Source organism: Haemaphysalis longicornis, unplaced genomic scaffold, assembly GCF_048455015.1.
Source record: "Haemaphysalis longicornis isolate Haplotype H1 unplaced genomic scaffold, Haemaphysalis longicornis Haplotype H1 scaffold_11, whole genome shotgun sequence".
Lineage (NCBI taxonomy): Eukaryota > Metazoa > Arthropoda > Arachnida > Ixodida > Ixodidae > Haemaphysalis > Haemaphysalis longicornis.
Genome location: NW_027526214.1, coordinates 85,573,654 through 85,717,832, shown reverse-complemented (window position 1 = coordinate 85,717,832; position 144,179 = coordinate 85,573,654). Strand labels below are relative to the sequence as shown.

General features: G+C 49.0%; 1 protein-coding gene and 1 non-coding gene across 2 annotated transcripts; both read left to right on the top strand.

The window, feature by feature from the left end:
* The first annotated feature begins 23,186 nt into the window (after nt 1-23,186).
* LOC144160707 (uncharacterized) lies at nt 23,187-117,100 on the top strand. The gene is made up of 3 exons (XM_077691906.1): nt 23,187-24,076; nt 116,782-116,908; nt 116,957-117,100. Exons 1-3 carry the CDS (start codon nt 23,187-23,189, stop codon nt 117,098-117,100), a joined length of 1,161 nt encoding a protein of 386 aa, XP_077548032.1.
* A 10,435-nt stretch (nt 117,101-127,535) lies between these two features.
* Nucleotides 127,536-127,608, top strand: Trnat-agu (transfer RNA threonine (anticodon AGU)). Its single transcript has one exon. It is a non-coding gene; the product is annotated as a tRNA-Thr (tRNA).
* Nucleotides 127,609-144,179: the final 16,571 nt, after the last annotated feature.

Below are 144,179 nucleotides of genomic sequence, written 5' to 3'. Positions count from 1 at the left end.
CGACCTTACGGGCGTTGTGATGTCCGCGAAGTAGGAGGATCGTTTTTTTGTTTTCACTCGGAGTGATGGACGTGGGCGACCACACTTCCGGCCGCTGCTCCGGTAGACCTCTCGAGGCCGACTGGGAATGCTCGGAGCCGCTAGGGTTCCGCGTCCCTTTGTGGTCGTGGAGCTGCGCACAGGAGTCTTCGTTATGTCTGCAAGGGATGTCTTCACTGGCCAAGCTTTTGAGCGTTTGCAGCTCGGTTGTCTCCAACAATTCTTGTTGGCCTTCCAGCAGGCAGATGTTGAGTAACGGTGGTGGCCGGCCTTCCGTCGTCGACAGCCTTTACGAACCTTCACAAGTTGAAGGTAGCTCATACTCAATGGAGGACTGTATTGGTACGGAGGAAGCCGTCGACTGGTTCTCGGCTCGGTGCGGAGACTGAGGACACGTGGCTCCTTGGGTTGCACTGTGTTGCAATTCCGCACAGAGGTGAATGAAGTCATGCAGGCTTAAATGCGGCGGCTGCCCCGCCAAGATTGGAGCATAGAATGGGTCAGCCAGGCCATCGAGTACGTACTTTTTCGCGACAGCGGATGGCCAGTCAAGGCTCAAGCATTTCAGCAGGTATATCTTTTCCGAGACGTAGGTGACTACGTTTTCTCCAGGGCCCTGGGGTCGACCACACATCTGCATGAAGAGGTAATCGTGAGCTCCCGGCAAATCACCAAAGGCCACAAATAATGACCCGCTCCAGCTCGCCGACGTCGAATGCGAGTGGCCTCAAACACGTCCCATGCTCGGGCTGCATCACGTAGGTGTTCTTGTGCAAACGACCATTGGACGTGTTCAGGCCACGCGAGCCGAACTGCAGTGGCGTCGACCTCCTCCACCCACCAAACAGCATCGTCCTGGAACCCTCGGAAGACCGGGACTCCCGTGTGGGCAGGCGATGACAACGTTCTGAGATTGGCGTTGCGAAGCTGCTGACACATCTCTTTGAGAGCCTGGGCAGTCCAAAATGGGTGGCTGCTACGCGCAGCACTGGTCGCCTTTGGTAATGGTTGGTCACTCTCGGAGAAGAGGCCAAAGTCTGTAGACATCACGGCGCTGACGGCGGACGCAGCGGCGAGTCAAGAAGACGTCGGCTGGTGGGGAAGGTCGCGCCCAAGGCTGGCCCACCTGGGGGCTGGGTTGTTCTTGCGTTCGGCGCTCGTGGTGCGACCGGGGGCCCACCGATGAAGTCAGGCAGCAGGGCAGAAAGGCGTGCCAGGCATTGGCCGCTGCTGAGGGCCGTCCCTGCGGTTGGATCGCCGCGAGGGAGAGCAGGTCCAGAGGCTGGGTCGCCTCGGGGCTTGTAAAACTTCTCGGCTGCGCCACTTGTAATGAACTTGCGACCGATTCTCAAGACGGCATGTTTATTCTCTGGCCGAACGAGCTGCGCACTTCTTCCTTCGCATCCAGTTGGCCGCCGTCCTCGTCGCTCTGTTGGTGGATTTGCCGCTGGCTGCACTTGCAGCTTTTCTTTCGCGAAGCTTCGCGCCTTTACACTATATTGTCACGAAGACAAGGACGATGCAGTTGTGTTGAATGAGAAACACGTTTATTGGAGCGAACTTGTGCTCCCCTAACAACTCAAAAGAATACAGAGGCGGCGAAGCAGCGGTCAACAAAGTGACTTGCACAGGCGAGTGTCGTCGAATCGAATGCCCCGGCGTCCGCACTGCAGGCTTTTTATCTTTTGGCGCGCGCGGTTCTCGAAACGTCGATTCGCATCGAGAACATAGTAGATCCAAGAAGATTATTCTGGGCTGTTCACGTTAGATCGGAATGCTCTCCCTATCACAACAGATAACACATGCGGCACAGAAAGAAAGAATGGAACACGCGCTTCCCTTGGCGCAGAGATAACACAGACCGCCGCCGCCGGGCGGTAAAAGCAAAACACAAATAAACAAACCCAATGTATGGTTCGCGGCATTACCGTCCCCCCTCTAAGAGTGCATCGACCCGATGCTAACATAAGCGACAGTCTGAACAAATGAAAATAAAAGTTCGTCATCGTCCGTAGAAAGGTTTTAAGCGAACCACGTGGACGACTTCAGGCCGCGTGTGTCGTAGAATCTGGTATGGTCCGAAATACCGTCGCAGGAGCTTCTCACTGAGTCCGCGTCGTCGGATGGGAGTCCAAACCCACACACGATCCCCTGGTTGGTACTCGGCGTCTCGGCGTCTGAGGTTGTAGCGGCCCGCATCCACCAGCTGCTGGTCCGTTATACGAACTCGAGCGAGCTGGCGGGCCTCCTCCGCACGTTGAAGATATCCGTGGACGTCGGCGTTGAGGTCGTCGTCTTCTACGTGCGGAAGCATGGCGTCGAGCATCGTAGTCGGCCTTCTACCGTAGACAAGCTCGAACGGCGTCAGCTGTTTCGTCTCCTGGATAGCCGTGTGTTACGCAAACGTGACATACGGGAGCACTTCGTCCCAAGTCTTATGTTCAACGTCAACGTACATTGACAGCATATCTGCGATTGTCTTGTTCAGACGTTCTGTTAGTCCGTTCGTTTGGGGGCGGTACGCCGTCGTTCTTCGGTGATCCGTGTTGCTGTAGCGTAATACTCCTTGCATCAGCTCCGCAGTAAATGCCGTTCCGCGGTCTGTGATTAGGACTTCCGGGGCTCCACGTCGCAGCACAACTTGGCTTATAAAGAACTTCGCCACTTCTTGTGCAGTCCCCCTCGGAAGAGCGGCGGTCTCTGCGTAGCGCGTCATGTAGTCTGTCGCTACGACCATCCACTTGTTCTATGATCGTGACGTAGGGAACGGGCCTAAAAGGTCCATTTCAATCGGTTGAAATGGTCTCGATGGGACGGCGATCGGTTGCAGAAGTCCGGCTGGTCTTGTCGGCGGCGTTTTTCGTCGCTGGCAGTCACGGCAGCTCCGGACGTAGTGGGTGACGTCAGAGGTAAGGCCGGGCCAGTAGTACCTCGCCTTGATTTTTCCAATAGTGCGGGCTGTGCCCTGATGTCCGGAAGACGGGTCGTCGTGGCACGCTTCCAAAATTTCGTCACAAAGGTCCGCAGGGATGACGAGAAGGTAATTCGCTCTTGTTCCGGGGCTGAAATTCTTCTTCACAAGGACGGAGTTTCTCAGGCTGAATGCTGGTAAGCTGCGTTTGAAGGTCCTAGGAACGGCAACGTTGCATCCCTCGAGGTACTCGATTATGACGAGTAAGTCGGGGTCGGAACGCTGCTGGGCGGCTAGGTCGCTCTCCGTCACGATCCCGAAGAACGCGCTGTCTTCATCCGAGTCCTTTGGTGGTGGGTCGACGGGGTCGCGGGACAGGCAGTCAGCGTCGGAGTGTTTCCTGCCGGATTTATAAACGACTGTAACGTCGAACTCCTGCAGGCGCAAGCTCCACCGCCCAAGACGGCCAGAGGGATCCTTCAAATTGGCGAGCCAACACAGCGCATGGTGGTCTGTTACAACCTTGAATGGCCTTCCATACACGTATGGGCGAAATTTTGAAATCGCCCATATAATAGCCAGGCACTCTTTCTCAGAGGCAGAATAGTTTTTCTCCTCCTTCGACAGACCACGGCTAGCATAGGCGATTACCCTTTCGCAGCCGCTTTGCTTTTGGACAAGGACGGCACCCAAGCCTATATCACTGGCGTCCGTATGCATTTCCGTTTCGGCATTTCCGTCGAAATGAGCGAGCACGGGCGGGCTTTGCAGGCGTTTTTGCAGCTCGCCGAATGCTTTTTCTTGGTCGTTTTCCCAGCTGAAAGGGGTGCTATCTTTCGTCAAGCGCGTGAGTGGCTCTGCAATGCGTGCGAAGTTTGCGACGAAGTGCCCGTAGTATGCGCACAGCCCGAGAAATCTCCGCACGCCCTTCTTGTCTTTCGGCCTTGGGAAGTTCGCAATGGCTGAAGTTTTTGCCGGGTCAGGTAGGACTCCCGTGGCGTTGACGCCTTGGCCCAAGAACTTGAGTTCCCCGTATGCGAAACGGCACTTTTCAGGCTTCAGCGTCAACCCCGACGTACGAATGGCCTCGAGTACAGACTCCAACCTTGCAAGGTGTTCGTCGAAAGTCCGGGCGAGTACCACTACGTCGTCGAAGTATACGAGGCAGGTGTGCCACTTAAGGCCAGCTAGCACAGTGTCCATGACTCTTTGAAACGTCGCTGGTGCTGTGCACAGCCCAAACGGCATCACCTTGAACTCGTATAGGCCGTCTGGGGTTATAAATGCAGTCTTCTCTCGGTCTCTCTCGTCCACTTCAATTTGCCAGTAGCCGGCCTTCAGGTCCGTCGATGAGAAGTACTTCGCGTGGCAGAGGTGGTCGAGGGCGTCGTCGATTCGGGGGAGGGGGTACACGTCCTTTTTCGTGATTTTGTTCAGTCGCCGGTAGTCAACGCAAAACCTTGATGTGCCGTCTTTTTTGTTTACGAGTACGACGGGCGCAGCCCAGGGGCTTTTCGATTGCTGTATAATGTCATCGCTCAGCATATCGTCGACTTGAGTCCGGATGGCTTCCCGTTCGTGTGAAGAGATGCGGTACGGTGACTGTAGGGTAGGACGGGCTCCATCTACGGTTATTATTCGGTGCTTCGCTAGAGGGGTCTTACGTAGTTTTGCGCTCGAGGAAAAACATTCGCTATAGCGACGCAGCAAAGCCAATAATTTCTTCTGTTGTTCTTGCGGTAGCGCCGGATTCACGTCGAATAGCTGCGGGAGCTTGAATGTTTCTACGGGTGTGCGTTCAAAGTCGGCGACTGCGATCACATCACTTGCTTCTTGCGTTTCTTCGAGGAACGCAATTGCAGCTCCCTTGTTTAAATGCTGGTACTCTTCGGTGAAATTAGTGACCAAAACGTGAGATTGGCGTTGCTTAAAGTGCGCAATGCCTCTTGCGACGGAGACACCGCGGTCGCTAAAGCAACCTTCGATCACTTTCTACGATAGCGTCGATGTCAGAAGCAGCATCCTCACAGTAGACGGCGATCATCAAGCTTGCGCGGGGTGGCAGGGTGATGTGATCGTCGGCGATCCTGACAGCAGCACGGTGATCGGGGTTCGGCTGCGGCGTCGTGGAGTGATTGGAGGAAAATGTTATCGACTTGGTCTGCAGAATAATTATTGCGCCGTTGTCCGTCAAAAAGTCCATTCCGACAATCACGTCGCGGGAGCAGTTAGGCAGAACGATGAACGCCGCAGGGTACGTTGTGCCGTCTATGGTGGCGCATGATGTGCACGTTCCACTTGGCGTCACGAGGTGGACTCCTGCTGTGCGTATGTGCGGACCGTCCCATCTGGTCATAACTTTCTTCAGTTTAGACGCAAATCGTCCGCTCATTTCCGAATAGTCAGCTCCCGTGTCTACGAGGGCGACTACGTCAAAGCCGTCGATGGACACCTTGACGTCAGATGCAGTCGTCCTCGAGTTCCGGGTTCGTCGCGGCGTCGTATCTCTGCTTGTACGTGTTGTTGGTCGGGCACTGTGCATCGTCGTTGTAGTCGTCTTCTCAACGGACGTCTCAGTCAGGTCGGGTACGCGTCGCGCCGTGTAGCTGTCGTCGTGTTCGGGAGTCTCGTCAGGGTTAGGTCGGGTCGTCGGGATGAGGGCATGTCGTGAATCACTGTCTTCAGCGCGTCCTTGCGTCGTTGGAGGGGTTTCTAGTTTTTCGCCGTAGAGCAACTTCACCTCCAGAAGTTGCCGCCTTTAGTTTCCCCCGCGTGGGCTGGGGGACCTTCCACGGGCGAAGTCAGCGTTGCTACGGCGGTTCGGCGATTGGTAGGGGTAGGGCGACGGCGAACGGTTGAAACGCGCTGGGCCACGGCTGGTTTCAGATAGATACTCGTCGATCTCACGTGGTCGTTGGCCAGGGAGAGGGCGAGGTGCGTCGACGGAGAAACCACGCAGTCCGAGTCTCTTGTATGGGCAGCGACGGTAAATGTGGTCGGCCTCTCCGCAGTGGTACCACAGAGGACGGTTATCGGGAGTTCGCCATACGTCCGTTTTCCTCGGCGTCTGGTTTCGGGCTACCGGGGGTCGGGCGGGTGACAGTGGGCGGCGGTACGGCGGGGCCTCTTGACGGCGTGTTGGAGCCAGGCGGGGTCGACGAACAGCCGCGGAGTATGTCATAGCTTGTGGCTCTCGAGGTACCTCGGATGGCGTAGAAGATCCCAACGCTTGTTGCACTTCTTCTCTAATCACGTCGGTGAGGGAAGCGACTTGGGGCTGCGGCGGCGTTGGGAGAAGTTTCCGCAGCTCCTCTCTCACTATTGCGCGGATAGACTCGCGTAGGCTGTCGGCCGGGATCCGCGTGCTGCCAAAGTCGTTCGCATTGGCCGCGCCAACAAAGTTGCGGTCATACTGCTTAGCACGCATTTCGAGGGCTTTCTCAATGGTGCTGGCTTCGGTCACGAATTCGGCGACGGTTTTGGGCGGATTTCGGACCAGTCCAGCAAACAGTTCCTCCTTCACTCCGTGCATTAAGAAGCGCAACTTCTTTTCTTCCGTCATTTCGGGGTCCGCGCGGCGAAATAGCTGCTTCATCTCCTCAACGAAGATCACGACACCTTGGTTGGGGTGTTGCGTGCGCGTTTCCAACAAAAGGGCGGCTCTTTCTTTCCGCACGACGGTAGTGAAGGTCTTAGTAAACTCGCTTTTGAACTGAGCCCAGTTTGTCAAGGAGCTCTCGTGGTTCTCGAACCAAGTGCGAGCCGAATCTTCCAAGTAAAAGAAAACGTGCCGGAACGTTTCTGCGTCGTCCCACCTGTTGAATTTCCGGACGCGCTCCAGTTTCTCCAACCATTCTTCTGCGTCTTCTGCGGGGGCTCCTCGGAACGATGGCGGTTCCCGGGGCTGCTGCAGGACGATTGGTGACGTTGTTTCTTGCACCATGGTGTTGGTTGCAGCGTTCCTTTTCTTGGGCCCTTCTGGCATCAAACCGAACTCGGGCGGTAAATCTTGCAGGCGGGGGCTGGCTCTTGTTGGACTGGCTTGGCGGCTTCCCGAGGATGTAGTGGGCATGAAGGGTGCGTACCCCGCACCTCTACCAGATGTCACGAAGACAAGGACGATGCAGTTGTCTTGAATGAGAAACACGTTTATTGGAGCGAACTTGTGCTCCCCTAACAACTCAAAAGAATACAGAGGCGCCGAAGCAGCTGTCAACAAAGTGACTTGCACAGGCGAGTGTCGTCGAGCGAATGCCCCGGCGTCCGCACTGCAGGCTTTTTATCTTTTGGCGCGCGTGGTTTTCGAAACGTCGATTCTCATCGAGAACATAGTAGATCCAAGAAGATTATTCTGGGCTGTTCACGTTAGATCAGAATGCTCTCCCTATCACAACAGATAACACATGCGGCACAGAAAGAAAGAATGGAACACGCGCTTCCCTTGGCGCAGAGATAACACAGACCGGCGCAGCCGGGCGGTAAAAGCAAAACAAAAATAAACAAACCCAATGTATGCTTCGCGGCAATATCTATATAAATGTGTATATATATATATATACATATATATATATATATATATATATATATATATATTTATATATATATATATATATATATATATATATATATATACAATAGAAAAAAAACTTCGAACAAGGTAAAAGCACGATTGTGGCCGACGTTTCAGCAAAGAGAACTTGCTTTCCTCAGGGCAATCTCTCGCCTGGCAGGCAGGGTTTATATAGGGGTAGGACCCCAGGTGAAAGGAGAGGGAAAGATGGAAGGGAAATTGAGCAAGCTGATTGGTTTCGGAGTGTGTCGGGGGAGAGATTGAGGGGCCAAGAAGGTTGTCTAGTTTAAGCCGCGAAGTAGGTCACACGGAAGTCAGCTGGTGGTTGATATTCGTGGAATTTTTGGACAGAAAGGATGAGAGGGTGCTTATTGACCCGCCGCGGGGTATAGGAAAAGGATCTCAGAATCGCCGGAAGCAGACCAGGCGGTGAGGGTGGGGTCCTTATCAGAAACTATCTGCAAGCCTCAGGTTAAAAGAAAAGATAGAGACGGGGGAAAACTAACTAGGTCAAGAAAAAAATAAAAAAGGAGAAAAACAGGGAGGGAAACCACATAAACCCACACACAAAAAAAAAAAGCAATGGCCCGGCAACTGAAATGGCACGTGTCACCCACGGCAACATTCCTGGTACAGGCCTGTCCTGAAACTCAAAAACGAGAAGATAAAGTTAGAGTGACGTACGGGGCACAAGACTACGCGGAGTAAAAAAAAAAAAGAGAGAAATTAAATAAATAAAATTGAATCTCAAAAGCAAAGGTTGGAGGCATGAGGGCGAGTATTAAGCTAGACACTAAGTAATGAAAAAAAAGAAATTAGGTGACCAGGTACAGAGCAGAGTGAACGGTCATAGTCTTTGGATGTGGTATATGCACGAAAATGCCTAATGCTGTATTCCCGGTGAATATCGCAAGGATTCCAAGTTGCCCTTAGACGCTATAATTCCAGCAGGTTCCACGGAGTTGAATTTGTGAATTAAGTAGGATTCTCGGTATTTCCTGTCCCTAGGGGACTTAAAATTTGACTGAAGTATATATAACTTAAGGTCATCAAAATTGTGGCCTGGTTGGTTGAAATGCTGCGCTACAGCTATGGAGGATTTGCTAAGAGTATCGGCCCGGTGGCCATTAAGTCGTAGGCTCATAGGTTGGCTCGTTTCGCCTATATACTGTTTGTGGCACATTGAGCATTCCAACATATACACAATGTTGGATGAAGTGCACGTAAAACTTGAATTAATCTTGTGGACATAACTACTGGCTGTGCTTTTTACAACGCAGTCTGTTTGCAGTTGCCTACAAGTCTTGCATCTGGGGCGGGAGCAGCTGGCTATGACTGGTTGCTTTGAAGGCCCTGTTTTAGCATGCACTAAAATATCTTTTAGATTCCGGTTTCTCCGGTAGGTAACCCTTGGTGCTTCCGGGAAAGTCTTTTTAAGTCGGTCGTTACTGGCTAATATGGGGTAGTACTTCCGCAGTATATTGTTTACGTTTGGGAGGGCGTTTGAAAATTTAGTTATTAGGGCAGGTGGCCTGGCGCTTTCGTTTTGCCGCGGTTTCTTGAGAACGTCATCCCTTTTGAGATTAGACACACGTTGGTACGCCTGATCGAGCGAGCTTTCGGGGTGGTTCCTGTTCATAAGGGTGGCCTTTAGTTCGTCTAGGTGCTCTACGTAGTCACTGTCATCACTGCATACTCTATATATGTCATCACTATACTCTATATATATATATATATATAAATATATATATATATATATATATATATATAAATATATATATATATATATATATATATATATATATATATATATATATATATATATATATATATATATATGTATATATATATATATATATATGGATCCCCCTTTCAGCATAAAGGGTTTGCGAGCCCGAACCCGCCCGACGAAGTAACGCCGATCCGCGCAAGCACAAATCACCAGTTTATTCTGGGAAAGCCAAGGTAGGACAAAACAAACACAGCAAGTTGGGAGCAATATAAAAAGAGTACAGCAAGCAAGCACCAAAAGCGCGTAAAGAAAACATTCCGGTGGTTGACGCCGTGCTTGTCCAGAAAGTTAAAGCATGGTGCTGTACACTCACGACGACGTCTTCAGTCACTTGGGCCGACGACGGGTAAAGAGCGTCCGCCGCGGACGCTGGTTGCTCCTTGCTGTCCGGGCGTCATTTCTGTAGCTGGCCGCCCGCGGAAGCAGCCGCTCTCGCGTGTGCCCCGGTGCGCACCCTCTCCCCCCCCCCCCCGGCGCTCCTGTGAGCGCCGCTTTTACGCTACTCCGTTGGTGGTGCGCATGTTCCGGGTTGTATTCGCACTACAAGTATTTGTCCCGTCTCACTGTTCATCACACACGCGCGCACAGGCTCATGATGCACTGCCACCACTATCGCTGTTCGACGCGCGCACTTCACCCCAATATATATATATATATATATATATATATATATATATATATAAATTATGTCACCAAGAAAAACATAACAATATTAAACTTGTGCACTCGGCAGCAGTAGAGACACCATTGGGGCATCACAGCGGCTTCTAAAAGCGTGCCTTGTACATTGCAGAAAACGACGGTATCACGGTCAGCGGCTGCTGGAGCACGTGCCGAAGAAAGGAAGCAAGCCATTGGTCAAGCGAAGGCTCAAGGATAATCCCCTGGCGGACAAGTAGCTCCTCTTCTATAAAAGGACGTCTCCTGCATGGTTCTACAGCACTTGCGCACTCGGCAGCAGTAGAGACACCATTGGGGCATCACAGCGGCTTCTAAAAGCGTGCCTTGTACATTGCAGAAAACGACGGTATCACGGTCAGCGGCTGCTGGAGCACGTGCCGAAGAAAGGAAGCAAGCCATTGGTCAAGCGAAGGCTCAAGGATAATCCCCTGGCGGACAAGTAGCTCCTCTTCTATAAAAGGACGTCTCCTGCATGGTTCTACAGCACTTGCGCACTCGGCAGCAGTAGAGACACCATTGGGGCATCACACCGGCTTCTAAAAGCGTGCCTTGTACATTGCAGGTTGGTGCTTTTGCTCTCCCTAGCACATTTATTGAATCTCTTATTTTTTGGTTTCTTCTGCTGCTGAGTGCGTAAAGTGTTTTTTTAATTGACTGACAGCATGAGTGACACGTGTCAAAACTGCAACGACAAGATAAACGACAGTGACTTATGGCTTATGTGCTGTGAATGTAGACGTCATTACCATGCTGGTGCATGTTCTGGGGTAACGAAAAATGCCTGCAAAAAGAAATCGGCAACGGCTAAAAAGTCGTCGGCATGCGCGACTTGCAAATCCACAATTCATGCTGGAAGTCGTTCAGAGGGTCAATTTACCGGTTCAGAAACGAACTTTGCTTCTGAGCTAGCAGAAATTCACCGCAAGTTAAATGAACTGCTAACGATCAAATCAAAGGTTGATGCTTTGCAAAAAATTGAAAAAACTGTTGAGAACATAGAAGAGTCGGTGAAGGTTATGTCAAATAAATATGATGAAGTTATAGCAAAACTGAAGCACCAGTCAGATGACATCTCGAAACTAAAAAAACGAGTCGTGAAACTTGAGGCTGAGGCTAGAGAAAAAGAAGTGGATAAGCTCAAATTCGAGGTCAACGAACTAGACCAGTACAGCAGACGCCTTAACCTAGAAGTGCACGGCTTACCTCAACACACAAATGAAAACCTTCTAGAAAAGCTAAACAAACTAGCGTGTGATCTTGAGCTTCCACCTATTTCCGAGCGGAACATCGAGGCCGCTCATCGTATGCCGTCCAAGAACGAAAAGAAAAGTGATAAGCATGACGTTGTGTTTGTCAGGTTCTCGTCTCGCTTTACGAAAGAAAGATGGCTTGAGAAGAAAAGTGAATTAAGGAAAGCAAAAACAGATATTTTCTTCAATGAAAACCTCACAGCGTACAATAAAGCACTTTTCTGGAAAATGAAATCGAAAGCAACCGAAAAGGAATATGAGTTCACATGGCACAAAAATGGAAAGCTTTTTGTGCGTCGCACCCCACGTGATAAAGTAATTAGAATCGTGTCAGAGCAAGACCTTGAAAAAATTCGCTAAACTTAAAGATGACAGCCCGTATCTGATCAGCACGTTACTATGGCGCATGACAAAAAATACTGTTACTACGATGCAGATTCCTTTCAGGGACTAAATCTTTCCCACGACAAAAAACAGTTATCATTACTTCATCTAAATTCGCAAAGCTTACGAAATAAAAAAGAAGCGGTTGACTTATTGCTCGACACCTTAAAACACAATTTTGATTTCTTAGCTTTTACCGAGACGTGGTTCACGAGCTGTGAAGATGCTGTACCTTTTACAGGCTACAATTGCGTCACAGTCTGTAGAGAAAATAAACGAGGCGGTGGCGTGGCAATATATATCCACGACAGGCTGAAATTTGATGTTATAAAAGAATATACGGTTGTAACTTCTGATTTTGAATCGGTCATGGTGAGGTCGGCAAATTCGTTTCTAGTAATAATCTATAGGCCTCCTTCCGGAAATGTGTCATCCTTCTTACACTTTGTTCGGGAATTATTAGAATTTTGTGAACGACAAAATGCACGCGTGACCGTAACGGGTGATTTCAACATAGACATGTTGTCTACCTGTGCTAACAAACAAAACCTTCTTGACACAATGCTGAGTTTTGGCTATGAGAACGAAATTCATGTGCCTACTCGGGTGGAAGAATTGTCCGAAACCCTTCTTGACTTGTGCTTCACAAACTGTAAAAGTGAAATACGTGCTGGAGTTGTTATACCTGGTGTTAGTGACCATTTTCCAATTTTTGCATTCATAAAGTCACATAAAACAGAACGGAATAAAATCAACCCCACTTATTACCGAAAGATTACAGCTGAAAAAATTCAAACTTTTCAGGCATTAGTTACTGCGACAGATTGGAGTGAAATACTACAAATCACAGAACCTGTACATGCGTACGAAGCATTCTTGTCGACAATAACACTGCTGTATGACCAGGCTTTTCCGCTTGTACTGTTCAAAGTGAACAAAAAAGCTAGAAAGCCGTGGATAGATGCGTCACTTCTAAAGCGAATGAGAGAAAGGGATAACCTATTTAGAACATTCATTAAAACAAAGCAAATCGACTACTTGCGGCGGTTTAAGCAGTTTAGAAATAAATTATGCTATGATATTAGGCGGGCACGCACACAATACTATGAACATAAGTTCGCAGCTATTCTGAATGACCAGAAAGCAGTTTGGAATACCATAAACGATCTTTTACTTTCATCAAATAAAAAGACCGTCACCAAGCTTATGATAGAGGGTAAATCTTGCTCTGGTACACTACTCGCTGATATGTTCAACAACCATTTTTTAAAGTCCGGTGCTTGCGAGATCTCCACTAGTACCGACACAGGCTGTGAACCATATATTAGCAAAAGTATTACTAAATCGATTTTTTTGACTCCCGCTGATGAATCCGAAATACATTCTTTCATTATGAATTTACCTAACAACTCTGCGGCAGGTGTTGACGGTATAAAAGCAGAGCCGTTAAAATCAGTTTCGCAGTATATTAGTGGGCCGCTCACACACATATGTAATTTGATTTTAAGCACCGGAATATTTCCTGATAAGCTAAAGATAGCAAGGGTCTCAGTCATTCACAAAGGGGGTATTGAAAATGACTTGAATAATTACAGACCTGTATCTGTCTTGCCCATGTTTTCAAAAATAATAGAACGAGTCCTATACCATCGAATCTCACATTTCTGTAGCCAAGAAAATATAATAACAAAACAGCAATACGGCTTTCAAAAAAAAAGAAAAGTACAGAGCAGGCTTTGCTATCTATCAAGGACAAAATAATAGATAATTTTGAGCAGAGATCTTACACGCTTGGAATATTCCTTGATTTCAAAAAGGCTTTCGATTCGATCAAACATGAAATTCTCCTGATGAAACTAAATCAATACGGTATAAGAGGTGTTTCCCTGAAGTTAATAAGCAGTTACCTGACAAATCGTTTTCAATATTGTGACACTCAGCATGCAATATCAAGAATGGATAAAATTAAGTACGGTGTCCCTCAGGGATCTATATTAGGCCCACTCCTGTTCCTCTTATATATAAACGATATTGTTGATATACCGCAAACACCAGATATGATTTTATACGCCGATGATGCAAACGTCTTTTTCTCTGGAAAAGATATGGACAGCTTAGAAGAACAAGCAAAAAGATGGCTTAAGCACTTATCAATATGGTTAACGGCAAATAAGCTTGAACTAAACACCAAAAAAACAAAATATGTTATTTTTCGGCCGAAAAATAAAAGTATACCCCATGACATTGAAGTAAAATTTCGAGGAGGTTTGATTGAACGGGTCACATGCCAAAAGTTTCTTGGTATTACCTTTCATGAAACACTTGACTGGACATACCACATAAACAAAGTTCGAACCGATCTTTCGCGCTCAATTGGTCTAATTGGAAAAATTAGATGTTTTTTGCCAGGTTGGGTAAGGAGACAACTGTATTACTCTTTAGTATACTCGCGTATTCATTACTGTCTATTAATATGGGGAACGACCACTAAAACAAACAAAGAAAGCATTTATAAACTACAGAAGAGAATAGTGCGGATAATTGAAGGCGTTCAACCTAGAACGCATTCTATTCCATTCTTTCACAAGCACAACATATTAACGTTTGAGAATATCTTAAAGAAAAAAAATAGCGATGATCATATATGATAAACTGAAATCTGATGGGGTCGCATTCCACAATGCATATTGTCAAAGACAGCATACATACAGTTTTAGACGCATAATATATTGCTGTGAGAGAATACGGACAAACTACGGTACACAAAAGTTAACGTTTATGATCACTGAACTATTGAATGCTCATCCAGCCATTACAACCATGGTGCATGAAAGCCGCTCAGTAATTTCGTTTAAAAAGAAAATACACACACATCTACTAAATCTTCAACAGTAAATTTGTTTTTTTTTCTTCTGTTCTTTTTTTCGTTTTTCTTTTTCTTTTCTTCTTTTTTCTGCCAATTTCATTTTAGTTCGCATCCCTCAGGCTGACTTTAAAAATAGACGTGTATGGATATGTCCCTTTTAGTAAGTTGTGAAGACAGATGAATTTAACTTTGGTTGACTTTAAAAATAGACGTGTACGGATGTGTCACTTTTAGCAAGTAGTGAAGCCAGATGATTTTAACTTTTTTTTTTTACGTCTCAAACATGCTCCTTGTGTGCTTTATTGACTGGGACAGGTTGCGGCACTTTGTCAGGCATTAAATTGCCTTTTTGCGAACCTTGTCCCTTTCATGTGTGACAAATGTACTGTTCCCTGTACTCTGTAATCGACTGATTGATTGAATAAAACCTTGAAATACGACGTTTCCGCTGGGAACCAGCCTTTTTTAAGTGAAGTACATAGGTCGAATACAGGGTATATGTAGGCTCGCAGGGAGCGCTGTGAGCACGTGGACACATTATTTCAAAAGTGTACAAGAATGAAGTACAGCAAGAAACAAGTGGAAAGAAACGTACTGCACGACTGGGCGCGCAGGTAATCTATCTCAATATACAACGCGGCGTAAAGAAAAAGCGAGGCACTTAGGAATCGTGTTTCCTTCAGCCACCGCGCACCAACGCACAGCAATATTAAGAAAAGTAAACAAATAAGAAAGGGGTACTGGGATCTCACTCCAAAGGAGCGAAAACAACCTGCCGCATAAGGCGGAGGCGGAGAATCGACAATTAGTCATCCAGACACTGGGGAACGAAAAATGGCAGAAGGCGACGTTGAAGTTCAAGAATGCAGGCGGGAGGATGACGGGGGGGCCGCGTCCTCAAAGGAAAATGCCGCCGCTTCCCCAGGAGAAAAGATAATAGCCACAAATGGCTTATCCGCGGCCCGCGTCCCGGGCACAAGGCGGACAATGACGACCCCTCGAAGGGCGCCGACGCCGACAGAGGTGTGCGTGAGCCACCCAAGAAGAGCGCAGGTTGTTTGAGGATTTTGGGAAATGGCACACAAGGCAGGAAATAAACAAAGAAACAGCACACAGAAAAAAGCAGTTGAACGAGCCCTCGGCTCATTACATGAAATGGAAAGATACAAGAAATTGTTAGCTTACATTTATTATTTTTGCAATTAACAAGGGTTTGCACATTAGCCCCGTGTACATGGACGCGAAGGGGGCGGGATGAGTTGAGTGGCAGGTTCAGCTTACCTGGACGCCTCCGAGTTTATATGAACCCTGTCAAAAAAACCCAGGTAAAGTGAGCGGCGGGGTTCACGGAAAAGGGGTTACCGTATTTTCACGATTCTAACGCGCACCCTCTTTTGCTAAAAGGTAGCTTAATATTTGTGTGCGCAGTACAGTCGGGCTCAAAACCGAAATATGCTTTAAATCGTCCAGCAGCATTGCATGCGCAACGGACACGAAGTACCCGCAAAATTCAACTCAATTCAATAAAAACAATCCGTCAACACCACGTGAGTGAATTTCGGCGCACTGATTCCTCAATGGCATGCCGCATACAATGGTCAGCTGTTGCACATTTTTTTTGTGCTTCTGCTTAGCCACTAACGCTTACAATTATGAAGATCAAGGCAGATCAAATCGCAAGCAGCTTCAGTGTTCCCCGCTATAACTTTATTTCCAGCAGCAGCTGGATAAGCAACCTTGTGAAGCACAATTCATTTTTGGCTTCCAGAGCTGCATACGCCAAATAAAATCTTCCTCTTCCAGGTACGTGGTGTCATGTCTTTTCCATCTGCGCCGTACCGTCAGTATCACTTTTTTTAAATTTTCCTGCGAGAAGTTACCCGCGCGTTACGATTGGGGGTGCGTTAGAACCGCGCAAATACGGTATTCTGCTCCCCGCGGCCCCCGACTCAGCCCGACGAGCGAGCTAACCCACCCCCTGCCTCCGAGTTGACTGAACTCGCCGCGACGGCTCTCTGACCCACCTCTGCTCTCTGACCAGCACATGTGACGCCTCTCTGACAACGACGCCTCTCTGACAACGACATGTGACAACGACGGCTCTCTGACCAGCACATGTGACGCCAGCACACAAACCGTGGATGTGGCCGCAACACCAGCTGTACAGCACGTGAGCGAACAACAACCCGACCCACTAAAGACAATACGCTCATGGTTCACGCCGACCCCAACACGCAGTAGAACGCAAACAGGCACCCAAACAGGCATCGATGTGGACCTCACCCTTAGCAGCCCCCCTAAACTACTGACTCCAAGCAAACAAGTGTCACGCCGGAGGTCTGCTCGGAACAAACACAAATGACTACCACCGAGTAGGCCGTATGCTCCAACCCCTAAATCCCGCTCTTTCCTCAAAGCTCGAAAACTAGCCGGCAAACAAACCAACTACAGATTTCATCTAAAAACGTACTCCTCGTACCTCCAAAGCAAAAAGATCCCCAAAGGCCTCCGCTTAAAAGTTAGATGTGCCCTTGGTGAGCTCCCTCCTGAACTAGCTGCCAGGTGGCAAGATATTCTGAATAATGCTTCTCTTTCCCTCCTAGAAATTCTTAGATAGCACTGTACTAGCCAACTCAGACTCTTCAACGACCAGATTGAAGCTCTTCCACTAACCGAGCAGGAGAATCTAGATCTCAATATTTTCATAAATCGTAAGGAAAATGATCTTAGCAATAAGCAAGCGGTTAAGTTTCAGCGGGACCAACTTCCCTCGCAAAATGCAGCATGTACTGTAGGAGATCAGCCTCTCAATAGCCGGGACCATGAAGTACTAGGTCATGTAATGTTCCCCCTCGATACAGAGGTCGCTTTAATTGAACATCCTCTCCTAGCCAATAGTCCTATAGAAGAAACGAGCTCTCTCGCTACCTGCCCCAGCAACGTTATTGACATTTCCAAAACACTAACGGCCGACGAAAAAGGTATCCTAGAACGAGGTCTAACCTTCTGTCCCACAAATAACAGTGTAAATGAATACGAGTTACACAAATATCTCACTGAATTTTCTCGGAGAATGAGACTAAGCGAGTTTTTTTCGGAGAAGCAGGATCAACCTGACATTAACGAACGCACCCTCCACCCTCCTAGCACTTGAACTCCAGATGTAGATCGATCTCCAGAATTGGATTTGTACTTAAAATCAGTATCACGAGAAATACTGGCAACAACTAAGCGATCAAACAAGTGCAAGAACCTAACTCCGTCGGAAGAAGTTACCCTGAATTGTCTATCAGCCAGAACCGACATAGTCATAAAGCCAGCCGACAAAGGTGGCAGTGTAGTTGTTTTACCTATGGGAAAATACAAAGATGAAGCTTATAGGCAGCTCAATAACCCTTGCCACTACAAGCCCTTAGATAACGATCCGAGCCAGGAATACAGCCTAAAAATCCTTCAGAGCCTCATAGATCTACGATCTAGAGAATTAATAACGACTACTGACTTGAATTTCATGAAACCGAATAATAAGCATGCAGGACTTTTTACCTCCTCCCAAAAGTCCATAAAGTCCCCGTAGAATTATTGTTCACTGCCGACATTCCTGGCAGACCCATAGTTTCGAATAACAATACCCCAACCGAAGCACTATCTCTGTTTCTGAATCATCACCTATCCGACATTCCGGCTCTTCTTCCTTCATTCGTTCAGGACACCCCCCACTTCCTCCGCATAATAGAAGAGATAAATATGGGCGGGCGCCTACCCAGTGGAACCCTCCTTGTTACTCTTGACGTTGCTGCATTGTATACAAACATTCCGTTCGCCGAAGGAATTGAAGCGATTTCAAAATCTCTATCAGTTAACCCGCACCAACATGCACCAGAAGTGTACATAACTTTGTTAAAACTAGTTCTAACTCTCAATTATTTTGAATTTGACTCTTCTTACTTTTTGCAAGTTTTTGGAACTAGCATGGGTACTCCATTCGCACCGACCTATGCCAACATTTTCATGGGGCAACTTGAAGCTACCCTATTAAGCTCTTTTCCGCATAAACCTCATGTTTACCTCCGCTACATAGACGACATCTTCATGATTTGGGAACATGGTCGCGCGACTCTAGAAACGTTTATATCCCATCTCAATTCTTCGCATCCGACTATTAAATTCTCCTGCCAGTATTCTGAAAAAGAAGGGAAATTCCTAGATACTACCGTCATTCTAGACAACGGTAAACTTAAAACCACGCTTTTTAGAAAGCCAACAGACAGGCAGCAGTACCTAGATTATAAAAGCCATCACCCCAGACACTGCAAAGAAGGGATCTTTGTAGGACAAGCCACCAGGCTTAGAAGAGTATGCAGTGATGACAGTGACTACGTAGAGCACCTAGACGAACTCAAGGCCACCCTTGTGAACAGGAACCACCCCAAAAGCTCGCTCGATTAGGCGTACCAACGTGTGTCTAATCTCAAAAGGGATGACGTTCTCAAAAAACAGCGGCAAAACGAAAGCGCCAGGCCACCTGCCCTAATAACTAAATTTTCAAACGCCCTCCCAAACGTAAACAACATACTGGGGAAGTACTACCCCATTTTAGCCAGTAACGACCGACTTAAAAAGACTTTCCCGGAAGCACCAAGGGTTACCTACCGGAGAAACAGGAATCTAAAAGATGTTTTAGTGCATGCTAAAACAGGGCTTTCAAAGCAACCAGTCATAGCCAGCTGCTCCCGCCCCAGATGCAAGACTTGTAGGCACCTGCAAACAGACTGCGTTGTAAAAAGCACAGCCAGTAATTATGTCCACAAGATTAATACAAGTTTTACGTGCACTTCATCCAACATTGTGTATATGTTGGAATGCTCAATGTGCCAAAACCAGTATATAGGTGAAACGAGCCAACCTATGAGCCTACGGCTTAATGGTCACCGGGCAGATACTCTTGGCAAATCTTCCATAGCTGTAGCGCAGCATTTCAACCAACCAAGCCACAATTTTGATGACCTTAAGTTATATATACTTCAGTCAAATTTTAAGTCTCCTAGGGACAGGAAATACCGAAAATCCTACTTAATTCACAAATTCAACTCCATGGAACCTGCTGGAATTAATGCGTCTAAGGGCAACTTGGAATCCTTGCGATATTCACCGGGAATACAGCATTAGGCATTTTCGTGCATATACCTCATCCAAAGACTATGAATGTTCACTCTGCTCTGTACCTGGTCACCTAATTTCTTTTTTTTACTCCTTAGCGTCAAGCTTAATCTTTATTCCTTAGCGTCTAGCTAAAGCGTCTAGCTTAATCCCTTGCTAAATCCCTCCAACCTTTGCTTTTTGAATTCACTTTTATTTATTTTTTTTCTCTCTCTTTTTTTTTTACTTGGCGTGGTCTTGTGCCCCGTCACTCTAACTTTATCTTTTCGTTTTTGAGTTTCAGGACAGGCCTGTTCCAGGAATGTTGCCGTGGGTGACACGTGCCATTTCAGTTGCCAGGTCATTGCTTTTTCTTTTGTGTGTGGGTTTATGTGGTTTCCCTACCTGATTTTGTTCTCCCTTTGTTTTCTTTTTTCCTTGACCTAGTTAGTTTTCTTCCCGTCTCTATCTTTTCTTTTGACCTGAGGCTTGCAGATAGTTTCTGATAAGGACCCCACCCTCACCGCCTGGTCTGCTTCCGGGGGTTCTGAGGTCCTTTCCCTAAACCCCGCGGAGTATCAATAAACACCCTCTCATCTTCTCTCCAAAATTTCCACGAATATCCAACACCAGCTGACTTTCGTGTGACCTACTTAACGGCTTGAGCTAGACAACCTTCTTGGCCCCTCAATCTCTCCCCCGACACACTCCCAAACAAATCAGATTGCTCAATTTCCCTTCCATCTTTCCCTCTCCTTTCACCTGGGGTCCTACCCCTATATAAACCGTGCCTGCCAGGCGAGAGACTGCCCTGAGGAACGCAAGTTCTCTTTGCTGAAACGTAGGCCAGAATCGTGCTTTTACCTTCTTCGAAGTTTTTCTTCTCTTGTATGTATATATATATATAAATATATATATATATATATATATATATATATATATATATACATATATATATTTATATATATATATATATATATCAAGGTTGCAGTCGTCATTGCCAGTGCTATTCGGCTTTTTTCGAAATATTTTAATAGGGCCGAATGACGTGTGCTTGTCACGTTTCTTTGGTTCATTGATAAATAAGCGAAAGTATAAGTCGAGAAAAAATCCGCCGTTTTTCCGGGAGCGGGACTCGAACCCACATCTCCGCATAACCGTTGCGGTGCGTTCGCCATTACGCTATCCCACAGCGGCTTCTCTCTCGACTTTAAAGCGGGGGTTTATATTTACAAGAGCTCTGAGGCCGGTCAACTAGCGCCGCCCCTCGACTACCTCGGGAGAGGTAGAACGTCTTCTTTCCCAGCGACCGCCACGTAGAACGTGGCCGGAGGTCGGGGTTAGCAATTGGCATATCCGAACTGCAGGAGCCAGTGCCTCGTAATGCATGTAGCAGAACAAAGAGATAGGGGACGAGGGACTCGGTAAAGATACATATCAAGGTTGCAGTCGTCATTGCCAGTGCTATTCGGCTTTTTTCGAAATATTTTAATAGGGCCGAATGACGTGTGCTTGTCACGTTTCTTTGGTTCATTGATAAATAAGCGAAAATATAAGTCGAGAAAAAATCCGCCGTTTTTCCGGGAGCGGGACTCGAACCCACATCTCCGCATAACCGGTGCGGTGCGTTCGCCATTACGCTATCCCACAGCGGCTTCTCTCTCGACTTTAAAGCGGGGGTTTATATTTACAAGAGCTCTGAGGCCGGTCAACTAGCGCCGCCCGTCGACTACCGCGGGAGACGTAGAACGTCTTCTTTCCCAGCGGCCGCCACGTAGAACGTGGTCGGAGGTCGGGGTTAGCAATTGGCATATCCGAACTGCTGGAGCCAGTGCCTCGTAATGCATGTAGCAGAACAGAGAGATACGGGACGAGGGACTCGGTAAAGATACATATCAAGGTTACAGTCGTCATTGCCAGTGCTATTCGGCTTTTTTCGAAATATTTTAATAGGGCCGAATGACGTGTGCTTATCACGTTTTTTTGGTTCATTGATAACTAAGCGAAAATATAAGTCGAGAAAAAATCCGCCGTTTTTCCGGGAGCGGGACTCGAACCCACATCTCCGCATAACCGGTGCGGTGCGTTTGCCATTACGCTATCCCACAGCGGCTTCTCTCTCGACTTTAAAGCGGGGGTTTATATTTAGAAGAGCTCTGAGGCCGGTCAACTAGCGCCGCCCCTCGACTACCGCGGGAGACGTAGAACGTCTTCTTTCCCAGCGGCCGCCACGTAGAACGTGGTCGGAGGTCGGGGTTAGCAATTGGCATATCCGAACTGCTGGAGCCAGTGCCTCGTAATGCATGTAGCAGAACAGAGAGATACGGGACGAGGGACTCGGTAAAGATACATATCAAGGTGGCAGTCGTCATTGCCAGTGCTATTCGGCTTTTTTCGAAATATTTTAATAGGGCCGAATGACGTGTGCTTGTCACGTTTCTTTGGTTGATTGATCAATAAGCGAAAATATAGGTCGAGAAAAAATCTGCCGTTTTTCCGGGAGCGGGACTCGAGCCCACATCTCCGCATAACCGGTGCGGTGCGTTCGCCATTACGCTATCCCACAGCGGCTTCTCTCTCGACTTTAAAGCGGGGTTTATATTTACAAGAGCTCTCAGGCCGGTCAACTAGCGCCGCCCCTCGACTACCGCGGGAGACGTTTAACGTCTTCTTTCCCAGCGGCCGCCACGTAGAACGTGGTCGGACGTCGGGGTTAGCAATTGGCATATCCGAACTGCTGGAGCCAGTGCCTCGTAATGCATGTAGCAGAACAGAGAGATACGGGACGAGGGACTCGGTAAAGATACATATCAAGGTTGCAGTCGTCATTGCCAGTGCTATTCGGCTTTTTTCGAAATATTTTAATAGGGCCGAATGACGTGTGCTTGTCACGTTTCTTTGGTTCATTGATAAATAAGCGAAAATATAGGTCGAGAAAAAATCCGCCGTTTTTCCGGGAGCGGGACTCGAACCCACATCTCCGCATAACGGGTGCGGTGCGTTCGCCATTACGCTATCCCACAGCGGTTTCTCTATCGACTTTAAAGCGGGGGTTTATATTTACAAGAGCTCTGGGGCCGGTCAACTAGCGCCGCCCCTCGACTACCGCGGGAGACGTAGAACGTCTTCTTTCCCAGAAATTTCATAATTCGATGAGGGGGTCGCTATGTTATGCATGCGCGCCCGTGTGCTCCGTGTAGTGCACGTTAAAGACCCCACCATGCATGTTGGTGGTGAAATTGCGGGGTACCAGCCGCTCAGTGCGGCAATTCTAACCAATTAGGCAAAATTCCAGTTTGATTGGGAAGAAGACGAAGAACGGGATAGCCGGTCCACTGCTTTCGCCGCTCTGTGAGTTTTCATTTCTTCGTGCCATTGCAAAGCTTCCCGCCTCATTCTGCTGTGCAGTATGGCGTTATAAACGACTAAGGACGACGGCGAACCGGAAAAACTTAGCCAAGAGAGCCATTCATGGTCCCAATAAGCGTTCCCTGCTGTTAAGCGGGGGGCCGCCATCACTGGTGCCTCATGCCGTAATGATGGAGGCTTCTACCATGGCTACAACGGAAGGACAGCATAGTACAGCGTCCCTGCCACCGGAGGACAACGTTTTACTCAATGAACATGATCCGCCAGCCATAAAAAAGCGCGCCATCGAGGAGTTACAACGCCACACAACCGGAGATGGACATGCAGCTGAAGAGGAAAGTCAGGCTGCGTTTACTGTAGTCAGATATAAGAAGTCTAGGCCTACCGACATCCCAGTTGTGATTCAACCAACGCAACCAGGTTGTTCCTTCTGGAGGCTCAATCCCAATTTGCTTGCATCGGCAGTCGTCTCGATTGCCCAGGAAAAAGTTCTTACGCATCGCTTCAACAAGGACGGTGGCCTTGTCGTCACCGTATCGACTCTCAACGCTGCCAACCGTCTTCTTGCCGTGACGGAGCTGGTTGGCATGACGGTCCAAGCACGTCTACCACGTTCCTATTCAGCGACGTGTGGAAAGATTGATGATGTCCCTCTTGAGTACACGGACGAAGAACTCCTTTCCTACCTGAGAGATCAAGGTGTTACATCTGCCAAAAGGCAAGTCTCTTATGATCGCGGCGAAAATGGTGTAGTGGCAGAGCGTCGCCGAAAAACAGTGCTTCTGGAGTTCCCAAACGGCTCTGCATTACCAAAGCGCATTTTCCTTGGCTTCTGCAGTTATCCCGTTGAGGAATACTTGGGAACAGCAACCCAGTGCTTCAAATGTCAAAGGCACGGTCATATTGCAAAGTACTGCAATGGGCCCGTCCGATGCAAAATATGCGCAGGACCGCACTCGTACAAAGACTGCACTTCGCGCGCGCACCCTCGATGTGCGAACTGTGATGGACCACATCCTGCAACCTTCGGTGCCTGCCCGCAGAAAAAAGCCGCCACTCTTGCACGCGCAGTTGAGCAACTTCAAGGAAGGGCTCCCAAACAACGCGAGCCGCCCCCAAATCCAGAAGTGGTTTGCGCAACACCCAGCTCCACTCAGGGTTCGCTTTCAACACACACAAACTCAACAACGAAAAAGTCCTATGCACGTACTGTTCGAGAAAGCCCCAAAAAGCCCCAGCCTGAAGAGAAACAACAACCGACACGACCTTTCGTTACTCCTGTGCTACCCATTGCGACTCAGCATGCAACCGAACCACCAGCGGAGACCCACGCTCCTACAACGCAAGTCGACTTGAGTAAAGTGATAATTCCCCTGTTATTTGCGGCACTCAAAGCTCTTATGTCCGCCTTACCATCCGCAAGCGGTTTGCCTGAAGTTGCTGCTCTCATGGCTTTGGAACCTCTGCTAGCAGCATCTTGCTCCCTACCTGGTGTGCCATTCACCATCGGGAAACAATGACGGCAACACCATCGCCAATAGTGTCATTGAACAGTCACCTAAAATGATGCACCATTTTCCAGTGGAACGCTCGTGGTCTGAGGTCGAAGCTCGGTGATCTACGTCAGCTTCTTCACACTTACCGATTCCCATTCGTTGTCATTTCAGAGTCACGAGTAGATCAGAATTTCCGCTTGAGTGGTTACTATTTCATCCACTCTCAACGAGTAAGCGGTACAAGCCGGCTTCTTATCGGGTTCCGTACTGACGTTCCGGCAGTTGAAATTCCAGTCTCACCGCACGAAACAAATGAGTACGTCTGCGCAACTACAATTATTGGTTCTCAGACTTTCACATTTATCGCAGCGTACTTACAACCCAACGCCAAGTTTGATGAGACCAGGCTGGACAACCTCATCACGTCGACTGATAAGCCGCACATTATCTGTGGGGACTTTAACGCTCATAATGAAATTTGGGGCAGTTCCCAGACAAGCCTACGTGGTGCAAAACTCGCGGACCTCCTAATTAGACATGGCATTGAACCCCTAAACGATGGCAGCATTACCTTCCTCAAATCCCCCAAAACAACCAGCTGTATCGATCTATCATTCGTCACTGCTGGCTTTTCCGCAAAATTCACGTGGTGCACAGACTTAGAGACAAGAGGAAGTGACCACTACCCGATTTTGATATCAACTCGTGACTCGCACTCTCAGACTAACAAAGAACAGGTCGCGTGCACAGACTGGAGAGCTTTCGTGGAAGCCATATGAACCTGCATTACGGCAGTGACTCGAGATGACGAAATTATCCCAGCGATACTTCACTGTTTTCGGAATTCCACATGCTTAAGAACAAAACGCTGGAATCAACCCAATAATGACGCTGAGTACCAAAGATTATGTGCCATTCGTCGCCGTGCGGAGCGAAAAGCCCTCCGTACAAAATGTCTAGAAGATTTACGAGCTTCTAGAAGGGCTCAGAGACATGTAATGCGTCACCTATACAAGCTTCAGCGACAACGGTGGAGGAACTTTTGTGCAACGTTAAATACTCACACACCGTTGACGCGCATCTGGCGTGTTGTCAAAGGGTTACGCACGCAACCTAAGCAGCTAGGCCCTTTTGTTGCCCTCTCACTGCACGAGCACTCCTCTTTGAAATTGGTCGCAGAGGAATATTGCAAGATCCTCTCCTCATCAACGCTGAATACACTTCCACCTGTTAGGCCTCCAGAATCAGCCGTTCCAGCACTGGACCTGCCTTTTACATTACAAGAACTGACAGCAGCAATCTCCAATGTAAAAACCAAGTCGTGTCCAGGTCCGGATGGCGCTAGTTACGCAACCTTGACGCACTTGCCTCACAATGCCCTGCTTCGTCTCCTAGAGTTCTACAATTCCTCGTGGGTGAGCGGTACGCTGCCCTCTGATTGGAAACTCGCCCAAATTACTCCTGTTCTAAAGCCTAGCCGGCCGCCCACGTGTTATTCCTCTTTTCGGCCTATAGCTCTGTTGAACTGTATTGGGAAACTGATGGAGAAGATGGTACATAAAAGAATGTCCTGGTTTCTCGAAAGCCGACGCCTTTACCCGCAAAAGATGAATGGATTCCGTAGGCACAGATCGTCTATTGACAATATAATTGCCCTTATCTCGTCAGTTGAGGAGCAATTGGATTCTAGCCGTATACCAATCGCAATTTTCTTAGATATAAAAACTGCCTACGACTCTGTCACACACACAGCCATTCTAACTGCTCTTGTAGTACATGGCTTTGGAGGAAGACTCTACGCCTGGATCGAGGATTACCTTGCTGGACGTCAGCTTTTCATGCGCACTTCGGATGGTGACACATCACGTTTCCCCGTCGAAAAAGGTGTTCCACAAGGAGCCGTTTTAAGTCCACTGTTATTTAATTTGACTCTCATAGAGCTGTAACGGTGCCTACCGCGGGGAGTTAACATCACGATCTACGCAGACGACATTTGTATCTGGCACGCAGCACGCTCCCGACGCACCACTCAGCAACGTCTCCAGAAGGCCCTCTTCTCCATTTCAACCTACCTTGCTGCTCGTGGACTTCACCTAGAAAAGCGTTGCAATGGCGTTTACAAGGAAGCGCATGGATCAGTACCCAATTCTGCTGAGTGGACGAGCCCTCCCGTACGCCCGGACCCACAAGTATCTTGGCGTAATCATCGACCATAATCTCTCCTGGTCGCCTGAGATAAATAGATTGTGTGCCCGCATCTCTGCGACGTCTGAGGTTCTGAGATACCTTGCCGGTTCCCGTTGGGGCAGCAACTGCGGGTCGATGCTACAGCTTCACAAAGCTTACGTCGATGGCCTCATACGCTATAGCCTTCCCTTACTACACCCTGCAGCGCCTATTAACAAAATGAAGCTAGAAGCGGCTCGACAGAACAGCCTGCGCATTTGTCTTGAACTACCCAGAGGTTCTTCGGGTGCCGGGACCATCGCTGAAGCTCGTTGCTTGCCTCTGGACGCACTCATGTTACAGGAGTCACTCCGTGTCCACTACCGGCATCTACTTCAACCTACACCCCACTGTCTGAGCAGGACAACTGCGGCCCAGAGTTCTGGGTTCGGAGATGCTATTAGAGCTTTGTGCCTTCCCAAAACGACGCAACCACCGCGAGCAATGCCATCTCAGTTTCCGCCCTGGACATTAGCGTCTACTCGTATAGGTTTATGCATCCCAGGGATGACATCTAAGAAGATAACGCCTCAGGCTGAACTGCTCCAACTGGCGTTGGACTACATGCACAGGTTGCATTCCACCAGGGTTCATCTTTTCACTGATGGGTCTTCGCTGCCGCAAAGTTCCTCCTCTGGACTATTCGTCCCGTCGACTGGTAAACTCTTTTCCTACCGTTTAGACAGACCAACGTCCTCGACATCAGCTGAACTACACTCCCTCAAAGAGGCAATCCGCTACATCCTACGTCAAGAGCCCAACGAATGGACCATATTCACTGACTCTAAACCTGCCCTTCAGTGCCTCCTTAAGAGCGGCAAGCACTTCACATATGAACTTGCCGTTCGAGATATTCTCTACCTACATCACCTTGCAGTAGGCGCTGGGCACAATATTGTTTTTCAGTGGGTCCCTGGTCACTGTGGGATAACGGGAAACCAAAAAGCTGATGACGCTGCCTCTGCAGCCCACACCTGCCGAAATATACGAAGAACATTTTTTACCAAACACGACGCTTCCACCATGGCCACACGTTACGCCCTTTCAGAGAGAAACAGAATGTGGTCAGATCCTACCCACCACCACAAGTTTCTCTACTCCCTTGACCCTCAGCTGTCGTCAAGACTTCCTTACCAGCTCCCCCGTCATCTAGAAACATTATTTCATCGGCTGCGACTTAATGCAGCTTACACCAACAGCTACCGTTTCCGCATTGGACTATCTACCACCCCCAGGTGCAACAACTGTGCATCGGAAGACACTATTGAGCATCTTTTACTCCACTGTCCTGCCTACAAGGACTCTAGATCAACTTTGCTTCAGAACATTGCACGCATAGGTTACACGCACGGTCCAGTGACCTTAAAAACCATTTTAGGGCCCTGGCCGTCTTCTTCTGAGCAACGCCTAGCCCTAAAATTTCTGTTTTCGTACCTCAGTGATACTGGCCTAATTCAAAAACTTTAAATCTCTTCACTCTGAGACTTTCGCTCTTGCCCTTTTACTTAATTTCGTTGGTCCCTCTCTCAGCTTGCATCTCTTTTCTGCCCTCCTCTCTCTTGGGCCTTTCTTCCTATTCCCCCTCCCCTAACAGAGTAGCATGAAGGCGATTTTGTACGCCGGCTAAACACTCTGTTTTCTAATAAAGAGCTTCTCTCTCTCTCTCTTCTTTCCCAGCGGCCACCACGTAGAACGGGGTCGGAGGTCGGGGTTAGCAATTGGCATATCCGAACTGCTGGAGCCAGTGCCTCGTAATGCATGTAGCAGCACAGAGAGATACGGGACGAGGGACTCGGTAAAGATACATATCAAGGTTGCAGTCGTCATTGCCAGTGCTATTCGGCTTTTTTCGAAATATTTTAATAGGGCCGAATGACCTGTGCTTGTCACGTTTCTTTGGTTCATTGATAAATAAGCGAAAATATAAGTCGAGAAAAAATCCGCCGTTTTTCCAGCAGGGGGACTCGAACCCACATCTCCGCATAACCGGTGCGGTTGCGTTCGCCATTACGCTATCCCACAGCGGCTTCTCTCTCGACTTTAAAGCGGGGGTTTATATTTACAAGAGCTCTGAGGCCGGTCAACTAGCGCCGCCCCTCGACTACCGCGGGAGATGTAGAACGTCTTCTTTCCCAGCGGCCGCCACGTAGAACGTGGTCGGAGGTCGGGGTTAGCAATTGGCATATCCGAACTGCTGGAGCCAGTGCCTCGTAATGCATGTAGCAGAACAGAAAGATACGGGACGAGGGACTCGGTAAAGATACATATCAAGGTTGCAGTCGTCATTGCCAGTGCTATTCGGCTTTTTTTGAAATATTTTAATAGGGCCGAATGACGTGTGCTTGTCACGTTTCTTTGGTTCATTGATAAATAAGCGAAAATATAAGTCGAGAAAAAATCCGCCGTTTTTCTGGGAGCGGGACTCGAGCCCACATCTCCGCATAACCGGTGCGGTGCGTTCGCTATTTCGCTATCCCACAGCGGCTTCTCTCTCGACTTTAAAGCGGGGGTTTATATTTACAAGAGCTCTGAGGACGGTCAACTAGCGCCACCCCTCGACTACCGCGGGAGACGTAGAACGTCTTCTTTCCCAGCTGCCGCCACGTAGAATGTGGTCGGAGGTCGGGGTTAGCAATTGGCATATCCGAACTGCTGGAGCCAGTGCCTCGTAATGCATGTAGCAGAACAGAGAGATACGGGACGAGGGACTCGGTAAAGATACATATCAAGGTTGCAGTCGTCATTGCCAGTGCTATTCGGCTTTTTTCGAAATATTTTAATAGGGCCGAATGACGTGTGCTTGTCACGTTTTTTTGGTTCATTGATAAATAAGCGAAAATATAAGTCGAGAAAAAATCCGCCGTTTTTCCGGGAGCGGGACTCGAACCCACATCTCCGCATAACCGGTGCGGTGCGTTCGCCATTACGCTATCCCACAGCGGCTTCTCTCTCGACTTTAAAGCGGGGGTTTATATTTACAAGAGCTCTGAGTCCGGTCAACTAGCGCCGCCCCTCGACTACCGCGGGAGACGTAGAACGTCTTCTTTCCCAGCGGCCGCCACGTAGAACGTGGTGGGAGGTCGGGGTTAGCAATTGGCATATCCGAACTGCTAGAGCCAGTGCCTCGTAATGCATGTAGCAGAACAGATAGATACGGGACGAGGGACTCGGTAAACATACATATCAAGGTTGCAGTCGTCATTGCCAGTGCTATTCGGCTTTTTTCGAAATATTTTAATAGGGCCGAATGACGTGTGCTTGTCACGTTTCTTTGGTTCATTGATAAATAAGCGAAAATATAGGTCGAGAAAAAATCCGCCGTTTTTCTGGGAGCGGGACTCGAGCCCACATCTCCGCATAACCGGTGCGGTGCGTTCGCTATTTCGCTATCCCACAGCGGCTTCTCTCTCGACTTTAAAGCGGGGGTTTATATTTACAAGAGCTCTGAGGCCGGTCAACTAGCGCAGCCCCTCGACTACCGCGGGAGACGTAGAACGTCTTCTTTCCCAGCGGCCGCCACGTAGAACGTAATTGGAGGTCGGGGTTAGCAATTGGCATATCCGAACTGCTGGAGCCAGTGCCTCGTAATGCATGTAGCAGAACAGAGAGATACGGGACGAGGGACTCGGTAAAGATACATATCAAGGTTGCAGTCGTCATTGCCAGTGCTATTCGGCTTTTTCAAAATATTTTAATAGGCCGAATGACGTGTTCTTGTCACGTTTCTTTGGTTCATTGATAAATAAGCGAAAATATAGGTCGAGAAAAAATCCGCCGTTATTCCGGGAGCGGGACTCGAACCCACATCTCCGTATAACCGGTGCGGTGCGTTCGCCATTACGCTATCCCACAGCGGCTTCTCTCTCGACTTTAAAGCGGGGGTTTATATTTACAAGAGCTCTGAGGCCGGTCAACTAGCGCCGCCCCTCGACTACCGCGGGAGACGTAGAGCGTCTTCTTTCCCAGCGGCCGCCACGTAGAACGTGGTCGGAGGTCGGGGTTAGCAATTGGCATATCCGAACTGCTGGAGCCAGTGCCTCGTAATGCATGTAGCAGAACAGAGAGATACGGGACGAGGGACTCGGTAAAGATACATATCAAGGTTGCAGTCGTCATTGCCAGCGCTATTCGGCTTTTTTGAAATATTTTAATAGGGCCGAATGACGTGTGCTTGTCACGTTTCTTTGGTTCATTGATAAATAAGCGAAAATATAAGTCGAGAAAATATCCGCCGTTTTTCCGGGAGCGGGACTCGAACCCACATCTCCGCATAACCCGTGCGGTGCGTTCGCCATTACGCTATCCCACAGCGGCTTCTCTCTCGACTTTAAAGCGGGGGTTTATATATACAAGAGCTCTGAGGCCGGTCAACTAGCGCCGCCCCTCGACTACCGCGGGAGACGTAGAACGTCTTCTTTCCCCGCGGCCGCCACGTAGAACGTGGTCGGAGGTCGGGGTTAGCAATTGGCATATCCGAACTGCTGGAGCCAGTGCCTCGTAATGCATGTAGCAGAACAGAGAGATACGGGACGAGGGACTCGGTAATGATACATATCAAGGTTGCAGTCGTCATTGCCAGTGCTATTCGGCTTTTTTCGAAATATTTTAATAGGGCCGAATGACTTGTGCTTGTCACGTTTGTTTGGTTCATTGATAAATAAGCGAAAATATAAGTCGAGAAAAAATCCGCCGTTTTTCCGGGAGCGGGACTCGTACCCACATCTCCGCATAACCGGTGCGGTGCGTTCGCCATTACGCTATCCCACAGCGGCTTCTCTCTCGACTTTAAAGAGGGGGTTTATATTTACAAGAGCTCTGTGGCCGGTCAACTAGCGCCGCCCCTCGACTACCGCGGGAGGCGTAGAACGTCTTCTTTCAGCGGCCGCATCGTAGAACGTGGTTGGAGGTCCGTGTTAGCAATTGGCATATCCGAACTGTTGGAGCCAGTGCCTCGTAATGCATGTAGCAGAACAGAGAGATACGGGACGAGGGACTCGGTAAAGATACATATTAAGGTTGCAGTCGTCATTGCCAGTGCTATTCGGCTTTTTTCGAAATATTTTAATAGGGCCGAATGACGTTTGCTTGTCACGTTTCTTTGGTTCATTGATAAATAAGCGAAAATATAAAGTCGAGAAAAAATCCGCCGTTTTTCCGGGAGCGGGACTCGAACCCACATCTCCGCATAACCGGTGCGGTGCGTTCGCCATTACGCTATCTTACAGCGGCTTCTCTCTCGACTTTAAAGCGGGGGTTTATATTTACAAGAGCTCTGATGCCGGTCAACTAGCGCCGCCCCTCGACTACCGCGGGAGACGTAGAACGTCTTCTTTCCCAGCGGCCGCCACGTAGAACGTGGTCGGAGGTCGGGGTTAGCAATTGGCATATCCGAACTGCTGGAGCCAGTGCCTCGTAATGCATGTAGCAGAACAGAGATACGGGACGAGGGACTCGGTAAAGATACATATCAAGGTTGCAGTCGTCATTGCCAGTGCTATTCGGCTTTTTTCGAAATATTTTAATAGGGCCGAATGACGTGTGCTTGTCACGTTTCTTTGGTTCATTGATAAATAAGCGAAAATATAAGTCGAGAAAATATCCGCCGTTTTTCCGGGAGCGGGACTCGAACCCACATCTCCGCATAACCGGTGCGGTGCGTTCGCCATTACGCTATCCCACAGCGGCTTCTCTCTCGACTTTAAAGCAGGGGTTTATATTCACAAGAGCTCTGAGGCCGGTCAACTAGCGCCGCCCCTAGACTACCGCGGGAGACGTAGAACGTCTTCTTTCCCAGCAGCCGCCACGTAGAACGTGGTCTGAGGTCGAGGTTAGCAATTGGCATATCCGAACTGCTGGAGCCAGTGCCTCGTAATGCATGTAGCAGAACAGAGAGATACGGGACGAGGGACTCGGTAAAGATACATATCAAGGTTGCAGTCGTCATTGCCAGTGCTATTCGGCTTTTTTCGAAATAATTTAATAGGGCCGAATGACGTGTGCTTGTCACGTTTCTTTGCTTCATTGATAAATAGGAGAAAATATAAGTAGACAAAAAATTCGCCGTTTTTCCGTAAGCGGGACTCGAACCCACATCTCCGCATAACCGGTGCGGTGCGTTCGCCATTACGCTATCCCACAGCGGCTTCTCTCTCGACTTTAAAGCGGGGGTTTATATTTACAAGAGCTGTGAGGACGGTCAACTAGCGCCGCCCCTCGACTACCGCGGGAGACGTAGAGCGTCTTCTTTCCCAGCGGCCGCCACGTAGAACGTGGTCGGAGGTCGGGGTTAGCAATTGGCATATCCGAACTGCTGGAGCCAGTGCCTCGTAATGCATGTAGCAGAACAGAGAGATACGGAACGAGGGACTCGGTAAAGATACATATCAAGGTTGCAAGCGTCATTGCCAGTGCTATTCGGCTTTTTTCGAAATATTTCAATAGGGACGAATGACGTGTGCTTGTCACGTTTTTTTGGTTCATTGATAAATAAGCGAAAATATAAGTCGAGAAAAAATCCGCCGTTTTTCCTGGAGCGGGACTCGAACCCACATCTCCGCATAACCGGTGCGGTGCGTTCGCCATTACGCTATCCCACAGCGGCTTCTCTCTCGACTTTAAAGCGGGGGTTTATATTTACAAGAGCTCTGAGGTCGGTCAACTAGCGCCGCCCCTCGACTACCACGGGAGACGTAGAACGTCTTCTTTCCCAGCGGCCGCCACGTAGAACGTGGTCGGAGGTCAGGGTTAGCAATTGGCATATCCGAACTGCTAGAGCCAGTGCCTCGTAATGCATGTAGCAGAACAGAGAGATACGGGACGAGGGACTCGGTAAAGGTACATATCAAGGTTGCAGTCGTCATTGCCAGTGCTATCCGGCTTTTTTTGAAATATTTTAATAGGGCCGAATGACATGTGCTTGTCACGTTTCTTTGGTTCATTGATAAATAAGCGAAAATATAAGTCGAGAAAAAATCCGCCGTTTTTCCGGGGGCGGGACTCGAACACACATCTCCGCATAACCGGTGCGGTGCGTTCGCCATTACGCTATCCCACAGCGGCTTCTCTCTCGACTTTAATGCGGGGGTTTATATTTACAAGAGCTCTGAGGCCGGTCAACTAGCGCCGCCCCTCGACTACCACGGGAGACGTAGAACGTCTTCTTTCCCAGCGGCCGCCACGTAGAACGTGGTCGGAGGTCAGGGTTAGCAATTGGCATATCCGAACTGCTAGAGCCAGTGCCTCGTAATGCATGTAGCAGAACAGAGAGATACGGGACGAGGGACTCGGTAAACATACATATCAAGGTTGCAGTCGTCATTGCCAGTGCTATTCGGCTTTTTTCGAAATATTTTAATAGGGCCGAATGACGTGTGCTTGTCACGTTTCTTGGGTTCATTGATAAATAAGCGAAAATATAAGTCGAGAAAATATCCGCCGTTTTTCCGGGAGCGGGACTCGAACCCACATCTCAGCATAACCGGTGCGGTGCGTTCGCCATTACGCTATCCCACAGCGGCTTCTCTCTCGACTTTAAAGCAGGGGTTTATATTTACAAGAGCTCTGAGGCCGGTCAACTAGCGCCGCCCCTAGACTACCGCGGGAGACGTAGAACGTCTTCTTTCCCAGCAGCCGCCACGTAGAACGTGGTCGGAGGTCGGGGTTAGCAATTGGCATATCCGAACTGCTGGAGCCAGTGCTCCTAATGCATGTAGCAGAACAGAGAGATACGGGACGAGGGACTCGGTAAACATACATATCAAGGTTGCAGTCGTCATTGCCAGTGCTATTCGGCTTTTTTCGAAATATTTTAATAGGGCCGAATGACGTGTGCTTGTCACGTTTCTTTGGTTCATTGATAAATAAGCGAAAATAGAGGTGGAGAAAAAATCCGCCGTTTTTCTGGGAGCGGGACTCGAGCCCACATCTCCGCATAACTGGCGCGGTGCGTTCGCTTTTTCGCTATCCCACAGCGGCTTCTCTCTCGACTTTAAAGCGGGGGTTTATATTTACAAGAGCTCTGAGGCCGGTCAACTAGCGCCTTCCCTCGACTACCGCGGGAGACGTAGAACGTCTTCTTTCGCAGCGGCCACCACGTAGAACGTTGTCGGAGGTCGGGGTTAGCAATTTGCATATCCGAACTGCTGGAGCCAGTGCCTCGTAATGCATGTAGCAGAACAGAGAGATACGGGACGAGGGACTCGGTAAAGATACATATCAAGGTTGCAGTCGTCATTGCCAGTGCTATCCGGCTTTTTTTGAAATATTTTAATAGGGCCGAATGACATGTGCTTGTCACGTTTCTTTGGTTCATTGATAAATAAGCGAAAATATAAGTCGAGAAAAAATCCGCCGTTTTTCCGGGAGCGGGACTCGAACCCACATCTCCGCATAACCGGTGCGGTGCGTTCGCCATTACGCTATCCCACAGCGGGTTCTCTCTCGACTCTAAAGCGGTGGTTTATATTTACAAGAGCTCTGAGGCCGGTCAACTAGCGGCGCCCCTCGACTACCGCGGGAGACGTAGAACGTCTTCTTTCCCAGCGGCCGCCACGTAGAACGTGGTCGGAGGTCGGGGTTAGCAATTGGCATATTCGAACTGCTGGAGCCAGTGCCTCATAATGCATGTAGCAGAACAGAGAGATACGGGACGAGGGACTCGGTAAAGATACATATCAAGGTTGCAGTCGTCATTGCCAGTGCTATTCGGCTTTTTTTGAAATATTTTAATAGGGCTGAATGACGTGTGCTTGTCACGTTTCTTTGGTTCATTGATAAAAAAGCGAAAATATAAGTCGAGAAAAAATCCGCCGTTTTTCCGGGGGCGGGACTCGAACCCACATCTCCGCATAACCGGTGCGGTGCGTTCGCCATTACGCTATCCCACAGCGGCTTCTCTCTCGACTTTAATGCGGGGGTTTATATTTACAAGAGCTCTGAGGCCGGTCAACTAGCGCCGCCCCTCGACTACCACGGGAGACGTAGAACGTCTTCTTTCCCAGCGGCCGCCACGTAGAACGTGGTCGGAGGTCGGGGTTAGCAATTGGCATATCCGAACTGCTAGAGCCAGTGCCTCGTAATGCATGTACCAGAACAGAGAGATACGGGACGAGGGACTCGGTAAACATACATATCAAGGTTGCAGTCGTCATTGCCAGTGCTATTCGGCTTTTTTCGAAATATTTTAATAGGGCCGAATGACGTGTGCTTGTCACGTTTCTTTGGTTCATTGATAAATAAGCGAAAATATAGGTCGAGAAAAAATCCGCCGTTTTTCCGGGAGCGGGACTCGAACCCACATCTCCGCATAACCGTTGCGGTGCGTTCGCCATTACGCTATCCCACAGCGGCTTCTCTCTCGACTTTAAAGCGGGGGTTTATATTCACAAGAGCTCTGAGGCCGGTCAACTAGCGCAGCCCCTCGACTACCGCGGGAGACGTAGAACGTCTTCTTTCCCAGCGGCCGCCACGTAGAACGTAATTGGAGGTCGGGGTTAGCAATTGGCATATCCGAACTGCTGGAGCCAGTGCCTCGTATTGCATGTAGCAGAACAGAGAGATACGGGACGAGGGACTCGGTAAAGATACATATCAAGGTTGCAGTCGTCATTGCCAGTGCTATTCGGCTTTTTTCAAAATATTTTAATAGGCCGAATGACGTGTTCTTGTCACGTTTCTTTGGTTCATTGATAAATAAGCGAAAATATAGGTCGAGAAAAAATCCGCCGTTATTCCGGGAGCGGGACTCGAACCCACATCTCCGTATAACCGGTGCGGTGCGTTCGCCATTACGCTATCCCACAGCGGCTTCTCTCTCGACTTTAAAGCGGGGGTTTATATTTACAAGAGCTCTGAGGCCGGTCAACTAGCGCCGCCCCTCGACTACCGCGGGAGACGTAGAGCGTCTTCTTTCCCAGCGGCCGCCACATAGAACGTGGTCGGAGGTCGGGGTTAGCAATTGGCATATCCGAACTGCTGGAGCCAGTGCCTCGTAATGCATGTAGCAGAACAGAGAGATACGGGACGAGGGACTCGGTAAAGATACATATCAAGGTTGCAGTCGTCATTGCCAGCGCTATTCGGCTTTTTTGAAATATTTTAATAGGGCCGAATGACGTGTGCTTGTCACGTTTCTTTGGTTCATTGATAAATAAGCGAAAATATAAGTCGAGAAAAAATCCGCCGTTTTTCCGGGAGCGGGACTCGAACCCACATCTCCGCATAACCCGTGCGGTGTGTTCGCCATTACGCTATCCCACAGCGGCTTCTCTCTGGACTTTAAAGCGGGGGTTTATTTATACAAGAGCTCTGAGGCCGGTCAACTAGCGCCGCCCCTCGACTACCGCGGGAGACGTAGAACGTCTTCTTTCCCCGCGGCCGCCGCGTAGAACGTGGTCGGAGGTCGGGGTTAGCAATTGGCATATCCGAACTGCTGGAGCCAGTGCCTCGTAATGCATGTAGCAGAACAGAGAGATACGGGACGAGGGACTCGGTAATGATACATATCAAGGTTGCAGTCGTCATTGCCAGTGCTATTCGGCTTTTTTCGAAATATTTTAATAGGGCCGAATGACTTGTGCTTGTCACGTTTGTTTGGTTCATTGATAAATAAGCGAAAATATAAGTCGAGAAAAAATCCGCCGTTTTTCCGGGAGCGGGACTCGTACCCACATCTCCGCATAACCGGTGCGGTGCGTTCGCCATTACGCTATCCCACAGCGGCTTCTCTCTCGACTTTAAAGCGGGGGTTTATATTTACAAGAGCTCTGTGGCCGGTCAACTAGCGCCGCCCCTCGACTACCGCGGGAGGCGTAGAACGTCTTCTTTCAGCGGCCGCCACGTAGAACGTGGTTGGAGGTCCGTGTTAGCAATTGGCATATCCGAACTGTTGGAGCCAGTGCCTCGTAATGCATGTAGCAGAACAGAGAGATACGGGACGAGGGACTCGGTAAAGATACATATTAAGGTTGCAGTCGTCATTGCCAGTGCTATTCGGCTTTTTTCGAAATAGTTTAATAGGGCCGAATGACGTGTGCTTGTCACGTTTCTTTGCTTCATTGATAAATAGGCGAAAATATAAGTAGACAAAAAATTCGCCGTTTTTCCGTAAGCGGGACTCGAACCCACATCTCCGCATAACCGGTGCGGTGCGTTCGCCATTACGCTATCCCACAGCGGCTTCTCTCTCGACTTTAAAGCGGGGGTTTATATTTACAAGAGCTGTGATGACGGTCAACTAGCGCCGCCCCTCGACTACCGCGGGAGACGTAGAACGTCTTCTTTCCCAGCGGCCGCCACGTAGAACGTGGTCGGAGGTCGGGGTTAGCAATTGGCATATCCGAACTGCTGGAGCCAGTGCCTCGTAATGCATGTAGCAGAACAGAGAGATACGGGACGAGAGACTCGGTAAAGATACATATCAAGGTTGCAGTTGTCATTGCCAGTGCTATTCGGCTTTTTTTGAAATATTTTAATAGGGCCGAATGACGTGTGCTTGTTACGTTTCTTTGGTTCATTGATAAATAAGCGAAAATATAAGTCGAGAAAAAATCCGCCATTTTTCCGGGAGCGGGACTCGAACCCACATCTCCGCATAACCCGTGCGGTGCGTTCGCCATTACGCTATCCCACAGCGGCTTCTCTCTCGACTTTAAAGCGGGGGTTTATATATACAAGAGCTCTGAGGCCGGTCAACTAGCGCCGCCCCTCGACTACCGCGGGAGACGTAGAACGTCTTCTTTCCCCGCGGCCGCCACGTAGAACGTGGTCGGAGGTCGGGGTTAGCAATTGGCATATCCGAACTGCTGGAGCCAGTGCCTCGTAATGCATGTAGCAGAACAGAGAGATACGGGACGAGGGACTCGGTAATGATACATATCAAGGTTGCAGTCGTCATTGCCAGTGCTATTCGGCTTTTTTCGAAATATTTTAATAGGGCCGAATGACGTGTGCTTGTCACGTTTCTTTGGTTCATTGATAAATAAGCGAAAATATAAGTCGAGAAAAAATCCGCCGTTTTTCCGGGAGCGGGACTCGTACCCACATCTCCGCATAACCGGTGCGGTGCGTTCACCATTACGCTATCCCACAGCGGCTTCTCTCTCGACTTTAAAGCGGGGGTTTATATTTACAAGAGCTCTGTGGCCGGTCAACTAGCGCCGCCCCTCGACTACCGCGGGAGGCGTAGAACGTCTTCTTTCAGCGGCCGCCACGTAGAACGTGGTCGGAGGTCGGGGTTAGCAATTGGCATATCCGAACTGTTGGAGCCAGTGCCTCGTAATGCATGTAGCAGAACAGAGAGATACGGGACGAGGGACTCGGTAAAGATACATATTAAGGTTGCAGTCGTCATTGCCAGTGCTATTCGGCTTTTTTCGAAATATTTTAATAGGGCCGAATGACGTTTGCTTGTCACGTTTCTTTGGTTCATTGATAAATAAGCGAAAATATAAGTCGAGAAAAAATCCGCCGTTTTTCCGGGAGCGGGACTCGAACCCACATCTCCGCATAACCGGTGCGGTGCGTTCGCCATTACGCTATCCCACAGCGGCTTCTCTCTCGACTTTAAAGCGGGGGTTTATATTTACAAGAGCTCTGATGCGGTCAACTAGCGCCGCCCCTCGACTACCGCGGGAGACGTAGAACGTCTTCTTTCCCAGCGGCCGCCACGTAGAACGTGATCGAAGTTCGGGGTTAGCAATTGGCATATCCGAACTGCTGGAGCCAGTGCCTCGTAATGCATGTAGCAGAACAGAGATACGGGACGAGGGACTCGGTAAAGATACATATCAAGGTTGCAGTCGTCATTGCCAGTGCTATTCGGCTTTTTTCGAAATATTTTAATAGGGCCGAATGACGTGTGCTTGTCACGTTTCTTTGGTTCATTGATAAATAGGCGAAAATATAAGTCGAGAAAATATCCGCCGTTTTTCCGGGAGCGGGACTCGAACCCACATCTCCGCATAACCGGTGCGGTGCGTTCGCCATTACGCTATCCCACAGCGGCTTCTCTCTCGACTTTAAAGCAGGGGTTTATATTTACAAGAGCTCTGAGGCCGGTCAACTAGCGCCGCCCCTAGACTACCGCGGGAGACGTAGAACGTCTTCTTTCCCAGCAGCCGCCACGTAGAACGTGGTCGGATGTCGGGGTTAGCAATTGGCATATCCGAACTGCTGGAGCCAGTGCCTCGTAATGCTTGTAGCAGAACAGAGAGATACGGGACGAGGGACTCGGTAAAGATACATATCAAGGTTGCAGTCGTCATTGCCAGTGCTATTCGGCTTTTTTCGAAATAGTTAAATACGGCCGAATGACGTGTGCTTGTCACGTTTCTTTGCTTCATTGATAAATAGGCGAAAATATAAGTAGAAAAAAAATTCGCCGTTTTTCCGTAAGCGGGACTCGAACCCACATCTCCGCATAACCGGTGCGGTGCGTTCGCCATTACGCTATCCCACAGCGGCTTCTCTCTCGACTTTAAAGCGGGGGTTTATATTTACAAGAGCTCTGAGGACGGTCAACTAGCGCTGCCCCTCGACTACCGCGGGAGACGTAGAGCGTCTTCTTTCCCAGCGGCCGCCACGTAGAACGTGGTCGGAGGTCGGGGTTAGCAATTGGCATATCTGAACTGCTGGAGCCAGTGCCTCGTAATGCATGTAGCAGAACAGAGAGATACGGGACGAGGGACTCGGTAAAGATACATATCAAGGTTGCAGTCGTCATTGCCAGTGCTATTCGGCTTTTTTCGAAATATTTTAATAGGGCCGAATGACGTTGCTTGTCACGTTTTTTTGGTTCATTGATAAATAAGCGAAAATATAAGTCGAGAAAAAATCCGCCGTTTTTCCTGGAGCGGGACTCGAACCCACATCTCCGCATAACCGGTGCGGTGCGTTCGCCATTACGCTATCCCACAGCGGCTTCTCTCTCGACTTTAAAGCGGGGGTTTATATTTACAAGAGCTCTGAGGTCGGTCAACTAGCGCCGCCCCTCGACTACCGCGGGAGACGTAGAACGTCTTCTTTCCCAGCGGCCGCCACGTAGAACGTGGTCGGAGGTCGGGGTTAGCAATTGGCATATCCGAACTGCTGGAGCCAGTGCCTCGTAATGCATGTAGCAGAACAGAGAGATACGGGACGAGGGACTCGGTAAAGATACATATCAAGGTTGCAATCGTCATTGCCAGTGCTATTCGGCTTTTTTCGAAATATTTTAATAGGCCGAATGACGTGTTCTTGTCACGTTTCTTTGGTTCATTGATAAATAAGCGAAAATATAGGTCGAGAAAAAATCCGCCGTTTTTCCGGGAGCGGGACTCGAGCCCACATCTCCGCATAACCGGTGCGGTGCGTTCGCCATTACGCTATCCCACAGCGGCTTCTCTCTCGACTTTAAAGCGGGGGTTTATATTTACAAGAGCTCTGAGGCCGGTCAACTAGCGCCGCCCCTCGACTACCGCGGGAGACGTAGAACGTCTTCTTTCCCAGCGGCCGCCACGTAGAACGTAGTCGGAGGTCGGGGTTAGTAATTGGCATATCCGAACTGCTGGAGCCAGTGCCTCGTAATGCATGTAGCATAACAGAGAGATACGGGACGAGGGACTCGGTAAAGGTACATATCAAGGTTGCAGTCGTCATTGCCAGTGCTATCCGGCTTTTTTTGAAATATTTTAATAGGGCCGAATGACATGTGCTTGTCACGTTTCTTTGGTTCATTGATAAATAAGCGAAAATATAAGTCGAGAAAAAATCCGCCGTTTTTCCGGGAGCGGGACTCGAACCCACATCTCCGCATAACCGGTGCGGTGCGTTCGCCATTACGCTATCCCACAGCGGGTTCTCTCTCGACTCTAAAGCGGGGGTTTATATTTACAAGAGCTCTGAGGCCGGTCAACTAGCGGCGCCCCTCGACTACCGCGGGAGACGTAGAACGTCTTCTTTCCCAGCGGCCGCCACGTAGAACGTGGTCGGAGGTCGGTGTTAGCAATTGGCATATCCGAACTGCTGGAGCCAGTGCCTCATAATGCATGTAGCAGAACAGAGAGATACGGGACGAGGGACTCGGTAAAGATACATATCAAGGTTGCAGTCGTCATTGCCAGTGCTATTCGGCTTTTTTTGAAATATTTTATTAGGGCCGAATGACGTGTGCTTGTCACGTTTCTTTGGTTCATTGATAAATAAGCGAAAATATAAGTCGAGAAAAAATCCGCCGTTTTTCTGGGGGCGGGACTCGAACCCACATCTCAGCATAACCGGTGCGGTGCGTTCGCCATTACGCTATCCCACAGCGGCTTCTCTCTCGACTTTAATGCGGGGGTGTATATTTACAAGAGCTCTGAGGCCGGTCAACTAGCGCCGCCCCTCGACTACCACGGGAGACGTAGAACGTCTTCTTTCCCAGCGGCCGCCACGTAGAACGTGGTCGGAGGTCGGGGTTAACAATTGGCATATCCGAACTGCTAGAGCCAGTGCCTCGTAATGCATGTAGCAGAACAAAGAGATACGGGACGAGGGACTCGGTAAACATACATATCAAGGTTGCAGTCGTCATTGCCAGTGCTATTCGGCTTTTTTCGAAATATTTTAATAGGGCCGAATGACGTGTGCTTGTCACGTTTCTTTGGTTCATTGATAAATAAGCGAAAATATAGGTCGAGAAAAAATCCGCCGTTTTTCTGGGAGCGGGACTCGAGCCCACATCTCCGCATAACCGGTGCGGTGCGTTCGCTATTTCGCTATCCCACAGTGGCTTCTCTCTCGACTTTAAAGCAGGGGTTTATATTTACAAGAGCTCTGAGGCCGGTCAACTAGCGCCGCCCCTCGACTACCGCGGGAGACGTAGAACGTCTTCTTTCCCAGCGGCCACCACGTAGAACGTGGTCGGAGGTCGGGGTTAGCAATTGGCATATCCGAACTGCTGGAGCCAGTGCCTCGTAATGCATGTAGCAGAACAGAGAGATACGGGGCGTTGCCATTACGCTATCCCAAAGCGGCTTCTCTCTCGACTTTAAAGCGGGGGTTTATATTTACAAGAGCTCTGTGGCCGGTCAACTAACGCCGCCCCTCGACTACCGCGGGAGACGTAGAACATCTTCTTTCCCAGCGGCCGCCACGTAGAACGTGGTCGGAGGGCGGGGTTAGCAATTGGCATATCCAAACTGCTGGAGCCAGTGCCTCGTAATGCATGTAGCAGAACAGAGAGATACGGGACGAGGGACTCGGTAAAGATACATATCAAGGTTGCAGTCGTCATTGCCAGTGCTATTCGGCTTTTTTTCGAAATATTTTAATAGGGCCGAATGACGTGTGCTTGTCACGTTTCTTTGGTTGATTGATAAATAAGCGAAAATATAAGTCGAGAAAAAATCCGCCGTTTTTCCGGGAGCGGGAATCGAACCCACATCTCCGCATAACCGGTGCGGTGCGTTCGCCATTACGCTATCCCACAGCGGCTTCTCTCTCGACTTTAATGCGGGGGTTTATATTTACAAGAGCTCTGAGGCCGGTCAACTAGCGCCGCCCCTCGACTACCACGGGAGACGTAGAACGTCTTCTTTCCCAGCGGCCGCCACGTAGAACGTGGTCGGAGGTCGGGGTTAGCAATTGGCATATCCGAAATGCTAGAGCCAGTGCCTCGTAATGCATGTAGCAGAACAGATAGATACGGGACGAGGGACTCGGTAAACATACATATCAAGGTTGCAGTCGTCATTGCCAGTGCTATTCGGCTTTTTTCGAAATATTTTAATAGGGCCGAATGACGTGTGCTTGTCACGTTTCTTTGGTTCATTGATAAATAAGCGAAAATATAGGTCGAGAAAAAATCCGCCGTTTTTCCGGGAGCGGGACTCGAACCCACATCTCCGCATAACCGTTGCGGTGCGTTCGCCATTACGCTATCCCACAGCGGCTTCTCTCTCGACTTTAAAGCGGGGGTTTATATTCACAAGAGCTCTGAGGCCGGTCAACTAGCGCCGTCCCTCGACTACCGCGGGAGACGTAGAACGTCTTCTTTCCCAGCGGCCGCCACGTAGAACGTGGTCGGAGGTCGGGGTTAGCAATTGGCATATCCGAACTGCTGGAGCCAGTGCCTCGTAATGCATGTAGCAGAACAGAGAGATACGGGACGAGGGACTCGGTAAAGATACATATTAAGGTTGCAGTCGTCATTGCCAGTGCTATTCGGCTTTTTTCGAAATATTTTAATAGGGCCGAATGACGTTTGCTTGTCACGTTTCTTTGGTTCATTGATAAATAAGCGAAAATATAAGTCGAGAAAAAATCCGCCGTTTTTCCGGGAGCGGGACTCGAACCCACATCTCCGCATAACCGGTGCGGTGCGTTCGCCATTACGCTATCCCACAGCGGCTTCTCTCTCGACTTTAAAGCGGGGGTTTATATTTACAAGAGCTCTGATGCGGTCAACTAGCGCCGCCCCTCGACTACCGCGGGAGACGTAGAACGTCTTCTTTCCCAGCGGCCGCCACGTAGAACGTGATCGAAGTTCGGGGTTAGCAATTGGCATATCCGAACTGCTGGAGCCAGTGCCTCGTAATGCATGTAGCAGAACAGAGATACGGGACGAGGGACTCGGTAAAGATACATATCAAGGTTGCAGTCGTCATTGCCAGTGCTATTCGGCTTTTTTCGAAATATTTTAATAGGGCCGAATGACGTGTGCTTGTCACGTTTCTTTGGTTCATTGATAAATAGGCGAAAATATAAGTCGAGAAAATATCCGCCGTTTTTCCGGGAGCGGGACTCGAACCCACATCTCCGCATAACCGGTGCGGTGCGTTCGCCATTACGCTATCCCACAGCGGCTTCTCTCTCGACTTTAAAGCAGGGGTTTATATTTACAAGAGCTCTGAGGCCGGTCAACTAGCGCCGCCCCTAGACTACCGCGGGAGACGTAGAACGTCTTCTTTCCCAGCAGCCGCCACGTAGAACGTGGTCGGAGGTCGGGGTTAGCAATTGGCATATCCGAACTGCTGGAGCCAGTGCCTCGTAATGCATGTAGCAGAACAGAGAGATACGGGACGAGGGACTCGGTAAAGATACATATCAAGGTTGCAGTCGTCATTGCCAGTGCTATTCGGCTTTTTTTGAAATATTTTAATAGGGCCGAATGACATGTGCTTGTCACGTTTCTTTGGTTCATTGATAAATAAGCGAAAATATAAGTCGAGAAAAAATCCGCCGTTTTTCCGGGGGCGGGACTCGAACCCACATCTCCGCATAACCGGTGCGGTGCGTTCGCCATTACGCTATCCCACAGCGGCTTCTCTCTCGACTTTAATGCGGGGGTTTATATTTACAAGAGCTCTGAGGCCGGTCAACTAACGCCGCCCCTCGACTACCACGGGAGACGTAGAACGTCTTCTTTCCCAGCGGCCGCCACGTAGAACGTGGTCGGAGGTCAGGGTTAGCAATTGGCATATCCGAACTGCTAGAGCCAGTGCCTCGTAATGCATGTAGCAGAACAGAGAGATACGGGACGAGGGACTCGGTAAACATACATATCAAGGTTGCAGTCGTCATTGCCAGTGCTATTCGGCTTTTTTCGAAATATTTTAATAGGGCCGAATGACGTGTGCTTGTCACGTTTCTTGGGTTCATTGATAAATAAGCGAAAATATAAGTCGAGAAAATATCCGCCGTTTTTCCGGGAGCGGGACTCGAACCCACATCTCCGCATAACCGGTGCGGTGCGTTCGCCATTACGCTATCCCACAGCGGCTTCTCTCTCGACTTTAAAGCAGGGGTTTATATTTACAAGAGCTCTGAGGCCGGTCAACTAGCGCCGCCCCTAGACTACCGCGGGAGACGTAGAACGTCTTCTTTCCCAGCAGCCGCCACGTAGAACGTGGTCGGAGGTCGGGGTTAGCAATTGGATATCCGAACTGCTGGAGCCAGTGCTCCTAATGCATGTAGCAGAACAGAGAGATACGGGACGAGGGACTCGGTAAACATACATATCAAGGTTGCAGTCGTCATTGCCAGTGCTATTCGGCTTTTTTCGAAATATTTTAATAGGGCCAAATGACGTGTGCTTGTCACGTTTCTTTGGTTCATTGATAAATAAGCGAAAATAGAGGTCGAGAAAAAATCCGCCGTTTTTCTGGGAGCGGGACTCGAGCCCACATCTCCGCATAACTGGCGCGGTGCGTTCGCTTTTTCGCTATCCCACAGCGGCTTCTCTCTCGACTTTAAAGCGGGGGTTTATATTTACAAGAGCTCTGAGGCCGGTCAACTAGCGCCTTCCCTCGACTACCGCGGGAGACGTAGAACGTCTTCTTTCGCAGCGGCCACCACGTAGAACGTTGTCGGAGGTCGGGGTTAGCAATTTGCATATCCGAACTGCTGGAGCCAGTGCCTCGTAATGCATGTAGCAGAACAGAGAGATACGGGACGAGGGACTCGGTAAAGATACATATCAAGGTTGCAGTCGTCATTGCCAGTGCTATCCGGCTTTTTTTGAAATATTTTAATAGGGCCGAATGACATGTGCTTGTCACGTTTCTTTGGTTCATTGATAAATAAGCGAAAATATAAGTCGAGAAAAAATCCGCCGTTTTTCCGGGAGCGGGACTCGAACCCACATCTCCGCATAACCGGTGCAGTGCGTTCGCCATTACGCTATCCCACAGCGGGTTCTCTCTCGACTCTAAAGCGGGGGTTTATATTTACAAGAGCTCTGAGGCCGGTCAACTAGCGGCGCCCCTCGACTACCGCGGGAGACGTAGAACGTCTTCTTTCCCAGCGGCCGCCACGTAGAACGTGGTCGGAGGTCGGGGTTAGCAATTGGCATATTCGAACTGCTGGAGCCAGTGCCTCATAATGCATGTAGCAGAACAGAGAGATACGGGACGAGGGACTCGGTAAAGATACATATCAAGGTTGCAGTCGTCATTGCCAGTGCTATTCGGCTTTTTTTGAAATATTTTAATAGGGCTGAATGACGTGTGCTTGTCACGTTTCTTTGGTTCATTGATAAAAAAGCGAAAATATAAGTCGAGAAAAAATCCGCCGTTTTTCCGGGGGCGGGACTCGAACCCACATCTCCGCATAACCGGTGCGGTGCGTTCGCCATTACGCTATCCCACAGCGGCTTCTCTCTCGACTTTAATGCGGGGGTTTATATTTACAAGAGCTCTGAGGCCGGTCAACTAGCGCCGCCCCTCGACTACCACGGGAGACGTAGAACGTCTTCTTTCCCAGCGGCCGCCACGTAGAACGTGGTCGGAGGTCGGGGTTAGCAATTGGCATATCCGAACTGCTAGAGCCAGTGCCTCGTAATGCATGTACCAGAACAGAGAGATACGGGACGAGGGACTCGGTAAACATACATATCAAGGTTGCAGTCGTCATTGCCAGTGCTATTCGGCTTTTTTCGAAATATTTTAATAGGGCCGAATGACGTGTGCTTGTCACGTTTCTTTGGTTCATTGATAAATAAGCGAAAATATAGGTCGAGAAAAAATCCGCCGTTTTTCCGGGAGCGGGACTCGAACCCACATCTCCGCATAACCGTTGCGGTGCGTTCGCCATTACGCTATCCCACAGCGGCTTCTCTCTCGACTTTAAAGCGGGGGTTTATATTCACAAGAGCTCTGAGGCCGGTCAACTAGCGCCGTCCCTCGACTACCGCGGGAGACGTAGAACGTCTTCTTTCCCAGCGGCCGCCACGTAGAACGTGGTCGGAGGTCGGGGTTAGCAATTGGCATATCCGAACTGCTGGAGCCAGTGCCTCATAATGCATGTAGCAGAACAGAGAGATACGGGACGAGGGACTCGGTAAAGATACATATCAAGGTTGCAGTCGTCATTGCCAGTGCTATTCGGCTTTTTTCGAAATATTTTAATAGGCCGAATGACGTGTTCTTGTCACGTTTCTTTGGTTCATTGATAAATGAGCGAAAATATAGGTCGAGAAAACATCCGCCGTTATTCCGGGAGCGGGACTCGAACCCACATCTCCGTATAACCGGTGCGGTGCGTACGCCATTACGCTATCCCACAGCGGCTTCTCTCTCGACTTTAAAGCGGGGGTTTATATTTACAAGAGCTCTGAGGCCGGTCAACTAGCGCCGCCCCTCGACTACCGCGGGAGACGTAGAACGTCTTCTTTCGCAGCGGCCGCCACGTAGAACGTGGTCGGAGGTCGGGGTTAGCAATTGGCATATCCGAACTGCTGGAGCCAGTGCCTCGTAATGCATGTAGCAGAACAGAGAGATACGGGACAAGGGACTCCGTAAAGATACATATCAAGGTTGCTGTCGTCATTGCCAGTGCTATTCGGCTTTTTTCGAAATATTTTAATAGGCCGAATGACGTGTTCTTGTCACGTTTCTTTGGTTCATTGATAAATAAGCGAAAATATAGGTCGAGAAAAAATCCGCCGTTATTCCGGGAGCGGGACTCGAACCCACATCTCCGTATAACCGGTGCGGTGCGTTCGCCATTACGCTATCCCACAGCGGCTTCTCTCTCGACTTTAAAGCGGGGGTTTATATTTACAAGAGCTCTGAGGCCGGTCAACTAGCGCCGCCCCTCGACTACCGCGGGAGACGTAGAACGTCTTCTTTCCCCGCGGCCGCCACGTAGAACGTGGTCGGAGGTCGGGGTTAGCAATTGGCATATCCGAACTGCTGGAGCCAGTGCCTCGTAATGCATGTAGCAGAACAGAGAGATACGGGACGAGAGACTCGGTAAAGATACATATCAAGGTTGCAGTTGTCATTGCCAGTGCTATTCGGCTTTTTTTGAAATATTTTAATAGGGCCGAATGACGTGTGCTTGTTACGTTTCTTTGGTTCATTGATAAATAAGCGAAAATATAAGTCGAGAAAAAATCCGCCATTTTTCCGGGAGCGGGACTCGAACCCACATCTCCGCATAACCCGTGCGGTGCGTTCGCCATTACGCTATCCCACAGCGGCTTCTCTCTCGACTTTAAAGCGGCGGTTTATATATACAAGAGCTCTGAGGCCGGTCAACTAGCGCCGCCCCTCGACTACCGCGGGAGACGTAGAACGTCTTCTTTCCCCGCGGCCGCCACGTAGAACGTGGTCGGAGGTCGGGGTTAGCAATTGGCATATCCGAACTGCTGGAGCCAGTGCCTCGTAATGCATGTAGCAGAACAGAGAGATACGGGACGAGGGACTCGGTAATGATACATATCAAGGTTGCAGTCGTCATTGCCAGTGCTATTCGGCTTTTTTCGAAATATTTTAATAGGGCCGAATGACGTGTGCTTGTCACGTTTCTTTGGTTCATTGATAAATAAGCGAAAATATAAGTCGAGAAAAAATCCGCCGTTTTTCCGGGAGCGGGACTCGTACCCACATCTCCGCATAACCGGTGCGGTGCGTTCGCCATTACGCTATCCCACAGCGGCTTCTCTCTCGACTTTAAAGCGGGGGTTTATATTTACAAGAGCTCTGTGGCCGGTCAACTAGCGCCGCCCCTCGACTACCGCGGGAGGCGTAGAACGTCTTCTTTCAGCGGCCGCCACGTAGAACGTGGTCGGAGGTCGGGGTTAGCAATTGGCATATCCGAACTGTTGGAGCCAGTGCCTCGTAATGCATGTAGCAGAACAGAGAGATACGGGACGAGGGACTCGGTAAAGATACATATTAAGGTTGCAGTCGTCATTGCCAGTGCTATTCGGCTTTTTTCGAAATATTTTAATAGGGCCGAATGACGTTTGCTTGTCACGTTTCTTTGGTTCATTGATAAATAAGCGAAAATATAAGTCGAGAAAAAATCCGCCGTTTTTCCGGGAGCGGGACTCGAACCCACATCTCCGCATAACCGGTGCGGTGCGTTCGCCATTACGCTATCCCACAGCGGCTTCTCTCTCGACTTTAAAGCGGGGGTTTATATTTACAAGAGCTCTGATGCGGTCAACTAGCGCCGCCCCTCGACTACCGCGGGAGACGTAGAACGTCTTCTTTCCCAGCGGCCGCCACGTAGAACGTGATCGAAGTTCGGGGTTAGCAATTGGCATATCCGAACTGCTGGAGCCAGTGCCTCGTAATGCATGTAGCAGAACAGAGATACGGGACGAGGGACTCGGTAAAGATACATATCAAGGTTGCAGTCGTCATTGCCAGTGCTATTCGGCTTTTTTCGAAATATTTTAATAGGGCCGAATGACGTGTGCTTGTCACGTTTCTTTGGTTCATTGATAAATAGGCGAAAATATAAGTCGAGAAAATATCCGCCGTTTTTCCGGGAGCGGGACTCGAACCCACATCTCCGCATAACCGGTGCGGTGCGTTCGCCATTACGCTATCCCACAGCGGCTTCTCTCTCGACTTTAAAGCAGGGGTTTATATTTACAAGAGCTCTGAGGCCGGTCAACTAGCGCCGCCCCTAGACTACCGCGGGAGACGTAGAACGTCTTCTTTCCCAGCAGCCGCCACGTAGAACGTGGTCGGAGGTCGGGGTTAGCAATTGGCATATCCGAACTGCTGGAGCCAGTGCCTCGTAATGCTTGTAGCAGAACAGAGAGATACGGGACGAGGGACTCGGTAAAGATACATATCAAGGTTGCAGTCGTCATTGCCAGTGCTATTCGGCTTTTTTCGAAATAGTTTAATACGGCCGAATGACGTGTGCTTGTCACGTTTCTTTGCTTCATTGATAAATAGGCGAAAATATAAGTAGAAAAAAAATTCGCCGTTTTTCCGTAAGCGGGACTCGAACCCACATCTCCGCATAACCGGTGCGGTGCGTTCGCCATTACGCTATCCCACAGCGGCTTCTCTCTCGACTTTAAAGCGGGGGTTTATATTTACAAGAGCTCTGAGGACGGTCAACTAGCGCTGCCCCTCGACTACCGCGGGAGACGTAGAGCGTCTTCTTTCCCAGCGGCCGCCACGTAGAACGTGGTCGGAGGTCGGGGTTAGCAATTGGCATATCTGAACTGCTGGAGCCAGTGCCTCGTAATGCATGTAGCAGAACAGAGAGATACGGGACGAGGGACTCGGTAAAGATACATATCAAGGTTGCAGTCGTCATTGCCAGTGCTATTCGGCTTTTTTCGAAATATTTTAATAGGGCCGAATGACGTTGCTTGTCACGTTTTTTTGGTTCATTGATAAATAAGCGAAAATATAAGTCGAGAAAAAATCCGCCGTTTTTCCTGGAGCGGGACTCGAACCCACATCTCCGCATAACCGGTGCGGTGCGTTCGCCATTACGCTATCCCACAGCGGCTTCTCTCTCGACTTTAAAGCGGGGGTTTATATTTACAAGAGCTCTGAGGTCGGTCAACTAGCGCCGCCCCTCGACTACCGCGGGAGACGTAGAACGTCTTCTTTCCCAGCGGCCGCCACGTAGAACGTGGTCGGAGGTCGGGGTTAGCAATTGGCATATCCGAACTGCTGGAGCCAGTGCCTCGTAATGCATGTAGCAGAACAGAGAGATACGGGACGAGGGACTCGGTAAAGATACATATCAAGGTTGCAATCGTCATTGCCAGTGTTATTCGCCTTTTTTCGAAATATTTTAATAGGCCGAATGACGTGTTCTTGTCACGTTTCTTTGGTTCATTGATAAATAAGCGAAAATATAGGTCGAGAAAAAATCCGCCGTTTTTCCGGGAGCGGGACTCGAGCCCACATCTCCGCATAACCGGTGCGGTGCGTTCGCCATTACGCTATCCCACAGCGGCTTCTCTCTCGACTTTAAAGCGGGGGTTTATATTTACAAGAGCTCTGAGGCCGGTCAACTAGCGCCGCCCCTCGACTACCGCGGGAGACGTAGAACGTCTTCTTTCCCAGCGGCCGCCACGTAGAACGTAGTCGGAGGTCGGGGTTAGTAATTGGCATATCCGAACTGCTGGAGCCAGTGCCTCGTAATGCATGTAGCATAACAGAGAGATACGGGACGAGGGACTCGGTAAAGGTACATATCAAGGTTGCAGTCGTCATTGCCAGTGCTATCCGGCTTTTTTTGAAATATTTTAATAGGGCCGAATGACATGTGCTTGTCACGTTTCTTTGGTTCATTGATAAATAAGCGAAAATATAAGTCGAGAAAAAATCCGCCGTTTTTCCGGGAGCGGGACTCGAACCCACATCTCCGCATAACCGGTGCGGTGCGTTCGCCATTACGCTATCCCACAGCGGGTTCTCTCTCGACTCTAAAGCGGGGGTTTATATTTACAAGAGCTCTGAGGCCGGTCAACTAGCGCCGCCCCTCGACTACCGCGGGAGACGTAGAACGTCTTCTTTCCCAGCGGCCACCACGTAGAACGTGGTCGGAGGTCGGGGTTAGCAATTGGCATATCCGAACTGCTGGAGCCAGTGCCTCGTAATGCATGTAGCAGAACAGAGAGATACGGTGCGTTGCCATTACGCTATCCCAAAGCGGCTTCTCTCTCGACTTTAAAGCGGGGGTTTATATTTACAAGAGCTCTGTGGCCGGTCAACTAACGCCGCCCCTCGACTACCGCGGGAGACGTAGAACATCTTCTTTCCCAGCGGCCGCCACGTAGAACGTGGTCGGAGGGCGGGGTTAGCAATTGGCATATCCAAACTGCTGGAGCCAGTGCCTCGTAATGCATGTAGCAGAACAGAGAGATACGGGACGAGGGACTCGGTAAAGATACATATCAAGGTTGCAGTCGTCATTGCCAGTGCTATTCGGCTTTTTTCGAAATATTTTAATAGGGCCGAATGACGTGTGCTTGTCACGTTTCTTTGGTTGATTGATAAATAAGCGAAAATATAAGTCGAGAAAAAATCCGCCGTTTTTCCGGGAGCGGGAATCGAACCCACATCTCCGCATAACCGGTGCGGTGCGTTCGCCATTACGCTATCCCACAGCGGCTTCTCTCTCGACTTTAATGCGGGGGTTTATATTTACAAGAGCTCTGAGGCCGGTCAACTAGCGCCGCCCCTCGACTACCACGGGAGACGTAGAACGTCTTCTTTCCCAGCGGCCGCCACGTAGAACGTGGTCGGAGGTCGGGGTTAGCAATTGGCATATCCGAAATGCTAGAGCCAGTGCCTCGTAATGCATGTAGCAGAACAGATAGATACGGGACGAGGGACTCGGTAAACATACATATCAAGGTTGCAGTCGTCATTGCCAGTGCTATTCGGCTTTTTTCGAAATATTTTAATAGGGCCGAATGACGTGTGCTTGTCACGTTTCTTTGGTTCATTGATAAATAAGCGAAAATATAGGTCGAGAAAAAATCCGCCGTTTTTCCGGGAGCGGGACTCGAACCCACATCTCCGCATAACCGTTGCGGTGCGTTCGCCATTACGCTATCCCACAGCGGCTTCTCTCTCGACTTTAAAGCGGGGGTTTATATTCACAAGAGCTCTGAGGCCGGTCAACTAGCGCCGTCCCTCGACTACCGCGGGAGACGTAGAACGTCTTCTTTCCCAGCGGCCGCCACGTAGAACGTGGTCGGAGGTCGGGGTTAGCAATTGGCATATCCGAACTGCTGGAGCCAGTGCCTCGTAATGCATGTAGCAGAACAGAGAGATACGGGACGAGGGACTCGGTAAAGATACATATCAAGGTTGCAGTCGTCATTGCCAGTGCTATTCGGCTTTTTTCGAAATATTTTAATATAGCCGAATGACGTGTGCTTGTCACGTTTCTTTGGTTCATTGATAAATAAGCGAAAATATAAGTCGAGAAAAAATCCGCCGTTTTTCCGGGAGCGGGACTCGTACCCACATCTCCGCATAACCGGTGCGGTGCGTTCGCCATTACGCTATCCCACAGCGGCTTCTCTCTCGACTTTAAAGCGGGGGTTTATATTTACAAGAGCTCTGTGGCCGGTCAACTAGCGCCGCCCCTCGACTACCGCGGGAGACGTAGAACGTCTTCTTTCCCAGCGGCCGCCACGTAGAACGTGATCGAAGTTCGGGGTTAGCAATTGGCATATCCGAACTGCTGGAGCCAGTGCCTCGTAATGCATGTAGCAGAACAGAGATACGGGACGAGGGACTCGGTAAAGATACATATCAAGGTTGCAGTGGTCATTGCCAGTGCTATTCGGCTTTTTTCGAAATATTTTAATAGGGCCGAATGACGTGTGCTTGTCACGTTTCTTTGGTTCATTGATAAATAAGCGAAAATATAAGTCGAGAAAATATCCGCCGTTTTTCCGGGAGCGGGACTCGAACCCACATCTCCGCATAACCGGTGCGGTGCGTTCGCCATTACGCTATCCCACAGCGGCTTCTCTCTCGACTTTAAAGCAGGGGTTTATATTTACAAGAGCTCTGAGGCCGGTCAACTAGCGCCGCCCCTAGACTACCGCGGGAGACGTAGAACGTCTTCTTTCCCAGCAGCCGCCACGTAGAACGTGGTCGGAGGTCGGGGTTAGCAATTGGCATATCCGAACTGCTGGAGCCAGTGCCTCGTAATGCATGTAGCAGAACAGAGAGATACGGTGCGTTGCCATTACGCTATCCCAAAGCGGCTTCTCTCTCGACTTTAAAGCGGGGGTTTATATTTACAAGAGCTCTGTGGCCGGTCAACTAACGCCGCCCCTCGACTACCGCGGGAGACGTAGAACATCTTCTTTCCCAGCGGCCGCCACGTAGAACGTGGTCGGAGGGCGGGGTTAGCAATTGGCATATCCAAACTGCTGGAGCCAGTGCCTCGTAATGCATGTAGCAGAACAGAGAGATACGGGACGAGGGACTCGGTAAAGATACATATCAAGGTTGCAGTCGTCATTGCCAGTGCTATTCGGCTTTTTTCGAAATATTTTAATAGGGCCGAATGACGTGTGCTTGTCACGTTTCTTTGGTTGATTGATAAATAAGCGAAAATATAGGTCGAGAAAAAATCCGCCGTTTTTCCGGGAGCGGGAATCGAACCCACATCTCCGCATAACCGGTGCGGTGCGTTCGCCATTACGCTATCCCACAGCGGCTTCTCTCTCGACTTTAAAGCGGGGGTTTATATTTACAAGAGCTCTGAGGCCGGTCAACTAGCGCAGCCCCTCGACTACCGCGGGAGACGTAGAACGTCTTCTTTCCCAGCGGCCGCCACGTAGAACGTGGTTGGAGGTCGGGGTTAGCAATTGGCATATCCGAACTGCTGGAGCCAGTGCCTCGTAATGCATGTAGCAGAACAGTGAGATACGGGACGAGGGACTCGGTAAAGATACATATCAAGGTTGCAGTCGTCATTGCCAGTGCTATTCGGCTTTTTTCAAAATATTTTAATAGGGCCGAATGACGTGTGCTTGTCACGTTTCTTTGGTTCATTGATAAATAAGCGAAAATATAAGTCGAGAAAAAATCCGCCGTTTTTTCGGGAGCGGGACTCGAACCCACATCTCCGCATAACCGGTGCGGTGCGTTCGCCATTACGCTATCCCACAGCGGCTTCTCTCTCGACTTTAAAGCGGGGGTTTATATTTACAAGAGCTCTGAGGCCGGTCAACTAGCGCCGCCCCTCGACTACCACGGGAGACGTAGAACGTCTTCTTTCCCAGCGGCCGCCACGTAGAACGTGGTCGGAGGTCGGGGTTAGCAATTGGCATATCCGAACTGCTAGAGCCAGTGCCTCGTAATGCATGTAGCAGAACAGAGAGATACGGGACGAGGGACTCGGTAAACATACATATCAAGGTTGCAGTCGTCATTGCCAGTGCTATTCGGCTTTTTTCGAAATATTTTAATAGGGCCGAATGACGTGTGCTTGTCACGTTTCTTTGGTTCATTGATAAATAAGCGAAAATATAGGTCGAGAAAAAATCCGCCGTTTTTCCGGGAGCGGGACTCGAACCCACATCTCCGCATAACCGTTGCGGTGCGTTCGCCATTACGCTATCCCACAGCGGCTTCTCTCTCGACTTTAAAGCGGGGGTTTATATTCACAAGAGCTCTGAGGCCGGTCAACTAGCGCCGTCCCTCGACTACCGCGGGAGACGTAGAACGTCTTCTTTCCCAGCGGCCACCACGTAGAACGTGGTCGGAGGTCGGGGTTAGCAATTGGCATATCCGAACTGCTGGAGCCAGTGCCTCGTAATGCATGTAGCAGAACAGAGAGATACGGGACGAGGGACTCGGTAAAGATACATATCAAGGTTGCAGTCGTCATTGCCAGTGCTATTCGGCTTTTTTCGAAATATTTTAATATAGCCGAATGACGTGTGCTTGTAACGTTTCTTTGGTTCATTGATAAATAAGCGAAAATATAAGTCGAGAAAAAATCCGCCGTTTTTCCGGGAGCGGGACTCGTACCCACATCTCCGCATAACCGGTGCGGTGCGTTCGCCATTACGCTATCCCACAGCGGCTTCTCTCTCGACTTTAAAGCGGGGGTTTATATTTACAAGAGCTCTGTGGCCGGTCAACTAGCGCCGCCCCTCGACTACCGCGGGAGACGTAGAACGTCTTCTTTCCCAGCGGCCGCCACGTAGAACGTGATCGAAGTTCGGGGTTAGCAATTGGCATATCCGAACTGCTGGAGCCAGTGCCTCGTAATGCATGTAGCAGAACAGAGATACGGGACGAGGGACTCGGTAAAGATACATATCAAGGTTGCAGTCGTCATTGCCAGTGCTATTCGGCTTTTTTCGAAATATTTTAATAGGGCCGAATGACGTGTGCTTGTCACGTTTCTTTGGTTCATTGATAAATAAGCGAAAATATAAGTCGAGAAAATATCCGCCGTTTTTCCGGGAGCGGGACTCGAACCCACATCTCCGCATAACCGGTGCGGTGCGTTCGCCATTACGCCATCCCACAGCGGCTTCTCTCTCGACTTTAAAGCAGGGGTTTATATTTACAAGAGCTCTGAGGCCGGTCAACTAGCGCCGCCCCTAGACTACCGCGGGAGACGTAGAACGTCTGCTTTCCCAGCAGCCGCCACGTAGAACGTGGTCGGAGGTCGGGGTTAGCAATTGGCATATCCGAACTGCTGGAGCCAGTGCCTCGTAATGCATGTAGTAGAACAGAGAGATACGGGACGAGGGACTCGGTAAACATACATATCAAGGTTGCAGTCGTCATTGCCAGTGCTATTCGGCTTTTTTCGAAATATTTTAATAGGCCCGAATGACGTGTGCTTGTCACGTTTCTTTGGTTCATTGATAAATAAGCGAAAATAGAGGTCGAGAAAAAATCCGCCGTTTTTCTGGGAGCGGGACTCGAGCCCACATCTCCGCATAACTGGCGCGGTGCGTTCGCTTTTTCGCTATCCCACAGCGGCTTCTCTCTCGACTTTAAAGCGGGGGTTTATATTTACAAGAGCTCTGAGGCCGGTCAACTAGCGCCGCCCCTCGACTACCGCGGGAGACGTAGAACGTCTTCTTTCGCAGCGGCCACCACGTAGAACGTTGTCGGAGGTCGGGGTTAGCAATTTGCATATCCGAACTGCTGGAGCCAGTGCCTCGTAATGCATGCAGCAGAACAGAGAGATACGGGACGAGGGACTCGGTAAAGATACATATCAAGGTTGCAATCGTCATTGCCAGTGCTATTCGGCTTTTTTCGAAATATTTTAATAGGCCGAATGACGTGTTCTTGTCACGTTTCTTTGGTTCATTGATAAATAAGCGAAAATATAGGTCGAGAAAAAATCCGCCGTTTTTCTGGGAGCGGGACTCGAGCCCACATCTCCGCATAACCGGTGCGGTGCGTTCGCCATTACGCTATCCCACAGCGGCTTCTCTCTCGACTTTAAAGCAGGGGTTTATATTTACAAGAGCTCTGAGGCCGGTCAACTAGCGCCGCCCCTAGACTACCGCGGGAGACGTAGAACGTCTTCTTTCCCAGCAGCCGCCACGTAGAACGTGGTCGGAGGTCGGGGTTAGCAATTGGCATATCCGAACTGCTGGAGCCAGTGCCTCGTAATGCATGTAGCAGAACAGAGAGATACGGGACGAGGGACTCGGTAAAGATACATATCAAGGTTGCAGTCGTCATTGCCAGTGCTATTCGGCTTTTTTCGAAATAGTTTAATACGGCCGAATGACGTGTGCTTGTCACGTTTCTTTGCTTCATTGATAAATAGGCGAAAATATAAGTAGAAAAAAAATTCGCCGTTTTTCCGTAAGCGGGACTCGAACCCACATCTCCGCATAACCGGTGCGGTGCGTTCGCCATTACGCTATCCCACAGCGGCTTCTCTCTCGACTTTAAAGCGGGGGTTTATATTTACAAGAGCTCTGAGGACGGTCAACTAGCGCTGCCCCTCGACTACCGCGGGAGACGTAGAGCGTCTTCTTTCCCAGCGGCCGCCACGTAGAACGTGGTCGGAGGTCGGGGTTAGCAATTGGCATATCCGACTGCTGGAGCCAGTGCCTCGTAATGCATGTAGCAGAACAGAGAGATACGGGACGAGGGACTCGGTAAAGATACATATCAAGGTTGCAATCGTCATTGCCAGTGCTATTCGGCTTTTTTCGAAATATTTTAATAGGCCGAATGACGTGTTCTTGTCACGTTTCTTTGGTTCATTGATAAATAAGCGAAAATATAGGTCGAGAAAAAATCCGCCGTTTTTCCTGGAGCGGGACTCGAACCCACATCTCCGCATAACCGGTGCGGTGCGTTCGCCATTACGCTATCCCACAGCGGCTTCTCTCTCGACTTTAAAGCGGGGGTTTATATTTACAAGAGCTCTGAGGTCGGTCAACTAGCGCCGCCCCTCGACTACCGCGGGAGACGTAGAACGTCTTCTTTCCCAGCGGCCGCCACGTAGAACGTGGTCGGAGGTCGGGGTTAGCAATTGGCATATCCGAACTGCTGGAGCCAGTGCCTCGTAATGCATGTAGCAGAACAGAGAGATACGGGACGAGGGACTCGGTAAAGATACATATCAAGGTTGCAATCGTCATTGCCAGTGCTATTCGGCTTTTTTCGAAATATTTTAATAGGCCGAATGACGTGTTCTTGTCACGTTTCTTTGGTTCATTGATAAATAAGCGAAAATATAGGTCGAGAAAAAATCCGCCGTTTTTTCCGGGAGCTGGACTCGAGCCCACATCTCCGCATAACCGGTGCGGTGCGTTCGCCATTACGCTATCCCACAGCGGCTTCTCTCTCGACTTTAAAGCGGGGGTTTATATTCACAAGAGCTCTGAGGCCGGTCAACTAGCGCCGTCCCTCGACTACCGCGGGAGACGTAGAACGTCTTCTTTCCCAGCGGCCGCCACGTAGAACGTGGTCGGAGGTCGGGGTTAGCAATTGGCATATCCGAACTGCTGGAGCCAGTGCCTCGTAATGCATGTAGCAGAACAGAGAGATACGGGACGAGGGACTCGGTAAAGATACATATCAAGGTTGCAGTCGTCATTGCCAGTGCTATTCGGCTTTTTTCGAAATATTTTAATATAGCCGAATGACGTGTGCTTGTCACGTTTCTTTGGTTCATTGATAAATAAGCGAAAATATAAGTCGAGAAAAAATCCGCCGTTTTTCCGGGAGCGGGACTCGTACCCACATCTCCGCATAACCGGTGCGGTGCGTTCGCCATTACGCTATCCCACAGCGGCTTCTCTCTCGACTTTAAAGCGGGGGTTTATATTTTCAAGAGCTCTGTGGCCGGTCAACTAGCGCCGCCCCTCGACTACCGCGGGAGACGTAGAACGTCTTCTTTCCCAGCGGCCGCCACGTAGAACGTGATCGAAGTTCGGGGTTAGCAATTGGCATATCCGAACTGCTGGAGCCAGTGCCTCGTAATGCATGTAGCAGAACAGAGATACGGGACGAGGGACTCGGTAAAGATACATTTCAAGGTTGCAGTCGTCATTGCCAGTGCTATACGGCTTTTTTCGAAATATTTTAATAGGGCCGAATGACGTGTGCTTGTCACGTTTCTTTGGTTCATTGATAAATAAGCGAAAATATAAGTCGAGAAAATATCCGCCGTTTTTCCGGGAGCGGGACTCGAACCCACATCTCCGCATAACCGGTGCGGTGCGTTCGCCATTACGCTATCCCACAGCGGCTTCTCTCTCGACTTTAAAGCAGGGGTTTATATTTACAAGAGCTCTGAGGCCGGTCAACTAGCGCCGCCCCTAGACTTCCGCGGGAGACGTAGAACGTCTTCTTTCCCAGCAGCCGCCACGTAGAACGTGGTCGGAGGTCGGGGTTAGCAATTGGCATATCCGAACTGCTGGAGCCAGTGCCTCCTAATGCATGTAGCAGAACAGAGAGATACGGTGCGTTGCCATTACGCTATCCCAAAGCGGCTTCTCTCTCGACTTTAAAGCGGGGGTTTATATTTACAAGAGCTCTGTGGCCGGTCAACTAACGCCGCCCCTCGACTACCGCGGGAGACGTAGAACATCTTCTTTCCCAGCGGCCGCCACGTAGAACGTGGTCGGAGGGCGGGGTTAGCAATTGGCATATCCAAACTGCTGGAGCCAGTGCCTCGTAATGCATGTAGCAGAACAGAGAGATACGGGACGAGGGACTCGGTAAAGATACATATCAAGGTTGCAGTCGTCATTGCCAGTGCTATTCGGCTTTTTTCGAAATATTTTAATAGGGCCGAATGACGTGTGCTTGTCACGTTTCTTTGGTTGATTGATAAATAAGCGAAAATATAAGTCGAGAAAAAATCCGCCGTTTTTCCGGGAGCGGGAATCGAACCCACATCTCCGCATAACCGGTGCGGTGCGTTCGCCATTACGCTATCCCACAGCGGCTTCTCTCTCGACTTTAAAGCGGGGGTTTATATTTACAAGAGCTCTGAGGCCGGTCAACTAGCGCAGCCCCTCGACTACCGCGGGAGACGTAGAACGTCTTCTTTCCCAGCGGCCGCCACGTAGAACGTGGTTGGAGGTCGGGGTTAGCAATTGGCATATCCGAACTGCTGGAGCCAGTGCCTCGTAATGCATGTAGCAGAACAGTGAGATACGGGACGAGGGACTCGGTAAAGATACATATCAAGGTTGCAGTCGTCATTGCCAGTGCTATTCGGCTTTTTTCAAAATATTTTAATAGGGCCGAATGACGTGTGCTTGTCACGTTTCTTTGGTTCATTGATAAATAAGCGAAAATATAAGTCGAGAAAAAATCCGCCGTTTTTTCGGGAGCGGGACTCGAACCCACATCTCCGCAAAACCGGTGCGGTGCGTTCGCCATTACGCTATCCCACAGCGGCTTCTCTCTCGACTTTAATGCGGGGGTTTATATTTACAAGAGCTCTGAGGCCGGTCAACTAGCGCCGTCCCTCGACTACCGCGGGAGACGTAGAACGTCTTCTTTCCCAGCGGCCGCCACGTAGAACGTGGTCGGAGGTCGGGGTTAGCAATTGGCATATCCGAACTGCTGGAGCCAGTGCCTCGTAATGCATGTAGCAGAACAGAGAGATACGGGACGAGGGACTCGGTAAAGATACATATCAAGGTTGCAGTCGTCATTGCCAGTGCTATTCGGCTTTTTTCGAAATATTTTAATATAGCCGATTGACGTGTGCTTGTCACGTTTCTTTGGTTCATTGATAAATAAGCGAAAATATAAGTCGAGAAAAAATCCGCCGTTTTTCCGGGAGCGGGACTCGTACCCACATCTCCGCATAACCGGTGCGGTGCGTTCGCCATTACGCTATCCCACAGCGGCTTCTCTCTCGACTTTAAAGCGGGGGTTTATATTTACAAGAGCTCTGTGGCCGGTCAACTAGCGCCGCCCCTCGACTACCGCGGGAGACGTAGAACGTCTTCTTTCCCAGCGGCCGCCACGTAGAACGTGATCGAAGTTCGGGGTTAGCAATTGGCATATCCGAACTGCTGGAGCCAGTGCCTCGTAATGCATGTAGCAGAACAGAGATACGGGACGAGGGACTCGGTAAAGATACATATCAAGGTTGCAGTCGTCATTGCCAGTGCTATTCGGCTTTTTTCGAAATATTTTAATAGGCCGAATGACGTGTTCTTGTCACGTTTCTTTGGTTCATTGATAAATAAGCGAAAATATAGGTCGAGAAAAAATCCGCCGTTATTCCGGGAGCGGGACTCGAACCCACATCTCCGTATAACCGGTGCGGTGCGTTCGCCATTACGCTATTCCACAGCGGCTTCTCTCTCGACTTTAAAGCGGGGGTTTATATTTACAAGAGCTCTGAGGCCGGTCAACTAGCGCCGCCCCTCGACTACCGCGGGAGACGTAGAACGTCTTCTTTCCCAGCGGCCGCCACGTAGAACGTGGTCGGAGGTCGGGGTTAGCAATTGGCATATTCGAACTGCTAGAGCCAGTGCCTCGTAATGCATGTAGCAGAACAGAGAGATACGGGACGAGGGACTCGGTAAACATACATATCAAGGTCGCAGTCGTCATTGCCAGGGCTATTCGGCTTTTTTCGAAATATTTTAATAGGGCCGAATGACGTGTGCTTGTCACGTTTCTTTGGTTCATTGATAAATAAGCGAAAATATAGGTCGAGAAAAAATCCGCCGTTTTTCCGGGAGCGGGACTCGAACCCACATCTCCGCATAACCGTTGCGGTGCGTTCGCCATTACGCTATCCCACAGCGGCTTCTCTCTCGACTTTAAAGCGGGGGTTTATATTCACAAGAGCTCTGAGGCCGGTCAACTAGCGCCGTCCCTCGACTACCGCGGGAGACGTAGAACGTCTTCTTTCCCAGCGGCCGCCACGTAGAACGTGGTCGGAGGTCGGGGTTAGCAATTGGCATATCCGAACTGCTGGAGCCAGTGCCTCGTAATGCATGTAGCAGAACAGAGAGATACGGGACGAGGGACTCGGTAAAGATACATATCAAGGTTGCAGTCGTCATTGCCAGTGCTATTCGGCTTTTTTCGAAATATTTTAATAGGCCGAATGACGTGTTCTTGTCACGTTTCTTTGGTTCATTGATAAATAAGCGAAAATATAGGTCGCGAAAAAATCCGCCGTTATTCCGGGAGCGGGACTCGAACCCACATCTCCTTATAACCGGTGCGGTGCGTTCGCCATTACGCTATCCCACAGCGGCTTCTCTCTCGACTTTAAAGCGGGGGTTTATATTTACAAGAGCTCTGAGGCCGGTCAACTAGCGCCGCCCCTCGACTACCGCGGGAGACGTAGAACGTCTTCTTTCCCAGCGGCCGCCACGTAGAACGTGGTCGGAGGTCGGGGTTAGCAATTGGCATATCCGAACTGCTGGAGCCAGTGCCTCGTAATGCATGTAGCAGAACAGAGAGATACGGGACGAGGGACTCGGTAAAGATACATATCAAGGTTGCAGTCGTCATTGCCAGTGCTATTCGGCTTTTTTCGAAATATTTTAATAGGCCGAATGACGTGTTCTTGTCACGTTTCTTTGGTTCATTGATAAATAAGCGAAAATATAGGTCGAGAAAAAATCCGCCGTTATTCCGGGAGCGGGACTCGAACCCACATCTCCGTATTACCGGTGCGGTGCGTTCGCCATTACGCTATCCCACAGCGGCTTCTCTCTCGACTTTAAAGCGGGGGTTTATATTTACAAGAGCTCTGAGGCCGGTCAACTAGCGCCGCCCCTCGACTACCGCGGGAGACGTAGAACGTCTTCTTTCCCAGCGGCCGCCACGTAGAACGTGGTCGGAGGTCGGGGTTAGCAATTGGCATATCCGAACTGCTGGAGCCAGTGCCTCGTAATGCATGTAGCAGAACAGAGAGATACGGGACGAGGGACTCCGTAATGATACATATCAAGGTTGCAGTCGTCATTGCCAGTGCTATTCGGCTGTTTTCGAAATATTTTAATAGGGCCGAATGACGTGTGCTTGTCACGTTTCTTTGGTTCATTGATAAATAAGCGAAAATATAAGTCGAGAAAAAATCCGCCGTTTTTCCGGGAGCGGGACTCGTACCCACATCTCCGCATAACCGGTGCGGTGCGTTCGCCATTACGCTATCCCACAGCGGCTTCTCTCTCGACTTTAAAGCGGGGGTTTATATTTACAAGAGCTCTGTGGCCGGTCAACTAGCGCCGCCCCTCGACTACCGCGGGAGGCGTAGAACGTCTTCTTTCAGCGGCCGCCACGTAGAACGTGGTCGGAGGTCGGGGTTAGCAATTGGCATATCCGAACTGTTGGAGCCAGTGCCTCGTAATGCATGTAGCAGAACAGAGAGATACGCGACGAGGGACTCGGTAAAGATACATATTAAGGTTGCAGTCGTCATTGCCAGTGCTATTCGGCTTTTTTCGAAATATTTTAATAGGGCCGAATGACGTGTTCTTGTCACGTTTCTTTGGTTCATTGATAAATAAGCGAAAATAGAGGTCGAGAAAAAATCCGCCGTTTTTCTGGGAGCGGGACTCGAGCCCACATCTCCGCATAACTGGCGCGGTGCGTTCGCTTTTTCGCTATCCCACAGCGGCTTCTCTCTCGACTTTAAAGCGGGGGTTTATATTTACAAGAGCTCTGAGGCCGGTCAACTAGCGCCTTCCCTCGACTACCGCGGGAGACGTAGAACGTCTTCTTTCGCAGCGGCCACCACGTAGAACGTTGTCGGAGGTCGGGGTTAGCAATTTGCATATCCGAACTGCTGGAGCCAGTGCCTCGTAATGCATGTAGCAGAACAGAGAGATACGGGACGAGGGACTCGGTAAAGGTACATATCAAGGTTGCAGTCGTCATTGCCAGTGCTATTCGGCTTTTTTCGAAATATTTTAATAGGGCCGAATGACGTGTGCTTGTCACGTTTTTTTGGTTCATTGATAAATAAGCGAAAATATAAGTCGAGAAAAAATCCGCCGTTTTTCCTGGAGCGGGACTCGAACCCACATCTCCGCATAACCGGTGCGGTGCGTTCGCCATTACGCTATCCCACAGCGGCTTCTCTCTCGACTTTAAAGCAGGGGTTTATATTTACAAGAGCTCTGAGGCCGGTCAACTAGCGCCGCCCCTAGACTACCGCGGGAGACGTAGAACGTCTTCTTTCCCAGCAGCCGCCACGTAGAACGTGGTCGGAGGTCGGGGTTAGCAATTGGATATCCGAACTGCTGGAGCCAGTGCTCCTAATGCATGTAGCAGAACAGAGAGATACGGGACGAGGGACTCGGTAAACATACATATCAAGGTTGCAGTCGTCATTGCCAGTGCTATTCGGCTTTTTTCGAAATATTTTAATAGGGCCAAATGACGTGTGCTTGTCACGTTTCTTTGGTTCATTGATAAATAAGCGAAAATAGAGGTCGAGAAAAAATCCGCCGTTTTTCTGGGAGCGGGACTCGAGCCCACATCTCCGCATAACTGGCGCGGTGCGTTCGCTTTTTCGCTATCCCACAGCGGCTTCTCTCTCGACTTTAAAGCGGGGGTTTATATTTACAAGAGCTCTGAGGCCGGTCAACTAGCGCCTTCCCTCGACTACCGCGGGAGACGTAGAACGTCTTCTTTCGCAGCGGCCACCACGTAGAACGTTGTCGGAGGTCGGGGTTAGCAATTTGCATATCCGAACTGCTGGAGCCAGTGCCTCGTAATGCATGTAGCAGAACAGAGAGATACGGGACGAGGGACTCGGTAAAGATACATATCAAGGTTGCAGTCGTCATTGCCAGTGCTATCCGGCTTTTTTTGAAATATTTTAATAGGGCCGAATGACATGTGCTTGTCACGTTTCTTTGGTTCATTGATAAATAAGCGAAAATATAAGTCGAGAAAAAATCCGCCGTTTTTCCGGGAGCGGGACTCGAACCCACATCTCCGCATAACTGGTGCGGTGCGTTCGCCATTACGCTATCCCACAGCGGGTTCACTCTCGACTCTAAAGCGGGGGTTTATATTTACAAGAGCTCTGAGGCCGGTCAACTAGCGCCGCCCCTCGACTACCGCGGGAGACGTAGAACGTCTTCTTTCCCAGCGGCCGCCACGTAGAACGTGGTCGGAGGTCGGGGTTAGCAATTGGCATATCCGAACTGCTGGAGCCAGTGCCTCGTAATGCATGTAGCAGAACAGAGAGATACGGGACAAGGGACTCCGTAAAGATACATATCAAGGTTGCTGTCGTCATTGCCAGTGCTATTCGGCTTTTTTCGAAATATTTTAATAGGCCGAATGACGTGTTCTTGTCACGTTTCTTTGGTTCATTGATAAATAAGCGAAAATATAGGTCGAGAAAAAATCCGCCGTTATTCCGGGAGCGGGACTCGAACCCACATCTCCGTATAACCGGTGCGGTGCGTTCGCCATTACGCTATCCCACAGCGGCTTCTCTCTCGACTTTAAAGCGGGGGTTTATATTTACAAGAGCTCTGAGGCCGGTCAACTAGCGCCGCCCCTCGACTACCGCGGGAGACGTAGAACGTCTTCTTTCCCCGCGGCCGCCACGTAGAACGTGGTCGGAGGTCGGGGTTAGCAATTGGCATATCCGAACTGCTGGAGCCAGTGCCTCGTAATGCATGTAGCAGAACAGAGAGATACGGGACGAGAGACTCGGTAAAGATACATATCAAGGTTGCAGTTGTCATTGCCAGTGCTATTCGGCTTTTTTTGAAATATTTTAATAGGGCCGAATGACGTGTGCTTGTTACGTTTCTTTGGTTCATTGATAAATAAGCGAAAATATAAGTCGAGAAAAAATCCGCCATTTTTCCGGGAGCGGGACTCGAACCCACATCTCCGCATAACCCGTGCGGTGCGTTCGCCATTACGCTATCCCACAGCGGCTTCTCTCTCGACTTTAAAGCGGGGGTTTATATATACAAGAGCTCTGAGGCCGGTCAACTAGCGCCGCCCCTCGACTACCGCGGGAGACGTAGAACGTCTTCTTTCCCCGCGGCCGCCACGTAGAACGTGGTCGGAGGTCGGGGTTAGCAATTGGCATATCCGAACTGCTGGAGCCAGTGCCTCGTAATGCATGTAGCAGAACAGAGAGATACGGGACGAGGGACTCGGTAATGATACATATCAAGGTTGCAGTCGTCATTGCCAGTGCTATTCGGCTTTTTTCGAAATATTTTAATAGGGCCGAATGACGTGTGCTTGTCACGTTTCTTTGGTTCATTGATAAATAAGCGAAAATATAAGTCGAGAAAAAATCCGCCGTTTTTCCGGGAGCGGGACTCGTACCCACATCTCCGCATAACCGGTGCGGTGCGTTCGCCATTACGCTATCCCACAGCGGCTTCTCTCTCGACTTTAAAGCGGGGGTTTATATTTACAAGAGCTCTGTGGCCGGTCAACTAGCGCCGCCCCTCGACTACCGCGGGAGGCGTAGAACGTCTTCTTTCAGCGGCCGCCACGTAGAACGTGGTCGGAGGTCGGGGTTAGCAATTGGCATATCCGAACTGTTGGAGCCAGTGCCTCGTAATGCATGTAGCAGAACAGAGAGATACGGGACGAGGGACTCGGTAAAGATACATATTAAGGTTGCAGTCGTCATTGCCAGTGCTATACGGCTTTTTTCGAAATATTTTAATAGGGCCGAATGACGTTTGCTTGTCACGTTTCTTTGGTTCATTGATAAATAAGCGAAAATATAAGTCGAGAAAAAATCCGCCGTTTTTCCGGGAGCGGGACTCGAACCCACATCTCCGCATAACCGGTGCGGTGCGTTCGCCATTACGCTATCCCACAGCGGCTTCTCTCTCGACTTTAAAGCGGGGGTTTATATTTACAAGAGCTCTGATGCGGTCAACTAGCGCCGCCCCTCGACTACCGCGGGAGACGTAGAACGTCTTCTTTCCCAGCGGCCGCCACGTAGAACGTGATCGAAGTTCGGGGTTAGCAATTGGCATATCCGAACTGCTGGAGCCAGTGCCTCGTAATGCATGTAGCAGAACAGAGATACGGGACGAGGGACTCGGTAAAGATACATATCAAGGTTGCAGTCGTCATTGCCAGTGCTATTCGGCTTTTTTCGAAATATTTTAATAGGGCCGAATGACGTGTGCTTGTCACGTTTCTTTGGTTCATTGATAAATAGGCGAAAATATAAGTCGAGAAAATATCCGCCGTTTTTCCGGGAGCGGGACTCGAACCCACATCTCCGCATAACCGGTGCGGTGCGTTCGCCATTACGCTATCCCACAGCGGCTTCTCTCTCGACTTTAAAGCAGGGGTTTATATTTACAAGAGCTCTGAGGCCGGTCAACTAGCGCCGCCCCTAGACTACCGCGGGAGACGTAGAACGTCTTCTTTCCCAGCAGCCGCCACGTAGAACGTGGTCGGAGGTCGGGGTTAGCAATTGGCATATCCGAACTGCTGGAGCCAGTGCCTCGTAATGCATGTAGCAGAACAGAGAGATACGGGACGAGGGACTCGGTAAAGATACATATCAAGGTTGCAGTCGTCATTGCCAGTGCTATTCGGCTTTTTTTGAAATATTTTAATAGGGCCGAATGACATGTGCTTGTCACGTTTCTTTGGTTCATTGATAAATAAGCGAAAATATAAGTCGAGAAAAAATCCGCCGTTTTTCCGGGGGCGGGACTCGAACCCACATCTCCGCATAACCGGTGCGGTGCGTTCGCCATTACGCTATCCCACAGCGGCTTCTCTCTCGACTTTAATGCGGGGGTTTATATTTACAAGAGCTCTGAGGCCGGTCAACTAACGCCGCCCCTCGACTACCACGGGAGACGTAGAACGTCTTCTTTCCCAGCGGCCGCCACGTAGAACGTGGTCGGAGGTCAGGGTTAGCAATTGGCATATCCGAACTGCTAGAGCCAGTGCCTCGTAATGCATGTAGCAGAACAGAGAGATACGGGACGAGGGACTCGGTAAACATACATATCAAGGTTGCAGTCGTCATTGCCAGTGCTATTCGGCTTTTTTCGAAATATTTTAATAGGGCCGAATGACGTGTGCTTGTCACGTTTCTTGGGTTCATTGATAAATAAGCCAAAATATAAGTCGAGAAAATATCCGCCGTTTTTCCTGGAGCGGGACTCGAACCCACATCTCCGCATAACCGGTGCGGTGCGTTCGCCATTACGCTATCCCACAGCGGCTTCTCTCTCGACTTTAAAGCAGGGGTTTATATTTACAAGAGCTCTGAGGCCGGTCAACTAGCGCCGCCCCTAGACTACCGCGGGAGACGTAGAACGTCTTCTTTCCCAGCAGCCGCCACGTAGAACGTGGTCGGAGGTCGGGGTTAGCAATTGGATATCCGAACTGCTGGAGCCAGTGCTCCTAATGCATGTAGCAGAACAGAGAGATACGGGACGAGGGACTCGGTAAACATACATATCAAGGTTGCAGTCGTCATTGCCAGTGCTATTCGGCTTTTTTCGAAATATTTTAATAGGGCCAAATGACGTGTGCTTGTCACGTTTCTTTGGTTCATTGATAAATAAGCGAAAATAGAGGTCGAGAAAAAATCCGCCGTTTTTCTGGGAGCGGGACTCGAGCCCACATCTCCGCATAACTGGCGCGGTGCGTTCGCTTTTTCGCTATCCCACAGCGGCTTCTCTCTCGACTTTAAAGCGGGGGTTTATATTTACAAGAGCTCTGAGGCCGGTCAACTAGCGCCTTCCCTCGACTACCGCGGGAGACGTAGAACGTCTTCTTTCGCAGCGGCCACCACGTAGAACGTTGTCGGAGGTCGGGGTTAGCAATTTGCATATCCGAACTGCTGGAGCCAGTGCCTCGTAATGCATGTAGCAGAACAGAGAGATACGGGACGAGGGACTCGGTAAAGATACATATCAAGGTTGCAGTCGTCATTGCCAGTGCTATCCGGCTTTTTTTGAAATATTTTAATAGGGCCGAATGACATGTGCTTGTCACGTTTCTTTGGTTCATTGATAAATAAGCGAAAATATAAGTCGAGAAAAAATCCGCCGTTTTTCCGGGAGCGGGACTCGAACCCACATCTCCGCATAACCGGTGCAGTGCGTTCGCCATTACGCTATCCCACAGCGGGTTCTCTCTCGACTCTAAAGCGGGGGTTTATATTTACAAGAGCTCTGAGGCCGGTCAACTAGCGGCGCCCCTCGACTACCGCGGGAGACGTAGAACGTCTTCTTTCCCAGCGGCCGCCACGTAGAACGTGGTCGGAGGTCGGGGTTAGCAATTGGCATATTCGAACTGCTGGAGCCAGTGCCTCATAATGCATGTAGCAGAACAGAGAGATACGGGACGAGGGACTCGGTAAAGATACATATCAAGGTTGCAGTCGTCATTGCCAGTGCTATTCGGCTTTTTTTGAAATATTTTAATAGGGCTGAATGACGTGTGCTTGTCACGTTTCTTTGGTTCATTGATAAAAAAGCGAAAATATAAGTCGAGAAAAAATCCGCCGTTTTTCCGGGGGCGGGACTCGAACCCACATCTCCGCATAACCGGTGCGGTGCGTTCGCCATTACGCTATCCCACAGCGGCTTCTCTCTCGACTTTAATGCGGGGGTTTATATTTACAAGAGCTCTGAGGCCGGTCAACTAGCGCCGCCCCTCGACTACCACGGGAGACGTAGAACGTCTTCTTTCCCAGCGGCCGCCACGTAGAACGTGGTCGGAGGTCGGGGTTAGCAATTGGCATATCCGAACTGCTAGAGCCAGTGCCTCGTAATGCATGTACCAGAACAGAGAGATACGGGACGAGGGACTCGGTAAACATACATATCAAGGTTGCAGTCGTCATTGCCAGTGCTATTCGGCTTTTTTCGAAATATTTTAATAGGGCCGAATGACGTGTGCTTGTCACGTTTCTTTGGTTCATTGATAAATAAGCGAAAATATAGGTCGAGAAAAAATCCGCCGTTTTTCCGGGAGCGGGACTCGAACCCACATCTCCGCATAACCGTTGCGGTGCGTTCGCCATTACGCTATCCCACAGCGGCTTCTCTCTCGACTTTAAAGCGGGGGTTTATATTCACAAGAGCTCTGAGGCCGGTCAACTAGCGCCGTCCCTCGACTACCGCGGGAGACGTAGAACGTCTTCTTTCCCAGCGGCCGCCACGTAGAACGTGGTCGGAGGTCGGGGTTAGCAATTGGCATATCCGAACTGCTGGAGCCAGTGCCTCATAATGCATGTAGCAGAACAGAGAGATACGGGACGAGGGACTCGGTAAAGATACATATCAAGGTTGCAGTCGTCATTGCCAGTGCTATTCGGCTTTTTTCGAAATATTTTAATAGGCCGAATGACGTGTTCTTGTCACGTTTCTTTGGTTCATTGATAAATGAGCGAAAATATAGGTCGAGAAAACATCCGCCGTTATTCCGGGAGCGGGACTCGAACCCACATCTCCGTATAACCGGTGCGGTGCGTACGCCATTACGCTATCCCACAGCGGCTTCTCTCTCGACTTTAAAGCGGGGGTTTATATTTACAAGAGCTCTGAGGCCGGTCAACTAGCGCCGCCCCTCGACTACCGCGGGAGACGTAGAACGTCTTCTTTCGCAGCGGCCGCCACGTAGAACGTGGTCGGAGGTCGGGGTTAGCAATTGGCATATCCGAACTGCTGGAGCCAGTGCCTCGTAATGCATGTAGCAGAACAGAGAGATACGGGACAAGGGACTCCGTAAAGATACATATCAAGGTTGCTGTCGTCATTGCCAGTGCTATTCGGCTTTTTTCGAAATATTTTAATAGGCCGAATGACGTGTTCTTGTCACGTTTCTTTGGTTCATTGATAAATAAGCGAAAATATAGGTCGAGAAAAAATCCGCCGTTATTCCGGGAGCGGGACTCGAACCCACATCTCCGTATAACCGGTGCGGTGCGTTCGCCATTACGCTATCCCACAGCGGCTTCTCTCTCGACTTTAAAGCGGGGGTTTATATTTACAAGAGCTCTGAGGCCGGTCAACTAGCGCCGCCCCTCGACTACCGCGGGAGACGTAGAACGTCTTCTTTCCCCGCGGCCGCCACGTAGAACGTGGTCGGAGGTCGGGGTTAGCAATTGGCATATCCGAACTGCTGGAGCCAGTGCCTCGTAATGCATGTAGCAGAACAGAGAGATACGGGACGAGAGACTCGGTAAAGATACATATCAAGGTTGCAGTTGTCATTGCCAGTGCTATTCGGCTTTTTTTGAAATATTTTAATAGGGCCGAATGACGTGTGCTTGTTACGTTTCTTTGGTTCATTGATAAATAAGCGAAAATATAAGTCGAGAAAAAATCCGCCATTTTTCCGGGAGCGGGACTCGAACCCACATCTCCGCATAACCCGTGCGGTGCGTTCGCCATTACGCTATCCCACAGCGGCTTCTCTCTCGACTTTAAAGCGGGGGTTTATATATACAAGAGCTCTGAGGCCGGTCAACTAGCGCCGCCCCTCGACTACCGCGGGAGACGTAGAACGTCTTCTTTCCCCGCGGCCGCCACGTAGAACGTGGTCGGAGGTCGGGGTTAGCAATTGGCATATCCGAACTGCTGGAGCCAGTGCCTCGTAATGCATGTAGCAGAACAGAGAGATACGGGACGAGGGACTCGGTAATGATACATATCAAGGTTGCAGTCGTCATTGCCAGTGCTATTCGGCTTTTTTCGAAATATTTTAATAGGGCCGAATGACGTGTGCTTGTCACGTTTCTTTGGTTCATTGATAAATAAGCGAAAATATAAGTCGAGAAAAAATCCGCCGTTTTTCCGGGAGCGGGACTCGTACCCACATCTCCGCATAACCGGTGCGGTGCGTTCACCATTACGCTATCCCACAGCGGCTTCTCTCTCGACTTAAAGCGGGGGTTTATATTTACAAGAGCTCTGTGGCCGGTCAACTAGCGCCGCCCCTCGACTACCGCGGGAGGCGTAGAACGTCTTCTTTCAGCGGCCGCCACGTAGAACGTGGTCGGAGGTCGGGGTTAGCAATTGGCATATCCGAACTGTTGGAGCCAGTGCCTCGTAATGCATGTAGCAGAACAGAGAGATACGGGACGAGGGACTCGGTAAAGATACATATTAAGGTTGCAGTCGTCATTGCCAGTGCTATTCGGCTTTTTTCGAAATATTTTAATAGGGCCGAATGACGTTTGCTTGTCACGTTTCTTTGGTTCATTGATAAATAAGCGAAAATATAAGTCGAGAAAAAATCCGCCGTTTTTCCGGGAGCGGGACTCGAACCCACATCTCCGCATAACCGGTGCGGTGCGTTCGCCATTACGCTATCCCACAGCGGCTTCTCTCTCGACTTTAAAGCGGGGGTTTATATTTACAAGAGCTCTGATGCGGTCAACTAGCGCCGCCCCTCGACTACCGCGGGAGACGTAGAACGTCTTCTTTCCCAGCGGCCGCCACGTAGAACGTGATCGAAGTTCGGGGTTAGCAATTGGCATATCCGAACTGCTGGAGCCAGTGCCTCGTAATGCATGTAGCAGAACAGAGATACGGGACGAGGGACTCGGTAAAGATACATATCAAGGTTGCAGTCGTCATTGCCAGTGCTATTCGGCTTTTTTCGAAATATTTTAATAGGGCCGAATGACGTGTGCTTGTCACGTTTCTTTGGTTCATTGATAAATAGGCGAAAATATAAGTCGAGAAAATATCCGCCGTTTTTCCGGGAGCGGGACTCGAACCCACATCTCCGCATAACCGGTGCGGTGCGTTCGCCATTACGCTATCCCACAGCGGCTTCTCTCTCGACTTTAAAGCAGGGGTTTATATTTACAAGAGCTCTGAGGCCGGTCAACTAGCGCCGCCCCTAGACTACCGCGGGAGACGTAGAACGTCTTCTTCCCCACCAGCCGCCACGTAGAACGTGGTCGGATGTCGGGGTTAGCAATTGGCATATCCGAACTGCTGGAGCCAGTGCCTCGTAATGCTTGTAGCAGAACAGAGAGATACGGGACGAGGGACTCGGTAAAGATACATATCAAGGTTGCAGTCGTCATTGCCAGTGCTATTCGGCTTTTTTCGAAATAGTTTAATACGGCCGAATGACGTGTGCTTGTCACGTTTCTTTGCTTCATTGATAAATAGGCGAAAATATAAGTAGAAAAAAAATTCGCCGTTTTTCCGTAAGCGGGACTCGAACCCACATCTCCGCATAACCGGTGCGGTGCGTTCGCCATTACGCTATCCCACAGCGGCTTCTCTCTCGACTTTAAAGCGGGGGTTTATATTTACAAGAGCTCTGAGGACGGTCAACTAGCGCTGCCCCTCGACTACCGCGGGAGACGTAGAGCGTCTTCTTTCCCAGCGGCCGCCACGTAGAACGTGGTCGGAGGTCGGGGTTAGCAATTGGCATATCTGAACTGCTGGAGCCAGTGCCTCGTAATGCATGTAGCAGAACAGAGAGATACGGGACGAGGGACTCGGTAAAGATACATATCAAGGTTGCAGTCGTCATTGCCAGTGCTATTCGGCTTTTTTCGAAATATTTTAATAGGGCCGAATGACGTTGCTTGTCACGTTTTTTTGGTTCATTGATAAATAAGCGAAAATATAAGTCGAGAAAAAATCCGCCGTTTTTCCTGGAGCGGGACTCGAACCCACATCTCCGCATAACCGGTGCGGTGCGTTCGCCATTACGCTATCCCACAGCGGCTTCTCTCTCGACTTTAAAGCGGGGGTTTATATTTACAAGAGCTCTGAGGTCGGTCAACTAGCGCCGCCCCTCGACTACCGCGGGAGACGTAGAACGTCTTCTTTCCCAGCGGCCGCCACGTAGAACGTGGTCGGAGGTCGGGGTTAGCAATTGGCATATCCGAACTGCTGGAGCCAGTGCCTCGTAATGCATGTAGCAGAACAGAGAGATACGGGACGAGGGACTCGGTAAAGATACATATCAAGGTTGCAATCGTCATTGCCAGTGCTATTCGGCTTTTTTCGAAATATTTTAATAGGCCGAATGACGTGTTCTTGTCACGTTTCTTTGGTTCATTGATAAATAAGCGAAAATATAGGTCGAGAAAAAATCCGCCGTTTTTCCGGGAGCGGGACTCGAGCCCACATCTCCGCATAACCGGTGCGGTGCGTTCGCCATTACGCTATCCCACAGCGGCTTCTCTCTCGACTTTAAAGCGGGGGTTTATATTTACAAGAGCTCTGAGGCCGGTCAACTAGCGCCGCCCCTCGACTACCGCGGGAGACGTAGAACGTCTTCTTTCCCAGCGGCCGCCACGTAGAACGTAGTCGGAGGTCGGGGTTAGTAATTGGCATATCCGAACTGCTGGAGCCAGTGCCTCGTAATGCATGTAGCATAACAGAGAGATACGGGACGAGGGACTCGGTAAAGGTACATATCAAGGTTGCAGTCGTCATTGCCAGTGCTATCCGGCTTTTTTTGAAATATTTTATAGGGCCGAATGACATGTGCTTGTCACGTTTCTTTGGTTCATTGATAAATAAGCGAAAATATAAGTCGAGAAAAAATCCGCCGTTTTTCCGGGAGCGGGACTCGAACCCACATCTCCGCATAACCGGTGCGGTGCGTTCGCCATTACGCTATCCCACAGCGGGTTCTCTCTCGACTCTAAAGCGGGGGTTTATATTTACAAGAGCTCTGAGGCCGGTCAACTAGCGGCGCCCCTCGACTACCGCGGGAGACGTAGAACGTCTTCTTTCCCAGCGGCCGCCACGTAGAACGTGGTCGGAGGTCGGTGTTAGCAATTGGCATATCCGAACTGCTGGAGCCAGTGCCTCATAATGCATGTAGCAGAACAGAGAGATACGGGACGAGGGACTCGGTAAAGATACATATCAAGGTTGCAGTCGTCATTGCCAGTGCTATTCGGCTTTTTTTGAAATATTTTATTAGGGCCGAATGACGTGTGCTTGTCACGTTTCTTTGGTTCATTGATAAATAAGCGAAAATATAAGTCGAGAAAAAATCCGCCGTTTTTCTGGGGGCGGGACTCGAACCCACATCTCAGCATAACCGGTGCGGTGCGTTCGCCATTACGCTATCCCACAGCGGCTTCTCTCTCGACTTTAATGCGGGGGTGTATATTTACAAGAGCTCTGAGGCCGGTCAACTAGCGCCGCCCCTCGACTACCACGGGAGACGTAGAACGTCTTCTTTCCCAGCGGCCGCCACGTAGAACGTGGTCGGAGTTCGGGGTTAACAATTGGCATATCCGAACTGCTAGAGCCAGTGCCTCGTAATGCATGTAGCAGAACAAAGAGATACGGGACGAGGGACTCGGTAAACATACATATCAAGGTTGCAGTCGTCATTGCCAGTGCTATTCGGCTTTTTTCGAAATATTTTAATAGGGCCGAATGACGTGTGCTTGTCACGTTTCTTTGGTTCATTGATAAATAAGCGAAAATATAAGTCGAGAAAAAATCCGCCGTTTTTCCGGGAGCGGGAATCGAACCCACATCTCCGCATAACCGGTGCGGTGCGTTCGCCATTACGCTATCCCACAGCGGCTTCTCTCTCGACTTTAATGCGGGGGTTTATATTTACAAGAGCTCTGAGGCCGGTCAACTAGCGCCGCCCCTCGACTACCACGGGAGACGTAGAACGTCTTCTTTCCCAGCGGCCGCCACGTAGAACGTGGTCGGAGGTCGGGGTTAGCAATTGGCATATCCGAAATGCTAGAGCCAGTGCCTCGTAATGCATGTAGCAGAACAGATAGATACGGGACGAGGGACTCGGTAAACATACATATCAAGGTTGCAGTCGTCATTGCCAGTGCTATTCGGCTTTTTTCGAAATATTTTAATAGGGCCGAATGACGTGTGCTTGTCACGTTTCTTTGGTTCATTGATAAATAAGCGAAAATATAGGTCGAGAAAAAATCCGCCGTTTTTCCGGGAGCGGGACTCGAACCCACATCTCCGCATAACCGTTGCGGTGCGTTCGCCATTACGCTATCCCACAGCGGCTTCTCTCTCGACTTTAAAGCGGGGGTTTATATTCACAAGAGCTCTGAGGCCGGTCAACTAGCGCCGTCCCTCGACTACCGCGGGAGACGTAGAACGTCTTCTTTCCCAGCGGCCGCCACGTAGAACGTGGTCGGAGGTCGGGGTTAGCAATTGGCATATCCGAACTGCTGGAGCCAGTGCCTCGTAATGCATGTAGCAGAACAGAGAGATACGGGACGAGGGACTCGGTAAAGATACATATTAAGGTTGCAGTCGTCATTGCCAGTGCTATTCGGCTTTTTTCGAAATATTTTAATAGGGCCGAATGACGTTTGCTTGTCACGTTTCTTTGGTTCATTGATAAATAAGCGAAAATATAAGTCGAGAAAAAATCCGCCGTTTTTCCGGGAGCGGGACTCGAACCCACATCTCCGCATAACCGGTGCGGTGCGTTCGCCATTACGCTATCCCACAGCGGCTTCTCTCTCGACTTTAAAGCGGGGGTTTATATTTACAAGAGCTCTGATGCGGTCAACTAGCGCCGCCCCTCGACTACCGCGGGAGACGTAGAACGTCTTCTTTCCCAGCGGCCGCCACGTAGAACGTGATCGAAGTTCGGGGTTAGCAATTGGCATATCCGAACTGCTGGAGCCAGTGCCTCGTAATGCATGTAGCAGAACAGAGATACGGGACGAGGGACTCGGTAAAGATACATATCAAGGTTGCAGTCGTCATTGCCAGTGCTATTCGGCTTTTTTCGAAATATTTTAATAGGGCCGAATGACGTGTGCTTGTCACGTTTCTTTGGTTCATTGATAAATAGGCGAAAATATAAGTCGAGAAAATATCCGCCGTTTTTCCGGGAGCGGGACTCGAACCCACATCTCCGCATAACCGGTGCGGTGCGTTCGCCATTACGCTATCCCACAGCGGCTTCTCTCTCGACTTTAAAGCAGGGGTTTATATTTACAAGAGCTCTGAGGCCGGTCAACTAGCGCCGCCCCTAGACTACCGCGGGAGACGTAGAACGTCTTCTTTCCCAGCAGCCGCCACGTAGAACGTGGTCGGAGGTCGGGGTTAGCAATTGGCATATCCGAACTGCTGGAGCCAGTGCCTCGTAATGCATGTAGCAGAACAGAGAGATACGGGACGAGGGACTCGGTAAAGATACATATCAAGGTTGCAGTCGTCATTGCCAGTGCTATTCGGCTTTTTTTGAAATATTTTAATAGGGCCGAATGACATGTGCTTGTCACGTTTCTTTGGTTCATTGATAAATAAGCGAAAATATAAGTCGAGAAAAAATCCGCCGTTTTTCCGGGGGCGGGACTCGAACCCACATCTCCGCATAACCGGTGCGGTGCGTTCGCCATTACGCTATCCCACAGCGGCTTCTCTCTCGACTTTAATGCGGGGGTTTATATTTACAAGAGCTCTGAGGCCGGTCAACTAACGCCGCCCCTCGACTACCACGGGAGACGTAGAACGTCTTCTTTCCCAGCGGCCGCCACGTAGAACGTGGTCGGAGGTCAGGGTTAGCAATTGGCATATCCGAACTGCTAGAGCCAGTGCCTCGTAATGCATGTAGCAGAACAGAGAGATACGGGACGAGGGACTCGGTAAACATACATATCAAGGTTGCAGTCGTCATTGCCTGTGCTATTCGGCTTTTTTCGAAATATTTTAATAGGGCCGAATGACGTGTGCTTGTCACGTTTCTTGGGTTCATTGATAAATAAGCGAAAATATAAGTCGAGAAAATATCCGCCGTTTTTCCGGGAGCGGGACTCGAACCCACATCTCCGCATAACCGGTGCGGTGCGTTCGCCATTACGCTATCCCACAGCGGCTTCTCTCTCGACTTTAAAGCAGGGGTTTATATTTACAAGAGCTCTGAGGCCGGTCAACTAGCGCCGCCCCTAGACTACCGCGGGAGACGTAGAACGTCTTCTTTCCCAGCAGCCGCCACGTAGAACGTGGTCGGAGGTCGGGGTTAGCAATTGGATATCCGAACTGCTGGAGCCAGTGCTCCTAATGCATGTAGCAGAACAGAGAGATACGGGACGAGGGACTCGGTAAACATACATATCAAGGTTGCAGTCGTCATTGCCAGTGCTATTCGGCTTTTTTCGAAATATTTTAATAGGGCCAAATGACGTGTGCTTGTCACGTTTCTTTGGTTCATTGATAAATAAGCGAAAATAGAGGTCGAGAAAAAATCCGCCGTTTTTCTGGGAGCGGGACTCGAGCCCACATCTCCGCATAACTGGCGCGGTGCGTTCGCTTTTTCGCTATCCCACAGCGGCTTCTCTCTCGACTTTAAAGCGGGGGTTTATATTTACAAGAGCTCTGAGGCCGGTCAACTAGCGCCTTCCCTCGACTACCGCGGGAGACGTAGAACGTCTTCTTTCGCAGCGGCCACCACGTAGAACGTTGTCGGAGGTCGGGGTTAGCAATTTGCATATCCGAACTGCTGGAGCCAGTGCCTCGTAATGCATGTAGCAGAACAGAGAGATACGGGACGAGGGACTCGGTAAAGATACATATCAAGGTTGCAGTCGTCATTGCCAGTGCTATCCGGCTTTTTTTGAAATATTTTAATAGGGCCGAATGACATGTGCTTGTCACGTTTCTTTGGTTCATTGATAAATAAGCGAAAATATAAGTCGAGAAAAAATCCGCCGTTTTTCCGGGAGCGGGACTCGAACCCACATCTCCGCATAACCGGTGCAGTGCGTTCGCCATTACGCTATCCCACAGCGGGTTCTCTCTCGACTCTAAAGCGGGGGTTTATATTTACAAGAGCTCTGAGGCCGGTCAACTAGCGGCGCCCCTCGACTACCGCGGGAGACGTAGAACGTCTTCTTTCCCAGCGGCCGCCACGTAGAACGTGGTCGGAGGTCGGGGTTAGCAATTGGCATATTCGAACTGCTGGAGCCAGTGCCTCATAATGCATGTAGCAGAACAGAGAGATACGGGACGAGGGACTCGGTAAAGATACATATCAAGGTTGCAGTCGTCATTGCCAGTGCTATTCGGCTTTTTTTGAAATATTTTAATAGGGCTGAATGACGTGTGCTTGTCACGTTTCTTTGGTTCATTGATAAAAAAGCGAAAATATAAGTCGAGAAAAAATCCGCCGTTTTTCCGGGGGCGGGACTCGAACCCACATCTCCGCATAACCGGTGCGGTGCGTTCGCCATTACGCTATCCCACAGCGGCTTCTCTCTCGACTTTAATGCGGGGGTTTATATTTACAAGAGCTCTGAGGCCGGTCAACTAGCGCCGCCCCTCGACTACCACGGGAGACGTAGAACGTCTTCTTTCCCAGCGGCAGCCACGTAGAACGTGGTCGGAGGTCGGGGTTAGCAATTGGCATATCCGAACTGCTAGAGCCAGTGCCTCGTAATGCATGTACCAGAAGAGAGAGACGGGACGAGGGACTCGGTAAACATACATATCAAGGTTGCAGTCGTCATTGCCAGTGCTATTCGGCTTTTTTCGAAATATTTTAATAGGGCCGAATGACGTGTGCTTGTCACGTTTCTTTGGTTCATTGATAAATAAGCGAAAATATAGGTCGAGAAAAAATCCGCCGTTTTTCCGGGAGCGGGACTCGAACCCACATCTCCGCATAACCGTTGCGGTGCGTTCGCCATTACGCTATCCCACAGCGGCTTCTCTCTCGACTTTAAAGCGGGGGTTTATATTCACAAGAGCTCTGAGGCCGGTCAACTAGCGCCGTCCCTCGACTACCGCGGGAGACGTAGAACGTCTTCTTTCCCAGCGGCCGCCACGTAGAACGTGGTCGGAGGTCGGGGTTAGCAATTGGCATATCCGAACTGCTGGAGCCAGTGCCTCATAATGCATGTAGCAGAACAGAGAGATACGGGACGAGGGACTCGGTAAAGATACATATCAAGGTTGCAGTCATCATTGCCAGTGCTATTCGGCTTTTTTCGAAATATTTTAATAGGCCGAATGACGTGTTCTTGTCACGTTTCTTTGGTTCATTGATAAATGAGCGAAAATATAGGTCGAGAAAACATCCGCCGTTATTCCGGGAGCGGGACTCGAACCCACATCTCCGTATAACCGGTGCGGTGCGTACGCCATTACGCTATCCCACAGCGGCTTCTCTCTCGACTTTAAAGCGGGGGTTTATATTTACAAGAGCTCTGAGGCCGGTCAACTAGCGCCGCCCCTCGACTACCGCGGGAGACGTAGAACGTCTTCTTTCGCAGCGGCCGCCACGTAGAACGTGGTCGGAGGTCGGGGTTAGCAATTGGCATATCCGAACTGCTGGAGCCAGTGCCTCGTAATGCATGTAGCAGAACAGAGAGATACGGGACAAGGGACTCCGTAAAGATACATATCAAGGTTGCTGTCGTCATTGCCAGTGCTATTCGGCTTTTTTCGAAATATTTTAATAGGCCGAATGACGTGTTCTTGTCACGTTTCTTTGGTTCATTGATAAATAAGCGAAAATATAGGTCGAGAAAAAATCCGCCGTTATTCCGGGAGCGGGACTCGAACCCACATCTCCGTATAACCGGTGCGGTGCGTTCGCCATTACGCTATCCCACAGCGGCTTCTCTCTCGACTTTAAAGCGGGGGTTTATATTTACAAGAGCTCTGAGGCCGGTCAACTAGCGCCGCCCCTCGACTACCGCGGGAGACGTAGAACGTCTTCTTTCCCCGCGGCCGCCACGTAGAACGTGGTCGGAGGTCGGGGTTAGCAATTGGCATATCCGAACTGCTGGAGCCAGTGCCTCGTAATGCATGTAGCAGAACAGAGAGATACGGGACGAGAGACTCGGTAAAGATACATATCAAGGTTGCAGTTGTCATTGCCAGTGCTATTCGGCTTTTTTTGAAATATTTTAATAGGGCCGAATGACGTGTGCTTGTTACGTTTCTTTGGTTCATTGATAAATAAGCGAAAATATAAGTCGAGAAAAAATCCGCCATTTTTCCGGGAGCGGGACTCGAACCCACATCTCCGCATAACCCGTGCGGTGCGTTCGCCATTACGCTATCCCACAGCGGCTTCTCTCTCGACTTTAAAGCGGCGGTTTATATATACAAGAGCTCTGAGGCCGGTCAACTAGCGCCGCCCCTCGACTACCGCGGGAGACGTAGAACGTCTTCTTTCCCCGCGGCCGCCACGTAGAACGTGGTCGGAGGTCGGGGTTAGCAATTGGCATATCCGAACTGCTGGAGCCAGTGCCTCGTAATGCATGTAGCAGAACAGAGAGATACGGGACGAGGGACTCGGTAAAGATACATATTAAGGTTGCAGTCGTCATTGCCAGTGCTATTCGGCTTTTTTCGAAATATTTTAATAGGGCCGAATGACGTTTGCTTGTCACGTTTCTTTGGTTCATTGATAAATAAGCGAAAATATAAGTCGAGAAAAAATCCGCCGTTTTTCCGGGAGCGGGACTCGAACCCACATCTCCGCATAACCGGTGCGGTGCGTTCGCCATTACGCTATCCCACAGCGGCTTCTCTCTCGACTTTAAAGCGGGGGTTTATATTTACAAGAGCTCTGATGCGGTCAACTAGCGCCGCCCCTCGACTACCGCGGGAGACGTAGAACGTCTTCTTTCCCAGCGGCCGCCACGTAGAACGTGATCGAAGTTCGGGGTTAGCAATTGGCATATCCGAACTGCTGGAGCCAGTGCCTCGTAATGCATGTAGCAGAACAGAGATACGGGACGAGGGACTCGGTAAAGATACATATCAAGGTTGCAGTCGTCATTGCCAGTGCTATTCGGCTTTTTTCGAAATATTTTAATAGGGCCGAATGACGTGTGCTTGTCACGTTTCTTTGGTTCATTGATAAATAGGCGAAAATATAAGTCGAGAAAATATCCGCCGTTTTTCCGGGAGCGGGACTCGAACCCACATCTCCGCATAACCGGTGCGGTGCGTTCGCCATTACGCTATCCCACAGCGGCTTCTCTCTCGACTTTAAAGCAGGGGTTTATATTTACAAGAGCTCTGAGGCCGGTCAACTAGCGCCGCCCCTAGACTACCGCGGGAGACGTAGAACGTCTTCTTTCCCAGCAGCCGCCACGTAGAACGTGGTCGGAGGTCGGGGTTAGCAATTGGCATATCCGAACTGCTGGAGCCAGTGCCTCGTAATGCTTGTAGCAGAACAGAGAGATACGGGACGAGGGACTCGGTAAAGATACATATCAAGGTTGCAGTCGTCATTGCCAGTGCTATTCGGCTTTTTTCGAAATAGTTTAATACGGCCGAATGACGTGTGCTTGTCACGTTTCTTTGCTTCATTGATAAATAGGCGAAAATATAAGTAGAAAAAAAATTCGCCGTTTTTCCGTAAGCGGGACTCGAACCCACATCTCCGCATAACCGGTGCGGTGCGTTCGCCATTACGCTATCCCACAGCGGCTTCTCTCTCGACTTTAAAGCGGGGGTTTATATTTACAAGAGCTCTGAGGACGGTCAACTAGCGCTGCCCCTCGACTACCGCGGGAGACGTAGAGCGTCTTCTTTCCCAGCGGCCGCCACGTAGAACGTGGTCGGAGGTCGGGGTTAGCAATTGGCATATCTGAACTGCTGGAGCCAGTGCCTCGTAATGCATGTAGCAGAACAGAGAGATACGGGACGAGGGACTCGGTAAAGATACATATCAAGGTTGCAGTCGTCATTGCCAGTGCTATTCGGCTTTTTTCGAAATATTTTAATAGGGCCGAATGACGTTGCTTGTCACGTTTTTTTGGTTCATTGATAAATAAGCGAAAATATAAGTCGAGAAAAAATCCGCCGTTTTTCCTGGAGCGGGACTCGAACCCACATCTCCGCATAACCGGTGCGGTGCGTTCGCCATTACGCTATCCCACAGCGGCTTCTCTCTCGACTTTAAAGCGGGGGTTTATATTTACAAGAGCTCTGAGGTCGGTCAACTAGCGCCGCCCCTCGACTACCGCGGGAGACGTAGAACGTCTTCTTTCCCAGCGGCCGCCACGTAGAACGTGGTCGGAGGTCGGGGTTAGCAATTGGCATATCCGAACTGCTGGAGCCAGTGCCTCGTAATGCATGTAGCAGAACAGAGAGATACGGGACGAGGGACTCGGTAAAGATACATATCAAGGTTGCAATCGTCATTGCCAGTGTTATTCGCCTTTTTTCGAAATATTTTAATAGGCCGAATGACGTGTTCTTGTCACGTTTCTTTGGTTCATTGATAAATAAGCGAAAATATAGGTCGAGAAAAAATCCGCCGTTTTTCCGGGAGCGGGACTCGAGCCCACATCTCCGCATAACCGGTGCGGTGCGTTCGCCATTACGCTATCCCACAGCGGCTTCTCTCTCGACTTTAAAGCGGGGGTTTATATTTACAAGAGCTCTGAGGCCGGTCAACTAGCGCCGCCCCTCGACTACCGCGGGAGACGTAGAACGTCTTCTTTCCCAGCGGCCGCCACGTAGAACGTAGTCGGAGGTCGGGGTTAGTAATTGGCATATCCGAACTGCTGGAGCCAGTGCCTCGTAATGCATGTAGCATAACAGAGAGATACGGGACGAGGGACTCGGTAAAGGTACATATCAAGGTTGCAGTCGTCATTGCCAGTGCTATCCGGCTTTTTTTGAAATATTTTAATAGGGCCGAATGACATGTGCTTGTCACGTTTCTTTGGTTCATTGATAAATAAGCGAAAATATAAGTCGAGAAAAAATCCGCCGTTTTTCCGGGAGCGGGACTCGAACCCACATCTCCGCATAACCGGTGCGGTGCGTTCGCCATTACGCTATCCCACAGCGGGTTCTCTCTCGACTCTAAAGCGGGGGTTTATATTTACAAGAGCTCTGAGGCCGGTCAACTAGCGCCGCCCCTCGACTACCGCGGGAGACGTAGAACGTCTTCTTTCCCAGCGGCCACCACGTAGAACGTGGTCGGAGGTCGGGGTTAGCAATTGGCATATCCGAACTGCTGGAGCCAGTGCCTCGTAATGCATGTAGCAGAACAGAGAGATACGGTGCGTTGCCATTACGCTATCCCAAAGCGGCTTCTCTCTCGACTTTAAAGCGGGGGTTTATATTTACAAGAGCTCTGTGGCCGGTCAACTAACGCCGCCCCTCGACTACCGCGGGAGACGTAGAACATCTTCTTTCCCAGCGGCCGCCACGTAGAACGTGGTCGGAGGGCGGGGTTAGCAATTGGCATATCCAAACTGCTGGAGCCAGTGCCTCGTAATGCATGTAGCAGAACAGAGAGATACGGGACGAGGGACTCGGTAAAGATACATATCAAGGTTGCAGTCGTCATTGCCAGTGCTATTCGGCTTTTTTCGAAATATTTTAATAGGGCCGAATGACGTGTGCTTGTCACGTTTCTTTGGTTGATTGATAAATAAGCGAAAATATAAGTCGAGAAAAAATCCGCCGTTTTTCCGGGAGCGGGAATCGAACCCACATCTCCGCATAACCGGTGCGGTGCGTTCGCCATTACGCTATCCCACAGCGGCTTCTCTCTCGACTTTAATGCGGGGGTTTATATTTACAAGAGCTCTGAGGCCGGTCAACTAGCGCCGCCCCTCGACTACCACGGGAGACGTAGAACGTCTTCTTTCCCAGCGGCCGCCACGTAGAACGTGGTCGGAGGTCGGGGTTAGCAATTGGCATATCCGAAATGCTAGAGCCAGTGCCTCGTAATGCATGTAGCAGAACAGATAGATACGGGACGAGGGACTCGGTAAACATACATATCAAGGTTGCAGTCGTCATTGCCAGTGCTATTCGGCTTTTTTCGAAATATTTTAATAGGGCCGAATGACGTGTGCTTGTCACGTTTCTTTGGTTCATTGATAAATAAGCGAAAATATAGGTCGAGAAAAAATCCGCCGTTTTTCCGGGAGCGGGACTCGAACCCACATCTCCGCATAACCGTTGCGGTGCGTTCGCCATTACGCTATCCCACAGCGGCTTCTCTCTCGACTTTAAAGCGGGGGTTTATATTCACAAGAGCTCTGAGGCCGGTCAACTAGCGCCGTCCCTCGACTACCGCGGGAGACGTAGAACGTCTTCTTTCCCAGCGGCCGCCACGTAGAACGTGGTCGGAGGTCGGGGTTAGCAATTGGCATATCCGAACTGCTGGAGCCAGTGCCTCGTAATGCATGTAGCAGAACAGAGAGATACGGGACGAGGGACTCGGTAAAGATACATATCAAGGTTGCAGTCGTCATTGCCAGTGCTATTCGGCTTTTTTCGAAATATTTTAATATAGCCGAATGACGTGTGCTTGTCACGTTTCTTTGGTTCATTGATAAATAAGCGAAAATATAAGTCGAGAAAAAATCCGCCGTTTTTCCGGGAGCGGGACTCGTACCCACATCTCCGCATAACCGGTGCGGTGCGTTCGCCATTACGCTATCCCACAGCGGCTTCTCTCTCGACTTTAAAGCGGGGGTTTATATTTACAAGAGCTCTGTGGCCGGTCAACTAGCGCCGCCCCTCGACTACCGCGGGAGACGTAGAACGTCTTCTTTCCCAGCGGCCGCCACGTAGAACGTGATCGAAGTTCGGGGTTAGCAATTGGCATATCCGAACTGCTGGAGCCAGTGCCTGGTAATGCATGTAGCAGAACAGAGATACGGGACGAGGGACTCGGTAAAGATACATATCAAGGTTGCAGTGGTCATTGCCAGTGCTATTCGGCTTTTTTCGAAATATTTTAATAGGGCCGAATGACGTGTGCTTGTCACGTTTCTTTGGTTCATTGATAAATAAGCGAAAATATAAGTCGAGAAAATATCCGCCGTTTTTCCGGGAGCGGGACTCGAACCCACATCTCCGCATAACCGGTGCGGTGCGTTCGCCATTACGCTATCCCACAGCGGCTTCTCTCTCGACTTTAAAGCAGGGGTTTATATTTACAAGAGCTCTGAGGCCGGTCAACTAGCGCCGCCCCTAGACTACCGCGGGAGACGTAGAACGTCTTCTTTCCCAGCAGCCGCCACGTAGAACGTGGTCGGAGGTCGGGGTTAGCAATTGGCATATCCGAACTGCTGGAGCCAGTGCCTCGTAATGCATGTAGCAGAACAGAGAGATACGGTGCGTTGCCATTACGCTATCCCAAAGCGGCTTCTCTCTCGACTTTAAAGCGGGGGTTTATATTTACAAGAGCTCTGTGGCCGGTCAACTAACGCCGCCCCTCGACTACCGCGGGAGACGTAGAACATCTTCTTTCCCAGCGGCCGCCACGTAGAACGTGGTCGGAGGGCGGGGTTAGCAATTGGCATATCCAAACTGCTGGAGCCAGTGCCTCGTAATGCATGTAGCAGAACAGAGAGATACGGGACGAGGGACTCGGTAAAGATACATATCAAGGTTGCAGTCGTCATTGCCAGTGCTATTCGGCTTTTTTCGAAATATTTTAATAGGGCCGAATGACGTGTGCTTGTCACGTTTCTTTGGTTGATTGATAAATAAGCGAAAATATAGGTCGAGAAAAAATCCGCCGTTTTTCCGGGAGCGGGAATCGAACCCACATCTCCGCATAACCGGTGCGGTGCGTTCGCCATTACGCTATCCCACAGCGGCTTCTCTCTCGACTTTAAAGCGGGGGTTTATATTTACAAGAGCTCTGAGGCCGGTCAACTAGCGCAGCCCCTCGACTACCGCGGGAGACGTAGAACGTCTTCTTTCCCAGCGGCCGCCACGTAGAACGTGGTTGGAGGTCGGGGTTAGCAATTGGCATATCCGAACTGCTGGAGCCAGTGCCTCGTAATGCATGTAGCAGAACAGTGAGATACGGGACGAGGGACTCGGTAAAGATACATATCAAGGTTGCAGTCGTCATTGCCAGTGCTATTCGGCTTTTTTCAAAATATTTTAATAGGGCCGAATGACGTGTGCTTGTCACGTTTCTTTGGTTCATTGATAAATAAGCGAAAATATAAGTCGAGAAAAAATCCGCCGTTTTTTCGGGAGCGGGACTCGAACCCACATCTCCGCATAACCGGTGCGGTGCGTTCGCCATTACGCTATCCCACAGCGGCTTCTCTCTCGACTTTAAAGCGGGGGTTTATATTTACAAGAGCTCTGAGGCCGGTCAACTAGCGCCGCCCCTCGACTACCACGGGAGACGTAGAACGTCTTCTTTCCCAGCGGCCGCCACGTAGAACGTGGTCGGAGGTCGGGGTTAGCAATTGGCATATCCGAACTGCTAGAGCCAGTGCCTCGTAATGCATGTAGCAGAACAGAGAGATACGGGACGAGGGACTCGGTAAACATACATATCAAGGTTGCAGTCGTCATTGCCAGTGCTATTCGGCTTTTTTCGAAATATTTTAATAGGGCCGAATGACGTGTGCTTGTCACGTTTCTTTGGTTCATTGATAAATAAGCGAAAATATAGGTCGAGAAAAAATCCGCCGTTTTTCCGGGAGCGGGACTCGAACCCACATCTCCGCATAACCGTTGCGGTGCGTTCGCCATTACGCTATCCCACAGCGGCTTCTCTCTCGACTTTAAAGCGGGGGTTTATATTCACAAGAGCTCTGAGGCCGGTCAACTAGCGCCGTCCCTCGACTACCGCGGGAGACGTAGAACGTCTTCTTTCCCAGCGGCCACCACGTAGAACGTGGTCGGAGGTCGGGGTTAGCAATTGGCATATCCGAACTGCTGGAGCCAGTGCCTCGTAATGCATGTAGCAGAACAGAGAGATACGGGACGAGGGACTCGGTAAAGATACATATCAAGGTTGCAGTCGTCATTGCCAGTGCTATTCGGCTTTTTTCGAAATATTTTAATATAGCCGAATGACGTGTGCTTGTAACGTTTCTTTGGTTCATTGATAAATAAGCGAAAATATAAGTCGAGAAAAAATCCGCCGTTTTTCCGGGAGCGGGACTCGTACCCACATCTCCGCATAACCGGTGCGGTGCGTTCGCCATTACGCTATCCCACAGCGGCTTCTCTCTCGACTTTAAAGCGGGGGTTTATATTTACAAGAGCTCTGTGGCCGGTCAACTAGCGCCGCCCCTCGACTACCGCGGGAGACGTAGAACGTCTTCTTTCCCAGCGGCCGCCACGTAGAACGTGATCGAAGTTCGGGGTTAGCAATTGGCATATCCGAACTGCTGGAGCCAGTGCCTCGTAATGCATGTAGCAGAACAGAGATACGGGACGAGGGACTCGGTAAAGATACATATCAAGGTTGCAGTCGTCATTGCCAGTGCTATTCGGCTTTTTTCGAAATATTTTAATAGGGCCGAATGACGTGTGCTTGTCACGTTTCTTTGGTTCATTGATAAATAAGCGAAAATATAAGTCGAGAAAATATCCGCCGTTTTTCCGGGAGCGGGACTCGAACCCACATCTCCGCATAACCGGTGCGGTGCGTTCGCCATTACGCCATCCCACAGCGGCTTCTCTCTCGACTTTAAAGCAGGGGTTTATATTTACAAGAGCTCTGAGGCCGGTCAACTAGCGCCGCCCCTAGACTACCGCGGGAGACGTAGAACGTCTGCTTTCCCAGCAGCCGCCACGTAGAACGTGGTCGGAGGTCGGGGTTAGCAATTGGCATATCCGAACTGCTGGAGCCAGTGCCTCGTAATGCATGTAGTAGAACAGAGAGATACGGGACGAGGGACTCGGTAAACATACATATCAAGGTTGCAGTCGTCATTGCCAGTGCTATTCGGCTTTTTTCGAAATATTTTAATAGGCCCGAATGACGTGTGCTTGTCACGTTTCTTTGGTTCATTGATAAATAAGCGAAAATAGAGGTCGAGAAAAAATCCGCCGTTTTTCTGGGAGCGGGACTCGAGCCCACATCTCCGCATAACTGGCGCGGTGCGTTCGCTTTTTCGCTATCCCACAGCGGCTTCTCTCTCGACTTTAAAGCGGGGGTTTATATTTACAAGAGCTCTGAGGCCGGTCAACTAGCGCCGCCCCTCGACTACCGCGGGAGACGTAGAACGTCTTCTTTCGCAGCGGCCACCACGTAGAACGTTGTCGGAGGTCGGGGTTAGCAATTTGCATATCCGAACTGCTGGAGCCAGTGCCTCGTAATGCATGCAGCAGAACAGAGAGATACGGGACGAGGGACTCGGTAAAGATACATATCAAGGTTGCAATCGTCATTGCCAGTGCTATTCGGCTTTTTTCGAAATATTTTAATAGGCCGAATGACGTGTTCTTGTCACGTTTCTTTGGTTCATTGATAAATAAGCGAAAATATAGGTCGAGAAAAAATCCGCCGTTTTTCTGGGAGCGGGACTCGAGCCCACATCTCCGCATAACCGGTGCGGTGCGTTCGCCATTACGCTATCCCACAGCGGCTTCTCTCTCGACTTTAAAGCAGGGGTTTATATTTACAAGAGCTCTGAGGCCGGTCAACTAGCGCCGCCCCTAGACTACCGCGGGAGACGTAGAACGTCTTCTTTCCCAGCAGCCGCCACGTAGAACGTGGTCGGAGGTCGGGGTTAGCAATTGGCATATCCGAACTGCTGGAGCCAGTGCCTCGTAATGCATGTAGCAGAACAGAGAGATACGGGACGAGGGACTCGGTAAAGATACATATCAAGGTTGCAGTCGTCATTGCCAGTGCTATTCGGCTTTTTTCGAAATAGTTTAATACGGCCGAATGACGTGTGCTTGTCACGTTTCTTTGCTTCATTGATAAATAGGCGAAAATATAAGTAGAAAAAAAATTCGCCGTTTTTCCGTAAGCGGGACTCGAACCCACATCTCCGCATAACCGGTGCGGTGCGTTCGCCATTACGCTATCCCACAGCGGCTTCTCTCTCGACTTTAAAGCGGGGGTTTATATTTACAAGAGCTCTGAGGACGGTCAACTAGCGCTGCCCCTCGACTACCGCGGGAGACGTAGAGCGTCTTCTTTCCCAGCGGCCGCCACGTAGAACGTGGTCGGAGGTCGGGGTTAGCAATTGGCATATCCGACTGCTGGAGCCAGTGCCTCGTAATGCATGTAGCAGAACAGAGAGATACGGGACGAGGGACTCGGTAAAGATACATATCAAGGTTGCAATCGTCATTGCCAGTGCTATTCGGCTTTTTTCGAAATATTTTAATAGGCCGAATGACGTGTTCTTGTCACGTTTCTTTGGTTCATTGATAAATAAGCGAAAATATAGGTCGAGAAAAAATCCGCCGTTTTTCCTGGAGCGGGACTCGAACCCACATCTCCGCATAACCGGTGCGGTGCGTTCGCCATTACGCTATCCCACAGCGGCTTCTCTCTCGACTTTAAAGCGGGGGTTTATATTTACAAGAGCTCTGAGGTCGGTCAACTAGCGCCGCCCCTCGACTACCGCGGGAGACGTAGAACGTCTTCTTTCCCAGCGGCCGCCACGTAGAACGTGGTCGGAGGTCGGGGTTAGCAATTGGCATATCCGAACTGCTGGAGCCAGTGCCTCGTAATGCATGTAGCAGAACAGAGAGATACGGGACGAGGGACTCGGTAAAGATACATATCAAGGTTGCAATCGTCATTGCCAGTGCTATTCGGCTTTTTTCGAAATATTTTAATAGGCCGAATGACGTGTTCTTGTCACGTTTCTTTGGTTCATTGATAAATAAGCGAAAATATAGGTCGAGAAAAAATCCGCCGTTTTTCCGGGAGCTGGACTCGAGCCCACATCTCCGCATAACCGGTGCGGTGCGTTCGCCATTACGCTATCCCACAGCGGCTTCTCTCTCGACTTTAAAGCGGGGGTTTATATTCACAAGAGCTCTGAGGCCGGTCAACTAGCGCCGTCCCTCGACTACCGCGGGAGACGTAGAACGTCTTCTTTCCCAGCGGCCGCCACGTAGAACGTGGTCGGAGGTCGGGGTTAGCAATTGGCATATCCGAACTGCTGGAGCCAGTGCCTCGTAATGCATGTAGCAGAACAGAGAGATACGGGACGAGGGACTCGGTAAAGATACATATCAAGGTTGCAGTCGTCATTGCCAGTGCTATTCGGCTTTTTTCGAAATATTTTAATATAGCCGAATGACGTGTGCTTGTCACGTTTCTTTGGTTCATTGATAAATAAGCGAAAATATAAGTCGAGAAAAAATCCGCCGTTTTTCCGGGAGCGGGACTCGTACCCACATCTCCGCATAACCGGTGCGGTGCGTTCGCCATTACGCTATCCCACAGCGGCTTCTCTCTCGACTTTAAAGCGGGGGTTTATATTTTCAAGAGCTCTGTGGCCGGTCAACTAGCGCCGCCCCTCGACTACCGCGGGAGACGTAGAACGTCTTCTTTCCCAGCGGCCGCCACGTAGAACGTGATCGAAGTTCGGGGTTAGCAATTGGCATATCCGAACTGCTGGAGCCAGTGCCTCGTAATGCATGTAGCAGAACAGAGATACGGGACGAGGGACTCGGTAAAGATACATATCAAGGTTGCAGTCGTCATTGCCAGTGCTATACGGCTTTTTTCGAAATATTTTAATAGGGCCGAATGACGTGTGCTTGTCACGTTTCTTTGGTTCATTGATAAATAAGCGAAAATATAAGTCGAGAAAATATCCGCCGTTTTTCCGGGAGCGGGACTCGAACCCACATCTCCGCATAACCGGTGCGGCGCGTTCGCCATTACGCTATCCCACAGCGGCTTCTCTCTCGACTTTAAAGCAGGGGTTTATATTTACAAGAGCTCTGAGGCCGGTCAACTAGCGCCGCCCCTAGACTTCCGCGGGAGACGTAGAACGTCTTCTTTCCCAGCAGCCGCCACGTAGAACGTGGTCGGAGGTCGGGGTTAGCAATTGGCATATCCGAACTGCTGGAGCCAGTGCCTCCTAATGCATGTAGCAGAACAGAGAGATACGGTGCGTTGCCATTACGCTATCCCAAAGCGGCTTCTCTCTCGACTTTAAAGCGGGGGTTTATATTTACAAGAGCTCTGTGGCCGGTCAACTAACGCCGCCCCTCGACTACCGCGGGAGACGTAGAACATCTTCTTTCCCAGCGGCCGCCACGTAGAACGTGGTCGGAGGGCGGGGTTAGCAATTGGCATATCCAAACTGCTGGAGCCAGTGCCTCGTAATGCATGTAGCAGAACAGAGAGATACGGGACGAGGGACTCGGTAAAGATACATATCAAGGTTGCAGTCGTCATTGCCAGTGCTATTCGGCTTTTTTCGAAATATTTTAATAGGGCCGAATGACGTGTGCTTGTCACGTTTCTTTGGTTGATTGATAAATAAGCGAAAATATAAGTCGAGAAAAAATCCGCCGTTTTTCCGGGAGCGGGAATCGAACCCACATCTCCGCATAACCGGTGCGGTGCGTTCGCCATTACGCTATCCCACAGCGGCTTCTCTCTCGACTTTAAAGCGGGGGTTTATATTTACAAGAGCTCTGAGGCCGGTCAACTAGCGCAGCCCCTCGACTACCGCGGGAGACGTAGAACGTCTTCTTTCCCAGCGGCCGCCACGTAGAACGTGGTTGGAGGTCGGGGTTAGCAATTGGCATATCCGAACTGCTGGAGCCAGTGCCTCGTAATGCATGTAGCAGAACAGTGAGATACGGGACGAGGGACTCGGTAAAGATACATATCAAGGTTGCAGTCGTCATTGCCAGTGCTATTCGGCTTTTTTCAAAATATTTTAATAGGGCCGAATGACGTGTGCTTGTCACGTTTCTTTGGTTCATTGATAAATAAGCGAAAATATAAGTCGAGAAAAAATCCGCCGTTTTTTCGGGAGCGGGACTCGAACCCACATCTCCGCAAAACCGGTGCGGTGCGTTCGCCATTACGCTATCCCACAGCGGCTTCTCTCTCGACTTTAATGCGGGGGTTTATATTTACAAGAGCTCTGAGGCCGGTCAACTAGCGCCGCCCCTCGACTACCACGGGAGACGTAGAACGTCTTCTTTCCCAGCGGCCGCCACGTAGAACGTGGTCGGAGGTCGGGGTTAGCAATTGGCATATCCGAAATGCTAGAGCCAGTGCCTCGTAATGCATGTAGCAGAACAGAGAGATACGGGACGAGGGACTCGGTAAACATACATATCAAGGTTGCAGTCGTCATTGCCAGTGCTATTCGGCTTTTTTCGAAATATTTTAATCGGGCCGAATGACGTGTGCTTGTCACGTTTCTTTGGTTCATTGATAAATAAGCGAAAATATAGGTCGAGAAAAAATCCGCCGTTTTTCCGGGAGCGGGACTCGAACCCACATCTCCGCATAACCGTTGCGGTGCGTTCGCCATTACGCTATCCCACAGCGGCTTCTCTCTCGACTTTAAAGCGGGGGTTTATATTCACAAGAGCTCTGAGGCCGGTCAACTAGCGCCGTCCCTCGACTACCGCGGGAGACGTAGAACGTCTTCTTTCCCAGCGGCCGCCACGTAGAACGTGGTCGGAGGTCGGGGTTAGCAATTGGCATATCCGAACTGCTGGAGCCAGTGCCTCGTAATGCATGTAGCAGAACAGAGAGATACGGGACGAGGGACTCGGTAAAGATACATATCAAGGTTGCAGTCGTCATTGCCAGTGCTATTCGGCTTTTTTCGAAATATTTTAATATAGCCGAATGACGTGTGCTTGTCACGTTTCTTTGGTTCATTGATAAATAAGCGAAAATATAAGTCGAGAAAAAATCCGCCGTTTTTCCGGGAGCGGGACTCGTACCCACATCTCCGCATAACCGGTGCGGTGCGTTCGCCATTACGCTATCCCACAGCGGCTTCTCTCTCGACTTTAAAGCGGGGGTTTATATTTACAAGAGCTCTGTGGCCGGTCAACTAGCGCCGCCCCTCGACTACCGCGGGAGACGTAGAACGTCTTCTTTCCCAGCGGCCGCCACGTAGAACGTGATCGAAGTTCGGGGTTAGCAATTGGCATATCCGAACTGCTGGAGCCAGTGCCTCGTAATGCATGTAGCAGAACAGAGATACGGGACGAGGGACTCGGTAAAGATACATATCAAGGTTGCAGTCGTCATTGCCAGTGCTATTTGGCTTTTTTCGAAATATTTTAATAGGGCCGAATGACGTGTGCTTGTCACGTTTCTTTGGTTCATTGATAAATAAGCGAAAATATAAGTCGAGAAAATATCCGCCGTTTTTCCGGGAGCGGGACTCGAACCCACATCTCCGCATAACCGGTGCGGTGCGTTCGCCATTACGCTATCCCACAGCGGCTTCTCTCTCGACTTTAAAGCAGGGGTTTATATTTACAAGAGCTCTGAGGCCGGTCAACTAGCGCCGCCCCTAGACTACCGCGGGAGACGTAGAACGTCTTCTTTCCCAGCAGCCGCCACGTAGAACGTGGTCGGAGGTCGGGGTTAGCAATTGGCATATCCGAACTGCTGGAGCCAGTGCCTCGTAATGCATGTAGTAGAACAGAGAGATACGGGACGAGGGACTCGGTAAACATACATATCAAGGTTGCAGTCGTCATTGCCAGTGCTATTCGGCTTTTTTCGAAATATTTTAATAGGCCCGAATGACGTGTGCTTGTCACGTTTCTTTGGTTCATTGATAAATAAGCGAAAATAGAGGTCGAGAAAAAATCCGCCGTTTTTCTGGGAGCGGGACTCGAGCCCACATCTCCGCATAACTGGCGCGGTGCGTTCGCTTTTTCGCTATCCCACAGCGGCTTCTCTCTCGACTTTAAAGCGGGGGTTTATATTTACAAGAGCTCTGAGGCCGGTCAACTAGCGCCGCCCCTCGACTACCGCGGGAGACGTAGAACGTCTTCTTTCGCAGCGGCCACCACGTAGAACGTTGTCGGAGGTCGGGGTTAGCAATTTGCATATCCGAACTGCTGGAGCCAGTGCCTCGTAATGCATGCAGCAGAACAGAGAGATACGGGACGAGGGACTCGGTAAAGATACATATCAAGGTTGCAATCGTCATTGCCAGTGCTATTCGGCTTTTTTCGAAATATTTTAATAGGCCGAATGACGTGTTCTTGTCACGTTTCTTTGGTTCATTGATAAATAAGCGAAAATATAGGTCGAGAAAAAATCCGCCGTTTTTCTGGGAGCGGGACTCGAGCCCACATCTCCGCATAACCGGTGCGGTGCGTTCGCCATTACGCTATCCCACAGCGGCTTCTCTCTCGACTTTAAAGCGGGGTTTATATTCACAAGAGCTCTGAGGCCGGTCAACTAGCGCCGTCCCTCGACTACCGCGGGAGACGTAGAACGTCTTCTTTCCCAGCGGCCGCCACGTAGAACGTGGTCGGAGGTCGGGGTTAGCAATTGGCATATCCGAACTGCTGGAGCCAGTGCCTCGTAATGCATGTAGCAGAACACAGAGATACGGGACGAGGGACTCGGTAAAGATACATATCAAGGTTGCAGTCGTCATTGCCAGTGCTATTCGGCTTTTTTCGAAATATTTTAATAGGCCGAATGACGTGTTCTTGTCACGTTTCTTTGGTTCATTGATAAATAAGCGAAAATATAGGTCGAGAAAAAATCCGCCGTTATTCCGGGAGCGGGACTCGAACCCACATCTCCGTATAACCGGTGCGGTGCGTTCGCCATTACGCTATTCCACAGCGGCTTCTCTCTCGACTTTAAAGCGGGGGTTTATATTTACAAGAGCTCTGAGGCCGGTCAACTAGCGCCGCCCCTCGACTACCGCGGGAGACGTAGAACGTCTTCTTTCCCAGCGGCCGCCACGTAGAACGTGGTCGGAGGTCGGGGTTAGCAATTGGCATATCCGAACTGCTGGAGCCAGTGCCTCGTAATGCATGTAGCAGAACAGAGAGATACGGGACGAGGGACTCGGTAAAGACACATATCAAGGTTGCAGTCGTCATTGCCAGTGCTATTCGGCTTTTTTTGAAATATTTTAATAGGGCCGAATGACGTGTGCTTGTCACGTTTCTTTGGTTCATTGATAAATAAGCGAAAATATAAGTCGAGAAAAAATCCGCCGTTTTTCCGGGGGCGGGACTCGAACCCACATCTCCGCATAACCGGTGCGGTGCGTTCGCCATTACGCTATCCCACAGCGGCTTCTCTCTCGACTTTAATGCGGGGGTTTATATTTACAAGAGCTCTGAGGCCGGTCAACTAGCGCCGCCCCTCGAATACCACGGGAGACGTAGAACGTCTTCTTTCCCAGCGGCCGCCACGTAGAACGTGGTCGGAGTTCGGGGTTAGCAATTGGCATATTCGAACTGCTAGAGCCAGTGCCTCGTAATGCATGTAGCAGAACAGAGAGATACGGGACGAGGGACTCGGTAAACATACATATCAAGGTCGCAGTCGTCATTGCCAGGGCTATTCGGCTTTTTTCGAAATATTTTAATAGGGCCGAATGACGTGTGCTTGTCACGTTTCTTTGGTTCATTGATAAATAAGCGAAAATATAGGTCGAGAAAAAATCCGCCGTTTTTCCGGGAGCGGGACTCGAACCCACATCTCCGCATAACCGTTGCGGTGCGTTCGCCATTACGCTATCCCACAGCGGCTTCTCTCTCGACTTTAAAGCGGGGGTTTATATTCACAAGAGCTCTGAGGCCGGTCAACTAGCGCCGTCCCTCGACTACCGCGGGAGACGTAGAACGTCTTCTTTCCCAGCGGCCGCCACGTAGAACGTGGTCGGAGGTCGGGGTTAGCAATTGGCATATCCGAACTGCTGGAGCCAGTGCCTCGTAATGCATGTAGCAGAACAGAGAGATACGGGACGAGGGACTCGGTAAAGATACATATCAAGGTTGCAGTCGTCATTGCCAGTGCTATTCGGCTTTTTTCGAAATATTTTAATAGGCCGAATGACGTGTTCTTGTCACGTTTCTTTGGTTCATTGATAAATAAGCGAAAATATAGGTCGCGAAAAAATCCGCCGTTATTCCGGGAGCGGGACTCGAACCCACATCTCCTTATAACCGGTGCGGTGCGTTCGCCATTACGCTATCCCACAGCGGCTTCTCTCTCGACTTTAAAGCGGGGGTTTATATTTACAAGAGCTCTGAGGCCGGTCAACTAGCGCCGCCCCTCGACTACCGCGGGAGACGTAGAACGTCTTCTTTCCCAGCGGCCGCCACGTAGAACGTGGTCGGAGGTCGGGGTTAGCAATTGGCATATCCGAACTGCTGGAGCCAGTGCCTCGTAATGCATGTAGCAGAACAGAGAGATACGGGACGAGGGACTCGGTAAAGATACATATCAAGGTTGCAGTCGTCATTGCCAGTGCTATTCGGCTTTTTTCGAAATATTTTAATAGGCCGAATGACGTGTTCTTGTCACGTTTCTTTGGTTCATTGATAAATAAGCGAAAATATAGGTCGAGAAAAAATCCGCCGTTATTCCGGGAGCGGGACTCGAACCCACATCTCCGTATTACCGGTGCGGTGCGTTCGCCATTACGCTATCCCACAGCGGCTTCTCTCTCGACTTTAAAGCGGGGGTTTATATTTACAAGAGCTCTGAGGCCGGTCAACTAGCGCCGCCCCTCGACTACCGCGGGAGACGTAGAACGTCTTCTTTCCCAGCGGCCGCCACGTAGAACGTGGTCGGAGGTCGGGGTTAGCAATTGGCATATCCGAACTGCTGGAGCCAGTGCCTCGTAATGCATGTAGCAGAACAGAGAGATACGGGACGAGGGACTCGGTAATGATACATATCAAGGTTGCAGTCGTCATTGCCAGTGCTATTCGGCTGTTTTCGAAATATTTTAATAGGGCCGAATGACGTGTGCTTGTCACGTTTCTTTGGTTCATTGATAAATAAGCGAAAATATAAGTCGAGAAAAAATCCGCCGTTTTTCCGGGAGCGGGACTCGTACCCACATCTCCGCATAACCGGTGCGGTGCGTTCGCCATTACGCTATCCCACAGCGGCTTCTCTCTCGACTTTAAAGCGGGGGTTTATATTTACAAGAGCTCTGTGGCCGGTCAACTAGCGCCGCCCCTCGACTACCGCGGGAGGCGTAGAACGTCTTCTTTCAGCGGCCGCCACGTAGAACGTGGTCGGAGGTCGGGGTTAGCAATTGGCATATCCGAACTGTTGGAGCCAGTGCCTCGTAATGCATGTAGCAGAACAGAGAGATACGCGACGAGGGACTCGGTAAAGATACATATTAAGGTTGCAGTCGTCATTGCCAGTGCTATTCGGCTTTTTTCGAAATATTTTAATAGGGCCGAATGACGTTTGCTTGTCACGTTTCTTTGGTTCATTGATAAATAAGCGAAAATATAAGTCGAGAAAAAATCCGCCGTTTTTCCGGGAGCGGGACTCGAACCCACATCTCCGCATAACCGGTGCGGTGCGTTCGCCATTACGCTATCCCACAGCGGCTTCTCTCTCGACTTTAAAGCGGGGGTTTATATTTACAAGAGCTCTGATGCCGGTCAACTAGCGCCGCCCCTCGACTACCGCGGGAGACGTAGAACGTCTTCTTTCCCAGCGGCCGCCACGTAGAACGTGGTCGGAGGTCGGGGTTAGCAATTGGCATATCCGAACTGCTGGAGCCAGTGCCTCGTAATGCATGTAGCAGAACAGAGAGATACGGGACGAGGGACTCGGTAAAGATACATATCAAGGTTGCAGTCGTCATTGCCAGTGCTATTCGGGTTTTTTCGAAATATTTTAATAGAGGCGAATGACGTGTGCTTGTCACGTTTCTTTGCTTCATTGATAAATAAGCGAAAATATAAGTCGAGAAAAAATCCGCCGTTTTTCCGGGATCGGGACTCGAACCCACATCTCCGCATAACCGGTGCGGTGCGTTCGCCATTACGCTATCCCACAGCGGCTTCTCTCTCGACTTTAAAGCGGGGGTTTATATTTACAAGAGCTCTGAGGCCGGTCAACTAGCGCCGCCCCTCGACTACCGCGGGAGAAGTAGAACGTCTTCTTTCCCAGCGGCCGCCACGTAGAACGTGATCGAAGTTCGGGGTTAGCAATTGGCATATCCGAACTGCTGGAGCCAGTGCCTCGTAATGCATGTAGCAGAACAGAGATACGGGACGAGGGACTCGGTAAAGATACATATCAAGGTTGCAGTTGTCATTGCCAGTGCTATTCGGCTTTTTTCGAAATATTTTAATAGGGCCGAATGACGTGTGCTTGTCACGTTTGTTTGGTTCATTGATAAATAAGCGAAAATATAAGTCGAGAAAATATCCGCCGTTTTTCCGGGAGCGGGACTCGAACCCACATCTCCGCATAACCGGTGCGGTGCGTTCGCCATTACGCTATCCCACAGCGGCTTCTCTCTCGACTTTAAAGCAGGGGTTTATATTTACAAGAGCTCTGAGGCCGGTCAACTAGCGCCGCCCCTAGACTACCGCGGGAGACGTAGAACGTCTTCTTTCCCAGCAGCCGCCACGTAGAACGTGGTCGGAGGTCGGGGATAGCAATTGGCAAATCCGAACTTCTAGAGCCAGTGCCTCGTAATGCATGTAGCAGAACAGAGAGATACGGGACGAGGGACTCGGTAAACATACATATCAAGGTTGCAGTCGTCATTGCCAGTGCTATTCGGCTTTTTTCGTAATATTTTAATAGGGCCGAATGACGTGTGCTTGTCACGTTTCTTTGGTTCATTGATAAATAAGCGAAAATAGAGGTCGAGAAAAAATCCGCCGTTTTTCTGGGAGCGGGACTCGAGCCCACATCTCCGCATAACTGGTGCGGTGCGTTCGCTTTTTCGCTATCCCACAGCGGCTTCTCTCTCGACTTTAAAGCGGGGGTTTATATTTACAAGAGCTCTGAGGCCGGTCAACTAGCGCCGCCCCTCGACTACCGCGGGAGACGTAGAACGTCTTCTTTCGCAGCGGCCACCACGTAGAACGTTGTCGGAGGTCGGGGTTAGCAATTTGCATATCCTAACTGCTGGAGCCAGTGCCTCGTAATGCATGTAGCAGAACAGAGAGATACGGGACGAGGGACTCGGTAAAGATACATATCAAGGTTGCAATCGTCATTGATAGTGCTATTCGGCTTTTTTCGAAATATTTTAATAGGCCGAATGACGTGTTCTTGTCACGTTTCTTTGGTTCATTGATAAATAAGCGAAAATATAGGTCGAGAAAAAATCCGCCGTTTTTCCGGGAGCGGGACTCGAGCCCACATCTCCGCATAACCGGTGCAGTGCGTTCGCCATTACGCTATCCCACAGCGGCTTCTCTCTCGACTTTAAAGCGGGGGTTTATATTTACAAGAGCTCTGAGGCCGGTCAACTAGCGCCGCCCCTCGACTACCGCGGGAGACGTAGAACGTCTTCTTTCCCAGCCACCGCCACGTAGAACGTAGTCGGAGGTCGGGGTTAGTAATTGGCATATCCCAACTGCTGGAGCCAGTGCCTCGTAATGCATGTAGCATAACATAGAGATACGGGACGAGGGACTCGGTAAAGGTACATATCAAGGTTGCAGTCGTCATTGCCAGTGCTATCTGGCTTTTTTTGAAATATTTTAATAGGGCCGAATGACATGTGCTTGTCACGTTTCTTTGGTTCATTGATAAATAAGCGAAAATGTAAGTCGAGAAAAAATCCGCCGTTTTTCCGGGAGCGGGACTCGAACCCACATCTCCGCATAACCGGTGCGGTGCGTTCGCCATTACGCTATCCTACAGCGGGTTCTCTCTCGACTCTAAAGCGGGGGTTTATATTTACAAGAGCTCTGAGGCCGGTCAACTAGCGGCGCCCCTCGACTACCGCGGGAGACGTAGAACGTCTTCTTTCCCAGCGGCCGCCACGTAGAACGTGGTCGGAGGTCGGGATTAGCAATTGGCATATCCGAACTGCTGGAGCCAGTGCCTCATAATGCATGTAGCAGAACAGAGAGATACGGGACGAGGGACTCGGTAAAGATACATATCAAGGTTGCAGTCGTCATTGCCAGTGCTATTCGGCTTTTTTTGAAATATTTTAATAGGGCCGAATGGCGTGTGCTTGTCACGTTTCTTTGGTTCATTGATAAATAAGCGAAAATATAAGTCGAGAAAAAATCCGCCGTTTTTCCGGGGGCGGGACTCGAACCCACATCTCCGCATAACCGGTGCGGTGCGTTCGCCATTACGCTATCCCACAGCGGCTTCTCTCTCGACTTTAATGCGGGGGTTTATATTTACAAGAGCTCTGAGGCCGGTCAACTAGCGCCGCCCCTCGACTACCACGGGAGACGTAGAACGTCTTCTTTCCCAGCGGCCGCCACGTAGAACGTGGTCGGAGGTCGGGGTTAACAATTGGCATATCCGAACTGCTAGAGCCAGTGCCTCGTAATGCATGTAGCAGAACAGAGAGATACGGGACGAGGGACTCGGTAAACATACATATCAAGGTTGCAGTCGTCATTGCCAGTGCTATTCGGCTTTTTTCGAAATATTTTAATAGGGCCGAATGACGTGTGCTTGTCACGTTTCTTTGGTTCATTGATAAATAAGCGAAAATATAGGTCGAGAAAAAATCCGCCGTTTTTCTGGGAGCGGGACTCGAGCCCACATCTCCGCATAACCGGTGCGGTGCGTTCGCTATTTCGCTATCCCACAGTGGCTTCTCTCTCGACTTTAAAGCAGGGGTTTATATTTGCAAGAGCTCTGAGGCCGGTCAACTAGCGCCGCCCCTCGACTACCGCGGGAGACGTAGAACGTCTTCTTTCCCAGCGGCCACCACGTAGAACGTGGTCGGAGGTCTGGGTTAGCAATTGGCATATCCGTACTGCTGGAGCCAGTGCCTCGTCATGCATGTAGCAGAACAGAGAGATACGGTGCGTTGCCATTACGCTATCCCAAAGCGGCTTCTCTCTCGACTTTAAAGCGGGGGTTTATATTTACAAGAGCTCTGAGGCCGGTCAACTAGCGCCGCCCCACGACTACCGCGGGAGACGTAGAACGACTTCTTTCCCAGCGGCTGCAACCTAGAACGGGGTCGGAGGTCGGGGTTAGCAATTGGCATATCCGAACTGCTGGAGCCAGTGCCTCGTAATGCATGTAGCGGAACAGAGAGATACGGGACGAGGGACTCGGTAAAGATACATATCAAGGTTGCAGTCGTCATTGCCAGTGCTATTCGGCTTTTTTCGAAATATTTTAATAGGGCCGAATGACGTGTGCTTGTCACGTTTCTTTGGTTCATTGATAAATAAGCGAAAATATAAGTCCAGAAAAAATCCGCCGTTTTTCCGGGAGCGGGAATCGAACCCACATCTCCGCATAACCGGTGCGGTGCGTTCGCCATTACGCTATCCCACAGCGGCTTCTCTCTCGACTTTAAAGCGGGGGTTTATATTTACAAGAGCTCTGAGGCCGGTCAACTAGCGCAGCCCCTCGACTACCGCGGGAGACGTAGAACGTCTTCTTTCCCAGCGGCCGCCAGGTAGAACGTGGTTGGAGGTCGGGGTTAGCAATTGGCATATCCGAACTGCTGGAGCCAGTGCCTCGTAATGCATGTAGCAGAACAGTGAGATACGGGACGAGGGACTCGGTAAAGATACATATCAAGGTTGCAGTCGTCATTGCCAGTGCTATTCGGCTTTTTTCAAAATATTTTAATAGGGCCGAATGACGTGTGCTTGTCACGTTTCTTTGGTTCATTGATAAATAAGCGAAAATATAGGTCGAGAAAAAATCCGCCGTTTTTTCGGGAGCGGGACTCGAACCCACATCTCCGCATAACCGGTGCGGTGCGTTCGCCATTACGCTATCCCACAGCGGCTTCTCTCTCGAATTTAAAGCGGGGGTTTATATTTACAAGAGCTCTGAGGCCGGTCAACTAGCGCCGCCCCTCGACTACCGCGGGAGACGTAGAACGTCTTCTTTCCCAGCGGCCGCCACGTAGAACGTGGTCGGAGGTCGGGGTTAGCAATTGGCATATCCGAACTGCTGGAGCCAGTGCCTCGTAAAGCATGTAGCATAACAGAGAGATACGGGACGAGGGACTCGGTAAAGATACATATCAAGGTTGCAGTCGTCATTGCCAGTGCTATTCGGCATTTTTCGAAATATTTTAATAGCGCCGAATGACGTGTGCTTGTCACGTTTCTTTGGTTCATTGATAAATAAGCGAAAATATAAGTCGAGAAAAAATCCGCCGTTTTTCCTGGAGCGGGACTCGAACCCACATCTCCGCATAACCGGTGCGGTGCGTTCGCCATTACGCTATCCCACAGCGGCTTCTCTCTCGACTTTAAAGCGGGGGTTTATATTTACAAGAGCTCTGAGGCCGGTCAACTAGCGCCGCCCCTCGACTACCGCTGGACATGTAGAACGTCTTCTTTCCCAGCGGCCGCCACGTAGAACGTGGTCGGAGGTCGGGGTTAGCAATTGGCATATCCGAACTGCTGGAGCCAGTGCCTCGTAAAGCATGTAGCATAACAGAGAGATACGGGACGAGGGACTCGGTAAAGATACATATCAAGGTTGCAGTCGTCATTGCCAGTGCTATTCGGCATTTTTCGAAATATTTTAATAGCGCCGAATGACGTGTGCTTGTCACGTTTCTTTGGTTCATTGATAAATAAGCGAAAATATAAGTCGAGAAAAAATCCGCTGTTTTTCCGGGAGCGGGACTCGAACCCAAATCTCCGCATAACCGGAGGGGTGCGTTCCCCATTACGCTATCCCACAGCGGCTTCTCTCTCGACTTTAAAGCGGGGGTTTATATTTCCAAGAGCTCTGAGGCCGGTCAACTAGCGCCGCCCCTCGACTACCGCGGGAGACGTAGAACGTCTTCTTTCCCAGTGACCGCCACGTAGAACGTGGTCGGAGGTCGGGGTTAGCAATTGTCATATCCGAACTGCTGGAGCCAGTGCCTCGTAATGCATGTAGCAGAACAGAGAGATACGGGACGAGGGACTCGGTAAAGATACATATCAAGGTTGCAGTCGTCATTGCCAGTGCTATTCGGCTTTTTTCAAAATATATTAATAGGGCCGAATGACGTGTGCTTGTCACGTTTCTTTGGTTCATTGATAAATAAGCGTAAATATAGGTCGAGAAAAAATCCGCCGTTTTTCCGGGGGCGGGACTCGAACCCACATCTCCGCATAACTGGTGCGGTGCGTTCGCCATTACGCTATCCCACAGCGGCTTCTCTCTCGACTTTAATGCGGGGGTTTATATTTACAAGAGCTCTGAGGCCGGTCAACTAGCGCCGCCCCTCGACTACCACGGGAGACGTAGAACGTCTTCTTTCCCAGCGGCCGCCACGTAGAACGTGGTCGGAGGTCGGGGTTAACAATTGGCATATCCGAACTGCTAGAGCCAGTGCCTCGTAATGCATGTAGCAGAACAGAGAGATACGGGACGAGGGACTCGGTAAACATACATATCAAGGTTGCAGTCGTCATTGCCAGTGCTATTCGGCTTTTTTCGAAATATTTTAATAGGGCCGAATGACGTGTGCTTGTCACGTTTCTTTGGTTCATTGATAAATAAGCGAAAATATAGGTCGAGAAAAAATCCGCCGTTTTTCTGGGAGCGGGACTCGAGCCCACATCTCCGCATAACCGGTGCGGTGCGTTCGCCATTACGCTATCCCACAGCGGCTTCTCTCTCGACTTTAAAGCGGGGGTTTATATTTACAAGAGCTCTGATGCCGGTCAACTAGCGCCGCCCCTCGACTACCGCGGGAGACGTAGAACGTCTTCTTTCCCAGCGGCCGCCACGTAGAACGTGGTCGGAGGTCGGGGTTAGCAATTGGCATATCCGAACTGCTGGAGCCAGTGCCTCGTAATGCATGTAGCAGAACAGAGAGATACGGGACGAGGGACTCGGTAAAGATACATATCAAGGTTGCAGTCGTCATTGCCAGTGCTATTCGGGTTTTTTCGAAATATTTTAATAGAGGCGAATGACGTGTGCTTGTCACGTTTCTTTGCTTCATTGATAAATAAGCGAAAATATAAGTCGAGAAAAAATCCGCCGTTTTTCCGGGATCGGGACTCGAACCCACATCTCCGCATAACCGGTGCGGTGCGTTCGCCATTACGCTATCCCACAGCGGCTTCTCTCTCGACTTTAAAGCGGGGGTTTATATTTACAAGAGCTCTGAGGCCGGTCAACTAGCGCCGCCCCTCGACTACCGCGGGAGAAGTAGAACGTCTTCTTTCCCAGCGGCCGCCACGTAGAACGTGATCGAAGTTCGGGGTTAGCAATTGGCATATCCGAACTGCTGGAGCCAGTGCCTCGTAATGCATGTAGCAGAACAGAGATACGGGACGAGGGACTCGGTAAAGATACATATCAAGGTTGCAGTTGTCATTGCCAGTGCTATTCGGCTTTTTTCGAAATATTTTAATAGGGCCGAATGACGTGTGCTTGTCACGTTTGTTTGGTTCATTGATAAATAAGCGAAAATATAAGTCGAGAAAATATCCGCCGTTTTTCCGGGAGCGGGACTCGAACCCACATCTCCGCATAACCGGTGCGGTGCGTTCGCCATTACGCTATCCCACAGCGGCTTCTCTCTCGACTTTAAAGCAGGGGTTTATATTTACAAGAGCTCTGAGGCCGGTCAACTAGCGCCGCCCCTAGACTACCGCGGGAGACGTAGAACGTCTTCTTTCCCAGCAGCCGCCACGTAGAACGTGGTCGGAGGTCGGGGATAGCAATTGGCAAATCCGAACTGCTAGAGCCAGTGCCTCGTAATGCATGTAGCAGAACAGAGAGATACGGGACGAGGGACTCGGTAAACATACATATCAAGGTTGCAGTCGTCATTGCCAGTGCTATTCGGCTTTTTTCGTAATATTTTAATAGGGCCGAATGACGTGTGCTTGTCACGTTTCTTTGGTTCATTGATAAATAAGCGAAAATAGAGGTCGAGAAAAAATCCGCCGTTTTTCTGGGAGCGGGACTCGAGCCCACATCTCCGCATAACTGGTGCGGTGCGTTCGCTTTTTCGCTATCCCACAGCGGCTTCTCTCTCGACTTTAAAGCGGGGGTTTATATTTACAAGAGCTCTGAGGCCGGTCAACTAGCGCCGCCCCTCGACTACCGCGGGAGACGTAGAACGTCTTCTTTCGCAGCGGCCACCACGTAGAACGTTGTCGGAGGTCGGGGTTAGCAATTTGCATATCCTAACTGCTGGAGCCAGTGCCTCGTAATGCATGTAGCAGAACAGAGAGATACGGGACGAGGGACTCGGTAAAGATACATATCAAGGTTGCAATCGTCATTGATAGTGCTATTCGGCTTTTTTCGAAATATTTTAATAGGCCGAATGACGTGTTCTTGTCACGTTTCTTTGGTTCATTGATAAATAAGCGAAAATATAGGTCGAGAAAAAATCCGCCGTTTTTCCGGGAGCGGGACTCGAGCCCACATCTCCGCATAACCGGTGCAGTGCGTTCGCCATTACGCTATCCCACAGCGGCTTCTCTCTCGACTTTAAAGCGGGGGTTTATATTTACAAGAGCTCTGAGGCCGGTCAACTAGCGCCGCCCCTCGACTACCGCGGGAGACGTAGAACGTCTTCTTTCCCAGCCACCGCCACGTAGAACGTAGTCGGAGGTCGGGGTTAGTAATTGGCATATCCCAACTGCTGGAGCCAGTGCCTCGTAATGCATGTAGCATAACATAGAGATACGGGACGAGGGACTCGGTAAAGGTACATATCAAGGTTGCAGTCGTCATTGCCAGTGCTATCTGGCTTTTTTTGAAATATTTTAATAGGGCCGAATGACATGTGCTTGTCACGTTTCTTTGGTTCATTGATAAATAAGCGAAAATGTAAGTCGAGAAAAAATCCGCCGTTTTTCCGGGAGCGGGACTCGAACCCACATCTCCGCATAACCGGTGCGGTGCGTTCGCCATTACGCTATCCTACAGCGGGTTCTCTCTCGACTCTAAAGCGGGGGTTTATATTTACAAGAGCTCTGAGGCCGGTCAACTAGCGGCGCCCCTCGACTACCGCGGGAGACGTAGAACGTCTTCTTTCCCAGCGGCCGCCACGTAGAACGTGGTCGGAGGTCGGGATTAGCACTTGGCATATCCGAACTGCTGGAGCCAGTGCCTCATAATGCATGTAGCAGAACAGAGAGATACGGGACGAGGGACTCGGTAAAGATACATATCAAGGTTGCAGTCGTCATTGCCAGTGCTATTCGGCTTTTTTTGAAATATTTTAATAGGGCCGAATGGCGTGTGCTTGTCACGTTTCTTTGGTTCATTGATAAATAAGCGAAAATATAAGTCGAGAAAAAATCCGCCGTTTTTCCGGGGGCGGGACTCGAACCCACATCTCCGCATAACCGGTGCGGTGCGTTCGCCATTACGCTATCCCACAGCGGCTTCTCTCTCGACTTTAATGCGGGGGTTTATATTTACAAGAGCTCTGAGGCCGGTCAACTAGCGCCGCCCCTCGACTACCACGGGAGACGTAGAACGTCTTCTTTCCCAGCGGCCGCCACGTAGAACGTGGTCGGAGGTCGGGGTTAACAATTGGCATATCCGAACTGCTAGAGCCAGTGCCTCGTAATGCATGTAGCAGAACAGAGAGATACGGGACGAGGGACTCGGTAAACATACATATCAAGGTTGCAGTCGTCATTGCCAGTGCTATTCGGCTTTTTTCGAAATATTTTAATAGGGCCGAATGACGTGTGCTTGTCACGTTTCTTTGGTTCATTGATAAATAAGCGAAAATATAGGTCGAGAAAAAATCCGCCGTTTTTCTGGGAGCGGGACTCGAGCCCACATCTCCGCATAACCGGTGCGGTGCGTTCGCTATTTCGCTATCCCACAGTGGCTTCTCTCTCGACTTTAAAGCAGGGGTTTATATTTGCAAGAGCTCTGAGGCCGGTCAACTAGCGCCGCCCCTCGACTACCGCGGGAGACGTAGAACGTCTTCTTTCCCAGCGGCCACCACGTAGAACGTGGTCGGAGGTCGGGGTTAGCAATTGGCATATCCGTACTGCTGGAGCCAGTGCCTCGTCATGCATGTAGCAGAACAGAGAGATACGGTGCGTTGCCATTACGCTATCCCAAAGCGGCTTCTCTCTCGACTTTAAAGCGGGGGTTTATATTTACAAGAGCTCTGAGGCCGGTCAACTAGCGCCGCCCCACGACTACCGCGGGAGACGTAGAACGACTTCTTTCCCAGCGGCTGCAACCTAGAACGGGGTCGGAGGTCGGGGTTAGCAATTGGCATATCCGAACTGCTGGAGCCAGTGCCTCGTAATGCATGTAGCGGAACAGAGAGATACGGGACGAGGGACTCGGTAAAGATACATATCAAGGTTGCAGTCGTCATTGCCAGTGCTATTCGGCTTTTTTCGAAATATTTTAATAGGGCCGAATGACGTGTGCTTGTCACGTTTCTTTGGTTCATTGATAAATAAGCGAAAATATAAGTCCAGAAAAAATCCGCCGTTTTTCCGGGAGCGGGAATCGAACCCACATCTCCGCATAACCGGTGCGGTGCGTTCGCCATTACGCTATCCCACAGCGGCTTCTCTCTCGACTTTAAAGCGGGGGTTTATATTTACAAGAGCTCTGAGGCCGGTCAACTAGCGCAGCCCCTCGACTACCGCGGGAGACGTAGAACGTCTTCTTTCCCAGCGGCCGCCAGGTAGAACGTGGTTGGAGGTCGGGGTTAGCAATTGGCATATCCGAACTGCTGGAGCCAGTGCCTCGTAATGCATGTAGCAGAACAGTGAGATACGGGACGAGGGACTCGGTAAAGATACATATCAAGGTTGCAGTCGTCATTGCCAGTGCTATTCGGCTTTTTTCAAAATATTTTAATAGGGCCGAATGACGTGTGCTTGTCACGTTTCTTTGGTTCATTGATAAATAAGCGAAAATATAGGTCGAGAAAAAATCCGCCGTTTTTTCGGGAGCGGGACTCGAACCCACATCTCCGCATAACCGGTGCGGTGCGTTCGCCATTACGCTATCCCACAGCGGCTTCTCTCTCGAATTTAAAGCGGGGGTTTATATTTACAAGAGCTCTGAGGCCGGTCAACTAGCGCCGCCCCTCGACTACCGCGGGAGACGTAGAACGTCTTCTTTCCCAGCGGCCGCCACGTAGAACGTGGTCGGAGGTCGGGGTTAGCAATTGGCATATCCGAACTGCTGGAGCCAGTGCCTCGTAAAGCATGTAGCATAACAGAGAGATACGGGACGAGGGACTCGGTAAAGATACATATCAAGGTTGCAGTCGTCATTGCCAGTGCTATTCGGCATTTTTCGAAATATTTTAATAGCGCCGAATGACGTGTGCTTGTCACGTTTCTTTGGTTCATTGATAAATAAGCGAAAATATAAGTCGAGAAAAAATCCGCCGTTTTTCCTGGAGCGGGACTCGAACCCACATCTCCGCATAACCGGTGCGGTGCGTTCGCCATTACGCTATCCCACAGCGGCTTCTCTCTCGACTTTAAAGCGGGGGTTTATATTTACAAGAGCTCTGAGGCCGGTCAACTAGCGCCGCCCCTTGACTACCGCTGGACATGTAGAACGTCTTCTTTCCCAGCGGCCGCCACGTAGAACGTGGTCGGAGGTCGGGGTTAGCAATTGGCATATCCGAACTGCTGGAGCCAGTGCCTCGTAAAGCATGTAGCATAACAGAGAGATACGGGACGAGGGACTCGGTAAAGATACATATCAAGGTTGCAGTCGTCATTGCCAGTGCTATTCGGCATTTTTCGAAATATTTTAATAGCGCCGAATGACGTGTGCTTGTCACGTTTCTTTGGTTCATTGATAAATAAGCGAAAATATAAGTCGAGAAAAAATCCGCTGTTTTTCCGGGAGCGGGACTCGAACCCAAATCTCCGCATAACCGGAGGGGTGCGTTCCCCATTACGCTATCCCACAGCGGCTTCTCTCTCGACTTTAAAGCGGGGGTTTATATTTCCAAGAGCTCTGAGGCCGGTCAACTAGCGCCGCCCCTCGACTACCGCGGGAGACGTAGAACGTCTTCTTTCCCAGTGACCGCCACGTAGAACGTGGTCGGAGGTCGGGGTTAGCAATTGTCATATCCGAACTGCTGGAGCCAGTGCCTCGTAATGCATGTAGCAGAACAGAGAGATACGGGACGAGGGACTCGGTAAAGATACATATCAAGGTTGCAGTCGTCATTGCCAGTGCTATTCGGCTTTTTTCAAAATATATTAATAGGGCCGAATGACGTGTGCTTGTCACGTTTCTTTGGTTCATTGATAAATAAGCGTAAATATAGGTCGAGAAAAAATCCGCCGTTTTTCCGGGGGCGGGACTCGAACCCACATCTCCGCATAACTGGTGCGGTGCGTTCGCCATTACGCTATCCCACAGCGGCTTCTCTCTCGACTTTAATGCGGGGGTTTATATTTACAAGAGCTCTGAGGCCGGTCAACTAGCGCCGCCCCTCGACTACCACGGGAGACGTAGAACGTCTTCTTTCCCAGCGGCCGCCACGTAGAACGTGGTCGGAGGTCGGGGTTAACAATTGGCATATCCGAACTGCTAGAGCCAGTGCCTCGTAATGCATGTAGCAGAACAGAGAGATACGGGACGAGGGACTCGGTAAACATACATATCAAGGTTGCAGTCGTCATTGCCAGTGCTATTCGGCTTTTTTCGAAATATTTTAATAGGGCCGAATGACGTGTGCTTGTCACGTTTCTTTGGTTCATTGATAAATAAGCGAAAATATAGGTCGAGAAAAAATCCGCCGTTTTTCTGGGAGCGGGACTCGAGCCCACATCTCCGCATAACCGGTGCGGTGCGTTCGCTATTTCGCTATCCCACAGTGGCTTCTCTCTCGACTTTAAAGCAGGGGTTTATATTTGCAAGAGCTCTGAGGCCGGTCAACTAGCGCCGCCCCTCGACTACCGCGGGAGACGTAGAACGTCTTCTTTCCCAGCGGCCACCACGTAGAACGTGGTCGGAGGTCGGGGTTAGCAATTGGCATATCCGTACTGCTGGAGCCAGTGCCTCGTCATGCATGTAGCAGAACAGAGAGATACGGTGCGCTGCCATTACGCTATCCCAAAGCGGCTTCTCTCTCGACTTTAAAGCGGGGGTTTATATTTACAAGAGCTCTGAGGCCGGTCAACTAGCGCCGCCCCACGACTACCGCGGGAGACGTAGAACGACTTCTTTCCCAGCGGCTGCAACCTAGAACGGGGTCGGAGGTCGGGGTTAGCAATTGGCATATCCGAACTGCTGGAGCCAGTGCCTCGTAATGCATGTAGCGGAACAGAGAGATACGGGACGAGGGACTCGGTAAAGATACATATCAAGGTTGCAGTCGTCATTGCCAGTGCTATTCGGCTTTTTTCGAAATATTTTAATAGGGCCGAATGACGTGTGCTTGTCACGTTTCTTTGGTTCATTGATAAATAAGCGAAAATATAAGTCGAGAAAAAATCCGCCGTTTTTCCGGGAGCGGGAATCGAACCCACATCTCCGCATAACCGGTGCGGTGCGTTCGCCATTACGCTATCCCAAGGCGGCTTCTCTCTCGACTTTAAAGCGGGGGTTTATATTTACAAGAGCTCTGAGGCCGGTCAACTAGCGCAGCCCCTCGACTACCGCGGGAGACGTAGAACGTCTTCTTTCCCAGCGGCCGCCACGTAGAACGTGGTTGGAGGTCGGGGTTAGCAATTGGCATATCCGAACTGCTGGAGCCAGTGCCTCGTAATGCATGTAGCAGAACAGTGAGATACGGGACGAGGGACTCGGTAAAGATACATATCAAGGTTGCAGTCGTCATTGCCAGTGCTATTCGGCTTTTTTCAAAATATTTTAATAGGGCCGAATGACGTGTGCTTGTCACGTTTCTTTGGTTCATTGATAAATAAGCGAAAATATAGGTCGAGAAAAAATCCGCCGTTTTTTCGGGAGCGGGACTCGAACCCACATCTCCGCATAACCGGTGCGGTGCGTTCGCCATTACGCTATCCCACAGCGGCTTCTCTCTCGACTTTAAAGCGGGGGTTTATATTTACAAGAGCTCTGAGGCCGGTCAACTAGCGCCGCCCCTCGACTACCGCGGGAGACGTAGAACGTCTTCTTTCCCAGCGGCCGCCACGTAGAACGTGGTCGGAGGTCGGGGTTAGCAATTGGCATATCCGAACTGCTGGAGCCAGTGCCTCGTAAAGCATGTAGCATAACAGAGAGATACGGGACGAGGGACTCGGTAAAGATACATATCAAGGTTGCAGTCGTCATTGCCAGTGCTATTCGGCATTTTTCGAAATATTTTAATAGCGCCGAATGACGTGTGCTTGTCACGTTTCTTTGGTTCATTGATAAATAAGCGAAAATATAAGTCGAGAAAAAATCCGCCGTTTTTCCTGGAGCGGGACTCGAACCCACATCTCCGCATAACCGGTGCGGTGCGTTCGCCATTACGCTATCCCACAGCGGCTTCTCTCTCGACTTTAAAGCGGGGGTTTATATTTACAACAGCTCTGAGGCCGGTCAACTAGCGGCGCCCCTCGACTACCGCGGGAGACGGAGAACGTCTTCTTTCCCAGCGCCGCCACGTAGAACGTGGTCGGAGGTCGGGGTTAGCAATTGGCATATCCGAACTGCTGTTGCCAGTGCCTCGTAATGCATGTAGCAGAACAGAGAGATACGGGACGAGGGACTCGGTAAAGATACATATCGAGGTTGCAGTCGTCATTGCCAGTGCTATTCGGCTTTTTTCGAAATATTTTAATAGGGCCGAATGACGTGTGTTTGTCACGTTTCTTTGGTTCATTGAGAAATAAGCGAAAATATAAGTCGAGAAAAAATCCGCCGTTTTTCCGGGAGCGGGACTCGAACCCACATCTCCGCATAACCGGTGCGGTGCGTTGCCATTACGCTATCCCAAAGCGGCTTCTCTCTCTACTTTAAAGCGGGGGTTTATATTTACAAGAGCTCTGTGGCCGGTCAACTAACGCCGCCCCTCGACTACCGCGGGAGACGTAGAACATCTTCTTTCCCAGCGGCCGCCACGTAGAACGTGGTCGGAGGTCGGGGTTAGCAATTGGCATATCCAAACTGCTGGAGCCAGTGCCTCGTAATGCATGTAGCAGAACAGAGAGATACGGGACGAGGGACTCGGTAAAGATACATATCAAGGTTGATGTCGTCAATGCCAGTGCTATTCGGCTTTTATCGAAATATTTTAATAGGGCCGAATGATGTGTGCTTGTCACGTTTCTTTGGTTCATTAATAAATAAGCGAAAATATAAGTCGAGAAAAAATCCGCCGTTTTTCCGGGAGCGGGACTCGAACCCACATCTCCGCATAACCGGTGCGGTGCGTTCGCCATTACGCTATCCCACAGCGGCTACTCTCTCAACTTTAAAGCGGGGGTTTATATTTACAAGAGCTCTGAGGCCGGTCAACTAGCGCCGCCCCACGACTACCGCGGGAGACGTAGAACGACTTCTTTCCCAGCGGCTCCAACGTAGAACGTGGTCGGAGGTCGGGGTTAGCAATTGGCATATCTGAACTGCTGGAGCCAGTGCCTCGTAAAGCATGTAGCAGAACAGAGAGATAAGGGACGAGGGACTCGGTAAAGATACATATAGAGGTTGCAGTTGTCATTGCCTGTGCTATTCGGCTTTTTTCGAAATATTTTAATAGGCCGAATGACGTGTGCTTGTCACGTTTCTTTGGTTCATTGATAAATAAGCGAAAATATAAGTCGAGAAAAAATCCGCCGTTTTTCCGGGAGCGGGAATCGAACCCACATCTCCGCATAACCGGTGCGGTGCGTTCGCCATTACGCTATCCCACAGCGGCTTCTCTCTCGACTTTAAAGCGGCGGTTTATATTTACAAGAGCTCTGAGGCCGGTCAACTAGCGCAGCCCCTCGACTACCGCGGGAGACGTAGAACGTCTTCTTTCCCAGCGGCCGCCACGTAGAACGTGGTTGGAGGTCGGGGTTAGCAATTGGCATATCCGAACTGCTGGAGCCAGTGCCTCGTAATGCATGTAGCAGAACAGTGAGATACGGGACGAGGGACTCGGTAAAGATACATATCAAGGTTGCAGTCGTCATTGCCAGTGCTATTCGGCTTTTTTCAAAATATTTTAATAGGGCCGAATGACGTGTGCTTGTCACGTTTCTTTGGTTCATTGATAAATAAGCGAAAATATAAGTCGAGAAAAAATCCGCCGTTTTTCCGGGAGCGGGACTCGAACCCACATCTCCGCATAACCGGTGCGGTGCGTTCGCCATTATGCTATCCCCACAGCGGCTTCTCTCTCGACTTTAAAGCGGGGGTTTATATTTACAAGAGCTCTGAGGCCGGTCAACTAGCGCCGCCCCTCGACTACCGCGGGAGACGTAGAACGTCTTCTTTCCCAGCGGCCGCCACGTAGAACGTGGTCGGAGGTCGGGGTTAGCAATTGGCATATCCGAACTGCTGGAGCCAGTGCCTCGTAATGCAGGTAGCAGAACAGAGAGATACGGGACGAGGGACTCGGTAAAGATACATATCAAGGTTGCAGTCGTCATTGCCAGTGCTATTCGGCTTTTTTTTTTTCGAAATATTTAATAGGGCCGAATGACGTGTGCTTGTCACGTTTCTTTGATTCATTGATAAATAAGCGAAAATATAAGTCGAGAAAAAATCCGCCGTTTTCCGGGAGCGGGACTCGAACCCACATCTCCGCATAACCGGTGCGGTGCGTTCGCCATTACGCTATCCCCACAGCGGCTTCTCTCTCGACTTTAAAGCGGGGGTTTATATTTACAGGAGCTCTGAGGCCGGTCAACTAGCGCCGCCCCTCGACTACCGCGGGAGACGTAGAACGTCTTCTTTCCCAGCGACCGCCACGTAGAACGTGGTCGGAGGTCGGGGTTAGCAATTGGCATATCCGAACTGCTGGAGCCAGTGCCTCGTAATGCAGGTAGCAGAACAGAGAGATACGGGACGAGGGACTCGGTAAAGATACATATCAAGGTTGCAGTCGTCATTGCCAGTGCTATTCGGCTTTTTTTTTTTCGAAATATTTAATAGGGCCGAATGACGTGTGCTTGTCACGTTTCTTTGATTCATTGATAAATAAGCGAAAATATAAGTCGAGAAAAAATCCGCCGTTTTCCGGGAGCGGGACTCGAACCCACATCTCCGCATAACCGGTGCGGTGCGTTCGCCATTACGCTATCCCCACAGCGGCTTCTCTCTCGACTTTAAAGCGGGGGTTTATATTTACAGGAGCTCTGAGGCCGGTCAACTAGCGCCGCCCCTCGACTACCGCGGGAGACGTAGAACGTCTTCTTTCCCAGCGGCCGCCACGTAGAACGTGGTCGGAGGTCGGGGTTAGCAATTGGCATATCCGAACTGCTGGAGCCAGTGCCTCGTAATGCAGGTAGCAGAACAGAGAGATACCGGACGAGGGACTCGGTAAAGATACATATCAAGGTTGCAGTCGTCATTGCCAGTGCTATTCGGCTTTTTTTTTTTCGAAATATTTAATAGGGCCGAATGACGTGTGCTTGTCAAGTTTCTTTGATTCATTGATAAATAAGCGAAAATATAAGTCGAGAAAAAATCCGCCGTTTTCGGGGAGCGGGACTCCAACCCACATCTCCGCATAACCAGTGCGGTGCGTTCGCCATTACGCTACCTCTTGTAATTATAAACCCCCGCTTTAAAGTCGAGAGAGAAGCCGCTGTGGGGATAGCGTAATGGCGAACGCACCGCACCGGTTATGCGGAGATGTGGGTTCGAGTCCCGCTCCCGGAAAACGTCGGATGTTTTCTCGACTTATATTTTCGCTTATTTATCAATGAATCAAAAGAAACGTGACAAGCACACGTCATTCGGCCCTATTAAATATTTCGAAAAAAAAAGCCGAATAGCAGTGGCAATGACGACTGCAACCTTGATATGTATCTTTACCGAGTCCCTCGTCCCGTATCTCTCTGTTCTGCAATATATATATATATATATATATATATATATATATATATAGTGGTAGTAACGGGGCAGCAGCGGAGGGGACATTCCCCCGGTTTGGACACGTGCCGGGTAAAGAGGAAGATGATGAGCGGGATGAGGACATGGCGGACTCGGCTGTCCTAGGTGTACGCAGCCGGAACGGATGAGGAGTGGGCCTTCGCGGAACGGGACTCCTAGTAGGGATGGGATTTTAGGGGGCGCTTGTGTTTCTCTGGAACCACGGCCGGGCGCAAGACCCCTGGTACCACATTTGGCGTCATGAACGTAGACCCGCAGTGGTTCTTGGGAAGCGCTTTGTGGTCTTCCTTGTTTTGGTTTTCTGTGGTGGTCGTTTTGTTGCAGAATTACATTGGGGTTTTTTTAGTGGCTCTCGGGCTTTTTCGCTAACCGTCATGATATTTTGAGGCGCCTTCTTAGTGGCCTGTGTTGTTTATAACCATTTGTTCTTCCGGTGTTTGCTTCGGGGAGCGCGAGATCATTGCGTCCAAGGGACATGTCTGGCCGAGGAGCCGCTACCTGTCAGAGCCCCTTGATTGCTCCGCGCCAGCCCGCAAAGGATGCGGGCGCCACTATGCTCGTCAGCGTGCTCCACCCGATCATGGACCTCTGCGAGATTTTCACGAACTGGCTAACAGTTCCCTGGCCAGCACGCACTGTGTCCGAGCGCAAGCCATCGTTCCAGCCGAGCCCTGGGGTGCCTCGGAGGCATCGGGTGATTTGGAGGAGTTCGTCCTGGCCGGCGTCCTGCCGGTAGCTCTGGAGGTATCCGCCGGTCACTGGTGGCGTCGGCAGGCCCCGTTCGCGTCCTAGGCCGACTTTGCGGCGCGCTTCCGCGAAGAGCTCCTGCCTCCCGACTACGACTTCCGCATCCTCCGTGAGTTGGCGGCACGTACGCAGCACCTGCCCGAGGGCGTTCTCGAATACATTCCAGCTATCCAGGAGCTCTTGGAATGAGCTACCCCGGGTGCGTCCGACGCAGAAATGTTGATGCACGTCTTACGACGACGCCACCCGTGCTTCCGACATTACTTACGCGGTTGTGAGTACTCGAGCCGGGGGGAGATGGTACGGTCAACCCGGGCAATCGAGGACGCTCTCATATCTAAGCTGAAATATGTACCCCCCGCCAGTAAGGGAGGCGATTGAACCAGAGTGTGCATGGAGAGACACCTTTGAGTCTTTGCCAGAGCGAAGTCTACAGTCGCGTAAAGCAGCAGGATTCTCTAATCTCTCCCCGTGCACTACATTGTTCTGCTTTTGGCGACCGGCAGTTGTAGCTCGAAAGACCACTAAATGGTGCAGCCCATGGCGGAACTCCCCGCAGCCGTTTGAGCCATGGTTCCTGCGATAGAAAAACAGGATCTCTTATTTGAAGGCTCACTGCTCCCCGACCAAATTTTCTCCCTTTGGGGTCGGCAACGAAATCCCGTGAACTGCAGAGGTCGTTGTCGTCCAGTTGTCGAGACGGGAGTGTCGCGAGGCTACGTGCCTGATGGAACCCAAGCTGACAGCTGTTACCAATGTTGACAGCAAGAACACATTCGTCGTGAGTTTCCTCTTGTGAGCGCTGGTCGCCGAGATAGAAATAACCATCAAGATGAGGGAACGCAGCCCGAGAAAATGATGGTGGCTATCCCATCGCCGAGGGTCCCTGAATTGGCTGGTGGCAAGGAGTCGTATTTTTTAAGCACTGCTTGCCTTATTGATACGCGTGCACAGCCCATAGCACGGCATGTTTCCGTTCATGTGCTTGGAACAGATGTTTACGCATTGATTTACACTGGCGGCAGTTTGTTAATAATTGCGGATGCAGTCTTTAACTCTGTGGAGTACGTGACGTGAAGTTCCGCAAATTCCCCCGTTGCAAGAGGCCAATGGTGCTGTTGTTGAAGCGCGTGGTGTAGTGCGCTTCCACATTTCTTACACAAGAAGAAGGTGTCGGCACTGGTTTACATGCTGCGCTGGCTTTCTGGCGTCCAAGCAGTAGGCCCAAGAGGGCCTACTGCTTGCGTTGGTGGGTGGTGGTTAAAGAGTGGGAAATGACGCAGAATTTATTCCTTTTGTGGCGCTAACGCATATCTATACCATGCCATGGTCAGCAGCAGTCGCAACAAAATCGGTGTTGACTGAGCGAATCATGCGGTTGCTCGTGCAGGGTCCTTGCAGTGACTATGAGCGGGAACACCTCGCCATTGTGCTGGATCCGTTTGCTGAAATGTTCAGGAAGGCCAGAGGGCGGACAACCGTACTCCAACATCACATTGGCAGGAGGCACCAAACCTTGAGCTGCAATCCACGTCCGCTCAGCATCCGGAAGAAGGCGAAACCGGACGTTGCCTTCAAGAAGATGCTTAGCACGGGGGTTGTGCGGCCATCGCATAGCGCCCACCACAAATCTCCGGTCATGTTGGCGCCGAAAAAAGACCCAAGTGTGCGTCTCGGCCTGGAGTGTTGTCGTCTCAATGACGTAACATGGAGAGACGCTTATCCTTTTCTTGCGGTAGAATCTATGATTGTCTCGCTTGCTGGTGCATGTATGTTTACTGCTCTAGATTGCTCACGCGGCTTTCTACCAATTGAAATGAACCCGGATTCTATTCCTAAGACAGCCTTTACACGCTGCAGGGGTCTTTCGGAGTTCGTGTGCATGCCGTTTGGGCTAACAGACTCCCCGAGTTCGTTTTAAAGAATAATGGACATTGTCCGTAGCGATGGACTTTATACGTACGCGATGACCTATATGGATGATGTCGTTGTCTTTTCGCGTACCTTTGAACAGCATCTCATGCATATTAGAGATGTGGTTCATTGCCTGCACCTACAGGCCCCTCGTACGGGCCCTTGCCATTTAACCGTAAATATAAAAAGAAAGATGACGGCCAAACAGGGCAAAGACAAAACGCTCACAATTTGTTGCTACTTCATGCAAACCCGCACCTCACGAAAAAGCCAATGTTATTTATCATACAACTCTATCCGAAGAGCATCGTTTATACCTGCTTTGTTAACACTTCACATGGGTGAGTGTGTTTCCCTGAGCCAGACCGCCGCAGCTAAACTTTCAATGATGTGACCCTTCGTTGGATCGGTTGCCGATGTCGATGACCCAAGTGACGATCCCTTAAGATGATCACTGAAACTATTACTCGCTCCGTCGTTGGCCGATGGGACGTAGCCGACGACGGTCTACTTTAAGCAAAGCAAAAATGTACAATGTATACACTTCATTTACACTACGTATTTCCAACTTTCACGGCTCATGATGGCATTAAAGGTCGGGCAAGGCCCACTTTGCGGGGTCGCCGCTCTCCACTCTTCTTTCCAGTTCTGCATTATCACCCCCCAAAAAACAAATTCCTTGATTTTAACCCTAACCCCCTCCAAAATAGGGACGTGACAATGAGAATGAGGATGGCTCATTCATAAGCGCACACTAGGCCACTGATCGGACACCGTGACGAAGAATGCTAGGTGGGTTCAAAATAGTCACGTGGCCAACCTCTCATTCTCACACAAAAACGCGGAGGCGTTCAATAAGAAGCGAATATACCCCAAAAATCAACCTACTATGAGCAAACCTTTGGCCGGCCATCAGCTGTTAGGCGGCTTCTCCTTAAGCATTGTCCACACCAAGCCGCCTATCATTGTGCCCCACGCCGCCATAATTCCTTTCCTTTGTTATTACGTGCAGTGCCTAACAAAGCCTGGTCGCCTAACCATTGACTCAACCCAGCCGCCGAGTCGCCAGATTGAGACGTGCAAGTGTCCAAGACACTTCCTATGTTTGATCCAAGGTTTGGCTCCTTGACTGACCTTCAGCTCCCGTCTGCTCCGGGCTTTCTCATAGTGGTAATCGCGGTCGTTGAAATGTCAACGGTCCACCTCCGCCGGTTTCTTAAACGAACGAAAGAAAATCCCCTTAAAAAGCTGACATTGCTTTCAGCTGACATTTGGTCAGCGACGCGCTTGTATGAGCCCTCTCCGGGCGGGCTCGTCGGGTAACACAAAATCACTGCAAATGACGAAAAAATTCCGAGGTTTTTCTTTGCGCCCCTCAGACCCAATTGAGCTCGGCCGGCGGGAAAACAAACATCATACGGGTAAACAAGCCAACCCCACCAAAAAATATCTAGTTGGCGGCCGGTTGTAATTGCTAAGCCACGAGTCCATATTTAACAGCCTCCGTCGTATATTTCCAGTGTGTTCTGCCGAATGCAGGTTCTATTTACATCGCGGCACTCTTCCTAATGTCAGTATACAGTACAAGCAAAACCCAGTATCCCCCTCTTTTATGCGCCCTTTCCTCGCCCCACTTGTGGAAGAACGTCGTGACTAACTTTGATCTGGATGTCCAGACACTTTTAGTCGCAGCGCGAAGGCGGCAGCTCATCACATAGCTTCTTTGAACAAAAAAGCACTCCCACTTCACCAGCTCAAACACGTTACACCTTCTTCCCGTGGGACCCTGGAAAGGAGGCAAAGCATCATGGGGGTTTCGTGAGGTTCCATTGTGTTGCCGTTATGTAGAGTGATCTGGTGTTTATTAGCGCCAGAGAGAATTCCGCGTCCGGTACCACGCTGGTGGCAAAGTCACCCAAGTACTGTTGTGGTACGGTGAGTAGGTGGTGGATCTCGAGGCGCCCAAACTAGTCCATCATGTTCTTGCCGATCTTGTCGTCTGTGTGGTAGAATCGGTAGTCTCCGTCAGCGTTGGTGAGGTAAAGGTTGTTGACGTTCGTGCACCTGGTTAGAGCAACGTACATGGGCCCCTCTTCGCGGCTTTGCCTTCATCTTCTTCTTCTTGTGCGGTTGCCCTAAGGAAAGATGATGACGGTGGTTAAACGCGAAGCTACCTTGTGATGGATTCTTTGTTTGGCTTATCCCTAGGGGCATCGTGCCACAATCATCGTCACAGGCGCTGCGGATGGGGCACGGACGCGGGAAATCCCCCCTAGCAAGAGATTCTTCGCATTTAGAAACGTTTTTCATTTACTCGCCCTCTAGAGCGCCCTTTTTTGGTGGAGCTTGTTTAGCGAAATTCGAGGTAAAACACGAGTTGAAGACGTTTCCCTTTACCACACCCTTCTGGTTTTACGAGATGTTGAAAGCAGGTAGGAGTTCTTAATTGTGTACTACTTCATGATGAACTAGCCAATTATGAACGCTAATAAATTCCTGAACACATGTTATACCCACTACTGTCATTAGCACATCGGCACATACGGGCATCGCCAGGAACTACCGCTAGTCTATAAATATAGAATGAAGGGTCAGCATGACTGACTGACTGACTGACTGAGTGACTGACTGACTGAACCATCAAGGTCAGTCCAAACTAAGTATTCTACACTCAAAAAAGATGGTGACTACATTCCTGTTATAGCGTAGAAGATCATTAAGGAGGGAGTTTCGAAAATTGCACTCCTGATAGAGGAAATCTGCGAAATTGTGTTTTTAGAAATTCATTATTATCTCAGTCACCCGTTAACATATCGAAGTGCTTTTTGATTATGTGTGCAGCATTTAGGAATATCAAAAAGTAGGTTTGGGATTTTGCCCTAACAAAAAATATCGAGGTGACTACGCATTCGGGAACAAAATGGGTGTTCCGTATGATTCTCAAATAAATATTTCACTGAATCATTTATCAAATTGGTTTTTGCTATTATATATTACACAGGCAACTGTAGAAAAGCAATCGTAAGGATTTTAACTAGCGACGCCAGTGTAAGGGTCAAATTATTTTGAAAATGACACTCGTGCAGAGCCGAAAAGGCCTAACACACGGTTGGTGTATGCAACCTACTCAGGTACCTAAACAGTGAGAAAGCGGGAAAATTAAAAATGCTAAAGCACTTAAAGGTGGAATGCAAGAGCAATAAAGGTATTCAATGCGGGAAAACGCAAATGCATTTAACGTCCAGACTGATGTAAATTTTAAATTATCGAATGTATCTTTATTAGCATGTTAGGACAACGTCCTCAAATAAGTTTTTTGCCAACTAGAAGGGCAGCACTTGCAAGTCAAAACGCATTGGATATATCGAAGGGATGATAATGTCTTGAATAATGTGTAGAAAGACGCCATTTTACCGAGATCCTGTTTGTTCCTGTTTGGTTGTTCTCATAAAAATGTTTTTTTATATGTTTTATTAATAGTAGTATAACAGTTTTAAAATGTTGTATAGCAGTTGTAAATTACAGGGAATTGGCGGCAATTGTGGAACACTAACACATTCTTCCTTACGTAATGTGTTTGGCGGAAATGATTGTTTTTGAACTATATTTGATATATTGTTTATATAAATGCGCGTGAACTGTCTTGTCTTTTCTTTTACCTGGACAAAAATATGACCCCGTTACCAATGCGTTCAACCTCTTAGTAAAAGTGTTTTAATTTTTTATTTTTTGTGGTGTTTATCGGCCTATTCTAACACAAACTTCTCAGAGGTACTGCCAAGCGGTATTTCTTGTTGTATCTGGCCTGTACTTTGAACAGTCGTCATTGAGGTGCCTATTTTGCTCTGTGGCCCCGTCAAGCCGCAGCAGCAGCCTTCTTGCCAGGGACACCATTGAGATTGTATTATGTTCAGAAAAAAGTACATTTGAGTTTCAATTAAATTTTTTTTTCATTTGAATTTATTTACCGAGTAAGTTGCCTATATCGAGACCACGGCAGTCGTTCAAATCGTTATTATCATCATCCTCACCATTATCATCACCATCATATTCAGCCTATCTACGCCCTCTGCAGCGCAAGGGTCTATCCCATACATCTACAACTATACCGGTCCTGTGCTAACTCCGAAAATTTCTTTCCGCAAACGCCTTGATCACATCGGCCGATCTAACCCTCTGCTGCCCCTGGCCCGGCTTGGCTTCTCTAGCGATGTACTCTATTACCCTTAGTGACCAACGATAATCGTGCCTTCGCATTACATGCCCTGGCCACACCAAGTTCGTCTTCATTTCTCCGCTCTCTTCTTGTCCCTTAATGTTACTGCTATCATCTTCCCTTCAGTTCCTCGCTGTGTCGTCCGCTGTTAAGTATCACCCTTTTAGTGAGACTCGAAGTTTCTTTCCGGTAGTTGAGTACCTGTAATATCCGGCTGTCTTACACTTTCTTCTTCGGGGATAATGGTAGGCTGCTGCTTATTATCTAAGAATCCCTACCAAATGCATTTTATCCCTTCTTATCTTTCTAATTAGCTCTGCCTCATTCTTGGGACAAGTGGCCACTTCTTGGGATAAGTAGATAAATTCGCTTACGGCGTTCACTGCCTCGGCATCTATCCTAAAACGGTGTGCATTGCCTAAGGGATCGAGAGTTACTGTAGTTTTGTACCTACCCAGTTTCTACTCTGCTTGTCCAGTGCGGAACGCACGCCTCGGGAATCAGCGTTCCCCCATAAAGTGCTCTGAATACCTCTTGTTAAAGGTCTGTGAATAACATTGAACACAATATATCTCCCTGTGTGACACACTTCTTTATCGGTATTTTATTGCTCTCCTTATAGAGGACGATAACAGCTGTGTACCCACTGTAGATATTGTGTAGTATTGTGTAGTAGATATTGTATATATTGTAGATATTGCCGATATTGTGTAGTATACACCCTGTTTGCGTAATTCCTGTATGGCTGCTTAGGTTTCGACTGAGTCAAATGCTTTCTCACAATGTATGAATGGTTTATATATGGGTTAAGTATACTCCGCGTATTTCTCTATCACGTGTTGATCATGGGAATATGATTCATTGTTAAATATCCTTAACGAAACCCTGCTTGTTCACTAGGTTGACAGAAATTTAAGATAGCAAAAATTCTGTTAGCTGTCACCTTGGTGAGTTATTTGTAGATGACTGACAGTGCTGATGGTCCTGTAATATTTCAAGCCCTGCTCGTCACCTTTCTTATGGCTTTGGATAATGTTCGCGTTCTTCCGAGATTCCGCTACACTAACAGTAATAAGACATTTAGGTACAGGTTTGCAATTATTTTAGTACCATTTGCCCACCATCCTTAAAGAGGTCTGCTGCTACCTGATTCTCACCAGGTGCTTGCCCCGGTTGCATTTCTTTCAAAGTAAGCTATACTTCTATATCCTCCTATCTCCTCTGAACTACTTCCTCATTCTGTTATATCCTCGATGTTGCGGCTACTTTTTAGGTCTCTATAGGTCTCCTCGGCTACTACAACTCTTTTGTCCCTACTTGCGATGATATTGCCTTCCAGTCTTTAGGAGCATGGCTCTAATTTTTTTTCATTCCTAGATGCGTTTTCACTGCTTTCAGGCCGCCTCCGTTCTTTACAACGTGTTCGATCCCCTCCATCGTGCACTTCCGTACGTACGCGGTCTTACTACGAATGAATAACTTGGAGGGCTCCGCTAGTTGTTGTATCTCAACCGGGGCGGATAGTGTCATGCTTTGCCATTTCCAAAATAAAACTGTAGTCTCCTGGGAACGTTTAACCGTATACTGTCTAGCGATCTAACCTGAGAATTTTAATGCACACTCTGTGACAATGAGGATAGATTGACGCTTGCTTCCAGTGTCGTAGACTGTCATTGGACAGTTAGAGTTAAATATCGGTTCAGCAGCGAGATCCGGAATTCTTCATCTTTCGGTCCTACTGTCAGCTCATTGATCGGATCCTTTCGCACTCGCGTGTTAGGGCCCCTGCTTAAATGCGGCATAATGCAATATCTTACCATGGCTTGGCCACAACACCTCCCCCTTCCGAGGACTTCCACATCCTGCCCCAGGCCAGCGTTATCGCGTAGTATGAAATCAATTTCATTTTTACGCTCCCCATTTGGCCTTCTCCTCGTCCACTTACGGTAATTATCTCGGTAATATCCAGAATATAGATACCAACTGCCTTGTCTCCAGCCTGCTTCTTGCCTACTTTAGCATTGGTCTCCCATAAATAGGTATACTGTGCATTTATTTTACCAATTGCTGATTCCAAATCTTCAGAGAAGCATTCAACTAGTTAATCTCGTGGCTGGATGTAAGCGCGTTGCCCTCTATGACCTTCAGTTTGTACCTATTAAGCATAATTACAAGATCAGCTATGTTTTCCAATGTTATAGTTTGCGTCTATGTTGCTAGGTACGCTTTTATTGACTAGAAACCCCACTCTTTTTTCTCTTCTGTCCACTAGATAAAGGAAACATATGACGTGTCTGTTGTTCAGCACTATATAGGCTTTACGTATGCTCATTTCCTTGCGAAGCCCTAATAGAACCCTTTAATTGCCCCCAAAGTCTTTGAAGAACCCGTTTAGACTCGCCTCGCTCGGTAAAGTTGTTAAAGGGAACTTTAACAGTGATTCCTCCAACGTCGTATACTTGCTGGAATGCACCCTGTGCGGCAAACAATAAATCGGCCAGACTAAAACACCCTTTCGTTTGAGGTTTAACAATCACCGCTCTCACGCAAAAACCTGCCCTCCTTTGCCTCTATCAAAGCATGTTAACACTCCTAGTGATTCTTTTGAACAACTCAAGGCCAGAATTCGCGAATGTTGTTTTAAAACGCATCACTAACCCGAGATTTGTAGGTCCTACCTCATCTATGAGTTTAGGTCAGCGTCGTTTGGCATCAATGAAACTTGTGGAAAATTGACGTATCTTTTCCTCTGATTAAGATTTCGGCTGCATTTCTCGGGCTAGTACTATGCCTGTTCATTTTTTTTCTCGATAATATTATCCCATCAGTTGGTGAGCCCCCGTAGATGGTTATAGTTTCGGGTTATCACCGCGTTTTTTGCACAATGGCTTCAGTAAACCAAATGACAAGTCTGGACGTTATGTTCTCGGTAGAAGGCTGCGGTACCATTGTTAGCTTTGACACTCTCACCTTGTAATCAATTTGTGCACGTGAGCGTGATTACTTTCCTCTCCCCTTTATTTACAGTATTGCCATTTTCTATATTCGTTCCTGACCGCCTTGGCGTTCCCTGAACTGGTACAATGCGCCGCCAAATGCATACCGCTTGGTGCCGCGTCATACGCGTACACATGCCAGCAGTTTTCTTTCTTTTCATGACTCGTTTGAACTTGTATTTTTCTTCTCTACTCTTTTTGTTCCAATGTACAATCATGTATTGTCGAACCTGCCTGTAATACTGCTTTAGGGTGCTACCCTTGCCTCCCAGCAACCGGAGCCAAGTGTATCATGCTTCAATCACCTGACCCTGATTCCGAGGAGGGGTGTGTATGGGAAGATATTCGCCCTTTGTGTGCATGGGCATATCTTCTGTAGACCTTCTTCGTTCCGCGTGACTGATTTTTTGCAGATGCCAAACACGTCCATGCGCATATCCTTTTTTTACCCCGCTTTCACACCTGTTGCCACATGAGGAGGAGAAATTACCTGTTTTTTTCTTTTATGTTCGTACCGTGTCACTGTGGTTTCTAGTTATCTTGTTTCTATTTTTTTCTCTTTTTCTCCCCTCTTTCATTTCTCTCAATCTTTTGCTGCCCACTAACCATGATCCGATTGTACAAACTCTCCCTTCCTTTTCCCTCACTCTTGCTACATTTTCTATATATATATATCCTTGAAAACTTTTTCTGTACTCTGAAGAAAGGAACTCCTCTTCCTGTAACGTATGTAAAATTATTTTTATTTTCTACGTCTTCCTTGTGTGTCTCTGTCTCTACTAACCTTATATATATACACACACATATATATATATAGAGATATATATATAAATATATATATATACCTTTATATACATACATATACATATACATACATATATAAGGCAGAATTACGGGTTGACAGCCAAGAAAACCTCGGAAAGCAAAGGGGAGGATATGGTATGTCATTGAAATAGATAAAGAATTCGGAAAGAAAGTAAAGAAAAAATGCCCGCCAGGTGGGATCCGAACCCACGACCTCCAAAATACCGGTCTGGTGCGATAACCACTACGCTACCGGCGGGGCTATTTTTCCCCTTCACTTTCTGGGGTATTTATGTCAATGTAATTTTTTCTTGTGCTTGGGGGTGGTAGCCAGCGCCACTCCGACTTCGCGGCGTGAAGGGGACCTTCTTTTTAACCCCCGGGCTGTGACTCGAGTGACTGTCAACCTTTATTTCTGCCTTATTTTCAACGAGCCCCTCATTTCCCATTCTGATTCGCTACATGCATAGCGAGGGCCTCTGTTCTGGCAGTCTTGCTGCCATAGGGAGCTTAAGAGGGTTTAACGCTGGTCGACCACTCTCGACATGTCGTAGACACTCGAGTCACGGCCCGGGGGTTAAAAAGAAGGTCCCCTTCACCCCGAGAAGTCGGAGTGGCGCTCGCTACCACCCCCAACCACAGGAAAAAAATTACATTGACATCAATACTCCAGAAAGTGAAGGGGAAAATAGCCCCGCCGGTAGCGTAGTGGTTATCACACCAGACCAGTATTCTTGAGGTCGTGGGTTCGGATCCCACCTGGCGGCCATTTTTTCTTCACTTTCTTCCGAAATTCTTTATCTGTTTCAATGACCTACCATATCCTCCCCTTTGTTTTTCGAGGTTTTCTTGACTGTCAACCCTTATTTCTGCCTTATTTTTAACGAGCCCCTCATTTCCCATTGTGATTCGCTACATGCATAGCGAGGGCCTCGGTTCAATCATTAAATCAATCAATCAATCAATCATTGGTTTATTTCAAGCATAGGTACACAATATTTGCCAACAGTGCTTGGACCCTTAGCCAAAGGCTAGTTGTGGGTCCAAATTCGGAACTGCAAAGTAATAAGCAGTCACATTGTTATCAATCAGTGTATACACATACTGTCAGATTGCAGTAACTTCCAATACAACGTCATACATAACACGTGATGACTATTTGAAAAAAAAGAAAGGCCGCGAACTTTGCGACTGTACGCAAGTGATCGTGCTGTGATCAAAAAGGAAAAAAAAACAAGTAAGTTTCTAGTGTTGGGGACACTCACGGGCATATAACAACCGAAAACGATTTTTGAGTGTTTTTTACAGAAGTTATGGTCATTCCTCAGGTCAACAAGGATTTTATTCCACACTTTCGCACCAACGTACTGTATAAGTCGCTCACCATAAACATTAGGAGTAAGGGGAAGATTGAAATTGTTAAGGCTCAAATTTCTTGTGTGCCGTAATGGACTAATAAATAAGGAGGCAGGAAAAGATGATTGTTCCTTACTATGCTGTATGTGATTCGAGCCATTTTATCCTCACGCATGTGATCAAAAGGTAATAGTCGAAGCTGAGTAAACAAAGGCTTACTGTGTTCATTGTATTTGGCGAAATTCATAATTCTAATCACACGTTTTTGCAATCATCTGATGGGGTTAAGGTACGTAGTGAACGTCCAGCCCCAGGACTCTAAACAATATGTCAGGTGACTGCTGATAAAGGCATGGTAAAGTATAAGCATGATGTTTGCGTCAAAACAATCATCATCATCATCACCATCACCAGCCTGTCTACGCCCACTGCAGGGCAAAGGCCTCTCCCATTATTCTCCAATTATCTCGGTCCTGTGCCAACTGTGACCAATTTATCCCCGCAAACTTCTTGATCTCATCTGCCCATCTAACTTTCTGCCGCCCCCTGCAGCGCTTGCCTTCTCTAGGGATCCACTCTGTTACCCTTAATGACCAGCGGTTATCTTGCCTTCGCATTACATGCCCTGCCCAAGTCAATTTCTTCTTCCTAATTTCTACTAATATGTCTTTTACACCAGTTTGCTCCCTCACCCACTCCGCTCTCTTCTTGTCCCTTAATGTTACACCTATCATTTTCCGCTCCATTTCCCGCTGAGTCGTTCTCAATTTAAGTTGAACCCTCTTAGTGAGCCTCCAAGTTTCTGCCCCGTAGGTGAGTACCGGTAAGATGCAGCTGTCATACACTTTCTTCTTCAACGACAATGGTAGGCTGCTATTCATTATCTGATAATGTCTGCCATATGCACCCCACCCCATTCTGATCCTTCTAATTATCTCTGCCTCATGGTTGGGATCTGGCGTCACAACTTGGCCTAAGTATATATATTCGCTTACCACTTCCACTGCCTCGCCATCTATCTCAAACTGCTGTGCTGTCCCGAGGTTATTGATCATTACTTTAGTTTTCTGCATATTATTTTCAGGCCCACGGTTCTACTCTGTTCGCCCAGTGCGGAAAGCATGCTTTGCAATTCGTCCCCCGAGTTACTTAGCAAGGCAACGTCATCAGCAAATCTGTGGTTACTGAGGTATTATCCATTAACCCTTACTCCCACCTGTTCCCAATCCAACGTTCTGAATACTTCTTGTAAGCATGCTGTGAATAACATTGGAGAGATTGTGTCTCCTTGTCTGACACCCTTCCTTATAGGTATTTTACTGTTCTCCTTATGGAGGATGATGGTAGCTGTAGACCCATTATAGATATCCTCTAGTATTCTTACATAATGCTCATCTACCCCCTTGTTCCGTAATGCCTGAATGACTGCTAGGGTTTCGACCGAGTCAAAGGCTTTCTCATAATCTATGAAGGCTATATATAGGGGTTGAGTATACTCAGCGCACTTCTCTATCACCTGATTGATCGTGTGAATATGGTCCATTGTTGAATAACCTTTACGGAACCCTGCTTGTTCTCTAGGTTGACTGAAATCTAAGGTTGCAGAGATTCGGTTAGCGATTACCTTGGTAAATACCTTGTAGACGACTGACAGTAAGCTGATCGGCCTGTAGTTTTTCAAGTCTTTCATGTCGCCTTTCTTATGGATTAGGATGATGTTAGCGTTCTTCTAAGATTCCGGTACCATTGCGGTCATTAGGCATTGCGTATACAGGTTTGCCAGTTTTTCAAGTACAATTTCTCCGCCATCCTTCAAGAGGTCTGCTGTTATCTGATCCTCACCAGGTGCTTTGCCCCCTTTCATTTCTTTCAAAGCCTTCCTTACTTCTTCGGTCGTTACTGGTGGGATGTCTATCTCCTCTGAACTACTGTCTCGTTCGGCATTATCCTCTATGTCCCGGCTACTGTACAGATCCCTATAGAACTCCTCGGCCACTGTGACTATTTTATCCCTCTTTGTGATGACATTGCCTTGCTTATCCTTAAGTGCATACATCTGATTTTTCCCCACGCCAAGACGTCTCTTTGCTGCTTTCAGGCTACCTCCGTTCTTTACAGCGTATTCGATCCTCTCCATATTATACGTCCGTATGTCAGCTGTCTTGCGCTTATTGATTAACTTCGAGAGCTCTGCTAGTTCTATTCTGTCAGCTGCGGTAGAGATTCTCATGGTTTGCCGTTTCCTGATTAGATCTTTCGTCTCCTCTGAAAATTTACCAGTGTCCTGTCTAGCCATAGTGCCCCCTACTTCTACTGCACACTCCGTGAGAATGCATGTAAGGTTGTCGCTGGCTTCCTGTGTCGTAAGCTCGGCTTCCTCGTTAAGTGCGGAATATCGGTTCTGCAGCGCGATCCTGAATTCTTCTACTTTACGTCTTACTGTTTGCTCATTTATCGGCTTCTTTCGTACTAGCTTGTTGCGGTCCCTCCTCAACTCTAGCCTAATTCCAGATCTTACCATACGGTGGTCACTACACCTTACCCTTCCGAGCACTTCCACATCCTGCACGACGCCAGGGCGTCGTGCAGGATGTGCAAAACAATCACGAGCTTGTAAAAGGGCGTAGCATCCGGATGCTACCTTCGAACAAACATGCATAATTTGATTCTTCCAATTTAACTTGCTGTCAAAGATAATACCTAGATATTTGAAGGTACTGGTTTGTTGAAGTGCATTGTAGTTAATAATCGGTTTAATTATGCTGTAATTTACAAGTTTTCTCGGAGAGTGAAAAACCATGTATTTAGTCTTCTTCGTGTTGATTGTCCATTTGTTTGTTGAAAACCAGTTTGATATTTTAGCTAGCTCTATGTTCAGTTTAGTGTGAAGTTCATGCTCAGTATCGGCTGCGAATATGACAACAGTGTCACCGGCATACATGAGCGTATCAGAAGAAATTATTTGACACAAGTCGTTTACATAGAGGGTAAACAGTAAGGGCCCAAGCACGGACCCTTGTGGAAAACCTGTTGTTATGTATCGTAGTGAAGACGTTATATTGTTAATGGACACTTTTTGCTGACGGTCAGTAAGAAAACTGGAAACTAGATGAAAGGTTTTGTCTCGGAAACCATAATTTTTAAGCTTATCCAACATAATACTGTGATCGACTGTATCAAAAGCTTTTTGAAGATCCAAGAATACTACAGCGGCAAGTTTATTATTATGCAGGGTGGTATTAAGCATTTGAGCAAGTGAGAGCATAGCTGTTGATGTAGAGTATCGCGGGCGGAATCCATGCTGTTGTGGACAGATGACGCGGTACTTTTCTAGAAAGTTGTGGGCGCGTTTTGCAAATAATTTTTCAAAAATAATATTGATAGCACTTAGAACTGAAATTGGTCGATAACTGAATGGCTCAGATTGGTCACCTTCCTTAAATGCAGGAGTAACTTTTGCTGTTTTCAGACGTGATGGATATAGACCATCATGGAGAGAGGGGTTGAATAGATTACATAGTATGGGGCCAAGTATGTCAATGTTATCTTGGATGAGGCAGGCGAGGATGCCGTCTAGGACTGCGGCTTTGTTTTTGGGAAGACTTAAATATGGCCACTATTTCATTCAATTTGATGTCTTCCATAACAAAAGTGTTGCTTTTTGGCGTCAGGATAGAATTGTGCGTGTTACCTGTGCAAATTTTTGCCGCCAAGGCCGGGCCAACACTGATGAATAGTTAAAGGTTTCAACCGTTGTTTGAGTAACATTGTGAGGGGCTGAGTGTACCTTTTGGGTGTGTCCTATAACTTCTTTTAAAATATTCCGTATTTTCTTTGTGTTGCCAGAGGCGTGCGTGCTGAGACTCGAATAAAATTCTTTTTTACGAGTCCTCATCAGAGCAACAGTCTTGTTGCGGGTGTATTTGATTTGACGGAAATAATATTCATTGCTTTTGTTTGTCTCCATTTATGATACCAGTAATCTTTCTTTTTTATAACAACTAAAATTTGTTTAGTCATCCAAGGGCAAATTGGCTTGTCGCGTGAGTGGGCACGTGTATATCGGCTACTACTGGCTATTATGTTGGTAAGAGTCTCAATGAGGTTTTCAAACTCTTCATTTATATCAATACGGTATATCAGATCAGGATTCAGTGAAAGGAGGTGCTTGCGTATGACGCCATAATCCAGATTATTAGCGAAGTTTGTAATTTTACGTTTTGTAGTTCCTGAGTCATCAATGGTCACATAAACAGGATAGTGATCTGAGATCGGACTACTGTAAACCCCGGCGTCAGCACCTGCATCAACGTTTGTTAGAACATGATCGATTAAGGTTTCCGAACAACTTGTAACACGTGTCGGTTTTGTGATTAAATTACCAAAATTATAGGACTCGAGCAAGTTGCTCTAATCTATATTGGATGCGTTCATAGTGTTGATATTTACGTCACAACAATGACTGCAGGTTTTTTATATTCACTGGTGATGCACGAAAAACATTTTCAAATCTCTCAAGAAATCGTCAAGACTGGAATTAGGCGGCCGATAGACCACGCCAAGAATGATACCATGTTCCATCAAGATAAAAAGTGTTTCAATCTCTGGTACAGAGCATGTAATTTGTGTTAGAACTGAGTAGGCAAAATTGTTTTGAAGATAAAGTGCGACGCCTCCGCCACGGGAGTGCGAATCACGCGGGTTAGAGACCATCGTGTAATCAGGAAGCGATATTTCTTCGTGTTTTTTTAGCCACGTTTCTACAATAGCTAAAGCGGTAAACTGATGATTCTGTTGGGCAATAAAGGCAGACAGGTCGTTTATATTTCTTCTTAGGCTGCGGATGTTAGTGTAAAAAACAGATATGTCTTCTTCGGTGCGTCTTGGATTGAACATCGCCATTGCAACCGTTAGAGAAGGTGATGCTTTGTGTGTGCATCTACGTTATCATTTCAAGGTCGTCCTCGCATGTGACATGTACTGCCTTCGATTTCTCGGTTTTGCGCATCCGAATCTTGCCATCAACCACCCAGGCAAATTTCCAATTCTTTTCGCGCTTATTCCTGATGGCCTTCCCAAGAAGAACTTTGTTTTCTAGGCATAAATGCTCGTTGACGAAAACGGGTTCGTTTCCCCCAATGCCGAGCATTCCGGTGTTTAGCCTGGTCTTCTTGGCAGCAAGCAAGAACTGGTCACGCTTGCTGCGGGAGACAAACCTGGGAGACAAACAAAGGGGCCGCCACCTCTTGTTTTTAAACGTGAACAATATCTATGTCTTGGATTGACATGTGAACCTTCAAGGTAGCAGCTGCGTTCTCTACAACTTTATGCAGATCCTCATCTTTAGAGGAGGGAACACCTTTCAGCTCAATATTGCTGCGCCTTCCGTACTGGTTGAGCTCAATCAGCTGTTTTTGGACATCTCTGAGTTCTTTGTTTAGCCACTGGTTTTCTTTCTGGCATTCCAAGGTCTGACCTTGCACCAGTGTAGGCTCTTTTCGCATAGTCTTCATGTCGCCTTTTATTTCGTCAAAACTATCGCTGAAAAATTTCAGAGAATTTTTTACAGTTTCGAGCTCATCTCTTACATCTTTGTTTGAGGAGGCTAGGTTGCGAATTTCGGTTTTTATTTCTGTTGTTGCTTCCACAAACTTAACTATGAGTTCGTTCAAGACCTTCACCACTTCCTTGATGAGGTTAGGAGCTTTGTCCCCCAATGCACTCGCTTTTTCTTCTTGCGGGTGTGGTGTGTCTGGCATTATGACGAAGTATGCAAGAATATGAACACTTCAAAACACGGGCAAGCAGGAGGGCACAACAAAACAAACTCAGAGCAGTCCGGCAGCCGCAACAAGTGTAAAATAAAAAAGAGCAGAGCCCTTCTACGTGCCTACCTGCAGCATGAAGAAGCAGGGTTTAGCACGCGTGAAGCATACGGCTGCGTGGACTGCTCTGAAGTGCCTCTGGTCGGTGTTGACTCCGTATATGTAGTCCTTGGTCACGCCCCCGAGACACCACGTGATGCAGCCAGAATCCCTTGGTGTGACGTTGCTGACTGATCTTCTTTATTGCCTTATCCACGTAGATAGTAGTTCTGGCAGTCTAGGTGCCATAGGGAGCTTTAGAGCGTTCAACGCTAGTTGACCACTCTCGACATGTAGACACTCGAGTCACGGCCCGGGGGTTAAAAAGAAGGTCCCATTCACCCCGAGAAGTCGGAGTGGCGCTGGCTACCACCCCCAAGCACAGGAAAAATTACATGACATAAATACCCCAGAAAGTGAAGGGGAAAAATAGCCCCGCCGGTAGCGTAGTGGTTATCGCACCAGATCGGTATACTGGAGGTCGTGGGTTCGGATCCCACCTGGGGGGCATTTTTTCTTCACTTTCTTTCCAAATTCTTTATCTGTTTCAATGACCTAGCATATCCTCCCCTTTGCTTTCCGAGGGGTTTTCTTGACTGTCAACCCTTATTTCTGCCTTATTTTCAACGAGCCCCTCATTTCCCATTCTGATTCGCTACATGCATAGCGAGGGCCTCTGTTCTGGCAGTCTTGGTGCCATAAGGAGCTTAAGAGGGTTCAACGCTGGTCGACCACTCTCGACATGTCGTAGACACTCGAGTCACGGCCCGGGGGTTAAAAAGAAGGTCCCCTTCACCCCAAGAAGTCGGAGTGGCGCTGGCTACCACCCCCAAGCACAGGAAAAAATTACATGACATAAATACCCCAGAAAGTTAAGGGGACAAATTGCCCTGCCGGTAGCGTAGTGGTTATCGCACCAGACCGGTATTCTGGAGGTCGTGGGTTCGTATCCCACCTGGCGGGAATTTTTTCTTCACTTTCTTTCCAAATTCTTTATCTGTTTCAATGACCTACCATATATTCCCCTTTGCTTTCCGAGGTTTTCTTGACTGTAAACCCTTATTTCTGCCTTATTTTCAACGCCCCCTCATTTCCCATTCTGATTCGCTACATGCATAGCGAGGGCCTCTGTTCTGGCAGTCTTGGTGCCCTAGGGAGCTTAAGAGGGTTCAACGCTGGTCGACCACTCTCGACATGTCGTTGACACTCGAGTCACGGGGCGGAGGTTAAAAAGAAGGTCCCCTTCACCCCAAGAAGTCGGAGTGGCGCTGGCTACCACCCCCAAGCAGAGGAAAAAATTACATTGACATAAATACCCCCTTAGAAAGTGAAGGGGAAAAATAGCCCCGCCGGTATCGTAGTGGTTATCGCACCAGACCGGTATTCTGGAGGTCGTGGGTTCGGAACCCACCTGGCGGGCATTTTTTCTTCACTTTCTTTCCAAATTCTTTATCTGTTTCAATGACCTACCATATCCTCCCATTTGCTTTCGAGGTTTTCTTGACTGTCAACCCTTATTTCTGCCTTATTTTCAACGAGCCCATCATTTTCCATTCTGAATCGCTATATACATATAAATATATATCTAAATATATTATGTATATATATATACATATATATATAAATATATATATATTCTAGATGCAACAAAAAACAAACACCGAGAGCGAGAAAGTAAGTTGAGACATAGACACACTAGAAATACCATAAAGTAATAAAATATACTGACGTTTTGGGAAGCGGGCTTCCATTCTTCAGAGTACGGAATTAGTTGGTTTCAAGGTATTATATATATATATATATAAAGCAAGTTACTTTATATATATATATAAAAAGCAAGCAAGGTAAGCAAGTTCTCTTTGCTGAAACGTAGGCCAAAATCGTGCTTTTACCTTGTTCGAAGTTTTTCTTCTCTTATATATATATATATATATATATATATATATATGTGTGTGTGTGTATATATATATATATATATATTTATATATATATATATATATAGAAGAAGTAGCATAAGAGGGCTTCCCGCCAGTTACCCGCTCATGACAGGCTGTAGACGCTCGAGTCACGCCCCGGGGGTTGAAAAGAAGGTCCCCTTCTCCCCGTGTCGTCAGAGTGGCGCTCGCTACCACCCTCAGGCGTCAGATACACTTCTAGTAAATATAAATAGCCTAGAAAGTGAAGGAGAACACAGTCGCCCAGATAGCCGAATTGGTAAGGCATTCGACATGTAATCGAAAGGCGTGGAATCGGTCCCCACTCTGGGCGCGTGTTTTTCTTTCTTTCTTTCTTCGGTATATTAAAAAAATGTTTACTTCATTAACCGTAGTGAAAAAGAAAAGAGCCTAACCACACCCCTATGCCTCCTTTGGCGTTGTAGACTGCTGCCCTATCTTTCTGTAATTCCTCAACGAGCCCCTCATTTCCTTACTATATTATTCTGCGAAAGCCTAGCGAGGGTCTCGGTTCTGGCAGCCTTGATGCCTAGGTAGCATAAGAGGGCTTCCCGCCAGTTACCCGCTCATGACAGGCTGTAGACGCTCGAGTCACGCCCCGGGGGTTGAAAAGAAGGTCCCCTTCTCCCCGTGTCGTCAGAGTGGCGCTGGCTACCACCCTCAGGCGTCAGATACACTTCCAGTAAATATAAATAGCCTAGAAAGTGAAGGAGAACACAGTCGCCCAGATAGCCGAATTGGTAAGGCATTCGACATGTAATCGAAAGGCGTGGGTTCGGTCCCCACTCTGGGCGCGCGTTTTCTTTCTTTCTTTCTTCTGTATATTAAAAAAAATGTTTACTTCATTAACAGTAGTGAAAAAGAAAAGAGCTTAACCACACCCCTATACCTCCTTTGGCGTTGTAGACTGCTGCCCTATCTTTCTGTATATATATATATATATATATATATATATATATATTATTTATATATATATTTATTTATACACACACATATATATATATATATATATATATATATATATTATTTATATATATATTTATTTACACACACACATATATATATATATATATATATATATATATATATATATATATATATATATATATATATATATATATATATATATATATATATATATATATATATATATATATAGAGCGAATCGGAAAATGGGCAATGAGGGGCTTCGTGAAATAAGACAAAAAATAAGGATTGGCAGTCAAGAAAACCCCGGAATGCAAAGGAGAGGTGCAGTAGGTCATAGAAAGAGATTAAGAATTTTTTGAGTCAAAAAGAAAGTGGTGAAAAAATGCCCGCCGGGTGGGTGGGATCCCAACCCATGACCTCCAGAATACCGGTCTGGTGCGATGCATCCCACGGTTTGGTTCGGATGCCAGCCGGCGGGCATTTTTTCGCCACTTTGTTTTCGACTCAAAAAATTCTTCATCTCTTTCTATGACCCACCACACCTCCCCTTTGCTTTTTAGCTTTATATTCTCACCTTGTAATTAATTTCTGAACGCGAGCGTGTGTGATTGTTTTCGTGTCCTCTTTCTTTTTTGTATTGTTGTTTTCTAATATTCGTTGCTGACCGCCTCGGCATTCCCTGAACTGGCACCATGCGCCGGGCAGATGAATACCACTTGCTGCCGTGTCATACGCGTGCACCTGCATGTTTTCTTTTTTTTTTCCATGACGTGTTTGACCTTGTCTTTTTTTTTTCCTATCAATGCACACTCATTTCGAGTCGAAACTACCTGTCCTACTACTTTTTGGCGTGACCCTTGCCTCCCTCCAACACAAGCCACGTGTCTCACGTTTGAATGACCTTACCAGGATTCTTAGAACGGGTGTGTATGGGCATCCTTTGTATGCATTTGCATATCTTCGTTTCCTTGTTCCGCGTGACTAATCTTTTTGCCCATGTCAAGCACGGGCATGGGCATATCTGGTTTTGACCCCTCTTTCACCCCCGTTGCCACGGGGGAGGAAATTACCTCGTTATTTATTATTATTATTAGTTTCTCTGTGTTTGGTTCTTCTCTCTCTCTTTTTTTTCCAAGTTCGTACCGCGTCACTGTGTGTTCTTATTATCCTTTTTGTAATTTATTTTCCCGATCTCTCTTCACCCACCTGCCATGATCCATTTGTACAAACTCTCCCTCCTCTTACCTTGCCCTCGCGCTTGCTACATTTTCTGTATGTATAGCTCTGAAACGAACTTATTTTGTACTCTGAAGAAAGGGAGTCCTCTCCCTGAAACGTCAGTAAACTTATTTTTATTTTCTACGTATTTCTCGCTTGTCTTTGTCTCTACTAACCTTATATATACATATATATATATATAAAGTTTATATATATATATATATATATATATATATATATATATATATATATATATATATATATATATATATATATATATATAAAATATATATATATATATATATATATATATATATATATATATATATATACATATACAGTAAAAGCGCGTTAATTCGCCTCTCGTTAATTCGGAAAATTGGTTGATTCGGACACGTCATCTTGTCCCTGTAAATATACGCATCACTCTATGAGACAGGGCGCTCGTTATTTCGGACAGATTTGACCGCAAATCGGATAATTCGGCGACTTTCAGGCCACTGGCGAAGCTCAAAAACGAAAAAAGAACAATTCGGAAAAAAAGTGAAGCTCAAACGCAGCATCGCCATGGACATCAATTATCGACTTGGCTTGACTTGAGACTGGTTGAACGTCTTTTCTTCGCGTGTAGGTTTGGCGGTGCCATCGGTGCCTTTTTGTGGCTTTGTTCCCGTTGCTGAGCACCTTGAAGGGCTCAGAATAATTGTGTCCATGCGAATTTCTGCTCGAAAGCAGACAAGCATACGCGATTACTTCGTAAAATAAAGGTATGTAGAAAAAAACTTGCATTTATTGTGTTTATTTCGACCATTCGATAATACGGACATTCGGCTATTTCGGACATTTTTTCCGGTCCTTAGAAATCCGAATTAACGAGCTTTTACTGTATATATATTTATGTAGAAATATATATACATATACATCAAAGTTGCATGTGTCCTTACGGAATCCCTCGTCCCGTACGTCTCTGTTCTATTTTTTATATATATATATATATATATATATATATATTTATGTACATATATATATATATATTTATATAAGCAGTAAAAAAAACTTTTCGAGGAGCCAGAAGAAATACTTGAGAAAATGGTGGACGCACGTTTAAACACAAAAACAGTGGTTTACTAACGTTTCGACTGGAGCAGCAGTCTTCATCTTGACTAATATACAACATTGGAGCACCATGCTTATATAGGTGCAGAGGGTGTGCTGCAGTGTACCCTTTTTCTAACAACATGGGCGGGTTGGGGCGACGAACAGGGAATGGAGGGCATTATGCATGTGGCACTATACATGATGACAAACTCTTTTCTAAAAAGCCCAGCAATAATCAACTTCACCCATAAAAAAAGACGAAGACAGGGTAGGGAGCTGTTCAAAAACACTTTTCATACGAATTACACGAATAAATGAATGATGCAGGGAACGTCTCGACACACGAAATGCACAGTACACGAACAACAAATAAATACAGAACGGAAGCCGCCGGTGACACATCCATTCCTGAAAATACCAATACCGGCCGCGTGGGGAATGCCAGGGCACTTTACAAGTTCACAGAAGTCACAGAAGAGCGCACGTGCCAGCAACGCAACCAATCATTTAGCCAGGTACGAAGTAACTAGGTGTGTCCTGCATGGAAGCAACTATTGAATCGGTCGCCAGTAAGGGTCAACAAGTTTCTGTGTATACAATAAAAGCATGTCACAGAATGATGGAGGCATGCAAAGAAGTGAGTAATGATTCACAGTCCAAGAAGCGGAGGGGTGGGGGAACCGCAAACAATGAAGAAAATGGTGAGTGACCGCGAGGACGGCGCGTTCGTGATAACAAATTTAACCCCCCAAAGGAGGCTTCCAACCGCGGAAGCGTAGGCGTACTGGGAATGCAGCTACTATTCCACGAAAAAAAAGGGGGGGAGAGACAGACACGGGTGGAGAGGGGGGGGACGTGTGGTGGCTGACAGTGTTCTGTAGGGCGAATGAAACAAAAAAAGAAAAAAAGAAGAAAAAAATAAAGGAAAACGGTGAAAATGGCTTAGGTACCCACCAAAGACGATAATTTTGTCAAACTCTCATTAATGCCTGAGTAGGCGGATTTGAACTTGTAAAAGAGGTACAATTCGCGGATTAGTCGATCATGGTGAGAGTGAAACCCAGATTCTAATAGCGTGGCTCTGAGGTGGTCAAATGAGTGCCCAGGAAGGTTAACGTGTTTTGACAACGGCAAAGTTTTGGAACGTGACTTGTGATTATTAAACCTAATTCTGAACGATTTTTGTGTTTGCCCGATGTATTGTAGGTGGCACACCGTACACTCGAGCAAATATACCACATTGGAACTATCACAGTTCAGGTTTCCTTTCATTTTTAGACGAAAGTCAGAGGCTGAACTGACCGCGGTATCCATTGTGGATATATGTGTGCATATTTGACATCGAGGCTTCCCGCAAGGACTGCATCCGCCGGTCGTTTGGGTCCTCATTTTGGGTGAGGTCAGGACATCCCTAATGTTTTCGTTTCTCCTGTACACAACCCGTGGGGGTTCGGGAAAAATATGTTTTAGGCGCTCACTTGGGGTAAGAATGTTATTGTGTTTTTTTAGTATAGACGAGACTTTGGGAACAGATGCAGAATGTGTTAAGACCAAGTTCGTTTGCGGAGTATCGTAGGAGGTTTTGGTGCCTCTGAAAATGTCCGAGCGATTCAGCTTTCGTGCTCTGTCTATAGCGTTGTCAATTATTTCAACGCGATACTTTTGTTTCAAAAGTGCACTGCGTAGCTCCTTACAATTATCATTGAAGTCCTCTTCCTTTGAGCAAATTCGACGAAAACAATGAGCTTGGCTATAGGCAATTCCGGTTTTGCAATGTTTGACGTGACTGCTTTAAAAATGTCGGTACTGTTGCTTGTCGGTCGATTTTCGGTACAGTTTAGTGATCAGTTTGCCCTCTGTACGGTGATGCTTACGTCAAGAAAATTAACAGTAGACGGGGATTATTGGTAAGAAAAAGAAATGGAGGGATGCGCAGATTGAACGCGTCTATGAAGGTTATCAGGTTCGTCTGCCCGTGAGTCCAAATCAGGAATACATCATCAATGAAACGCTTATAATAGAGTGGCTTTAAGCTCTGGCTACTAATAAATTCACCCTCTAGGACGCCCATAAATATATTGGAATAGTTTGGCCCTACGCGTGTTCCCGTAGATGTGTCACTTATTTGGACGTAGTGTTTTCCATCGAACTCAAAATTGTTAAGCTATAGAATTAGCCCAAGAAGAGTGCTTAGTGAAGAGCCATCAACAAGTTTTTCAAAGGTTGCTTCCCTGTAAGCGTGAGTTACTGCTCGGATTCCATCGTCGTGCAGAATATTTGTGTAGAGTGACGCAACAGCCATTGTAACCAGGAGGGAATTTGCTGGGAATATCCAAATCTAAAACGTCTGAAAGGAAGTGGTGAGTATCTTTAATGTTGGAAGGAATACTAGGCGGTATGATGCTAATTATCGAGTACACGTACCGCGAAAGGTGTTCCGTGACGATGCCTATCCGTGCGACGATTGGGCGGCCGGGATTATCTTTTTTGTGGATTTTTGGCAGCAAGTAAAACCTGGCAGCTGCAGGATTAAGCGGAACAAGTGAATGGGCGGTTCTTTCTGCCATTCCTCCATCCTTCACCAATTGAGTGAGATGTTCTGTAACGGTGTCTTTAAAGTCGGCTGTAGGATCATTTTCGAGTGGTTTGTAGAATGACGAGTCTGATAGCTGCCTTTGTGCTTCTTTAACGTAGTCAAGCTGGTTAAGTAATACTATTGCACCACCTTTGTCAGCTTGTGTAATTACAATATCAGTGCGGTGAGAGAGGGTTTCTAATGATTTTTTTTCACTGAGGGAGATGTTATGGCAAAAGGTAGACTGCTTTTTGTAAGCTTAAATGATGTCTTGTTGCACAGCTTTGATATACATATCTAAGCACTCGTCCCGCTGGGGGGATGGTGTCCAGTGTTGAGGGCTTGGAAGCAATTTAGCAGTGTCACTACATGTTTCGCGGTCATAAAAGTATTCCTTCAACCTCAGGGTACGGGCAAAATTTTCCAGATGTATAAAAAGCAGGAATTCGGAAAACACCCCGTTGTTGGGCAAAAACTCAAACCTCTAGAAAGTATGCTCAAATCGGCGTTGGACAAAACTGCATCTGACAAGTTGACTGTGTTACTACTCTCGACATCTTCTTTCTGTGTGACTGGTAAGGTGCTAAGAGGGGACCCGTCTGGTTTAGGGATTACATTATCACGCGAGAATTTTTTGCCCTTGACATGAGACAGCATATCTCGAACCTTTAATTCGTGCGAGGCCAAAGACTCGATCTCATGCTTGTTGAGATGGGGAAAGATAAGTTTTTCGTTCCTTACCAAAAGTTCAAAATTTGTCTGGTTGTGATCGATAATTATGCGTATGAAGTCCAATGTAGTGGATTTGAGCACACTGTCCCACTTTTCCTTATTCGCAGGCGACCACTCAGATGTGGCTGGTTTTAATTTTATTGCAAGATCTTTGGGCACAATGGAGGAATTGAGGTACTGTTTAAGAGTGGAGGCATGCATCTCTAACCGGACACGTTTGTCGGTTAGTTTTCTGGCATCTAAAAATTTCCTAGAGACATTATGGTTGGTTGCGTTACCGGCATCAGTAGGGCACAGTCAATCCTGGTGGCCGCGGGGCCGGAAATTTGAAGTGTTCGAACGGAGGTTGTACTGCCCGCTCGAAGAAACTGCAGTGGAAGGCATAGCAGGGGCAGCGGCCGAGGCGGCGTAGCTGCGCGGCGGTGATGTTGAGGCCTGAAGGGACGGCTCCGCCAGCGCGGAGTTTGTCGGCCAGGTCGAACACCAGGTTGTAGACGGGCCCCTCCTGCTGAGGCACATGCCATGGAGGTGGCTGGTCATGAGATCGACGCCTTCGAAGATGGGGTGAACGACATCTGCTGCAAGAACTCGTGCCGCGGGATAGAACTGCAGCTCGTGGTCAAGGTAGAACAGCGTTCTTGATCATCGGCAGTAGTTCTGGAGAAGCCGATTGAAGAACGACGCCTCTCGGTTGCACCGTCAAAGAAACCGGTAATTTCGGATCCTTAGGCGGCGGTTTGTGCTCCTTGGTAGCACCAGGGTTGCGTGCACACGAGACACCTTCGGACATTCTTGAACAATCAGGTACAGGAGAACCTTGTATATTTCGAATGCCGTGGATCCATTGACGGTGGCCAGGTCGTTTGTTCCGACGTGCAGGATAATCGCTTTTGCAGTATCCGGAACGAAGTCTAGAATGGACTGCACGTCAATTTTGAGTTCGATGAAAAACACTACGTCGAAATAAGTGGCACATCTATGGGAACATGCGTAGGGCCAAACTATGCCAAAATATTTATGGGGGTCCTAGAGGGTGAATTTCTGAATAGCCAGAGCTTAAAGCCACTCTATTATAAGCGTTTCATTGATGATGTATTCCTGATTTGGACCCAAGGGCAGAAGAACCTGATAACCTTCATAGACGCGTTCAACTCTGCGCATCCCTCCATTTCTTTTTCTTACAAGTACTCCCCGTCTACTGTTAATTTTCTTGACGTAAGCGTCACCGTACAGAGGGCAAACTGATCACTAAACTGTACCGAAAATCGACCGACAAGCAACAGTACCGACATTTTTAAAGCAGTCACGTCAAAAATTGCAAAACCGGAATTCCCTATAGCCAAGCTCATCCTTTTCGTCGAATTTGCTCAAAGGTAGAGGACTTCAGTGATAATTATAAGGAGCTACGCAGTGCACTTTTGAAAAAAAAATATCCCGTTGAAATAATTGGCAACGCTATAGACAGAGCCCGAAACCTGAATCGCTCTGACATTCTCAGAGGCACCAAAACCTCCCATGACACCCCGCAAACGAACATGGTATTAACACATTCCGCATCTGTTTCCAAAGTCCCGTCTATACTAAAAAAGCACTATTACATTCCTACCCAA

Bases quoted from the DNA above. Each gene is read 5' to 3' on its own strand.
- LOC144160707 (XM_077691906.1), top strand. From the start codon at position 23,187: ATGGCTACAACGGAAGGACAGCATAGTACAGCGTCCCTGCCACCGGAG. The intron at 24,077-116,781 runs GCAACTTCAAGG...ACTGGCTAACAG, and splicing joins ACTCTTGCACGCGCAGTTGA to TTCCCTGGCCAGCACGCACT. The intron at 116,909-116,956 runs GTATCCGCCGGT...TTCGCGTCCTAG, and splicing joins TCCTGCCGGTAGCTCTGGAG to GCCGACTTTGCGGCGCGCTT.